Here is a 144,179-nt window from a genome sequence, read left to right on the forward strand (position 1 = left end):
GGTTTGAGCCCCGGCCCAGGAAGGGCCCGGGAAGATCCCACATGCCACGGAGCAACTAAGCCCATGTGCCACAACTACTGAGCCTGCGTGCTGCAACTACTGAAGCCCGCACACACCTAGAGCCCGTGCTCTGCAACAAGAGAAGCCACTACAATGAGAAGCCCGCGCACCGCAACGAAGAGTAGCCCCTGCTCGCCGCAGCTAGAGAAAGCCCGCGTGCGGCAACAAAGACCCAACGCAGCCAAAAATAAATTAAAGAAAAAAAAAAGAACATTAGTGGCTCACGGGAAGAAGACAAATTATCAATATTAACAGCACTTTGGAAGAAGCTGATTCCAACCCTCGTAGATGACTTTGAGGGATTCAAGACTTAAGTGGAGGAAGTCACTGCGGGTGTGGTGGAAACAGCAAGAAAACTGGAATTCAAAGTGGAGCCTAAAGATGTGACTGAATTGCTGCAGTCTCACGGTAAAACTTTTAACAGATGAGAAGTTGCTTATGAATGAGCAGAGAAAGTGGTTTCTCGAGATGGAATTGACTCCTGGTGAAGATGCTGTGAAGATTATTGAAATGACAACAAAGGATTGAAAATACTATGTAAACTTAGTTGATAAGGCAGGGCCCGGTTTGAGAGGATTGACCCCAATTTTGAAAGTTCTGCTGTGGGTAAAATGCTATCAAATGGCACTGCACGCTACAGAGAAACCGTTCACGAAAGGAAGTCACATGATGCGGTAAACTTCATTATCCTAAGAAATTGCCACAGCGACCTCAGCCTTCAACAGCCACCAACGTGGAGACAAGACGCTCCACCAGCAAAAAGCCCCTCAAAAGGCCCAGACGATGGTTAGCATTTTTTAGCAATAAAGTACTTTTAAATTAAGGTATGTACGTTGTGCTTTTAGGCATAATGCTATTACACACTTAATAGACTACATACAGTACTGTGTAAACATAACTTTTATATGCACTGGAAAACCAAAAAATTTGTGTGACTTGCTTTGTTTTGATATTTGCTTTATTGCAGCGGTCTGGGACCGAGCCTGCAGTATTTGTGAGGAATGCTTGTACATATGAAATGGTACCTGGCATAAACACTTCAAATTATCCTGTTGATAGCTATTATATACAATTTTTGTTGTTGTTTTTTTTTACTTTTAAGTCTATTTTAAAACCTCTACAAGCCCTTAAAGACACAGACACAATTCCGTATTTTGCTACACAAATTCTAAACTACAGTGCTTCTATTTTCAATACATTTTGATTTTGGGGTGGGAAATATGCCCTCTCAAAATACCAAATTACTTCGAATAATTACTTTGGTTTAGTTTCTTGTGAAAAAGAAAACACAGTTGCAATTCCTACAGGATTAGTATAGAATTCAACCTGGATCCCACTGCAGGCTGGCTCTAGGTTCTACCTTTTAGTGTTTTTAATTTTTGTATTTTTTCCCCTAAATATACTATATAGACACAATCTCAAAATAAATAATTCAACTAACATGTTTAAATAATATTATTTTGTGAAAATGTAATCATATACTATGTGTCACTAAGGGATATAATTTTTTGAATTTGCACTTTACCAACTACATGACATCCTAATGGTATATTTATAATAGTTCTCTCAAAAACAAATATTGTATATTAACGCATGTATGTGGAACCTAGAAAAATGGTACAGATGAACCGGTTTGCAGGGCAGAAGTTGAGACACAGAGAACAGAAGTTGAGTAGAGAACAAACGTATGCACACCAAGGGGGGAAAACCGCGGTGGGGTGGGGGTGGTGGTGTGCTGAATTGGGCGATTGGGATTGACATGTATACACTGATGTGTATAAAATGGATGACTAATAAGAACCTGCTGTATAAAAAAACAAACAAACAAAAAACAACTAATACTAAAGTTTCTTTGGGTTATTTGTATGGAAATATGTTAATATAAATGTTTCAGAAAAAAAAATAATAGTTCTCTCTATACTGAAAATGGATCATAAAACAATTAAGAGTTTTTATATCTTGGTTTTGTAAAATGAGGACACCCACAAACTAACAAGCATACTCAAGGAATAATAAATTCTGTTCAAAAACAAAGGCATGATTTTTAAAGGTTAGCACATGAGGTAAAGAAGTATTTAACAAACATTTATCACCGGGGAAAATCCCAAACTAAGAAGTGAACTGCTCTTATTTACATACAGCATTTATTAAGGAAAAATGCACCCTGATGGACCAGGAAAATCTTAACCTGCCACAGAAATCAGACAGATGAAATACAATGTAATAGAAACAAAAATTTTCTCTTTTCCATGAAACCAACTCTAGGGATGCTAGTAAACTTAAATGCAAATATAAAGGCTGCCAGACCAATCTTCTATATAAATGCCTTCCAAACTTCCATTTCAGAGACCAGGATGAGGGATTTAGGGGGGACAATCTTTGAATCAACATTTTATCTTCAATTCTTTGCTTCACTGACTTCTGACAGTTTGGCAAATTGGGGGTCATCACATTTAAAAGAAATGCCAGAGCATGACAAATGCAATCTAAGAAAAATAGTATAAGTTCCAAATGCCTGTACAATTTTCTGTAGTTCCTAGCATTCTACCTCAAAGTTATCAGATTTAAAACTTAAGCCGTTTCCTTTAGATGGTATAATTTTAGCAAAAACCATTATCCAAAGTACAGGATAATTAAGGTAACACTAAAATCATATACCCAAAATTCAAGTCTAATGCCCTTTTGTTGTTCTGGGTTATTTGGTGTGTAGGAGGATGTATGCAGATATTAACTTTGTTTTTGAAAAAACCTGAAAATTTTCCAATCTGATTCTGTCTTACAGTTTCCTCAGTATATGTTCAGGAATCTCCCTCTTTGGAACTGAATACTACTTACTGGCCACCAACACGGTCCACTTAAAAACAGATCTCCACCCCTCATCCCCCATCTGCCATGGTCTAAAAAATGTGCCAGCTTCCACAGTTTGGGGCCTGTTACTTACAGCCAGAGCTGAAAACAAATACACTTCACCTTTGCTGGTTTCCAGATTTCAGCTTAATACAAACAGGAGTCATGGCCTTGACTGACCTCTTCTCTGTCCAACATTACTTTTGCAATTATTCTACTACAGAAGCTATTTTCCTTAAAAATATTAAGATTTATATGCTTAAATATTCAAACACTATGCATAAGGGTAAGACAAAGTAAGAAGTATTAATTTGGAAAAAAACAAAAATAAGAAACCTGAACAACTAGATATTATCTTATTTTTAAATAAAGGGGACCAAATTCCCTGGTTTCAAAATTCAAATTTGACTCTAGTTTAAAAGGAAGGAAAAAATAAAAAAAGGGACCAGTGATGTCATACATTAAATTCCTAGATAGGCTGTACTTCTTTATGTCAAATTTCACTTAAACAAACTTTAAGGTATCAGTGCAGAACAGAACTGCAGTGAAAGGACAGAAACATAAGCCTTCAATTATTAAGAATAGGTATGACTTCAATCAAAATAAGGTTAGAAAACCCAAAGAAATATCAGGAGTTGGCCTCTTTCAGGGAGTCCTTTTAAAAAATCTACCATTTGGAATAACTACTGCACATCAGCTTTTGCGTTTTTTTTTAAATGAGTTAATATTCTTGTCTAACTATGTGAAAATTTTTAGAGTAATTTTACTAGGAGGAAATTGGACATAATTTGGTACCTTCCCACATGGCACACTGACATGGAATAAACAAAATGGCAGGTGGGAAAGGGGAAGGAGGAAGACACAGAAAGTATAGAGTTAATTATAACGGGTAAAAAAGTTTTTTAAAAAGTAGGAGTGAAGAATTTGAAACCATAAGAACAAATTGTGTGGGTGTATATACATATATATGTATAAAACAATTTCGTATCTTAAAAAATAAAATTGGAATGTTATTTCACTTAAAATGTACAGCACACAAGATGTTTTGTAATGGTAAAAAGTGTACACCAATGTAAATTTTCACACTTTTCCAGTAGATGACAGTTCTGAATCAAAAAATTACTATTACAAACCCTTTAATCAAATGTTTATTTTTTGCTTCCAGCATTATAACTTGCTATAATTTATAAACTTCAATCTAAGTAAGTTTTTGGACACTGACCTAGGGCCTTAAGCACTCACTTATCCAGCAGAGATTATTCAGGCAGCTACCACTCTTGCACGGACAATGCTCACTGGTACCCGAACAATTTAAAGTGCATATGAATTCTTTTGATGAATGGAGACACAGCTGTAGTTTTGCACTAAATTTTCAATTACTGAATTGCATGTTTTTTCATCTTGATACCTTATGATCATTAGAAAGCTACTTAGCACATGTTATAATCATACATTATGCTAAATGCCCATTTGTAACTGCAAGAAACTCATGTTACAGACACACTACTGTCTATGATATTATACAAAAGTCACGGCCACAAGTTTCCGCATAAGAGGTTTACTTCTCTATCTGTCAAAGCAAGAACTATCCCACAGTTCAGATTTACACAAGTTAAGTAGTGCCTCTTTTAAAATAAATAAAAAATAAAATGCCGTCCTGTCTGTGAAATTATAAATATTTCTAGCCCACTTTACATAATGTTAAAATGCTTATAAATGCATTATCTCCTAGTAAATACACATTATGGGACTGAAGCCAGTTTAAAAACAAAAACAAAAAACCAGTCATCACACTGGCCCATGGAAATATCTAGGGTTATTTTATGTTTCCTACCACTAGGAAAATTAAACTAAATAAGGAAAAAAAAAGCAAAGAAGAGAAAAGAAATTTTACAAAATGGCAAGTAGCATGACCTAAAAGAGTGTACTGAAATCTCTTCCTTCAATTCAGTAATAAAGTCCTTTCTGGAATGAACATTTATGGATAACTAGGTTAGGAAAGCGTTCCTCTTAGTGCTCAGGGCAAAAAACACAAGGTATGTTAAAATAATTTCTACATTCTATAAGGAAAGACAGACTTTGAAATGGAGTGACTGTTTTAAAGACTGCAAACCAAGATTTAGCCAGAATGTTCAAGATTGACAGGTTTTGATGGAGTGAAATCTTCACTGGCAACAAAGTTAAAAATCATAATCTTACAGATGCTACTTATTTTTTACCAATGTGAAGAAAGGAAACATGATTGCAAGGTACAATACACACTGACAGGCTAAAATGAGAAATTATGAACAATTTAAGTAACCAAAATGTTTCCTGCTGCAACATAAAAACATGATTTCCAAATTGATTCAACTTGTAATATGTCTCTTAGAAGTGAGATGTTGTCTTAGTTCTGTGGACTGTTGAATTGCTCTTTACATAAATATTTCCTCCATCTTAAAAAAAAAAACCAAAACGGCTTCTGAATGGCATTGACTCCTTCACTGTGGGAAAGCAGTCTTGGCAAACTTGTTTCCAAGGCTCCCTCCAAGGTGATTCATTCCATCAAGTCTATAATATCTCCAGATCTACATGTCGAACTTCAGGATTTCGTTTCTGGAAGGAAAAAAATCACCGCTACATTATGAATAGCAAAAGACAATTTTCTGTTTCCTTTTATTCCTTTTGATCACTAAAGCCAATGAAAACATTTGGTCAAACTATTTCATTGTAGCATACTAGCAAGAGAAATATTTACAGAGGGAAAAACATAAATCAATAGATGAATAGACCAATTATACACTATAAAATATATAGTAAGTAGTCCAGCCTCCCTGAGTTTTGTCCATATGTTCATTAATACAATAATGGATTAAGAATCTAGTATGTGCCAAGCACTGCGAAGCACTGGAAATATGCTCATTTGTGGTGAAGATCACTGCAAAGCAATAATGATCGAAAGACTAAACTGATATTAACTTATTTTATATGTTCTAGTAACAATCCATATAGTCTTGATCTAAGCACTGTGCTAGAAAGTAGAGCTATGATTATTAAATAAGACTCTGCTCCTTACCCTGAGGGACTCAGTTTAGCCAGAGAGAAAAGTGTATGAATAGCCTCTACGAGCAAAAGCATTATAGCTAATAGGGACTTCCCTGATGGTCCAGTAGTTAAGAATCCACGCTCCCGCTGCAGGGGGCCTGGGTTTGATCCCTGGTCAGGGAACTACATCCCACATGCATGCCGCAACTAAGAGTTTGCATGCCACAACTAAGGAACCCATGAGCTGCAACTAAGGAGGCTGCCTGCTGCAACTAAGACCTGGCACAGCCAAAAAAAAAAAGCATTATAGCTAATAATAATAACCAGTTAACATATATTGAGCGGTTACTCTTGTGTCAAGTACTATGCTAATAATAAGTAAGGGGCTTCACGGAAAGTGTGTGTTTAAAATCCTCATAATAACCCAATTATTTCCATTTTACAAATGGGAAGAATGAAGGTTAAAGAAATTAACTAACCTGTCCAAAGTCACACAGCTAGTAAGTGATGGAGCCAGGATAGATTCCAGGCCTGACTCCAGACCCCAAGGCTCCTAACTATTTTAATGTACTAAATAATAACTCTGGAAACAAAAACATGAGCTCTATTACTTTTGCTCATGAGATCCAGAAAGAATTCACGGAGAATATAGTATCTAAACAAGGTTTGAATATGGTGAATTTTCCAGATAGATGATGAAAAGGGACTAGACAAAAGAAATAGCATGAGCAAAGTCAAGAGAGCCTGGAAAGTATGCACTAGCAGTATGGTATAGTTAGCACAGAAGCTGCAAAAAGCAATGAGGTTGGAAAGACAGGCAGAAGCCAGATTGTGAAAAATCGTAAGGAATTTCAGTAACAACGAAAAACATATTTTTAAAAAAATATTTCTTTCTTTATTTGGCTGCTCCAGGTCTTAGTTGCAGCACGTGGGATTTTTGTTGCCACGTGTGGGATCTTTAGTTGCAGCATGTGGGATCTAGTTCCCTGACCAGGGATCGAACCTGGGCCCCCTGCATTGGGAGCGCAGAGTCTCAGCCAATGGACCACCAGGGAAGTCCCCAAAAATATCTTTATTATATGCCTACACTGTACCAAGCACTGAAGTATACAACAATAAACAGGAAATAAACAGCACTTGCCTTGAATGAACTTATCTCTAGTGAGGAAATACAGGTAAGTAAGCAGGCGATTATAATAGTCTGCTACTACAGAGCAAAGTAAAGATTTGAGGGGATTTTTTCCCCTATGGATACATAAAGGAAGGACATCTAACACAATGTGGGGGGGGAAAATTAAAAGTTTAATAAAGTGAACATAATGATATTGTAAGACTGTAGGACAGAAGAGACTTATAAAATAACTAATCTGTACCTACCTAAGAGGAAATAATGTTTAAGTCAGGAGGAGCAATGTAAGACTCTTACGTAGAAATACGGCAGTAAATATAAAAGAAATACTAAAAGTATTAAACATGGTTATCTCTAAAATGTAGAACTAACGATTGAGGAAGGCAAGGCAGGTGACACTTCTGTATAAGCTTTTCAGTTCTGTCTGATTTTGTAAACTATGTGTATTATTTGATAAAAACCGTACAAATAAATCAACAAGGGGAAAAAAGCTCTTCTAAGTGATTCTAATAATCAGTCAGGATTAATAACTCCTAGCTTAAAAAATAATATCCCAGGAACATTTGCATATTATTCATATTAAACGAATTTAATTATAAAGACAAAAACCTGGTATAATACTGGAGTGTAGCTCCAGCTAGAGCACTCATTCTGTTCAGCGTGCACTGGGATTTTTCTTACAACTAGTGCTGTTCAGCTGTACCTAGGGGTGCTTTCCTCTTGGGTCCTAAGGTAAGAGTGACCAGGGACCCCACAAGGGGGTGGCGGATGATACTTTTGTTCTCAATGTTTTCTTTATCTTAAACTATTCCCTCTGTCTAGAATTTCTTAAATTCAATATGGAATAAAAAAGACTACCTCAAACAGAAATGAAATTGAATTTTATTGTCCCATTCCAATCAACCCTTACTCATCCCAATACGACTTGAAGAATTTTAGCTGTTCATGGAAAGTTTAAAATTATTCAATCTAAAAAGCAGTATACAACAAATGTGTAATAAAAATCTGATCTTAAGAAAAAGAAACTAAAAAGTTAATTTACTCTGCTTTTTAAAATCAAGTTTTCAGAGAGAAAATTAACCAAATTCCTAAAATGTATGTGCCCATTACAAAGCAGACACACACAATGTGTTTGCTGAATGAATGAGAAAATAGGATTAATATCCTTAAAATTTAATGTTTAGTGCGTAACAAGATATCATGTGCATAGCAGAAATTAATATATTCACATATTCATGAATATATAATTGTTAAGTAGAACTGAAAATCAATAATTGGTGTCCAACTTATAATTTTCATTCATTTTTTCACCAAATACTTATTGGTCTATTATGTCCCAGGCACTGTTCAATGCGAATTGGAATATTTTACACATCACAGATTTTTTTCCAACACTCATATTACGCAGCGATAAAAACCAAATTACATAATTTATTTTACAATGCTGTAGACTCAAGTAAAGAAAATACTACAGGAGGATGTAATTAGAGATGCAAAAGACATAGTAAAGGGCAGAGCATTTAACTGGAATTTATTAGAAATTTGCTATGGCATCTTCCCACTGAATTAATTTCCGATAGAATTATTTCCCCCCAAACAAAAAAACTTCATGGAGATATAGGACAAGGGTCTATCTACTGATTGAATATAGAGGTAGAACAACAACAACAAAAATCTGTTGTTAACAATTCAAACAATTTCAAAATAAGAACAATATGTATTTCACATTATAATATGGGACTTTATAAATTAGCCTCTATTATTTTTAACATCTTAACATAGCACTATGTAAGTTACAGACTTCAAGCCAAAAATATCGCCTGTTCTAATACTTAGATCAATGGCATTTACTCAAAGAGATGGCTATGATGCTGCAGAATTTTATCACTGAGTGTGACCTTCCAAAGTAATTCAATAATTATTAAAATTTAAACTTAGAAGGCAACTATGCTTAGATACCAAAAAGGAGCGAAAATACCAATGTACAAAGTTTTTGTTTTCAAAAGAAAATCATCTTATTTTCATGCATTCTCTTGGTCTGGTATCTTAACTATGAAGAACTTTCTTTTCACTTGAGATTAGTTATACCTTATTACCACCTTAGGGATGTTTCCACCTGAAAGTGTAGGCAAAATGTGGCTTCTTGGTTTGAAAGACATATAATTCAAAAACATGAGATAATTCAGTCTATTAATGATTTAATAGCTTCTAATTAAAGCACAAAATTAGCTTAAAATAATAAGCATATCTGATTGTGATAAGAGTAAATACAATTAAGAATGGCCAACTTGTTAATTATTCTTAAATCGGCTTCTGACATTGTTTCTATTAAAGAGTAAAGCCAAAATAGTTAGTTTTAAAAGTCCATTATTTTCCTTGCCAGGGAAATAAAAACAGATAGAATGGAAATGCAACATTTATTCATTCTCCAATCACCCTGCAAAAAAATAATCATCTCACATTTTATTCAGAACAATGGTATTCAAAGCGTGGTTCAAGGACTACTGGGTTACTGAGACATTTTCAGGGGGGACTCCGAGGTCAAAACTATTTTCATAATTACAGTAAGATGTTTTTTGCCTTTTTTACTATGCTGACATTTCCTCTGATGGCATGGATAAAACTGCTGGCACCTTCACACAACTCAAGGCAACTTGCACCAAACCATACTGGTAGTCATTGTGTTCCTTTATTGCCACCCGGTTTTGTTTTTTTTTTTAAAAGCCAGTTTCACTTTAAAATGTCCTTCATGAAGTAGTAAAAAGTATTGATTTATTAAACCTCAACCCTTGAATACACTTTAAAAAAATATTCGGTGACAAAATGGGAAGTTGTGCTTCACGCTGAAGTCTGATGCTGTCACAAGGAAAAGTACCCCTGTGATTGCTTGAATGAGCTCAATCAGACGGTTTTTATCTGAACACCCTTTTTACTTGAAAGAATAACTAACAAACTATGGTTATTCAAATTTGGGTATTTGGCAGGCATCTTCTTAAGAAGTAAACAAAATGAGTCTACTACTTCAAGGAAAACAACAATATTTGTTGCTAATAATAAAATGCAAGCTTTCAAGTCAAAATTAGAATGTTGAAAAACTCATATCCACCACCATGGGCCTGACAGCTTCCCAATACTTAGAAATGTATCAACATTTGCATGATGTGCATAAATTCAGTGAGCCAGTATTTTCCAAATGACCAATTCATAATGTTAAAGAATCAAGCATGGGTTAAAAAGATTCAATCAGACAATAAAGATGTTAAAAAAAAAAAAAGATGCAATCAGAGTATAAAGACAGACCAACAGATTTTAATATAATAGTGTATAGGAGAGTGCTAATCATACTCAGAGAGAGGTCTGGCCTTTGCTCTTGGCTATTGGGAGGTAATCTCTAGGTCCTTGGAATATTCTGCCTGATAATTAGGTCTTTGTTTATCTTTGTCCACACAGTATCTGCTCTACCTCCAGAAGCGGGTGGAAACTAAAGGTGTCGGCTCTTCCTGAGAGGGGCTGGAGATGAAAGGTCATCCACTCAAGCAGTCAACTACAGAGCCCCAAGAACATTTCTGGACACCAAGGCTCGGTTGAGCTTCTGTGGTTAGCAATACTCCATGCAAACTGTCACACACCACTGTCAGGAAAATAACACCGTCCATGACTCCACAGGGAGAGGACAAGTGAAACTCCAGGTTTGGAACTCTGCCCTATGCACCTCTTCCTTTGGCTAGTTTTAATCTGTATCCTTTCATTGTAATAAACCATTCAGTGAGTTCTGAGTCCTCCTAGTGAATTATCAAACCTGAGGGTGGTCTTAGGAACCACCTGAACTTTGCAACTGGTGTTAGAAATGAAGGTGGTCTTCTGGACTGTGCTCCCTAACTTCACAAACAGTATATGAAAAGTTCATCGATATGGTTTCAGATTTCACATCACAACTATGCTTTAAGAGGTTACCGGTTGTCAGGTTTTGGTGTAATATTAAAAGGGAATATCAAAATTATCTGGAAAGACTAAAAGAATACTTAAAAAGGCTCCTCCTTTTTCTTCATATTCTTCAACCAAAATAACGTATGGTAATAGACTGAATGCAGAAGCACAAATGGGAATCTAGCTGTCTTAGATTTTTGTAAAAATGTAAAACAATACCACTCTTCTATTTATTTCATTTTGGAAACTATAGTTATTTTCCTTCAAACTGTTATTTATATTAACATGAAATACATTTATTATGTTTTCTAAATGAATAAATATTTTTAAATTTCTCAATTTTAATTAGTAATTTGGTAAATATAAATAAATATAACTAAAAAAAACCTCTTTGAGTCCTCAATAATTTTTAAGAATCCTAATATCAAAATATTTGAGAATTGTTCATCTAGAAATTCTGAAAATCATGCCTGATAAGCTCATGAACTATAATATTAACATTAACAAAATCATCTTTTTTGAACTGCTTCTATTAATCTGATCACATATCTAGATTCTAAAAGGTAGTAAAACAGTGATAGAAATGTTTCCCTTCAATTTTTGTCTTTGTTTCTCTTCAATTTTTAACAAAACTAAACAAAAATCAACATCAGCTAAAGAAAATACATTGCCTTCAACAAGTTATAAACGTTGAAGATCATTTACAAGTTTTCTTCATTGCAAACAATTAGAATTCAAATGTCAATAAATGACAATTTGAGAGCACTGAGACTTTTTTAAAGGCAGTCTGGTTAGGTAATATTTCAGTAAAAAACCAACAGGTTGTAATGATCTCCAACTGAACAGAAACAAACAGAAAATATAAAATAATGTCAGACGGGCTAAAGCAGTATGTATGTATAGGTTTAAGGTCACACACACTCTTTTTTTAACTTTAGAACAGAGTTTAAAGTTTCCCTTTTACTTTTCTCTAGAAATGTTAGAAACGCTTCTTATTTAAAGACAAACAAACAAGAAAAAAACCGTTGATTATTTTAGAAACTAAGCAAGCAGTATAGAATAGTAGTTAAAAGTATGGAATTTGAGGGCTTCCCTGGTGGCACAGTGGTTGAGAATCTGCCTGCCAATGCAGGGGACACGGGTTCGAGCCCTGGTCTGGGAAGATCCCACATGCCGCGGAGCAACTAGGCCCGTGAGCCACAGCTACTGAGCCTGCACGTCTGGAGCCTGTGCTCCGCAACAAGAGAGGCCATGATAGTGAGAGGCCCACGCATCGCGACGAAGAGTGGCCCCTGCTTGCCACAACTAGAGAAAGCCCTCGCACAGAAACTAAAACCCAACACAGCCAAAAATAAATAATAAATAAATAACAATAAATTTAAAAAAAATTAGAAAAAAAAAGGTATGGAATTTGAAATTGAACAGCACAGGTTCAAATCCCAAGTCCTATACTACCTTGAGTATATTATCCAACTTCTCTAACCCAATCATTTTCTTGCCCATTACTACTGATACATCATGGGGTTACTGAGAAAATAAAAGTATACAAGTGATGTAATTAGCACAGTGCCTGACATAGATAAGTACTCAAAAAGTAGCTGACACTGTATTATATTATTATTATGAATATATCTTACTTTCAGTTCCTTCTCAAGTCTATCTACTTCAGCTCCTAAAGTATCAATAATATTTTCTCCATGTTTAAGCATAAAGGTCTCTAGTTCTTCAGGAGTCTTCACTTCTTGAATTTCCTATAAAGAAAACGATAGCAGAAAAATAAAACAGATTCTTAAAAAAGTCATAGTGGTACATTGATAATTTCTTTTAAAAATTATAACCAACACCGTTAAGTTTAATGAAAAATGAAACACTTTCAAGCCATAGGCAATGGACTACATATTTCAAAAAAAAACCTCAATTTGAGAAAAAATTGAGTACAATGATCTACAGAGGTAGCACTGCAAAATCAGCGGGAAAAGAACAGACTAATCAATAAATAGTGCTGGGGAAATTATTTTTTTATAGGAAAAAAATACTAAATCCCTACCTCAGACCATTAAACAAGTAATTCTAAGTGGATTGAAAACCTAAGGGTAAAAAACAAACCTTAAAATTTTTAGAAGAAAAACAGAATATTTTTATGATAATGGGCTACAGAAGGGTTTCTCAAGAAAGATAATAAAAAGCATAGAGAAAAAGATTACAAATTTGACATAAAATTAAAAACTACATTAAGGCTTCTGTACAACAACAAAGTGGAATGATAAATTATAAACTAGAAAGTTATCTGCATATACACAACTGAGGAAGGATTAATATCCAGCATATTAAAAATAAAACATTTACAAATCTGTCAGAATAACAGAAATTAAACGAACAAAGATGCAAGTACAGGAAATCCCAATGGTCAATAAATTTCTATGTTTATTAACCTCACTACTACCAGGGAAATATAAATTAAATCAACAGGATACTATTTCATATCTATCATAATGATAAAAATTTCAAAACTCTGTCAATACAATCTAGCGAGCATGTGAAGCAATAGAAACTTTGATACATTGATTGTGGAAGTTCATCCAATGGCCCACCTATATTTTAAATCTAGCTATGTAATGCCCTAAAGAAATTCTTGCACATGCAAACAAGGAAACATGTATAAGAATGCCACTGTGGCACTGTTTCCAATAGTTTAATACTTGAAACAATATAATTGTCCGTGAAGTAGGGACTGGATTAGCAAACTGCAGCATATTAGTAAGATGGACTATTAAATAGCAAGTAAATTAACCAGAGGTATATATATTAACACGGAGGAGGAATCTCAAAAACATGATGTTTAGCAAATTATAGAGGAAACCATATGATATGATACAAGTTATACCAATTTTTAAACATCTAAAATGTTGTTAAATATTACGCTAAGAAAAATATGTTGAAAAGTATAAAAAACTGAATGGAAATGACAGGTACTAAATTCAAGATAATTGTGAGTTCTGGGGATGGAGGAAAGATAATGGGATCTATAAAGAGAAACAAGGGCTGTAAGATTTTTGTAATGATTTCTTTCTTTTTTTAAGATCTTAAGCAAGTACAGTACAGTAAAATGTTAATATTCGACAAAGGCAAGTGGTAGCCTCTGCTCTGTTCATTATACTATCTTGTATAAGTTTTCTTTTAAAGTACTCTTAATAAAAAAAGCATGGATTCTGGAGTCACAGAGATCTGAATTCACATCTGATTCCATACGATGGCTCTGCAATTTTAGGCAAGTTACTTAATCTTTCTGTGTCTGAATTGGCCTATATATAGAAATGAAAATATTATTTCTTTACCTCACAGGTTGTTGACAGTAAATAAAGTAACATATATAAAACGCGTGGCACACAACAAGCACTTTAATAATAAGTTACCTCTTCTACTGTCTCCTCTGAACCAGTTGAAACCTGAAGTGACTTTAAGACTTATAAAAGAAAAAGTTTTATTTTATTTACTTAGGAAGTAATTTTTATAACCCTTGGCTATATAAGAAGAAATCAATAAATACTTTAACTTACTTGTAGCATTTGGTCAAAATCTTGTTTTTCCAAATATGATCTCGTAACAACTCGTCCATCAAAATCTACTTCTGCCTTAAATCTTACTTTCCCTAATCCTAGATCTGTGGCTTTAACGTCATGAATTGCCCTGCAACCAATAACAATACATATAAATTTATATACACAGACATACATTTTAATGGCAAAAAGTCTAGAATTCTTGTTTTTTGCTACCAGTGATGAAAAATGGACTAAGATGGCTTTCAGAGTGTTTGCCATTAAGCACCACCTATCATTTTCCAAACAAATGTTCATTTAGGTCTTTTTGCATAATGCCATACGAAGGTGTAAACAATAAATACTATTTTATGGTAATTTGTATATATATGAACTACATAGTTTGTGGATTAAAAAATCAACTCTAAATTGCTTTTCTACAATGTTGTCATTTTATCTTATAATCCTTTTTTCCTTTTTTCAATAGCTTCTTTAAAAGTCTTCATACAACTCTGTGAAGTATTCCATTAGCATGAGGTTAATAATAACTACCTAATGGGACTGATGTGGGGAATAATGAACCAACATATATAAAATGTTTAATATGCTACCAATTACACAGCAGGCATTTAATCAATGACATTCATGAAGTAGATTAAGATGGCATCTTTACTTTACAGATAAAACAGTCCCAGAGGGGCATAAGTGACCTGCCTAAGGTAACTCATCTAGGCAACAGGAGAGCCAGGACTCACCCCCAGATCTTTAGATACCCAAACCTAGTGGTCTTTCCATTATACCATTCTGCCTTCCAGAAAAGGAAGCAGATGCTCAAGCATAATTGCTTTTCAATACCTCCTGCCCTAATCCTCAGGAATCAATTTTCTCCAGAAAACTATTGAGAAATTCCTTTCTTTCTAGAGTAACCATTATAATATCTTTTCTTTAGAGGATACATAAGAAAATTAAAAACACTCTGAATTCTGAGGACATAGAGATATCCTACCAGGAAAACAAGCCTAAGTGAGACTCCAAGTACTCTTAAAACATCTGACTCTAATTTCTGAGAGATCTTAAGCAAGTTACTAAATACTGAGTCTAAAATTCTTTATCTATATGAATAAAGAAGTATGGATGAAAATAAGAATTAATGATTTTATATTTATAAAGTTATGTATGCCCAGATTGAAATAGAACTTGTTCAGATTGGTAAGAGGTTATATAATTTACTCATTTAAAAAAAAGCGATTAAAAAAAAAAAAAAAAAAAAGCATATCTAAGTCAGTCTTAACAAAAGATTTTAAATACTCATTATTTGACAAATACTTAATTAGCCGTTAATAAAAATGTTCTGATATACTTCTTCCTTATGTTCTTACACATAACTAACTGCAGACAGAAAACTGTGATAGGCAGCTTCTATCATGGTTCCCAATGATCCCCCCCAACCCCCTTCTGTGTTCAGGCCCTTGTGCAACCCTCTCTCCTTCAGCTGCGGGCTAGACTTAGTGATTTGCTTCTAACCAACAGAACATGGCAAAATGATGAGATGTCATTTCCAAGATTAGATGACGAACCTGTGACTTTTATCGTGTTCACACTCAATATCTATTGTCTCCTCAATCTGCATACTTTGATTAAGCAAGCTACCATGTTGGACAGTCCCACATGGCAAGGAACTAAATCCTGTTGATAATTACATGAGAAAGCTTAGAAGCTGATCCTTCCCCAGGAGATGACTATAGTCCCAGCCAACACCTTGACTGCAGTCTATGAGAAACCCTAAGGTAGAGACCTAGGTAAACCGTGCCCAGATTCCTGACCCACAGAGGCTGTGAGGTAATAAACGTTGTTTTAAATCACGAAGTTTTGGGGTAATTTGTCACAGAGCAATATAGATAACTAATATACTGATTAAAAAACTGTATGAACTTTCTGGAATACTAACATTTATTTTTTCCAACAATTTAATCTACAGATCGTCACTATTCCAGAAAATTTCAAATTTGCCACAGTGAGTCTTTCCGTTTACAGTTCTTTTTTTAGACTTTAATTATAAACAATATATGCAAAATTATAAACACACATATACCTAGCAAATGGGTACCAAAATACATGAAGCAAAAACTGACAGAAATGAAAGGAGAAATAGGCAATTCAACAATAACAGCAGGAGACTTCAACATCCTACTTTCAATAATGGATAGAACAACTAGGCAAGAAGATCAACAAGAACTAGAAGACGTGAGCACTATAAATGCTCCATACAACAGAAGAATATACATTATTCTCAAGTACACATGGAACATTATCCAAGATAGATCATATGCTAGCTAGGCCATAAAACAAACCTCAGTAAATTTAAAATGACAGAAATAATAAAAAGAATGTTCGGCAACCACAATGGAATGAAGTAAGAAGTAACAAAGACATTTGAGAAACTCACAAATATGTGGAAATTAAACAACACACCCCTAATTAACCAATGGCCAAAGAAGAAATCTAAAGTGAAATTAAAAAATATTTTGAAGTGAATGAAAATGAAGACACAACATACTAAAATTTACAGGATGCAGTGAAAGCAGGGCTTAGAAGGATATTTATAAACGTAAAAGCCTGTATTAAAAAAGAAGATGGATATCAAATTAAAAACTTAACCTACCATCTTAAGACACTGGAAAAAGAGCAAACTAAACCTAAAGCAAGCAGAAGGAAGGAAATAATACAGATTAGAGCAGGAACTCATGAAACAGAGAAGAGAAAAACAAAGAAAATCAATTAAACCAAAAGCTAGTTCTCTGAAAAGACCAAGAAAATTGACAAATCTTTAGCTGGACTGACCAAAAGAAAAAAGAACACTCAAATTACCACAATCAGAAATGAAAGAGGAGACATTACTACCAAACCTAAAGGAATAAAAAGGATTACAAAGGAATACTAGAAACAGCTGTACACCAACAAACTGGTTAACTTAGAAGTAATGGACAAATTTCTAGAAAGACACAAACTACTGAAACTGACAAAAGAAGAAATAGATAATCTGAATAAACTAATAACAAGAGATAGAATGAGTAATCAAAAAACTAACCACGCACAAAAGCCGATGCCCAGATGGCATCACTGCTGAATTCTACCAAACATTTAAAGAAGAAATAATAACAATTCTTTATAAACTCTTCTAAAAAAAACAGAAGAGGAGGAAACATTTCCCAATTCATTCTATAAGGTCAGTATTACCTTGATAACAAAATCAGACAAAGACATCACCAGGGAAGAATATTAATATGGAGTATCTCACATTAAGTTACTAAGCCTAATACTGATTCTAAGAATGCTCAACTTCTAATCGTGATCCGGTAGGTAACTACTTCTTAAGAGTAAACAGATAGAGCTTAGAATATAAATCTACTACTCACATACTCATTTGTTCTACTGATGAAGATATAGAGGTCATTCTTTTTTTTTTCTTTTAATTAATTAATTTATTTATTTATTTTTGGCTGTGTTGGGTCTTCCTTGCTGCACACAGACTTTCTCTAGTTGTGGTGAGCGGGGGCTACTCTTTGTTGCAGTGTGCGTGCTTCCCATTGCGGTGGCTTCTCTTGTTGCAGAGCACGGGCTCTACGCGCATGGGCTTCAGTAGTTGTGGCACGTGGGCTCAGTAGTTGTGGCTCACGGGCTTAGCTGCTCCGCGGCATGTGGGATCTTCCTGGACCAGGGCTCGAACCCGTGTCCCCTGCATTGGCAGGTGGATTCTTAACCACTGTGCCACCAGGGAAGTCCTAGGGTCATTCTTAAAAGATTTAACTTAAAGATTTTAATTAGGAAAAATACATTCTTATTTTAAAGTTTAATATATGTGTATGTAGGTAAGTAGTAGAAAACCAGGATTTTTTTTTTTTTTTTTGGATGTGGACCATTTTTAATGTCTTTATTGAATTTGTTACAATACTGCTCTGTTTTATGTTTTGGTTTTTTGGCTGCGAGGCATGTGGGATCTTAGCTCCCCAACCAGGGTGAAGTCTTAACCACTGGACTGCCAGGGAAGTCCCCAAAAGCAGGATTTTAAAGGACTTCCCCTTCATTCTGAAACTACGCTGCTGCTGAAGTTCAGTAAAAAGTCCTATTAGAACTCTGCATCTCTTCTGATTACCTCCTAAGTCTTCAATTCTTTATTTTTATATCATTTAAAGACAAAGATTATATGGCAAAAACATTTAATATAATCTTAAACAGGAAGTCCATTTTCAAAAAAGTATAAATTACATTCAATTTGGTAATCATATCCCCATGAATAAAAATCTTAAGTTTAATATATTCATTTGTAATTATAATACAAATATAAGGCAAATATAAATATGAAGGTTTCATATAAGTGGTTCCACGTTAAAGAGGCAAATACTTTGCAAACTTCTGTTCCCATCACATCATCTAACTGTTTCTTATTCTAAAAATTAAAGATATACAGAATTTAAAAGGAAACTTAGGGAGTTTCTTACATGCTTTCTTGTAAGGTTGCAATACTGCAAAGTAATAAGATTAAAAAGTTCTAAAGGCTAGGAATTCAAAACCTCTTCTGGAAGTACTTACAAAACAAGCATTTCTATTTCTTAATACGTTTTTGTAAACCTTAACAGCATCACCGGAATAAGCTGACCTTACTGATGGGTCGTTCTCCAGGAGTTCAGTAAGCCGTTGTACTTGTTCTGGCTGGATGGATCGCCCTAAGAGTGCTTCTGTGTTAGTGTAGATGAGGAATGCTGAGACCACACCTAATAAGGTGCCCACACCCAAAGAACCTAGGCTGTCATACAGTGGATTGCCTAAATAAAAGCACAAAAGAAGTCAGTAAATTAACATTTTCTATTATTTCAATGAGCTTTAGTGAGCAAAGAACCAGAATTAGTAAATCAAGGGACTGGAAATTCATTTCTAATTCTTTAATGACTTTCTCCTAATAGTTTTACTATTCTATGCAGTTTAATTACTTATGATCTGTTTCTTGCACCTGGTCACATGGGTGAGGGTTCAGAGCATTTTCAAATTAGAGACATACTAATAATACAATAAAGAGTCCACTTCTTTTTGATATATCAGTAGCACTTTTCCTATCCCAAGTTGACAAAATAATTATAAAATCAAAAGCTAAAAGAAATAACCATTTTTGTGTCTTATTCTTACGAAGATTCTGTGAAAGAACTAAGCCATACGAAAAATTATATGAGGCACTCTTATCTCATTCAACCAAGAACGATACATAGCTAGTACTATTCTAGATTTAAAAAAAAAAAAAAAAAAGGAAGTTAGTTCCTTGCCTCTGATGGCTGCCTCAGAGCAGTGGTTCTCGAAGTGCAGTCCTTTGACCAGCAGCATCAGCGTCACTCAAGAACACGGCAGTAATGCAAATTCTCGGGCCTCGCTCAAGACCCTCTACATCAGAAATCTGGGGTTGGGGGTGGGGGTGGGTGTGGGTCTAGCATTCTGTGCCTTCCCAATCCTGCCAGATGATTCTGATTCTAAAGTTTGCCTTAGGTTATTAGGGCTTTATTCTCTTCCAGAACCAATGAGAAGGGTTGATTTATTATCTATGAATGCATAGGTTAAGATTTACATAACAGACATAAATAAATATTATACTTTAAATCTTTGTAATAAATTTTACACACAAGGCTTTTATAATGAAAACTCTTTTTATTCCAAAGATCAAATGTCAATATTAAATTTAACTCTCTTAATGCTTGATAAAGTATACATTTGTTTTACTAAAAAAATCTCAATTTACATTAGTTTTATTAACATTTAGTCAAAATATAACACTAAAAACTGAATGACTTATTTTGTACTACTAAAGTGTAAAAATATATCCACTTGTAAAACATAATCCACTAGGAAGTTTGTAATTATAGAGTTCAAAATCAAATACTGCCCTTTAGAAATCCAAATTTAATTAATTATTTTTATTTTTAAATATACATCTATTAATAATCCTACAGAAATCACAGAATTATTAGCTGGAAAATATTTATTTTTTGGCATGTTATTTAATTTAAATGACAATTTAAATAATTAAATAAAAATTAATGTGAAACTTTCTTGAAACAAAACTTTTTATAAGTTTGATTTGACTGGTTTATAACACTATGTAAAAAAAAATAGTCTATTAAAAGTCAACTTACCTATCAAGTCACACTTTCCTTAAGCCTAAAATTTTGCTAAGTAATAATTTAGGTCTAAAAAAATATCTAAAATGGTAAGGTCAACCAGAAAAACGATCAAAACAATTAGAAATATTTTGGATCACAGTGAACATCAGAGAATGCTGGTTTAGTCTTAAAATATACATTCAAAATGAGAAAGACCTATTCATATTGCAGGCTATTTTAAGAAATACTGCAGAACTGTGGAAGTTCATCACCTAAAGTTATTTAAAATACGCTAGGACAAACAGGTAAGAATGGTAGTACCATTTCAAGAGAATTCCAACCTCAGAAATTGAGTCTTTTCATACTAAATGGTTTCTTTGTTTTAGAAAATAAAAATAAAATGGTTTTTGTCTTCTTATCCGCCTGTGCTGTATTGGTCTTCAAAACATTTATCTAGCTACCAAAATGAGGATGGAAGCAACTAAAGAATCAAGGAAACAGGAAAGCAACAGCAGTTATTATTGGTACTAATAGTAGAAAAAGACAAACGGACATGAGCTACAATGTATATTTATTTTGAACTTTAGAGTTTATTAATGTTCTCTCTCATATATTATCTTAAACCTGTAAGGTCACTAGGACAAATATTATTAATATCTTTATAGGTAAAGAACTTAAAGCTCTGCGTAGTTGTGTAACTTATTAAGTCACAGCTAGAAAGGCTTAGAGCATTACAGAAATGCTCTATTAGCAGCCTTCTTTATTTCTAACTAAGAGAAAATTCTAATTCAAAAATCTGAACATTTTTACCATCTTATTTGTCTTATACAAGTAAATGGTTAGTATGAAATTCACATTTAACAATCTATTGGTTTAAAATTATTCAATGATATAAAGGAAAATTCCCACATATTAGAGAATTATTTTAGTAGCACAAATAAAGCACCTGTAATTTGAGAAATATTTACCTGTTATAGAAGTAAGGCCCATACAAGTGGCTGCTATTGTCACTCCCAACACTGCTGCAGTATCCTCCAATAATATAACATTTGTACTAGGATCACGACTTTCCATTACTTAATCATTGGGGTAGAGACAAGAAAAGAAACTTTTGAAATCTTAATTTGATACTATCAGATAACATTTTAGTAAGTATCCATTAATTTAATTTAATTAAAATTAAAATTAAGAAGGAGTTCCCTAGTGGCCTAGTGGTTAGGATTATAGGCTTTCACTGCTGTGACTAGGGTTCAATCCCCGGTCAGGGAACCGAGATGCCTCAAGCCGTGCAGTGCAGACAAAAAAAACAAAAACAAAATTAAGATTAAAAAATGTATGAGATCCTGATTTTTAAAACCCTGTTCAATATAAATATAATTTCTTGGTTTAAATGTTAACAATAACTGATATTTAAAGTCAAATTACTTTCTCAAGTTATATAAGCATACACAGAAATACTGTAGTTCACATACGTTAAATCCAAATATAAAGTACTGCTGTTCAAATTACACTACATTTCTCTTCTTAAAAGAGCTGATATATAAGTAAGAGCCACATAGGGAAGACACTGAGATATATTTTGTACACGTCTATATGGAACAAAGCAATAATAGCACTAGGCAATTTTAAGGAAATAAAGAAGATGAAATAATACACCTAGGTTTCTAAAATACATACCATACTTGTAAAGTGACATTCCTTTGGCCCGAGCACTCCTACGAAGCTCATTTACAGCAACAAGAAGTGTCGCTGAAAGAAAAGCATTCATATCAGCAAGGAAGAAACTTCACGCCTCCAAACTTTAAAGATGGAATCTCAAAAGATAAATAAATAGGCACAACACTTTAATGCTAAGGGCTGTCCATAAGGAAAAGTTCTATATTAAACCAGTCATTATCAAGACCCCAATTAATCATTATGATATAATGAATCCCATATTTCTAAACCACAATAATTTAAATATCATTACCACCACAACAGCCTTAATTTATTAGACAGCTACTAGCTGGCAGGCACCACACTAGGCATAATCACTTTGACCCTCCCAACCTTCTGAGGCAGGTGGTGCTATCACCATTTTATAAGACTGCCGAAGATGAAAGGATGATGCACAGAAAATGACAATGTTTTAGAAGTAAACATACTATGAGTACAGCAGTGAATTAGGCGGTTTCATACATGATATTAGCACTTCTCTGTCGTAATACTGCTACAGCTGAAACTTTCAGAAACATTAAAATATTTGTACTGCAAAAAGACAGTCCTCCCTGATAAACGTTACTAAAACCTGATTTTTAATTAGTTATATTTTTATACTCCATGAACCTAGAGACTGTCATACAGAGTGAAGTTAAGTCAGAAAGAGAAAAATATTGTTTATTAATGCATACATGTGGAATCTAGAAAAATGGTACCGATGAACAGGTTTGCAAGGCAGAAATAGAGAGACAGATGTAGAGAACAAACGTATGGACACCAAGGCGGGGAAGCAGGGGGTGGGGTGGTGGTGTGATGAATTGGGAGATTGGGATTGACATATATACACTAATATGTATAAAATAGATAACTAATAAGAACCTGCTGTATAAAAAAATAAAAATTTTTTTACTTTCCAAAAAAAAAAAAACTCAGTATATAGTTAGTTATGTTTTTATACTCCATTTCAAATGATATGATACTCAAGAACAAAATAAAAAGCTTTTCCAAACTTGTCCCATCTTATAGGAACAACCATAGTACATTATACAAAGAATTTCTTCCCTCAAAGAAGATAAAACTTATATTCCTATTTCCACAGCTTTCTTTAATCAAGAGAACTTAGCAATCTATAAAAATAGACTGCTGAATATATATTACTAAATTAAGAATAAAAAGATTCTGTGACAATACATACCTCCTTCAGATACTAATGATCCTGCTAAAATACAATATGCCTAGGAAATACAAAAATAAAGCATACGTTGATATCTCACTAAAGAACTACAATAGTTCATGCATAAACTTAATGTTTAAGATGGAAACATAAATTCAAATTCTAGCCAGATAAGGATTTTGATGGGAAACAGCTCAAATGAGGACAATGAAATAGATGGTATCTTCATAAGAAGAAACAATTAAAAGTTAAAAATTTGATGGCCATCTCATTTTTTAATACTTGAAAAATACACACACACACACACACACACACACACACCCCAGTGTAGAATGTTATATACCATGACTAAAGTTAAATTCATGATATAAAATAATTACTTAATTAGTAGAAAAAAAAATTTGAACTTCAAAATGAACACAAGCATTTGAAATCTAGGGTTGTGGATACCAGATGCAGTAAGATACACAACCATACCCAGAAACTTTTGATTTTGTTTGTTTGCCCAGCACCAAGAGAATCCTTCCTCAGCCCTCATTCAGAAAGATAAGCAGTTATAAGAGGTAAACAATTTGGGGGAGGAAGATAACACCACTTTCCTTACAATCCCAGACACTCTTGAATTAGATAAAGATACCAAGAATAGTTTTAATCCAAGATATATAGAAAGAATTAACACAAATTTTTCAAAATTTTAAATGAAATTCAAATCAAACATCTGTAGAATTTTCAATATTACCTTTTCGGAACCCTAGGCTTCCCTGAAACAGAGGTTTAAAAATTTTGAACCCAGTCCAACACTCTTCTAATTCTGTTAAGGAAATTGAGACTTTCAAGGCTGTGTGGTTTGCTTGAGTAAATAGAAATGGTATCGGAATAAGAACTAGAATACAGGTTTTCCTAACTCAATTCTAGGCTCTTTCCACTGAATCTTACTGGCAACATCAGCAAAAATAGTCTGGAACTACACCGTGAGATACAGAAGCTGACAGGGGTGCCACATGCCCAATTTGCACTTGTCAAGGGAGCTACAATCAGAGCTGCCAAGCAGAGTAATCTCCAAGAAGTTCCCATGAGAGGAAAAGAAGACAGCTTTAAGTATCTACAAAGGCCAGTGGAAACCAGTGCAAAATGACGTTGGTGCCAGTAAAGTAGTACCTTTCTGCCCCCTATCTCTACCTTCAGTGCTGCCAGAGGCAACCTGTGGAGTACGAGAGAAGAAGAGAAGCCCTTAAGTGAAAAAATACAGAAGGGAACCACACTCCCATTCTCTCAATGTAGGCTTCCTACCAGAATGAGGGAAAGGAGAAGGTTTAACTTTAAATAAAATTCTAACATATGACTGTTACAAAGGAATGGTTATTTTAACTACTGATAGGACATTTATTCTTGGGACTAAAAGTGAACAGAGGTCTTTTTGCTTTTCAAAAGTAACAGCAGAAATTAACAGAATTGCCCAAAATTTTAACCAAGGACGAAGTGTTTAACAACTGTACCTACAGAGATACTCTTGCTCAACATCATTGAATCATATGGATTTAGAGGTCATGTCCAGTCCCATTCTAAAAAACACAACTACAGACACATAACCCTATGTTACAGTCAAGAAGGTATATTTAGTCCCATTCTTTAACATCAATATGACAAAGGCATTCTACTGTACTTAATCACTGTTTCATATTACTTCGAAACTGAGGGGGGAGCAGGGGAGAAGATTACCCATAGAAGAGATTCTATTGGTTGAGGATTAAGCAATCCCATGACTCCATGGTACCAAGATAATCCTGCACCCATCATGAAAATACCAACACCACTAATTAGTGAAGCAATATAGCGCATATTTGAAAATCCATACCTGAAAAATAAAAAAGATAATATAGTTTACAAGAAATACAAATGATTTCCTCTCAAGATGTTTAATAGGTCAATGAAAAAAAAAAAACTTCTTACAACATCATGATGTTATGATTTTATATTCAAGTAAAATGTAAGTGCCAAACTCAAATCTAATCAGAAAATCAATATATAAAGTGGAAAAAACTGCAAGATCTTTGAAACTATATAAAAAGAGAGTGAATATGATTTATTCAGGTATTTTCTAATCCCTCTTTCATATAATTTGCTTTGATTTACTAGAGCAACTTTACTCTTATGTACCACAAATGCAGGTAAAATTTATTTTTTAAATGCATTCAGGTGTTTAATGAAGATGGTAACATTTATATTTCCTTGTAATGCAGCTTCTAATTGAATATTTGTCTTCTTCTATAATTTATATTACTTATAATTTGATGCTAGATACTTTTTGCTGGTTCTGCATAGTGTAACACACGGTAACTAACTACTATCTTTTTTTTTTGGCTGCACGGAGCAGCATGTGGGACCTTAGTTCCCGGACCAGGGATCGAACCCACACCCCATGCAGCGGAAGTGCAGAGTCTTAACCACTGGACCGCCAGGGAAGCGCCACTAATTACTACCATTAAAAGACTAAGAGCTTCAGTTTTCTGGGTGTTTCTATGGTAATTTTTTTTTGTTAAATCTCAGGTTTTTTTTAAAGTCTTTTGGTCAATGTGTGCATTATCCTGTATTACTGTATGTACCAATAAAATACTGAGTAATAAGAAATTTAAAAATATGGGATACTACAAGAGGAAAAGAATCATTCATTAATAAAAATATTGTCTGGGAAATTTACTCCCAAACCCAAACTCTATGGCACCCTTCTAGCAGATGCAAATTTAAACAAGAGTTCTGAATTAAAATTACTTTTTGAATTCTTTTTGCAAATATGTAATCTTGCCATAGGAAATTATCAGTTTATAGATGTGACGGTGTTCTATCAGCTTGATTTAGAACAATTTATATTCTTCTAAAGTTCCCCCCCAAAGTAAGAAAGGAGATATATTTATTTATTCATTCATTCATTTATTTATTTATTTATTTATTTATTTATTTATTTATTTATTTATTTATTTAAGGTAAATTAAGACCTAAATTAAATGGCATTACTTTCATTTTATGTGTTTTCAAGGAATTTGAAGATTCTTATTAAAATTTTTAACTATGTAGATCTGCACTGTCCAATGTAAGTCGCTAGCTACATAAGACTATTTAAATTTAAATTAATTAAAACTAGATAAAATTTTAATACAGTTCTTCAGTCGCACTAGCCACATTTCAAGTGCTCAACAGCCACATGCAGCTAGTGACTATCACACTGAACAGATATAAATAACTATTTCTATTATTGTAGAAAATTCTATTGGGCAGCACTAAAGTAGACTGTTGAAAATATCTCAAGAAGAAATCTTTACAACCTAAAACTTAAATTTTACCCTGTTTTTAAATTTCTGGCATATAAAACTGGTCAGGAAAAATTTTTTTTCTTGACATAGTAAAATACTATAATCATGTGTAATTAGCAGACTAGAAAGCTAGCTGTTCTCTGTACAAGCTTACTGATAGTTATAGGATATTCAATAATATGCTATTATTTATAAGAAAACAGGAGTGCCTGGCTTTCAAGTAAAGAAAGGCATTTATATAAAGCACAGAGACAGATTCCTTTATGGAAATAAAAGTGTATTTTTTTTGCCTTAAGGCAAATCTGACTGCTCAAATTCTACTACTGAAGCTTGTTAAAAAAAAATAATACACGTGGAATTCAAAAATTTTACCTGGTTATGTTAAAATTTTACCTGGTTATGTAGAAGCAACAGAAAAAAAGTCTTTGTATCAAATAACTAATATAATTCAAAATAATGTATCCTAGAGAGCATACTCATTTTACAAATAAGTAATTTTGAAATATTAATAGGATCCTATTTCCAAATCACAACAGGGAGAGTAAAATACATTAAGCATGAATTTAATAGAAATTATCACTAAAATTTTAGATTGAGTGGCCTATTAGTCCAAATGTGAAATATATATATCTCCTTTGACCAAATAAAACAGAACTCTAAGATCAAAACATGTGCTTTGTTATTAACTATCAAATACAAAGAGGACAAGATCTCTTTCCTATGTTACAAAGCATAAAAATAATTTGAACCCCATTTTCAAATTATATCTTGAATTTACTTTGACACAGAGGTTGAGTCCTGCATTTTAGATACAACAGCAGAAGAAATGACCAAATCTTTAACACAAAACTGCAGGTCGATAAACTACAAGAGATTTCTATAATTCAACAACTTGCTGCCAAAACAAATGAAAACAAAATAAAGACAACGTCCTTACGGATGAGTAGGATCTGGTGTTTGAACAGACTTACTGATGCCCAATGCTAGTAAGGCCTATGGAGAAAAGAAGGTAAATAATCATTAGCAAGATAGGGAATATAATAAGCCAGTCTGGAGGGCACAACCTGACAATGACAAAGAAGTACTTAACATGTGTATGTCCAATAGCCCAGCAATTCTTGTTTCTAATACTTACCATAGAGAAATAAAGATGAACCGAAAGGGGTTCAAAACAACACTGAATAAAGACGTAAAATGTGAAAGCAACCTAAAACTCCTTCAGTGGAGAGTGGCAAAATAAATCATGGTATAACCAAACCATAAATTACTTCTACAACAGTGTAAAAGGGGATAGAGCTCTCTGTACTGACATGGTGAAAGCTCCTAGACATACCATTCAGTGGATGGGAAAAAAGCATGTTTAGGAACGGTATGTACAATACAAAAGAACTTATGTTTTGTAGTTTTTGTAAACGACATATAATGTAAAGCACAGGAAAAGGTCTGAAAGAACTCACATTTAACTCTGTTTATACCTCTGAGGAGAGAAGTAGGTTTAGGGTGGTGTGTAATATCTGATTTTTTACAGGAAGAATAACTTGTATAGCTGCACAAATAAAAGACAGTGAAAGTTTTTTGTTTTGTTTTTTTTTGATGTGGACCATTTTTTTTTTAAGTCTTTATTGAATTTGTTACACTATTGCTTCTGTTTTATGTTTTGGTTTTTTGGCTGCAAGGCATGTGGGATCTTAGTTTCCCGACCAGGGACCGAACCCGCACCACCTGCATTGGAAGGCGAAGTCTCAACCACTGGACCACCAGGGAAGTCCCAAAGACAGTAAAAGTGAGTACAAACTGTATATGGACATGATACATTTACATTTCTAGTAAAACTGCAAAACCATGCGCATGAAGTATACACATCAATGTATATATAGCAGTGACTATCTGGGGTATGGGAGGAAGAAATAAAGATGGAAGACTAGTTATAACTAAAATTTTATTTCTCTAGGGAAAAAAAGTCTAAAGTAAATATAACAAAAATGCAAGTCTTTAATCCTGGTTACTACCTTTCTCTCCTTCCTTCCTCCCTTGCCTTCACCTTTTCTTCCTTTCTTTTATTTCTGTTTGTTTTTTTGATTGTATCTTTTGTTAAAAAGCGTTATCCACTGGTACCGCTCAATATTATGCTTGCACTTAGTATCCTTTCTCTTAATTTGATGTAAATTTAGAAATCTGAAAAAGATTACCTTATTAGAATTATTTATTTAATAAAAATACAAAGCCTGAGTGAATACCCTATGTGATTTTTTTCGACTAAGCTGGGGTTTTTGCATTTTTTCAGTATGGTATCAAATAATCAAATAGGTAAGGCTTCAAGATTACCAAATTCTTCATGGATGAAGTTTCTCTGTAGGTTACCGGGCATTTATAGAAACATTCCCTCTTGTAAAATATATGGGGATTATACCACCTTGCAAATGGCTAGTCCATTCAGGGACTTCCCTGGCGGTCCAGTGGTTAAGACTCCGCACTTCCAATGCAGGGGGCGCGGGTTCGATCCCTGGTCAGAGAACTAAGATACATGCCTTGCGGCATGGCCAAAAAAATATAAAGGCTAAAACAAATATATACTGACTTTTAAGTTTTGATATCAGAAATCCAATCCTAAATACACAGAATATTACAAGTTTTTTTCTACTGGATTCCAAAGGAAAAGAGAGTTAAAACTACCTAAAACATAGATGATGGCTTTTCAGTGAATTAAACTAAGAGAATGAGAGTAAATTAAGATCATATAATTTTAAAATCTGTATATTAAAACTGAAATATTCATTATCAATTCACACTATATATATGCATCTGTGTTTATAATATTTACATAATAGTCAATGAGTGTTCAATTATTTTTAAAATACTTAATATTCAGGTTGGCTGTGCAATGAAGTGTGAGATATCAAATGTTTCATAAGTTGAATATGGGCCATTATTTATTAGTTCTTCTTATTAAAAAAAGGGGTCTGTTGTTGGACCCTCTATTCTGTTCCACTGGTCTGTCAGTCCTTGTGCCAATACCACACTGTCTTAATTACTGTTCTCCCCCAAAGATTAAAGCCGAAGTTCTATTCTAGAACTTAATATAAATGGAATCACACAGTAACTACTCTTTTGTATTTGCCTTCTTTTATTCAACATACTGTTAGAGATGCATATATGCTACTTACGGATAAATATTTCTTTTTATTTCTAGATAATATTCTGTTGTATGACTATACAACAACTTGTTTATCCCACTGTTGATGGACATTTGGGTTGATTCCAGTTTTTTGCCCACTATAGCACCTTTATGGTGCTAGAAACATTCTTATACAAGTCTTTGTGGACATTTGTTACCATTACTCTTGGGTAAATACTTAGGAGTGGAATTGCTAAGTCAAACAGTAGGCATATGTTTACAAGAAACTGACAAATTTAAGAGTGGCTGTAACATTTTATACTCCACCAGCAATGTCTAAAAAGTCTGGGTGCTTTACATCTTCATCAATATTTGATTGTCAGGCTCTTAAATTTTAGCCATAATAGTGGACGTATAGAGATGTCTTGTTGGGGTTACAATATACATTTCCTGATGATTAATAGTGTTGAGCACCTTTTTGTGTGTCCATCAACCACATTCAGGTATCATTGTGAAGGACCTTTTCAAGTCTTCAGCTTCTTAAAAAAATTGGACTGTCTTTTTAATATTGAGTTATACAAGTTCTTTATTTATCCTGGATACCAGTCCTTTGTCAGATTATATGCTTTGTGAATATTGTCTCCCTAATAGCAGCTTGCTTATTTATTGCCTTAAAAGTATCCTTCAGGGACTTCCCTGGTGGCGCAGTGCTTAAGAATCCGTCTGCCAATGCAGGGGACACGGGTTTGAGCCCTGGTCTGAGAAGATCCCACATGCTGCGGAGCAACTAAGCCCACACGCCACAACTACTAGAGCCTGTGCTCTAGAGCCTGCGAGCCACAACTACTGAGCCCGTGTGCCACAACTACTGAAGCCCATGTGCTTAGAGCCCATGCTCCGCAACAAGAGAAGCCACCGCAATGAGAAGCCCTGGCACTACAACGAAGAGTAGCCCCCGTTTGCCACAACTAAAGAAAGCCCGTGTGCAGCAACAAAGACCCAACACAGCCATAAATAAACTAATTAAATAAATAAATAAGAGTCCACCTGCCAACGCAGGGGACACAGGTTCAATCCCTGGTCCGGGAAGATCCCACATGCCGTGGAGCAACTAAGCCCATGCGCCACAACTACTGGGCCTGCGCTCTAGAGCCCGGGAGCCACGACTACTGAGCCCATGTGCCCCAACTACTGGGCCCATGCACTGCAACTACTGAAGCCCATGCGCTCTAGGGCCTGCGTGCCGCAACAACTGAGCTCGCCTGCTGCAACTACTGAAGCCTGCGCACCTAGAGCCTGTGCTCCGCAATGAGAAGCCACTGCAATGAGAAGCCCGTGCACTGCAACGAAGAGTAGTCCCTGCTCACTGCAACTAGAGGAAGCCCATGCACAGCAACAAAGACCCAATGCAGCCCAAAAAAAAAAAGTGTCCTTTAATAAGTAAGAGTATTTAATTTTGATGAAGTTTAATTTGTAAATTTTTTTATTTTATGGTTTTGTTTCTGTGTTCTGTTTAAGAAACCTCTGCCTACCCAAAGGCTTAGAAGATATTCTCCTACGTTTCCTTCTAGTATTTTCATAGTTTTAGCTTGTACATTTGGGTCTATGACCCACCTTAAATTTGTACACGGCATGAGTGGGAATCAAGGTCCTTCGTTTTTTTTATCCATGTGGATATCCAATCTCTCCCATACCGTTTGTTGAAGAGTTTCTTTTCTTCACTGAATTGCTTTGGTGGCTTTGTCAAAAATCAACTGACTATGTAACTGAGGGTCTGTTGCTGGACCCTCTATTCTGTTCCACTGGTCTGTCAGTCCTTGTGCCAATACTGAACTGTCTTAATTACTGTGCTCTGAAATAAGTCTTAAAGTCCTCCAAATTTCTTTCATTTTTTTTTTTTAGATCGCTTTGAATATTCCAGGTTCTTTACATTTCCATATAAATTTTATTTCTTTATTATTATTATTTTTTTGGCCACGCCATGCGGCATGCAGGATTTTAGTTCCCCAACCAGGGATCAAACCCACACCCTCTGCAGTGAAAGAGTGGAGTCTTAACCACTGGACCGCCAGGGAAGTCCCTCCATATAAATTTTAGAATTTAATCAGTTTGTCAATTTCTACAAAAGAATCTGCTGGATTATATGAAATCTATAGATTAATTTAGGGAAATCTGACATATTAACACAGTTATCAAATCCATGATCATGGTATCTCTCTCCATTTCCTTAGGTCATCTTTAATTTCCCCTAGTTACATTTTAAGATTTCAGTGTTAAAGTCTCACACATTTTTTGTTAAATTTACTCCTAAGTATTTAATATCGTAAATGGAATTTATTAAAAATTTCATTCTCCATTTGTTTCCTGATAGTAGAAATGCAATTGATTTTTTAAAAAAATAAATTTATTTATTTATTTTTGGCTGCGTTGGGTCTTTGTTGCTGTGCGCGGCTTTCTCTAGTTGCAGCGAGCGGGGGCTACTCTTCATCGCGGTGCGCCGGCTTCTCATCGTGGTGGCTTCTCTTGTTGCGGAGCACAGGCTCTAGGCGAGCGGGCCTCAGTAGCTGTGGCTCGCGGGCTCTAGAGCGCAGGCTCAGTAGTTGTGGCGCACGGGCTTAGTTGCTCCGTGGCATGTGGGATCTTCCCGGACCAGGGCTCGGACTCGTGTCTCCTGCATTGGCAGGTGGATTCTTAACCACTGTGCCACCAGGGAAGCCCCTGCAACTGATTTTTGTATATTAACCTTCTACTGATTTTGAATGTTAAACTAACCTTGCTTCTTGGAATAATACTCACTTGATTATGATGTATTATCATTTTTGTGTACTGCTAGATTCAATTTGATTATATCTTAAGGATTTTTACATCTATGTTCATGAGAGATACTGGTTTGTATTTTTTTTTCTTGGAATAACTTTAAGCTTTTGGTATCAGGGTTATGCTAGCCTTACTAGAGGAGTTGAAAAGTGTTTCTTTCTACTCTATATTTGAAAGTCTGTGTACTACTGGTATTATTTTTCCCTTAAATGTTTGATAGAATTCTCTTGATAATGTCCCACAGGTCTAAGGCTCCCTTCATCTTTTTTAGTCTCTTTTCACTCTAGTTTTAGTATGAATGTTTTCTACTGTCACATATTTGAACTCACTGATCATTTTTTCCACGACGTCTAATCTGCTGTTAATAATTCTATATAGTGGATTTTTCACATCGGATATATTTTTCAGCTCTAAAAGTTCCATTTGGTTCTTCTTTGTATTTCCATTTCTCTTTTCATGATGTTCATATTTTCTTTTCAATACATGAACGTAGTTATAAAAGCCACTTATCCTTTCCTGCTAATTCTATCATATGTCAATTGAGTCTTTCTACTGACGAATTTTTCTCCCGGTTGTGAGTCAGATTTTCTGCTTCATGGTTGTCTAATAAATTTTTTATTAGATGCTGACATTGTGAATGTTATACTGTGTGTCTGGATTTTGTCTTCCTTATAATAGCATGTGGGGCTTTGTTCTCACAGGTAATTAAATTACTTGTAAATCAGTGTGATCCCTTAGAGCTTTGTTAGAAAGGTTCTAGGACAGCAGTTGCCAACCTTTTTGGCACCAGGGACCAGTTTCGAGGAAGACAATTTTTCCACAGACGGGGCGGTGGAGGGTGGGGGGTGAGGAGGATGGTTCAGGCGGTGATGCGAGCGATGGGGAGCGGCAGGTGAAGCTTTGCTCGCTCGCTGCTCACCTCCTGCTGTGTGGACCGGTTCCTAACAGGCCGAGGATCGGTACTGGTCTACGGCCCAGGGGTTGGGGACCCCTGTTCTAGAATAGTCTTTACAACTAAGATAATTTAGCCCTACTACTAAGGTCTGAGCCTTCTATTGGCCTGGGTAATCAATCAGGACTCTCTATCTCAGAACGTCAGAACTTAATTAATCCAAGCCCTTTGTGAACTCGAGGAATTACTCAGCTTAACGCTCCCTGCTGGTTCTCTGCCTGGTCTCATGGAGCTTTACCCTACACATGTGTAATCTAACACTCAGCAAAGATTCAACTCAAGGAAAACCCTATGTAGACTTCTGTAGCCTTGTAATTTCTAGCCACTTCAGACTCATTAACCCTAATTTCTACCTTCTCAACTCAATGATGGGTCTCCCACCCTGTTCCACTATCCCAAATGCGCCTCCAAGCAAAACACCAGAGAAATCAGAGTTCAGTTCACCTGTTCCCCTTCCTCAGGGATCATGGTCTTGCATTGCTATTGTCCAATGTTTGAAAATATTGTTTAATATATTTTGTCTAGTTTTTTAGCTGTTTATAGCAAAAGACTAAGTCCAATCCCCATTAGTCCATCATGGCTAGAAACATAAGTTCTGTACATAATGTTTTGCAACTTGATTTTTTAATTCATATCATGGTTATTATTCCAGATCAGTACATAGCTATCTACCACATGCTTTTAAATCCCTAAATAGTATTTCAGAGTATAGACACTTAAAAATTGTCTTCAGGGCTTCCCTGGTGGCGCAGTGGTTAAGAATCCGCCTGCCAATGCAGGGGACACGGGTACAAGCCCTGGTCCAGGAAGATTCCAAATGCCACGGAGCAACTAAGCCCGTCTGCCACAACTACTGAAGCCTGCGCACCTAGTGCCAAAAGAGAAGCCACTGCAAATGAGAAGCCCGTGCACCGCAGCGAAGAGTAGCCCCCGCTCTCCACAACTAGAGAAAGCCCATGGGCAGCAACAAAGACCCAACGCAGCCAAAAATAAAATAAATTAGTTAAAAAAAAATTGTCTTCAATGTTTTAAACAACGACTAATACTAAAATTAATAATATGTACGTATCTCCTTGGCCAAATGTACAAATATTTTCACATTTTAATTTTCTTATGTTCACATAAGCTTTCAACAAAATAGGTACTGTGTGTCATATCTCTCCCACCCTCCTCTCCCCCTACTCAACAGGCAAAATATTATATAATAGTAGTTATTAAATATTTACTGAGTATAAAAATTTACTTCAAGAGAATGATTGTTAGTACTAATAGCAAATGCCTGTATTCTTTCCTTACTTTTACAAAACGTTTTAATCCATTTGACAGTGAGTTACATGAGTTCTCAGGTTTAATTTTAAAAAGATTGCTCTCCCTGCTTCTTACCATTTTATTATTATTTTTAACTTTGTCTTAAATATTTTTATTATACCTGTGTCTTTTATTGTAAGTTCTCCCAAATCTGTTCTTACATAACGGGAGTATAAATAAATAAATAAATACTAAAAAGGTTTTCTCTGTAACAGGCCACATTCTTTAAAGTGTGAAATGATATACAAGTAGAAATGTTGTGTTCTTAAAAAAGGCTTAGATTTGTAGTATTCAAAATCAAAATACTAGTCTAAGGTGAAAATCATTATAATTCATCAATCACATGTGACTATTTTATATCTTTATTCAAAACACTTAAATCCACCGGCTCTTACAGTTTTAAGAACTCATATTCACAGACTACATTTCTACCTAATATAAGAATCTCTTCTACAATAGTCTCTGTGACTGATAATCTTACACTTCATATTTGATTATTAAAAGTTTTTAAAGCGTAACAACCTGCTTTCAAATACTATGTCATATCTCTATGTACATCATCATTCAAAAGTAAAACAACTTTCATTTTCTTCTACAACCCAACTATAGGAATCATTCTGTTTTTAAATATGTCAACTTTTAGACTAAAGCCTCAAAAAAAATATTACTTTAATAAGAAAGAAGCTTTTACCCCTTACCTGATTACAAGTATCAGATAAAGAGTGTATAGCTTCTGAGAACATACTTGCTGAACCCGTATAAATCCAGGCAAGAAATTTGAAGAAACAGTTTAATCCATTGCTAGGAGAGAAAGAGAAAATAACTTAGCATAGGTTTAAATAAAAATTCCCATCAAAAGCTTACTTAATTTACACACACACACACACACACACACTAGATTCTGTTCAAAGTACATTAGAAAGAATCCCTAGCCTTTAAGATTTACTATGTTTTAGGCAACAGGAGTACAAATTTGAAGAATACAGATTATGGTTTCATTAAATATTTAAATGAAAGAGGCATGATACGTGCAAGCAAATTACTTAAGTACGTTTTGAAAAGATGAGAAAAGAGGGTGTTCTACATATGAACAAAATGGAATCAGAAAGGAAATTATGTGTCTTATGTGCACTTGGTATTGTTCAGTAGGCCAGTGTCAAAGGGAGGACGTTGGGAAGGTCCGTTTATTTAATTAGGCAGATGCCAGAGGTGAAGACAAAACTAGACCAAATAGTCTGTGTCATATGAGAAGGCCATACATGCTAAAATAAACATGGTTAGCTCTGAGGAAGCCAGCTGTGCTCAGATTCCAACAGTAATAACCAGTATAATTTATCTCAGGCACTATACTACAGTCACTTACCATGTTTTATTATAACTCTGTTATACAAATGCTAACATTGTAGTAGTTACTACATCCTCATTTTATAAATGAGGAAACTGTACATCCCCTTCCAGCTACCCTTTTCTCCTCTCCTCCATTTCAAATAATTTCTTGAAAGAATTATATCCACTCTTGCTGTCTCAGTTTTCCTCACTTTGCACTCAGTCTTCAATCCACTAAACAGCGGCTTCTGCCACTAACACCTCATAAGATTGTTTTTATCAATATATCAACTGTTTCTTGCTAATAAATTCCTGAAAACATTTTAATATTCTCCTTAATCTCACAGAAGCATTTGCCACTATTTTCTGAAAACACTGTCTTCCTTGATTTCCACAATACTCCTGGTTTTCTTCCTACCTTTCTCTTTACTCTTCCTCAGTCTCTTCTGCAGGCTCTTTTCCTTCTACCCGTTTCTTAAATGTTAGCGTTCTTCAAGGTTTTTTCTGAAGAGCTTTTCCTTCCTCATACACTGCATACACATTCTCCAGGTGATATTAACTACTCCTATGGCTTTAATTATCATCTATATACTAATAACTCTTGATTCTATATCTCTAATCCAGATCTCCCTCCTGAGCTTCAGAGCCATATATACTAACAATAATAATTATTAAGTACAATTATGTAATAGGTACTATGCTAAGCAGTTTATATACATTACATACATTCCTCCAATGTAAAAAGCTTTCATTGTTAATCCTGTTTTATTGATGAAAAGAATTAATTCTGCTGACCTACTCCCCTTGGGTGCCCTATAAATAACTCAAACTCAAAAAGGAACTCATTATTTCCTTTGCTCCCACCCTGCCCCCTCCTTCCAGCGTTCCTTCTCTCAGTGATGGTGCAATATCTATCCAATTGTCCACACCAGAAACCTGGGCACCATCGCTAACCAGACCACCTAAATACTTTTTGAAACTAACCGTGACTCTCCATCCCTACTACCACTATCTTTTCTGTATTATTACAAATGACTTCTTCTAGTCTAGTGTCCCTCCAATCCTTGAAGATAAGAATTATGCATTTTACCTTTACATTTCCAGACCATATCAAAATTCCTGACACATGTAACACATGTATTTTAGAAATAAAAGAACAAACTAATGAATTACGGAATTAATGCTCTTAAACATCCTAAATTAGATTATTCAGTAAAATCATAAAAGGTAGGCAGAATAATAGGAATCAAGAAGACAGAGAAGTACACACTGCTATATTTAAAATGAATAACCTACTGTATAGCACAGGGAACTCTGCTCAGTGTTATCTGGCAGCCTGGATGGGAGGGGAGTTTGGGGGAAAATGGATACATGTATATGTATGGCTGAGTCCCTTTGCTGTGCACCTGAAACCATCACAACATTGTTAACTGCCTATACTCCAATATAAAACAAAAAGTTAAAAAAAAAAAAAAAAAAGAAGAAAGAGGAAAAAAGAAAGAGGCAAAAGCATTAATTATGTTCTACCAAGGTTAAGTGGGAGAAAAATAAAAGCGCAGGTACTCTCCAGTAGTTATAACCCAGGTTGCTTTAGTTACTCTAAAAATAACCTTGGCCAATTCAACTTTTTAAAAAAGACTTCTATAAATGCCAGTGAAAATGAGAGAAAAATTTTCAGATAGCACCGTTATCTTTATCTAGATACCAAGTAATAAATTTATACATTCAAGGATATATACATTAAAAATATTTCTATTTTAAAAGGCTTATATTTCAGTACTTACATGCAAATGGCAACCATCACCACCTTTCCTGGCCCCTTAAAAAAAACTGATGTCGGTCTAGAGCGTGGCTATAAGACAAAAACAAAAACAAAAAATCTCTAACATTTCCCAGAGAAGCATTATGACACTAATAAGTGACTCTTGACACACCAGAAAATACCTCCTTTATCAATGCCTCTAAACAACTAGATTTACTTATTTAATTCTTTTTCTCTAGAATTTCCTGTTTAAGATGTGAGAAGACGGAAATTGAAAGTACATGTGGGTCCTTTTGCAGAACATTAATTGTTTATTTCCTTGTAAATCATTTCCTGCCTACTTCAGGAAAAATTCCGAGTTGGTTACATAAAAACCAGAAGTAAAGTGATAAAAATGTACTGCACTGAAATACTCTAAAATTTTCCCATTTCTTGAGCAACTTTTTAACTTATAGTACAAGGAACAGCCAAAGCCAAAAAGTTTGTTGCTCTAATTTAACTCATGACTGTTCTCTAAAGACCAAAGACATCAAGTGATAACAATGTGTTTAATTTCAAAACACACCAAAACAAAAGGAAATCAAACAAGAACATATTCAGGGAAAATATTTTTCTTCAGTCAAATGTTCTGCTGTTCCTTGAATTTATACTTTCTGTGTTTCTCCTCCTGCTCTTTCCTCTCCTTGGAATGCTATCATCTTCCACCGCAACCTGGGCAAGCTTTACTCATCTTCTTGTATATCTGGCCAAGTGTCACCTTTCTACGTAAAGCCTTCCTTGGTCCCCCACAGACAACACTCACTCTATTACACATTTATTATTGTACTTTACGTTTCTCTTGAAGCACGTCATATATTCTGCCTTATGTAATTTATTCAAGAAATATTTATTGTACAAGTACTATATGCCTGGCACAGTTCTAGATGCTGGGGCACAACAGTAAACAAAACAGAGTCCCTGCCTTCATAGATCTCACTGCCTAGTATAGGAAGATAGAGAATAAGTCCGTCATATCTGATAGTGATAAATATAATAAAGAAACTAAAACAGAGACTGAGAGAATAGTGTTGGGGGGGTATGATGGAGAGGGTTATTTTAGTTAGAATAGTGAGGGAAAGAAGTTCAATGATGAGAAGGAGGCAACCATGAAAAATTTGGAAGAAAAATGGTTTAGGCAGAGTATACAAGACACTCAAAGATTCTGAAACAGAAGTAAGTTTCGTGTGAAGAATGGACAAAAACAAGGCTGGTGACTTCCCTGTTTGCACAGTGGTTAAGAATCCACCTGCCAATGCAGGGGACAAGGGTTCGAGTCCTGATCTGGGAAGATCCCGCATGCCGCGGAGCAACTAAGCCTATGCACCACAACTACTGAGCCTGCGCTCTAGAGCCCACGAACCACAACTCCTGACCCCACATGCTGCAACTACTGAAGCCTGCACATTGCCCGTGTTCCACAACAAGAGAAGCCACTGCAATGAGAAGCCCGTGGACCAAAACGAAGAGTAGCCCCCGAAACTAAAGAAAGCCCGTGCACAGCAACAAGGACCCAACGCAGCCATAAATAAATAAATAAATAAAAATTTTTTAAAAATTAAAAATAGAACTACCATATACCCAGCAATCCTACTCCTGGGCATAAACGCAGAGAGAACCATAATTCAAGAAGATACATGCACCCCAATGTTCATTGCAGCACTATTTACAATAGCCAGGACATGGAAGCAACCTAAACGTCTATCAACAGAGGAATGGATAAAAAAGATGTGGTATATATATAGAATGGAATATTACTCAGCCATAAAAAGGAATGAAATCGTGCCATTTGCAGAGACGTGGATGGGCCCAGAGACTGTCATACAGGGTGAAGTAAGTCAGAAAGAGAAAAACAAATATTGTATAGTATCGCTTATATGTAGAATCTAGGAAAATGATACAGATGAACTTACTTGCAAAGCAAAAATAGAGACACAGACGTAGAGAACAAACGTATGGACACCAAGCAGGGAAGGGGGGTGGGGGGGATGAATTGGAAGATTGTGATTGACATATATACACTACTATGTATAAAATATCAATAAATAACTAGTGAGAACCTACTGTATAGCACAGAGAACTCTACTCAGTGCTCTGTGGTGACCTAAATGGGAAGGAAATCCAAAAAAGAGGGGATATATGTCTAGGTATAGCTGATTCACTTTGCTGTACAGCAGAAACTAACAAAACATTGTAAAGCAACTATACTCCAATAAAAATTAGTTAAAAAAAACAAAAAAAAAAGAAAGTAAGATTTGGGGCTGGTCACCAGAGGAGCCAACCATGTAATTAGAGGGTTATAACTTTCCAACCTCCAGTGCTGGGAAAGAGGCTGGAGATTGAGTTCAGCCTCCAATGGCCAGTGGTTTAATCAATCATGCTTATGTAATGAAGCCTCCATAAAACCCTGAAAGGACGGGGTTTGGTGAATGTGTGGAGATTCAGGGAGAGTGGCTGCCCAGAGAGCATGGAAGTTCTGAGCCCCTTCCCACATGCCTTGCCTCCTGCACCTCTTCCATCTGGCTGTTCCTGAATCATATATCCTTTAATAATAAACAGGCAATCTAGTTTAAAAAAAATAAAATAAAGAAGTGGGACAGTAAAGGTAAACTTTCTATACTGGTCCCAATATTAATTTCCTTCTGATAGGAAGGAAAACAGAGTTATTCTGGCACACTTGTCAATAAGGTAGTAAACCTGCTAATGGAAAGATAAGGTACTTTTATCAGATTAGATCTATTTTTTCAATGAAATATAAAACAAGGTCATCAGCTGAAGAGGGAAAGTGAGTCTGCAGGAAGTTTGGGAAGAGAGGAAAAGGTATGCAATAAGTATCTCACAGAATGGGAGAGTGAACGTACTATGGAAGTTTAGTAAGACTGACAAATATTGAGTGTCCACTGATTTTGTACACTCATATAATAAAGAAAAAAAATCATCAAAATGGCTGTGCAATTTTCTCCTCTAAGGGCTGAGCTTCCTGGGTACAAGCAGAGGATTAGCACTTTGAATGTTAAACAAGGTTAAGAGTAGAAGGAAAAAGAATAAAGGAAATTAAAGGTGTATACAAGAGCTAAATCTTGCTACAAATCTAACAAAATAAATCATCTATATCTATATGCTTATGGTTTATAACACAGTTATGAATTTAAAGAGAACTTATGTCCCAATTTTTTTAATTTTAAGAAAAACAGACAGAAGCAAAGAGATTGTAATTCAGTAGATTACAATCTACTTAAGAAAATCTTGGTATAGGATCACAGACATGCTAGATTTTCACCATGGACTGATACTAGGATTTGCTGTGCAACACATACACACATGACATTAACAGAAAGATATCCTTACCTTGGTATTTCCCAGAAACTCTCTATATTCTCTCAATATTTTTTGGTTTCTAAATAGCCCTATAAGAAAAGAATTACACAATACATTCAGGTCATACATATTCTTATCAGTCACACTTTAGATTAATAAGACTATGTTAAATCATTTTCTACTAGCTAGCTACCAACAAAAATATGTTATTAGAAGAAATGTGAATTTGCAACTTGATTAAAAAATAGGCAAAGGATTTGAATACTTTTCTCCAAAGATGATACACAGATGGCCAACAGGCATATGAAAAGATGCTCGTATCACTAATCATCAGAGAAATGCAAATCAAAACCACAATGAGGTATCACTTCACACCCATCAGAATGGCTACTATCAAAAAAAACAAAAACAACAACAAAAAATAACAAATATAGGGACTTCCCTGGTGGTCCAGTGGTTAAGACTCCACACTCTCAATGCAGGGAGCACCGGTTTGATCACTGGTCAGGGAACTAAGATCCCGCACGCCACACAGCGCAGCCAAAAAAATAATAATAATAGTAACAAGTATAGGCAAGGATGTACAGAAACTGGAAATCTTGAGTATGTTGGTAGGATAATAAAATATTGCAACTGCCATGGAAAACATGGAGGTTCTTCAAAAAAATTAAAAACTACCATATGATCACCCAAATTCACAGCAGCACACAGCAGCACCATTCACAATGGGCAAGAAGTGAAAGCAACCAAAACATCCATGGATGAATAAATGGATAAACAAAATGTGGTATATGCATACAATGGAATATTATTTAAACTTTATGAGGAAGGAAATCCTGTCACATGGATGAACCTTGAGGACATTATGCTAAGTGAAATAACTTAGTCAAAAAGACAAATACTGTATGATTCCATTTATGTGAGGTATCTATAGTAGTCAAATTCATAGAAGCAGAAAAAAGAATAGTAGTTACTAGGGGCTCTAGGGAGAGGGAGAAGGGAATTGTTTAACATGTACAGTTTCAGTTTTGCAAGATGAAAAAGGTTCCAGAAGAACATTTTCTGGAAATGTTTCATAACAATGTTAATATACTTACCACTTCTGAACTGTACACATAAAAAGTTAAAATGATAAATTTTATGTTGTATTTTTGCAATGAGATAAAGGCAGTTTGCTAAGATTCTTTCTCAGTATTAACTAAAAAATATAAGAACCAATTCTTCATTGTTAGCTCAAAGTTTAAAAATACAGGAAAAAATATTTTTCTATTACTGTGCTTTCTCAAATTCTGTACTTTAAATATCTCCTTTAATATATGTACAAGGCTATTCATGGTATCATTATTTTACTAGCAAAAAACTGGAAACGACCTAGGAGGAAATAACTGAATAAACTATGGTGTAGCCCCCAAAATGGAGTATTATAAAAGAAATGAAGAAATGTCTCTATTTCCTGCTATGGAATATTCTCCAGGACATATTTTTTTTTTTAATAAATTTATTTATTTATTTATTTATTTATTTTTGTCTGCGTTGGGTCTTCGTTGCTGCACGCGGGATTTCTCTAGTCGTGGTGAACGGGGGCTACTCTTCGTTGCGGTGCGCGGGCCTCTCATTGTGGTGGCCTCTCTTGTTGCGGAGCACAGGCTCTAGTTGCACGGGCTTCAGTAGTTGTGGCACACAGGCTCACTACTTGTGGCTCACGGGCTCTAGAGAGCAGGCTCGGCAGTTGTGGCACACGGGCCCAGTTGCTCCGCGGCATGTGGGATCTTCCCGGACCAGGGGTTGAACCCGTGTCCCCTGCATTGGCAGGCGGACTCCCAACCACTGCGCCACCAGGGAAGCCCCTCCAGGACATATTATCAAGTAAAAAAAAAAAAAAAAAGCAAGCACAGAAAGTATGCATAGTATGCCTTATTTATGAAAAGGGGAGTCTAAATTGCCAGTTTGTATGCTATTTTATTGCATTTTTTTTAATGGAAAAACTAACCCCCAAACTAAATTTTTTTTTAATTTATTTATTTTATTTTGTTTATTTTTGGCTGCTGTTGGGTCTTTGTTGCTGTGCACGGGTTTTCTCTAGTTGCAGCGAGCGGGGGCTACTCTTCGTTGCGGTGCACGGGCTTCTCACTGCGGTGGCTTCTCTTGTTGTGGAGCACGCGCTCTAGGCGCACGGGCTTCAGTAGCTGTGGCTCGCGGGCTCTAGAGTGCAGGCTCAGTAGCTGTGGTGCACGGGCTTAGTTGCTCCGTGGCATGTGGGATCTTCCCGGACCAGGACTCGAACAAGTGTCCCCTGCATTGGCAGGCGGATTCTTAACCACTATGCCACCAGGAAAGACCCCAAACTAATTTTTTAAACAGTTACCTATGTTAGAGAGAGGGAGTAGGGTAGAGAAGACAGGGATGGGAGCTAAACTTCTCTGAAGTGTTTTGTCTGGTAAAGGTCACTTTGGAATCGTGTAAACGTTTTACAAAATTATAAAATAAAAATAATTTCTCAAAATCGAAAGCAAAATGAAACAAATGAAGCTAATTTTACATCTGTTAGATGGTTTATCCATACAATGAGAAATTAAAAGTGACTTTAAAGCATAGACATTTGACTATATATCCCTAGTGGGATATATAATAATGACAAAAAGAAAAACAGAAATCTTAAAACACCTTGATAGCAATATCGATCCTGTTAGTTTTAAACTACACTGTATTCTCTCTATATGTGTGTATACACATAAAAGAACAAACCAAAAATGTAATTAATTATGCTAATGAATTAAGAAATAAGATTTTCAGTGTAAGAGATACAAAAAGAAAAGAAACAGTGTTTATCAGAATAACCTATGTATTTTTTCTTAAGAAACAAAAAGTATTTCCTAGCTCTGTCCACTGAAAAGACCTTAAAAATACATCACCCTGTTAAGAATGAGTATCCCTAATGCCCAATGGTCTCTCAATTTTATTTCCTATTAAAAGGAAAGGATCTCCTATTAGAAATGGCTGATTCCCAATCTGGGGCAGGAAATATACTAAATAAACCTGAAACATCTTATTGTACCTAAAAGCAAGGATGCTTACAACAGTACCTCGATTATGACAAAAGGACTTCGGAGCCAATTTGAGATGTTTCCACTGGCCAAAGTGAAGTTGAGCACCACGACTTTGCCTACTTTGTTCTTTCCTTCCTTGCATGTCTTCTCCATGTTCTTCCCGATCTCCTGATCTCCTTCCTACCCACTGCTGTCCCTCTTGACACTGAACACCCACACACGCAAAAAACTCTCCCAACCCCTTTTCTTCCTGTGCTACTGACCACAACTGTCTCACAATTTCCACCTAGAAACTTCACCAACTCATGAGGAGAAGGAAATGTTGTCACCTTTAAGCCTTGGTGCTATGCAGAACTTAGAAATATAGTTAAAGAAGTCAGAATCCTCCTAAATAAAGCCTGACCAAAAAAAAATGTCTAATTTTTGCAGATACTAGCACGTCTATCTCTACTTTAATCCTGCCACATTACCGTTCAGTTCCACAGAGTAACAAAAGTGTAACTGTAGTACAAGTATCTAATTCCCCAATGGATTATGCCCTACTAGAAGATGATTTCATCATATCCTATATTAGCACCTGTATTGCCTATAAAGAAACCCAATGGAAGCCATTAACTGAATAGTGATACCACAATTCTGGGGCTCCCTGACCCCAACATGTATTTCTTTCATCAAAAGTAAACATTTCATGGAATTCCCTGGTGGTCCAGTGGTTAGGACTCTGCGCTTCCACTACAGAGGGCACGGGTTCAATCCCTTGTCAGGGAACTAAGATCCCATAAGCCGTGCAGTGCAGCCAAAAAAAAAAAAAAAAAAAAAGTAAACATTTCAGCTACAGGAGAGGGTGCGGAGAAAAGGGAACCCTCTTGCACTGTTGGTGGGAATGTAAATTGATACGACCGCCATGGAGAACAGTATGGAGGTTCCTTAAAAAACTAAAAATAGAATTACCATATGACCCAGCAATCCAACTCTTGGGCATATAACCAGAGAAAACCATAACTCAAAAAGACACATGCAGGCTTCCCTGGTGGCGCAGTGGTTAAGAATCCGCCTGCCAATGCAGGGGACACGGGTTCGAGCCCTGGTCCGGGAAGATCCCACATGCAGTGGAGCAATTAAGCCTGTGTGCCACAACTACTGAGACTGTGCTCTAGAGCCCGTGAGCCACAACTACTGAGCCCGCATGCCTAGAGCCCATGCTCGGAAACAAGAGAAGCCACCGCAATGAAGCCCGTGCACCACAACCAAGACCCAAAGGAGCCAAAAACAAGTAAATAAAATAAATAAATTTAAAAAAAAAAAAAAAAAGACACATGCACCCCAATGTTCATTGCAGCACTATTTACAATAGCCAGGTCATGGAAACAACCTAAATGCCCGTTGACAGACGAATGGATAAAGAAGATGTGGTATATATATACAATGGAATATTACTCAGCCATAAAAAGGAACGAAACTGGGTCATTTGTAGAGATGTGAATGGACCTAGAGACTGTCATACAGAGTGAAGTAAGTCAGAAAGAGAAAAACAAATATTGTATATGAATGCATATATGTAGAATCTAGAAAAATGGTAGAGATGAACCTGTTTGCAAGGCAGAAATAGAGACACACATAGAGAACAAATGTATGGACACCAAGGGGGGGAAGGAGGGATGGGATGAATTGGGAGATTGGGATTGACATATATACACTAATATGTATAAAATAACTAATGAGAACCTGCTGTATAGCACAGGGAACTCTACTTCACTTTGCTGTACAGCAGAAACTAACACAACATTGTAAAACAACTATACCCCAATTTAAAACAAAAAAAACATTTCAGCTAGAGACTCAACACATTCCTATCAAAACCCCAAGGGCATTTTTCACAGAAATAGAACCAAAAAATTCTAAAAGTTTTATGAAACCACAAAAGACCCCAAATAGCCAAAGCAATACTGAGAGAAAAGAATAAAAATAAAGCTGGAGGTATCACATGCCCTGATTTCAAACTAAATTACAAAGCCATAGTGATCAAAACAGCATGGTATTGGCAGAAAAACAGAGACATACATCAGTGGAACAGAATTTAGAGCCCAGAAACAAACCCACACATATATGGACAATTAATTTATGACAAAGGAGCAAATATCATACAATGGAAGAAGGACAGTCTCTTCAACTCATTAGTTGGGGAAATTGGGACATTGGGACAGCTACATGCAAAAAGATGAAACTAAGCCATCATCTCACACCCTAAACAAAAATCAACACAAAATGGATTAAAGACCTCAATGTAAGGCTTGAAACCATAAAACTCCTAGAAGAAAACATAAGCAGTACACTCTGACATCGGTCTTCACTCTATCTTTCTAGCTATATCTCCTCAGGTAAGGGAAAAGAAATGAAATATCTGATAAGGGGTTAATATCCAAAAAATATAGACAACCCAATTCAACAACAACAACAACAAAAAAAACAATTAAAAAATGCAGAGGAGCTGAATAGGCATTTTTCCAAAGACATTTTTTCATACAGATGGCCAATAGAATATGAAAAGATGTTCAACATCACTAATTATTAGGGAAATGCAAATCAAAACACAATGAGACATCACCTCACGCCTGTTGGAATGGCTAGTATCAAAAAGGCAAGAAAAAACAAGTGTTGGTGAGGATGTGGAGAAAAGGAAAACCATATGCACTGTTGATGGGAATGCAAATTAGTGCAGTCTACTAAGGAAAACAGTATGGAGATTCCTCAAAAAATTAAGAATAAAATTACCATATGGGGCTTCCCTGGTGGCGCAGCGGTTAGGAATTCGCCTGCCAATGCAGGGGACATGGGTTCGTGCCCCGGTCCGGGAAGATCCCACATGCCGCGGAGCGGCTAGGCCCGTGAGCCACAACTGCTGAGCCTGCGTGTCTGGAGCCTGTGCTCCGCAACGGGAGAGGCCGCAACAGTGAGAGGCCCGCGCACCGCGATGAGGAGGGGCCCCGCTCGCCGCAACTGGAGAAAGCCCTCGCACAGAAACGAAGACCCAACACAGCCAAAAAAAATAAATAATAAAATAAAAATAAATAAAAATTAAAAAAAAAAAAAAATTACCATATGATCCAGCTATCCCATTTTTGGGTATTTAATCCAAAGAATATGAAAACACTAATTAGAAAAGATATACACACCTCTATGTTCATTGCAGCATTATTTTCAATAGCCAAGATATGGAAACAACCTAAGTGCCCAACAACAGATGAATGGATAAAGATGTGGTATTTTTACTCAATGGAATACTACTCAGTCATAAAAAAGGTGAACTCTTGCCATCTGCTAAGTGAGACAAGTCAGATGGAGAGATATAAATACCATATGATTTCACTCATATGTGGAATATAAAAAACAAACAAACAAATGAAATAAATGAACAATCCAAAGCAAACCAAAAATGTAGATACAGAAAACAGTAGTGGTTACTTGAGGGTGAAATGGGTAAAATGGATCAACTGTACAGTAACAGATGGAAACTAAATTTTTTGGTGGTGATCACACTGTAGGGTAAACAGAAGTAGAAATATAATATTGTACACATGAAATATATGTTATAAACCAATGTTACCTCACTGAAAAACAAATTTTAAAAAAAGAAACTAAACATTTCATTCCTGTGGATTTAAGTGCAGCTCTACTTAGAATATCTGTGAATATAAAGATGCTCAACAGTTGTTTGCTTCTTCTGAGGGGCCAAAACCCCTTAGAAACTAGGATTTACCTTTAAACAGGTACAATCTTCAAATCAGACTGTAAGTTTTAATATTCATATATCTTACAGAAACCACAAACTAGCTTTGCTTGCTCTCATGATCTTTAAAAAGCTATAGAGGAGAAAAGAAATAATACTGTTTTTATAAAATAACTGAATCCCAAAATGAAAACTGGTATTTGCTAGAAGTAACAAAGCCAAAGCCAACAGGTGGGCAACCACTAGGGAGGGCATAGTTATTACAGGCACAGGTCTTACTTACAAGTTGCTTTTCAGTTAACTCAGCTGTAAATTTAATATACTTACTTTCTCTATATTCTATTTCTGCTTCCTTACGAAGTTTTTTCTCTCTGGCAAGAGCTTCAGGGCTTCCCCAAACTTCCAAAGATCTGTGTACACATGACCACCAACAATGACAATTTTAATGACTTTATTATAATCATATTTAAATCTAGATAACTAAAACTATATGAGAATTTAACAACAAAGCATAAGGTCCTTTAGGAAAAATATAAAGCACTTAAATCTTTCTAAATTAAATCTAAACAATAAGAGTAAATTCAACAGAAAATTTTCGCATAAATTATGACTTTTTTTTGCTAACTAGTACATACTAGTAACTCTCAAATTTAGAAATGTAAAAATATTCTGCTTTTAAAACATGTCATTTTAAAAATTCTGAGTCTGTCTAAAATACATTTTTATTAATCCCAAATTCAGCTTGTATTTTTATTCTAAAAGAACTATGTTCTTACTTTGTCTCCACATCTGATCTCAAGTATACAGTAAAGGACTCGGTATCTTCATGAGGACTTCGTCGTCTGATTTTTCGAAGTTGTTCTAGATCACTGAAGAAAGAAACACGTTGAATTTATTCAGACAAGGTTCATATGGTTCATGTACTTAAAAGGATTAAGGGTAGATAAAAGCCACTACACTGATCCTCATTTTAATAGCTAAATCTATATAGCCTGTAAAAAGCAGTTTAAAGATGACATTTTGTACACAAAAGTGACTTAGAGACAGTTGAAACACTAAGAATTATTCTCAATGCTCAATATAGATACCATAACATAATATGTAGAGATTCAATTCCTTTATTAGTGCTTTTATTTTATCTGCTAGGGACACACCATTGCAATGTCTGATGTATGAAGAAAGAAAGTGAAAAGTGGAAAGAACATGGATTAGAGTATTACCCCTCTATTTAAGAATTTAAATTTAAAATTTACAGTCATTTGTTTACATCCAGATTAATACTAAGTGGTAATATCATTCATAGATACCAAGTTATAAAGAATATGTGTCAATTTCATGCTATTTAATTATTTTCCTTTCTCTTAAATTCTGAAAGGTTTATACATTCATCAAGTCACTGCTAAATAGTCATACTAAATTTGATCATTGGTCTTCCTAAGGAAAGTTTGTAATAGCAACGAAAAGACCTATAAATAAAAATCTGGGGCGTTTCCTGGTGGCCTAATGGTTAGTATTCCAGGCTCTCACTGCCATGGCCTGGGCTCAATCCCTGGTCAGGGATAAGATCCTGCAAGCTGTGTGGTGCAGTCAAAAAATAAATAAATAAAAAGTAAAAATAAAATAAAATAAGTTCAACAATCAACTATCACACATCAATAAAAAAAAGTCTGGACCAAGTAACAAAAGATATATATTCTGGTTCCCTCTCTGTCATTGACTCACTAAATAAGCTAGGTCATCCACTCTTTATTATGTTCCCTGGCCTATAATGTGGAGATAGCAATACCTAACCTACTTAACTCACAAAATTTTTGTATGTGAAACAGAATATAGTTTTATATCATTATTATAATTGGTTGTTGTTTCAATAGTTATGGAAGTTATAAAACTGATTACAGGAATCCTTATTTCTTGATATTATACCATAGAATATATGACCATGGGCTGGGGGTGGGGTGGGGGAGGCTAGATCATCTGATGTCGAAATTGCCAAGAAATCTTCCACATAAATATGGTTTTTCTAGGTAAACACACAAAAGAGGGGGAAAAGTTTAAATCTGTGAAAAATACCTCACTAAATCTCTTTAATTACAAGAAAATTAATAACAAGATACCAGAAAGAAGGAAAATAATTTATACTCAACATGAATCACAGCTGGAGTGTGAACATAAACATAACAAAATTGCTTTACCAAAAAAACCAAAATTTTAAAGTTATACAAATATGCAAATAATCTTATTGATAATTTTGCTACATATTAACATAACAATAAAACTCCTAAGGTTCTTGTGTGACACAAAGATATTGAAGAACCTACCTTTTTGAGTTAAAGGAGCCAAGAAACACTGGAACTGCTCGTGCTGGAGCAGCCTTCAGTTTAGTAAGCTAACAATTTTAACATTTTTTTAACTGAATAAAAATACTTCTTCAATTTAGGAAGGAGCCATGGTAAAGTTTCCACATGGATGGTAGTGGGTAACAAATTCTAGGAAATAACTGGTTATTTAGATTAGATAGAGCAAACTGCCCCATTTTTTAAAAATTACTGTACCTGGATTTGAGGCAGAACTCATTCATTGCTCTGACTCCAGTGATGAAATTATTCTGAGTGTACTTTGGTCCATATTCCCTCTTTTTAAGGACGGCTTTGACTAAAACCAAAAATATAGGAAAACATGCTAAATATGCACATCGGAAGTCACATTTGAAGATGAACATATGCTGAGTTTTAAGTGGATTCACTAATGAATTCCAAAGAAAACTATTTTTCCTGATGCACTGAATGGCGTCAGAAAAAAATGTTTACTCCAAGTACAGAATAGGACAGAATTACACTTGTAACCACCCAGCTTTATCTCCATAGTTCATCAGTAACTGATGACAAAATGTAAGCCCTTTGTCTAAAGGATACCTTGTATAGGTATTACTGGTCTGTTTAAATTGTACTAGTACAATTTAAATTACTTAGGGTCGAAATGAAAATGAACTGAAGTTTCAATAAATAATTAGACTCTGGTTTGGTGTTTTACAAACACTGGTGAAACCAGCATTTTATAAAAAATGAAAATAGAAAGTAATCAAAGAGTACTGCACATAATGAAGAATAAGCACTTTTTGTGAAAACTTGTTTCAGTTACATATAATAATCTATATATATACTAGATCATTGGTATTTCTTAAGTGGGTTGCAGTCAAAAAAGTCTGAAAGTCATTGGACAATTTCACATAATGTAACAAAGATGAAGTAACTATAAGGAACATTTTTATCAGTTAAAAATTATAGGAAGTTAATTATAGACTATAGGTAAAATACTGCCTTCTAAATTTTTCCTATTATCAAGTATCAATCTGTTCATAAAAAAGCCAGAGACATCAATAATAAAATAAAATACCAATTTGGTATCAATTATAGTCTATGAATTATAAATTACAGTCAACATTGGTCTGTTCACTTTTATAAAGTGAGACTTTTGGTCACAAAACACAGATAAATAACATAAGCAAATCTCTGAAAATTGTCACCTAGTCACTTCATATTCTATTCTAATGTCTAGTAACTATTGAGTTTTCTATTGTACTTACAAGTTGAAAGAATAAATTAAGACTAAAATTATCCATCACTACAGTAGGTAAAAAGACTCTTAAAATAACACACGAACTATTAAAATCAAATGCACAAATAATAGTTAACAAGAACATTTCAAAAATAAAGTTCAATATAAAAACCAAAACCTTATTTGAAAAAAAGTATATAAACAAGTTCAGGTTTCTTTTTGCATGAGTTTCTCTAAACTACCTTACTCTAAAAATCCTAAAATTCTAAATCCAAATAAACTTCTCTGGATCAGAGAGGAGAATTACATCGCTCTTCAAAAAGATTAGTTTTTTTTTTACATTACTTTTTTTTTTTTTTAAATAAAGTCCTTCAATCAGTTATTTATTTATTTATTTATTTATTTATTTATTTATTTATTTATTTATGGCTGTGTTGGGTCTTCGTTTCTGTGCGAGAGCTTTCTCTAGTTACGGCAAGCGGGGGCCACTCTTCCTCGCGGTGCGCGGGCCTCTCGCTATCGCGGCCTCTCTTGTTGCGGAGCACAGGCTCCAGACGCGCAGGCTCGGTAATTGTGGCTCACGGGCCCAGTTGCTCTGTGGCATGTGGGATCTTCCCAGACCAGGGCTCGAACCCGTGTCCCCTGCATTAGCAGGCAGATTCTCAACCACTGCGCCACCAGGGAAGCCCTACATTACTTTTTAATAATTTCTTCAAAGTAGCTAGAAATCCCTGTTGGCCTGTCCTAGCCCAGATTACTGATGATAAGACAACATTAAGTATTCTTAATTGTGACTCTACACTATCATCTCCAAAGTTATCCTAGAAGAGAAGTCCCATTTTTAGCACGATTTTATAGGGAGGAAACTAAGGCTCAGAGAAATAAAGTAAACTGCCAAAAGCCATACAGCTAGTATGTCCTGAAGTTACAAATTGAATCCACTTTTGTCTGACACCAAAGCCATGGTGCTCCTAATCACAGAATTAGTACCTCCGTGAAACATGCTACTTTGGAGATGGGAGCCATAGCGCGTTATAAAGAAGAGAGCTGCAAACAAGAATTCCTTCATCACTCAATCACTCCCAGAAAAGGAAATCAGACAAGAATGTCCAAACTCTACCTGGATTTGAACAAGCTGTAGGTGTTGGCCTCTTGTTCTTTATTAATCACATTATTTTTCTAAAAATGATAAAGCAATTGATGATTTTTATTTGCCATTACTCCTTTCTTTGGGCTTTTGAAAAAAGAACTTCCATAAAATTTATGACCAAAATGTAAAGTAAACTTCAATAGAAAATTAGTTTATAAATAGAATAAATCTTTATGGTCAATATATTTAAAGAAAAATGAATATACCCTTATAACTATAAAGAGCTCTATATAAACTAACTTTATATATTTAATTCAAAACACCATTATAATAAAAAATAGAATAAAATATATTTACCTCTTACTTGGAGAGGTTCTTGCTTAATAAGTGGAGCTTTCAGTTCTGCACCAATATTCTCTGCTGTAAAGTTCATTTTTAAAAAGTTGTATTAAGCAGTTGTTTTCATACAAACCTATAAACTTAATATTAGCTGACAATCTGGCAATGTATACAAAAGATAATATTATCACAGACCAAGTTGGATTTATCCTAGGAATGAAAGAGCAGTTAAACATTAGAAAAGCTATTAATTCCCCTCATTAACAGATTGAAGGAGAAAAACTATAGAATCATTTCAGGAGCTAAACAAAGAGCATTTAATAAAATTCAGCACCCATGCAAGTTTCAAACCTTTTTAAGAAAATTAGGACAAAAAGGAATTTCCTTAAAGGGTAAAGGAAACCTACAACAAACATTGCATTCAATGGTGAAAATTTAGATGCACCGCTTTAAAACAAGGGCACATGCTGTCAATTTTTCCACCCAAAACTGTTCTATAGATACTATTCAATGAAGAAAGGATGACGATTAAGTGGTTATTGGAACAACTGTACAACTCCCTCCCCTCCAAAAAATTTAATGAAAGAAAACTGGAATCTACCTCACACCATAAACAACCAATTCCAGGTAAATTAATGACTTAATTAGGAGAAGATATATCCAGCAAATATAATCAACAAAGGATAACTATCAAGAATATTTAACAATTCCTCCAGATCTATTAACAAAAAGACAACCCATTAGAAAAAATAAGGGCAGAAGACAAGAACAAACTTGCACAGGAAAGGAAATACAAATAACCAATAAACATATGAAGAGATGATAGCCTCATTATTAACAGAATCCAAATGAAATCACAAGATGCTGTTTTACAGCCATCAGATTACAAAAAATAAAAAAAATATGATAATACCTAATGTTGGCAAGGGTATGGAGCAACGGGAACTCATACACTGCTGGTAGAAATATAAACAGGCACAATTACCTTGGTAAACAAGTTGGCACTATCTAATGAAGTTGAACACAAGCATAACCTATTACCTAGCAATTCTACTGCTAGGTCAATATACTTGGCACATAGAAACTTGTACAAGGGTACAAGGAGAGAGGTACATGAACATTCGTTCAAAGCAGTACTGCGTTCTGTTCTTTCAAACTGGAAACAACCCAAATGTCCATCAGCATGAGAACAGATAAACAAACCATGTTATATTCATACAACAACATTTCATGGGGGTTGGGGGACGAATTGGGAGATTGGGATTGACATATATACACTACTATGTATAAAATAGGTAACTAATGAGAACCTACTGTACAGCACAGGGAACTCTACTCGGTGCTCTGTGGTGACCTAAATGGGAAAGAAACCCAAAAAAGAGGGGATATATGTATACGTATGGCTGATTCACTTTGCTATACAGCAGAAACTGACATAGCAGTGTAAAGCAACTACACTCCAATTAAAAAAAAAAAATTCATACAGCAGTGAAGAAGAATAAACATAATGGCTATCTTTCTTTGAGCAAGCACTATCCTAAGCACTTTACATGCATCAACTCAATTCACACAACAACCCCCAAAAGTACATGCTATAATTATCTCAATAAAAATTAATGAACTAGACACATACACCATTAAGATAAATCATAGCAAACAATTTTAATGAAAAAAGTAAATCACAAAAGAATACATACAATAGGGGCTTCCCTGGTGGCACAGTTGTTAAGAATCCGCCTGCCAATGCAGGGGACATGGGTTCAAGCCCTGGTCCGGGAAGATCCCACATGCCGCGGAGCAGCTAAGCCCGTGCGCCACAACTACTGAGCCTGCACTTTAGAGCCCGCGAGCCACAACTACTGAAGCCTGCGCACCTAGAGCCCGTGCTCCGCAACAAGAGAAGTCACGGCAATGAGAAGCCCGTGCACCACAACGAAGAGTAGCCCCCTCTTGCCACAACTAGAGAAAGCCCACATGCAGCAACGAAGACCCAACACAGCCAAATAAACAATAAATAAATAAATAAAATTAAAAGTTTAAAAAAAAAAAGAATGCAAGGTTCTCAGGTTAGGTGGTAAATTCCCAGGCGTTGATTTTATTATGCTTTCTAACTTACATATACATAGCATGTATTCTTTTATATGTATCAAACATTTTGTAATAAAAATCTCACCCTTAAAACCTTTTCTCTTATTATATTTATATCTTCATTCAATAATATAACATTTTGGAGCTTATTAACAATAGCTAACATTTACTAAGTATTTACCATGTGCCACATACAGTACACTATGTGTTTTACATGCATTATTTCATTTAATCCTCACAAAACTGCTCTGAGGTAAGTACTATTATTATCTTCATCTTATTCAGGAAGTTTTGGAACTTCCCTCAAAGTCACACAGCTAGTATTTTAAACATGGAAGTACAGTCAGGATTGAAACCCAAGTCATTTCGATTAGTCTCCTCTCTTAACCACTTTCCTACATTACGTCTATGTTTAAAATAATAATTGATTTATAAGTAGATATTTGTGTATTTTTGGGAAAAGAGGATAGAAGTGAAAACTGGATCAGCAACATGAAGATCACTGGCAACCTTCTGACAACAGCAGTTTCAGCAGGAAGAGTAGGGACGGAGCAACAGGTTGAGGTGAGAATGGGAGATGAGGAAGTGAAAGCAATATCTGGACTTTCAGTAAGAGCTGGAAAAGAGAATGGAATCAAGGAAATATTGATTTTATTTTATATAGAGGTGGAAATGATGAAATAAATGGAAATGAACCATTTCTACATATTTAGAATATGAGTATATATAAATGATAGGCAACACCATGAAACCTGACTGACTACTTGGTTACCTGATTTAGACTTCTGCCACCTTATTGTCTGACTTCAGTTTACCATCCTTTTTTTCCTTTGTTTTTATTTTTCTTTTGCCTATCCTGCCATCTGTTAGATTCATAAAGTTTTCTATATCCTCCTCTCACCCCACGCCCATGCTGGCTTCGAATTTATAAGATTATAGTTCTATTGTTTTCATGATTCCATTTAGAAATTTAACATACATACTTTCCTATAAATCTTTCTAACCATCTGTTAAGTCATTCCCCATCTCTACCTTCCTCTGAACAAGAAAAAAACCTTTAACCACTGAAAACTTCTTCTATCTTATTACTTTTTTTTTTAATCTTTTTAATTTTTCATACTTTATTCCTTATATTGATAGGTTAAGTAAAATTTTCCTAAGTACTGATTCATAGATAATGTTTATAAGCAGCACACAAAACATTCAGTTTCACAAACAGTAATATCCAATGATCCCCTTAAATGCAATTTTAAATCCTTACTTTACGCTAAGTGCAAGAATAATACAGTAAGTTAAATACACACAAAACCTGTATATGCTGAACTACAAAAGTGGTTTCCATAGCCACACATGGTCTTAGTCAAGTACACATTTCCACAATGAACAAGTACTAACAAATATCTTAATAAAACACTACCCCAAATGCTTATCCTACCATCAGCTTTTTCAGCAATGCCATTCCTGCTACTGAAAACTTATATTTAGAAGCTTTAATTTGACCTGGGAAAATGAGTTCTCTTAAAACCTGACAAACAGTATAAGCCCCAAAGATTTTAAATCAAATAGGTCTTCCAACACAGAAGCACTCATAGGAAACTTTTAGTTTCTCAAAAAATAAAAAAAATTAAAATAAAAAAAATCACTCATTATCTAAAGAAGAGTATTAAAACAAATTATCTTAAGACAAATAAACACTCTTTAAAAAGGCTGTATTTTCTATCATTTTCTCCTTAAAAGAAACACAAACCAGTTCACTATCTTTTAATAACTTAGACTACTATAATCTAAAAACTTTAGAAACATGAAACACATGTCTTAGCTATCAAAGGTACCATTTAGATTTCACATATTAAACAGCCACAGTACAGCCTACAGTGGCAAAAAATCAGAAGGAACTGAATGGTTTGCAAGGTACTTTGACGTACCTGTGGTCATTAAAATCCAGTAAGTAATTCAAAGTATGGTAATATAATGGCAGGCAATTAAAGGCTCAAATAACACTCTAAAATTGAAGACATGAAAATAAAGACTGAAAACTTTGTGGTTCTCTTTCATTGACATGGCTAGATATCAGAACCTTACTGTGGAAAATATAGTTATTAAATATGGTTTCCCCAGAAAATAATGAAGCTTCAGAAAGTACAAAAGGTGTCAAGATCCATAGTTTGCTTCATCAAATGCTTTTCTAGCTCGTTTCAATTCTTCATTCATAGTAAGCAAGTCTTTAACCCTAGCAAACTTTCTTGGGTCCTTTTGAATCAAGAAGACGATATCTTCAACTTGTACCCGAACTTGTCTTCCAACTGACATTGCCTTGTGAGTCATTTCAGTGATGAACTCTATGACAAGGTCTTCAAGAATATCTACTGACTCAGTATAAGGATTCTGGTCATCCCCAAACCCATACATCATACACCGTAATTCTTTAGAAAAAAGTTTCTTTCTTTTACCCTGTCCACCTTCTGCACCTCCTCCAATTTCTTCATTTTCTTCCTCAAAGGTGGTGTCTTCTTCTTCATCTGCCATCCCAGCAGCCAGCCCTATCTTATTACTCTTGACTAAAATTTTAGCATTTAATATAAAATGTTTATTATTTTTACTATCAATAATTAACTTTACCAACACATTTTATCCATTTCTTGCTTTTCACTGTCCCTTTTATAACCCAACGCTTCTTTCCCTGAGTTTACTCTGCATCTTATAGAAATACATATTTGAATAGTTTTTTCTTAATGTGGGTAGGTTAGTAGTAAATGATAGTCATCTTTATATATGTGAAATGTTTTTATTTTTGCCTTCCCTCTAGAATGATTATTTAGACAAGTATAAAATTCTAGGGTAACATTTATTTTTCTTCTTACCCTTTCATGGCTATTACTCCAAATCACTCCTCCCTTATTTTCTGCATATTGTTGCAGATAAAAAGTCTACTTCAAGAGAGCAACAATTGTACTGATAGCAGGCTGACTTTCTCTTTGGAAACTTTTAAGTTGGGTTGTTTTTTGTTTCAGTTTTGAAATCTATGGGTTTCTTTTCATTTACCCTGTTTAGTACTAAAAGTGTATTTTTGATCTGAAGATCCTTGTTTTTCTCAAATTCTGAAAAATTCTCATCCATTATCTCTTTATATATAATTTCTCCACCATTTCTCTATTCTCTCTCTCTCTCTCTCTCTCTGAAATGCCTATTAAATATAGGCTAGAGCTTCATGCCTTTTTAAAGCTTTTTCATTTTCTTGGAAAATCTTTTTGCTTTCCTATGCTCATTCAGGGTGAATTTCAATTTACTAATTCTCTACTTGACTATGGCTATTTATTAAATTCTTACTTTAGTGATTACACTTTCATTTGTAAGCTCTATAGTTGGCTCTTTCCCAGATTTCCTTGTTCTGCTTTTATTTCTGCCAGTTTGTGTTTCAAAATATGAGTACTTCATTTATTCTTTTGAGGATATTAAACTTATTTAAAGCAATTCTGGGGACTTCCCTGGTGGTGCAGTGGTTAAGAATCCGCCTGCCGATGCAGGGGACATGGGTCTGAGCCCTGGTCCGGGAAGATCCCGTATGCCGCGGAGCAACTAAGCCCGTGCGCCACAACTACTGAGCCTTAGCTCTAGAGCCCGCAAGCCACAACTACTGAGCTCGCTAGCCACAACTACTGAAGCCCGCATACCTAGAGCCCCTGCTCCGCAACAAGAGAAGCCAACACAAAAAAAAAAAAAAAGAGAAGCCACCACAGTAAGAAGCCCGGGCACCGCAACGAAGAGTAGCCCCCTCTCGCCACAACTAGAGAAAGCCTGCACACAGCAACAAAGACCCAACACAGCCAAAAATAAATTAATTAATTAATAAAAATAAATAAATAAAGCAATTCAGGCTGTTATTTTAACATCATCTGGAGTTAATTCATATTTGATTGTTGATTTTGCTGGCTTTCTTAGCATTAGGATTTACTGAGATATAACTGACATATAATGTTTTGTAAGTTTAAGGTATATAACATATTGATTCGATTCATTTATATATTGCAATATGATCCTTCGTGCACTTTTAAATTTTAGAATTTGCAAACTTATTCTGAAGGATATATCCTTTCACTCTCCTCCTCATGCTCTAGTGCCCAGAACTCAATCTGACCCTTCTGTCCTGAACCAGACCTCACACTGCCAGTTTGAAATTCTGACCCCTCAGTTCAGTCTCCAAGCCAGCAAACAGCAGGTTTCAGTTCACATTCTTCCTCTTGCCTCCCTACCCAACAGCCTCCTACAACACAGAACCTCAGGTAACAAATGGAAGAGGCTAGCTTCAGCCTCCTGCTTGAGGGTGGGTGGCTAAGTTCATGCAGTGAGTCTGACTCCAATACCCGGGTATGCATGGAGCACTTATAGATCCATTACCCCAAACAAGCCAAACTCCTGGCTGCCAGTGCCTGCTTACAAACCCAGAGCCTGGCATGTTCTGTTCCACTTCTTGGACATAACAGACCTTTTTTTGAGTCCAACTACTCCTTCAGTTTTCTCTTTGTATATTTTGTCTATCACTCCAGTAAGTGAGAAGCAGAACAGTTACCTCAGAGCATTCATTCAACAACGCTATTGCTATCTTGATCAGAATTTCTCCCTATCCACTGATTTCCCTTCTTTTAATGCTCTTATGTATAAATTAAATGTCAACAGAATAGGCATTAACAAAAGCAAAACTCTCTGAAATAAAAGCAAAAAATTCTTACATGTAAATTTTAGTATATCTCTTACTTTTCAGCAAAAGCCACTGGGGAAATGACTTAACATGGTACTTTTTTTTTCTTTTTTTTTTTAACATCTTCATTGGAGTATGATTGCTTCACAATGTTGTGTTAGTTTCTGCTGTATAACAAAGTGAATCAGCTATATGTGTACTTATATCCCCATATCCCCTCCCTCTTGCATCTCCCTCCCACCCTCCCTATCCCACCCCTCTAGGTGGTCACAGAGCACCAAGCTGATCTCCCTGTGCTATGCAGCTGCTTCCCACTAGCTATCTATTTTACATGTGGTAGTGTACATATGTAAATGCTACTCTTTCACTTCGTCCCAGCTTACCGTTCCCCCTCCCCGTGTCCTCAAGTCCATTCTCTACGTCTGTGTCTCTATTCCTGTCCTGCCCTTGTCTGTGTCTCTATTCCTGTCCTGCCCCTAGGTTCATTAGAACCTTTTTTTTTTTTTTTTCAGATTCCATATATATGTGTTAACATACGGTTTTGTTTTTCTCTTTATGACTTACTTCACTCTGTAGGACAGACTCTAGGTCCATCCACCTCACTACAAATAACTCAATTTCGTTTCTTTTTATGGCTGAGTAATATTCCATTGTATATATGTGCCACATCTTCTTTATCCATTCATCTGTCGATGGACACTTAGGTTGCTTCCAACATGGTATGTTTTGGTAACTAAAACGTACAGAAAATCCAAAAAGGCTTTATTTTAACTATTCATCAGATCCTAAGTAGGTTATGATGGCATATTAGTAAAAAAAAAAAAAAAAAAGGCTTAAAAACACTTCTATTTAATTAATTAATAACTATGGCTTATAACATTTGACATTGATCAGTTAAATAACTGATATTTTATTTTTGTCTACCTACACAGCAAACTAATTCTAAAGCAACTTTATCTATAGAATCTATATATCAATTACTTAAAAATTTTGTTTTGGGGAATAGAGCCCTGGGCAGAGCAAAGTGAAGGGACAGGGTAGTAGAATAATAAGCTTTCAACACTCACCTAGTGTCTGAACAACTGAAATCTACTGTCTAAAGTTTCACAGACAACCCTCCTTTCTACAATGATCAAAGTCATTCAAACAAATCGCATAAAATAAGTTGCTCTAAAACTGATACTTCTGGATATTCTTCTCACCACAAACTGTCTAGACATTACTAATTATATAGTGTTACAAATCACAGGGAGGTTTCTGGCAGCCTAGTGGTTAGGATTCTGGGCTTTCACTGCCATGGCCCAGGTTCAGCCCCTGGTTTGGGAAACTGAGATCCCACAAGCCACCCAGTGCAGCAAAAAAGAATCACAAACAAGAAATGCTAGTAAATGGCTCAAACACATGTATGAATACTTTTTTTGTACACCACCATCTTAATAAACTTACACTGGATCACTGGAGTAGAATCTTTATGATTTCAGTAAGTAACCAGACATTCTATCCATGACTATCTCTAGAAATTTGTTTTAAGCTCAAGCCCTGGCTGTTTGCCCCACATCTGCTGTCATTAGCAAAATTAAAACTGATTTTACTAAAATTTAAAACATCTGAATGCTCCTTAAAAACTTAAGGATTCCTTACCAAGTCTCTGCCTCTTAATGAGCTGTTTCTGACTTTATCATGTGATCTGAATTATTCAGAAGTCAATCTCAAACTCTTAAATATACAAATTATCTTTCAATCAAGCAATTACTTGCTGTCTATCTGATGGCTAACAAGGTCTAATTTGGCCTAAGCAAATTCTGAAAACTTGAGCCCAAAATAAAACATCAATAAACACTGTACTCCTAATATAATAAAATAAACTAACATCTTAATTTCAGTCAGAGAAAAAAGAAACCTAGTCACAGATTTCAATTTCAAGCCTTTTGTATAGTGGAACCAACATTAAATATTTTTGCCTGAGTCGATGTTCACCTCAGAAGAGCATTATAACATGTTTTAGCTTTAATTATATTATTTCATCACCTGTTTCTTCTCCCATTTCAACGTTCTAATAAATATGCTTATTTCTGGAACTTAGGGACTCAAGACACTCTCCATTCCTTCATCCTCTAATATCAAACTCTCAATCAATATTTACCCCAGCAGTTCTCCATCACCACAAGGAAAAGAGAAGAAACTGGCTAAAACTGCATAGTAAGCCCAAGAGAAGATGAGGCTTAGCGAAAAGGATGAAAAACAGGCATCATAAACATAAACACAGGTTTCTCAAGGAATCTGTAAAATCTTCCCGGTGAAGACATCCAACTATAGGAAAGACAGTCTTGAAATGTTTATTATTCTTCTTCAAATACTCTCTTCTCCTAACACCATACTCTCCTTGGGTCTTCTCTTACCTCTCCAGACTGCACCTCCTCAAGTATTCTTTGCAAGCTCCTCCTCTTCCACCTGTCCTTTACTCACTGGGGATTTTGTACTAGCTCTTATCTCCCCAATCTAAACTCTCTCCCTATACTGTCTCAAACACACTCATGACTTCAGTTACCACCTGGGTGTAGCTAATAAGTCCTAAATCTCTATCCCCAGGTTAGAACTCTATGCATTCACTTATTTACAAAATATTAAACCCCTACTATGTGCAAACCACTGCTCTAGGCACTGAAGTTCCTGCTATCACGAGGCTTGGAAACGGGGAGAAAAATAAAGCAGATACGGAAAGTAACAGTCAGTAATAAGTGTTAGCTACACAGAGAATTAAAATGAGTGTAATATTAAAGACTGACTGGGTGTGCAGAGCTGACATGTCATTTAAGGTGTAAATGACCAGGACTTCCCTGGTGGCGCAGTGGTTTAGAATCCGCCTGCCAATGCAGGGGACATGGGTTCCCTGGTCCAGGAAGATCCCACATGCTGCAGAGCAACTAAGCCTGTGCGCCACAATACTGAGCCTGTGCTCTAGAGCCCACGAGCCACAACTACTGAGCCTGAGTGCTGCAACTACTGAAGCCGCGAGCCTCGAGCCTGTGCTCCACAACAAGAAGCCACTGCAATGAGAAGCCCACGCACCACAACGAAGAGTAGCCCCCACTCACCACAACCAGAGAAAGCCCGCGCGCGCAGCAACAAAGACCCAACGCAGCCAAAAAATAAATAAATAAATAAATAAATTTATATTTTAAAAAAAAAAGATGTAAATGACCAAAAAGGTCAGCCACATGAAGAAGGGCATCTTGGAAAGAAAAAGCAACTAGAGCAAACACCCTAAAACAAGAATAAGTTTGGTATTGTCTAAGAACCAAAAGGAGACTGGTTTGGCTGAAATACAATGAGAAAGTAAGAATGGAAGCAAGGAGCCCCGGGAGAGGCTACTGCAGTAATCCAGCCAAGAGATCATGTCTCACAGTAGAAAAGTAGTATAACCAACTGCCTACTAGTCATCTGGTAAGATGCCCCAGAGGCACCTATGATTCAGATGTCCAAGACTGAATCCTCACCTTCTCATTAATATATACTCCAGCTTTGGTATTCCTAATTTTATTTTTTTATAGATTAATTATTTTATTTATTTACTTTTGGCTGTGTTGGGTCTTCGTTGCTGCACGCGGGCTTTCTCTAGTTGCGGCGAGCGGGGGCTACTCTTCGTTGCGGTGCGTGGGCTTCTCATTGCGGTGGCTTCTCTTGTTGCGGAGCACAGGCTCTAGGCGCACAGGCTTCAGTAGTTGCAGTACGCAGGCTCAGTAGTTGTGGCTCACAGGCTCTAGAGCACAGGCTCAGTAGTTGTGGCGCACAGGCTTAGTTACCCTGCAGCATGTGGGATCTTCCCAGACCAGGGATCAAACCCACGTCCCCTGCATTGGCAGGCAGATTCTTAACCACTGCGCCACCAGAGAAGTCCCCTAATTTTACAAATCAATGAAATCACTGACACAATCACCCAATCCAATCCAGTAACCATGCACTGTCCTTTACTTGACCCTCTATTTCAGTCCCCCAAATTCAGTCAAGAGGTCTTAATTATTCAGCTCCTAAATCTCTTGTGTTCACCTACTCCCTTAAAAAAATCATTGACATTAACCTAGACTACAGCCTCATTTGTATTACTGTTTTCAGTCTCCCTCCTTTGCAATCTGTTTTCCAGTCTGCATCTAGTTATCCTTCTAAAATCTTAAGTCTGATTAAGTACTTCCTCTACTTAAAATACTCCAATAGATTTCCACTGCCTACAAAACAGCCCAAACTCCTGAACAAAACCCTAATCTGACTACCGTTTACCTCTTGAGTTTCACCCCTTGTACTTTCAAAACTACCAACCCCACCACGAGGTCCTCTACTCACTAGTCTAGTCACACTAAGTTACTTGCAGTGTTACCTTTTTTCTCCACCATTCATCACACCAATGCCTACTTTCAGGTCACTAATTAGATATCATTTCCTATGGAAACCTTCCTCAACCACTCAAGACTCAGTTAGGTGTCCCTCCAGCACACAGTATTTCTTCTATCACAGTACTTACTATACTTTTTTTGCTTAATTTTCTATTTTAGTAATAAAGAGAATATAAACTCAGAGAGTCATTCTCATTTGCTGCCATATAAAAAGTGCTCAATAAATATTCCTTGAATAAATTAATGAATAAATGAATAAATAAAGGACTTCTTTTTAATGCTGCACAGCAGACTAGAAAAAAAACTTTTCAAATGCATTGCTAAGCTAGCAAAATGATGTGAAGAGGGCAAAAATGAAGGGAAAGCAGGACCTCTGTAGAATAAGAGAGCAGACCAAAGCCAGTTTTTTCCCGATGATTTCTGTTGAAGCTTACATTCTTTGAGCTTCTACTTCCACAGCTGCAAGGGGCATGGGAGAACAAAGAATAAAACTAGGTTCTGCTAAAGATGGAGAGTCTAACAGGAGATACCCAGAAAAAAAGCTAGACACTTGGCATTACTGTGACCTAGCAAAAACACACAGAGAAGGGGATAGCAAGGAAGCAAGCCTGCACCTACTCTGGTGTCACATAGTGGAGAAGAAAAAACCTCCCCTGAAAATCCTAAGGATAAGGTAGCTCACACAAGTTTATAGTCTGAATTCATGCTACCAACGTGGTCCAAAAATCTTAAGCTGACTTTAATTTAATGTGGTCCCAAGTTGTGTAGCCAGCAGCTAACAGAGGCAAACGCAAACTCTCTATGCAGGAACACATCCTCAATCAGAGACATCAAATAGTTCCAAGATATAAAACTATATGGAGGGGCTTCCGTGGTGGCACAGTGGTTGAGAATCTGCCTGCCAATGCAGGGGACACGGGTTCAAGCCCTGGTGTGGGAAGATCCCACATGCCGCGGAGCAACTAGGCCCGTGAGCCACAATTACTGAGCCTGCGCGTCTGGAGCCTGTGCTCCGCAACAAGAGAGGCCGCGATAGTGAGAGGCCCGTGCGCCGCGATGAAGAGTGGCCCCCGCTTTCCGCAACTAGAGAAAGCCCTCGCACAGAAATGAAGACCCAACACAGCCAAAAATCAATCAATAAATAAATAAATTTAAAAAAAAAAAAAAAACCTATATGGAAAATGAACACTTCTCAGTTTAAAAACAGATAGGGCATCATGAATGAGAGCAAGAAACAGAGGAAAAAGATAATACAGTAAGAACCAAAAGATTTCAGATAGCAGAATTTTCAGTCACAGATTATAAACTAGCTATGTTTAATATGCCTAATAATAGAGAAGTTTGAAAACATAAGCAAGGAACAAGAGACCAACCAAGCAAGATGAAAAATAGAAATAATTTCTAGAAATGAAAAATATAACCATTAAAATTAAAAACACAACAGATGTACCAACCAGCAGATTAGAGGCAACTAAAGAGGGAATTAGTGAACTAGGTAGACCTAAGGAAATAATCCAGGATCCAGGCCAGAAAGATAAAGAAATACAAAGTATGTCAGAGAGGTTTAGAGACAGGGAAAATAAAGCAAGAAGATCCAAAATATTTTTAACTAGAGTTCCAAAAGGAGATAAAAGAGAAATGAGAGGGGGTAATACATACTTCAAGGGACAGTGACAGAGAATTGTAGAATTCCAGAATTGTATTGATAGAAAAATGCCAATTCTCAGATCCAGGAAGCCCAACAAATCTCAGGCAGGGTAAATATAAAGAAATACACACCTAGTCACTTCATAGTAAAACTGCAGTTTACACCAAAGAAAAAGACTTTCAAAATAAAGTTAATCAAATTTAAAAAGCAGACAAACAGAAAAGACATGGAAACAAAGGCATGATATCTGACTTCTCAACAGCAACAGTGAAAGCCAAAAGACAATGGAATAAGATATTAAAATGTGCCTTTACCATGAAAGATCCTCACCTAAAGGAATTTCTATAGGATGTATTCTACATCAGACAGAAAGAGCAGAGAAATAAGAAAAGATGGTTAACAAAGATTTTAGATAAATTTAAACAAATAGCAATGTTTATTTTATAGAAGGAAAAGAGAGCAGAATAGACACAAAATACTAGCAAACAAATCACATGTAAGTTCGGAGGGGGTGACCAGAGTTAAAACATTCTAAGTTCTTTGTACTTTTCAGAAGGAAAGTAAACTTTTCAATTACCTTTAGACTTTAGTACAGACATAAAGTATATAACTCCCAAGCAAGTGTGTGTTGTTTCTGTGTATGAGGGAGAGGGGATAATGGAATGAGAAAAAAAAAAGGTTTTTTTAGAAGGCAAAAAAGGAATTAAAAAAAAAAAAAAAAAACCGCACAGGGAAGCACATGATACAATGGCAGAAGTATGTCCAAACATATCGATGATTACAGTAAATGTAAACAGACTAAACTTTCAGTTAAAAGACAAAGATTATCAAATTAGGACAAAAAAGGTTAAAGCCAAAGGACAGGAAAAATTATACCAGGCAAATACCAATGAAATCTGGTGGAGATGTCACTAAAAAAAAAAAAAAAAGAGTTGTTACATAACAATAAAAGGTCTAATTCATCAGTGTTATGTAACAATTCTACATGTGTATGCATCTAATAACATAGCTTCAAAATACACAATGCAAAATTTTAGGTAAAACTAAAAGAAAGAATGTCAAATCTACCATCAGAGTTACTATGGCTTAAATTCCTACTTTAGAAAAAAAAGGTTCAAAATTAATGAGCAAAATAGCTAACTGATAGTTAAAAAATGAATAACAGAGTAAATACAAAGGAAGCAGAAAGGAGAATATATTTAAGGTAAGAGTAGAAATTAATGAAATAAGAGACAAACATATGATATAAAGTAAAAAAAATTACTTGGAAAAATAATAAAACAGACAAAGCTTTGGCAAAATTAATCAAGAAAATAAGACAAACACCACTAGGAATGGAAAAAAGGGTGTAACTACATATGCTGCTAAAAGTATACAGAGAGTACCATGAACTTTATGTCAATAAATTAAAAATTTACTTGAAGTGGATAAATTCCTAGAAAAAAACAGAACTTACCAAAATAGAGTCAAAATGAAATAGAAAAATTAAAAGAAATTAAGTTAGTAGTTTAATGACTCCTCACCAAGAAAACACTAGTCCAGATGGTTTTACATGTAAGTTCTATCAAACATTCAAGGAACAAATAATCTTATGCAAACCATCCCGGTACACAGAAAAAAACTATTTTAAAAGATTTATACACACCTGCTTCATCAAATGATGGTACTTTTTCCATTTTGTGAGTTTGTGATCCCTGTCCTTCTTTCTGAACATTTGTGGAATACAACTTTACTTGATTCAGTGTGCAACAGGGAACAATATTTGAAAAGCTTCCAAATGTCACTAAATTCTGCCATTCTAAAAGAAAAAAATTTTTTAAATTTCAAACAAACTAATAATAAGGATTTTTATACCCAATAAAACATACCTCCTATGATAAGAGAATAATTTTACAGAATAACAGTAAAAACTTTCATCCTGTTAAATATCCAAACGCACAATGCTAAGTCACCCTTTCCGTGGAGGTGTTTCATTGAGCCCTAGGTATACAGGGTCTATATTTTGTAAAGGAAAAGAAAATATTCCTTTTTTTCCCCTAATTTGCAAATTTATTTACATGGAAACTTTTAAAATTATATAAAATCAAAATATTCGTATTATTCAGCTGTTCTGAAAGGTCTCTGGCATATAAAAGATATTCTTTATTTTGTATGCTGGTTGCATGATAAAAAAAATGGCATAATGTACTTTTCAGAATAAGAACTCTGAGAGGGGGAAGGTCAGGAGTGTGTCCTACTCAAAATTACCCTGCATCTTCCTTCTGCTAGCTGGAGATTGAGTCATCTTTCATTTCACAATCAATATCTGAATTATATTAATCAGTCATTCATACTGTCACTGATGTTTTTAAATCAGATAATTAGATCAACATTTGGTGAGATTTCTCAGTATATGGGAATTCTAATTGAGGGAAGAATAGAAGACTAATTACAAAGCACTTTAGCTGTTGCATCTGGGTTGACTGTGAGCTTTAGAGGGCTGAAATACAGAAGGAAAATATATTCCACATTTGCATCCAAGTGGTAGAAAAGTAAATCTATCTGTCTCTACTCTCATGTGACCCTCTTGCTTTTATTTTTTTACGCTGAATACTTAAAACTCGAAAATCTTGTTTAGGTATAATTTATATATTTTCTAAAGTTTTAGGTGAAGTAATGAAATTATATCATTAGAAACAGTCAGGTTTCTCCAAGAGTGGAGGGTTAAGCACTTAAGAGTTGAAACTTTTCTAACTGCTTAATAATGATCTTCCCAAAATGTTAATTCATGTATGTGCATGTATAGATTTCCTTCCAAAATCAAGAAAAATAAATTTTTTAATGGCTCAGAGAATTCATCAGGAACATCAATTATTGTGAACACTGAAGATAATCTGAAAAGCATGAGGGACATAAGGCAGCATAAGTATTCACTCAAATTCCAGGCTTAGAACTTGTTTTCTTCAAAAACTTTCTGATGCCATCTTACTCTTTCACTTATTTGGCAAATATTTGTTGAAGGCCCAGTATGTTTTTGTTGTTGTTGTTGTTTTTAATTAATAAATTTATTTATTTATTTTTTGCTGTGTTGGGTCTTCCTTGCTGCGTACAGGCTTTCTCTAGTTGCAGCGAGCGGGGGCTACTCTTTGTTGCAGTGCGTGGGCTTTTCATTGCGGTGGCTTCTCTTGTTGAGGAGCACGAGCTCTAGGCACGTGGGCTTCCGTAGTTGTGGCACATGGGCTCAGCAGCTGTGGCTCGCAGGCTCTAGAGTGCAGGCTCAGTACTTGTGGTGCACAGGCTTACTTGCTCCATGGCATGTGGGATCTTCCAGGACCAGGGATCAAACCCGTGTCCCCTGATTGGCAAGCAGATTCTTAAACCACTGCACCACGAGGGAAGTCCCCCAGTATGTTTTTTTGATCATTTGCCTCTACTTATTAAAGGCTGAGTAAAGTGAATATAACAATGCATCTTCTTGCACGTTAAAATATGTAGCCTACCAGCAAAATTAATTAGTGAAGAAAGGGTTAAAGCGAATTCTCCTAAGAAACCCACCCTCCAGGAAAGCATCTTCTTCACCACAGCCACTGGTGTTCCGACTTGTCAGCCCTATTCAAAATATCTTTTGTGATAATTACCTAACAAAAACACTATGACACCATCATTTTTTTTACCCACTGATGAAACACTTCTATAGAGACTGTGCTAAGGTGTTTAAAGAGGGATTACTACAGTCTAAAAATCCTTCCTCAGAAGAGGACAAGGTTTTCATGACTTGATCCTAGATCTTTTTCAAGGTTCTCCTTAATTTTTAAAACATGTTATTACAGAAAATTTCAAATATATGCAAAGGTAGAAAAATAACAGTACAGTAAACGTACACATACTCATTACTTCAACAATTATCAACTCATGGCCAACCCTGTTTCATCTCTGCCTGCACCAGCATCTCCCCACCTACATATTAATTTGATGTAAATCTCAGACATAAAGTAGTTTCATTCATAAATATTTCAGTACGCATTCTAAGAGATAAGAACTTTTTAAAACATAGCCATACCACCATTGCAAGTAAAAAAAAAATCCTTAATATCATCAAATATCCTCAATTTCCAATTTCCACTGTTACAAGTCATAATTTTTGTGTATGTGAACAGATCCTAATTTGGTCCACATGCTGCAATTGACTGAGATGTCTTTTAAGTCTCTTTTCTACAGGATATGTGTTTTAGAGCAATTTTTATATTGAAGAAACCAGCGGTTCGTACTAAATTTTTGTCCTGGTTGTTTTCCAGTCTGAATTTTACTGATTTAATTCCCATGGTGTTGTTTAACCTGTACTTCTATGTGTTCTATAAATCGATGGATATAAAGGCTTTATCCAAATTCAGGTTCCTTTTTATTAGGACAACACTGCTTGATTAAGTAGTGATGTGTTCTTTAACCAGGAGCCACATAATATTTGGTTGTCTCTATTTGTGATAGTGTCTGCTGTTGTTCAATGCCTAGAATCATTTATTCCTTAGGTGGTTACAAAATGGTGATATTATAGTTTTATCACTTCATTTTTTAGTCAGAATACTTCTACAAAGAGAAAATTCCCTTCATGTATTTGGTTATCCAGCAGTATAGTTCATGTAGGAAAGTCAGGCTGAATGCTTAATTTTTTCCCTTTATTTACCAGTTCTCAAAATAATGAGTTCACTACCTACCATCCTACAACAGTGACACAATAATATGCATGTGTATGTATCATTATGATTCCATAGATTTAAACATTATTTGATGTATATCAATCCATTTTAGTCATTATCCTGATTTATGTCCAAACTGTCCATCCCATTTTGGGCCAGTAGGGGTCTCTTCAAGTTGACTCCTGTGTCCTTTTCTTTTTTTGGCCTCTCCGCACGGCTTGTGGGATCTTAGTTCCCTGACCAGGGATCGAACTCTTAACTTCAACAGTGAAAGCGCAGAGTCCTAACCACTGGACCACCAGGGGATTCCCAACTCCTGTGTCCTTTGACACTATCTTAGTAATCTTGATAGCTTCCTTGCTCACCGTTTCAAGAAGTAATTAATTTTTAACTTTAGTAGAATTTTAGGTATCAACTTTAAAAGTACACATTTGCCATGAATACAAGATTGAAAATTACACAGAAATTGCAGAATATGTTTCTACCTTTAATATTTTATATTCTAAAAAATACACAGGACCACATTTGATTCAATAAAACAAACAGAATACCTAACACATGTTAGTAGAAACGCAACCATTTGTTGAATAAATTACTGAATTTGTTAATTAATTCTAGGAAGCAGAAAGACAGCAAAAAAAATTAACCACCACTGATAGCCTTTCTTCAAGGTGACTTCTAAAATAAGCTATGTTATGGTACAGATTAGTCTTTAGTTTGGTGCTCACTTCGCTATGGGCCTGGACAAGGAACTTCTCCTTGCTGCATATACAAGGCTGTTCATCGAGACTGCAGAGCTACTGGTATCTTATCAGTCTAATCGAAACAATCACTTTTCTCTGCTTTTATTTTACTGTTACTGCCTCTGCAACTCCTAATAACATTGCTACTGATCACCCTTTGTCCTCTCTCTCCAATCCTGTTTGTCATCTACCACTTACTCTGGCTTTTGGAGGAAATTTAGCCTTTTCATACTACAACAATACAAAAAACTCTTTTTCTCCCATGCAAACTGACAATTCTGTCTACTGTGCATGTTGCTTCTGCAATAATAATAACTAAAAACAAACAAAAAGATTTCTTAATGGTTTGAAATGTTTTGCTTCAGGCTAATTTCAGGACCAGAGACAAACTTACACCTAAGTCTTCCAGAGATCAGTCTCTTTTCTTAAGAGACGATTGCAGGGACTTCCCTGGTGGTCCAGTGGTTAAGACCCTGTGCTCCCAATGCAGGGGGCCCAGATTCGACCCCTGGTCAGGGAACTAGATCCGGCATGCCACAACTAAAGATCCCGCACGCAGCAATGAAGACCCTGCAGCACGCAACTAATATCCAGCACAGCCAAATAAATAAATATTTTTTTAAAAAACAAAAAAAAAGAAAGAGAGACCATTGCAGATGGATGGACCTAGAGATTATCATACTAAGTGAAGTAAGTCAGACAGAGAAAGACAAATGTCATATGATATCACTTATATGTGGAATCTAAAAAATGATACAAATAAACTTATTTACAAAACAGAAACAGACTCACAGATATAGAAAACATACTTATGGTTACCAAAGGGGAAAAGAAGGGAGGGATAAATTAGGACCTTGAGATTAACATATATACACAACTATATATAAAACAGATAAACAACAAGGACCTACTGTATAGCACAGGGAACTACATTCAATATCTTGTAATAACCTACCATGGAAAAGAATCTAAAAAAGAATATATATATGTATATTCTGAAAAATATACATTCTGAAAAAGAATATACGTGTGTGTGTGTATAACTGAATCATGATGTTGCATTAAAAAAAGCAGGAGACAAAATAATACAGCTTGATTTCAACTATTCAAAAATGCTACTGGTGAAATATCTGGATTATGCATAATTTTTACTCTATACCTTATACTTTTCTATATTTTCCCCAAATGCCTAAAATTTTAAATTAAAAATACATCCATTGTTAAATTATTTCAAATATTATACTGCTAATAGTAACACACTGACTATCTTTAGTTTACTTTTATGCTTTCAGCTAACAAAAAATGCAGGAAAATCCCTCTTATGTCTAATCATCTGGCAAGCAAAAGGGTGACCTAGACCAGGTGGCTCAACCTTCAGCACTATTGCCGATGTGATTTTTCACCAGAACAGAGTAAGCAATAGGGAATCCTTTTTTTTTTTTTTTTTGGAGTATGTAAAGAATATACAACTTCCTGCACTGCATCTTGGCACACCAACTCTACTGCCTTGCTTAATTCTTGTAAATATTTGCTTAGGAAAAGGGGAAAAAAATATCGAATACATTAAGGATTTGCCAAGTGCCACTGTATGAAATGCTTTACCTGTATTATCACACCATAATTTATATCTCAAAACATACCTCAAAGCCATCTACATCTCTCCATCTCCACTGCTAACTACCATGGCCCAACCACAATCCTGTTTGCGCAGGTAACTCTAATTAATAGCCCCCAGTGATCTCCTTATTTACACTCTTCCCTTTCCAATCCATTCTCTACACAGTAGTCAGAATGATATTTTTAAAACACTTCCTTTTTTTTTTAAACCTACAACCCAAAAGGCTATACCTCCCAAATCTCATTTCACACACCCCTCCCCTTCCAACCATACTCCAGCCACAGCACGTTTCCTCCTGCTCCTGAACACAAGTCTAGTCTCTAGGGTCTCTATTTGCTCTGCCTGGATTGCTCTTTGCCCCAGATGTTCACCTGGCTTTGCTCATTTTCACTTTTCATGCCTTGGCTCAGTCACCACCTCCTCAGAAAAGCTGGAGTCCCAGGCCAGCATAGCTAATGAAATGGCCCCTGCTGGCTACCTTCTAGCCCATCACTCTGCTTATTTCCTTCATAGCATTTAGATATGTTTTCTCATTCCTCATTTCCAGAAAAGGTGGAAACTGTGTCTGTCTTGTTCAGTACTGCACCACCAGCAACTACAATGCCTGGCACCTCTTTCCTGAATGATCCTCACTCACAAAAACCCTATGAAGCACATACCGTGGTTAACCTCATTTTACAGGTAACCCTATTATTAACCTGAAGTACACAGAATCATGCTGTCAGCCTGCCAAAATGGTCTTTTATAACTGTCAATGTTCCTATTAGTTATTTAAGGGGTTAAATTCCCACTACTTTTCGTATGGTAATACTAGCAGATTGCAGACAGAAATTAAAAAATACAAAGGTCAATTTCCATATTTTTATTTTAAAACTATACTTTTATTAATCTCGGACTTAAGCAAAAGCACGTATCTGTTGATTTGGCATGTAGTCCTTAAAGGAGCATCCTTCCATCTCAAATCATTGTCAAATGAGGCAAGACATAAATACATGAAAAAATAAAATAAGTGCTTATGCAAAGCCAAAAGAACTTTTTTAAAAAAGGGTGTATTTACTAGAGAAACTAAGTAATATTTTTATTATTTAAAAGTACATGTTGGGCTTCCCTGGTGGCGCAGTGGTTGAGAGTCTGCCTGCCAGTGCCGGGGACACGGGTTCGAGCCCTGGTCTGGGAAGATCCCACATGCCGCGGAGCAACTGGGCCCGTGAGCCACAGCTACTGAACCTGCGCGTCTGGAGCCTGTGCTCCGCAACAAGAGAGGCCGCCATAGTGAGAGGCCCGCGCACCGCGATGAAGAGTGGCCCCCGCTCGCCGCCAACTAGAGAAAGCCCTCGCACAGAAACGAAGACCCAACCATAAATAAATAAATAAATAAATAAAAATAAAAAATAAAAAAATAAAAAAAAAAGTACATGTTTGTGTAGATCATTTGAAAAACACTAAAGTTAATAAAGGAAATTTTCTAGAGAAAGTCACTGGTAATATCATAGTATATATTCTTACTACATTTTTGCTAGTTTCAAGAGCATTTTCCCATTCACTAAATATTCTTCTAAATTATGATTTAAAAAAAAAAATGTTTGCATCTATCACCAGCCCTTAATAACTCTACCAGGGCTTCCCTGGTGGCGCAGTGGTTAAGCACCCGCCTGCCAATGCAGGGAACACGGGTTCGAGCCCTGGTCTGGGAAGATCCCACATGCCACAGAGCAACTAAGCCCGGGCGCCACAACTACTGAACCTGCGGTCTAGAGCCCGTGAGCCACAACTACTGAGCCCGTGTGCCTAGAGCCCGTGCTCCGCAAGAGAAGCCACCGCAATGCGAAGCCAGCACACCGCAACAAAGAGTAGCCCCCACTCACTGCAACCAGAGAAAGCCTGCGCGCAGCAACGAAGACCCAACACAGCCAAAAATAAATAAATAAATTTATAAAAATAATTGTACCATAACACTTCCAACTCTTCTTAACTGTAAACGTTACCTATTTACTACTATTAATAATAAACTTGTGCACAGACTTTAATATGTATCTGATTATTTCTTGAAAGCAAATCCCTTTAAATAGAATTGTTGGGTGAGAAGGCATATACCTTTAAAGTTCTTTTTTTTTAAAGTAAGGTTTTATTTATTTATTATTTATTTATCTTTTGGCTGCGTTGGGTCTTCATTGCTGCACGCGGGCTTTCTCTAGTTGCAGCCAGTGGGAGCTACTCTTTGTTGCGGTGCATGGCTTCTCATTGCAGTGGCTTCTCTTGTTGCAGAGCCCAGGCTCTAGGCGCGCGGGCTTCAGTACTTGTGGCTCGCGGGCTCTAGAGCGCAGGCTCAGTAGTTGTGGCACACGGGCTTAGTTGCTCCGTGGCATGTGGGATCTTCCCAGACCAGGTCTCTAACCCGTGTCCCCTGCGTTGGCAAGCGGATTCTTAACCACTGAACCACCAGGGAAGTCCTAAAGTTATTTTTAACATAAAGAATAACTGACCTCCAAAACACTGTTCAACTAACTATATGTCCCAATCAGCAGTAAGAGAGTTCCTGCTTTCCTGCACCCCCAATATGAAGAATCACTATGAAAAACTTAGCTAATATGAGACAATGAGTAGTAAATCCTTTAGACTTATATTTCTATGCTTATTAGTTAAGTATGGAACATTTTTGCATTTTTATTGGCTACTCGAATGGTTTTATGAAAGCATTCATTTCCTTTGCCCATTTTTCTACTGGAATGTACGTTGGTTTGTAAAAACTCTTTATAAATTAGAGATACTAACTTTATAAGTGCACTGTGCAATACAGTAGTCACTGTTTACTGAGCACTTGAAATGTGGAGTCTGAACTAAGATGTGCTGTAAGTGTAAACTGGACTCCAGAGACGGTAAGAAAAGATAATGTAAAATATCTCAATAATTTTTATATTGATTACGTGTTGAAATATTTTGAATATACTGGATAAAACATATTAATAAAATTAATTTCATCTGTTTTTAATTTTTAAATTATGGCTATCAGACAAATCAAAATTACATACATGGTTCGCATTATATTTCTTTTGGACAGAGCTGCTCTAGAATATTGTTTTCCTTTTTGCCTTTAAATGTTTTCAGTGTTAGTTTGACCCACAGACATTTCTCATTTTTAAGTATGCAAATGAAGCAGTTGTTTCCTTCAAGATTTCCTCCGACTTATTCTTTATAAGTTTTTCCCAGCCACACAGCAGTTTTAGAAGCATAAACTAAACTTTATTTCTTGATAAAGAAAAATATTTTTTAGAATTTTTCCCCAAAAGTTCTGCAAATATTTTCTTCATACGTGCATCCAACTTAGTACTCTTTTTAGTTAGTACTCAGTACTCTTTAGTACTAAGTACTAAAGAGTACTTAGTACTCTTTTTCTAAATTAGTACTCTTTTTCTAAATAAATTTTTTAAGCTTTATCATAATTATGGTTGCCCTTTTGAAAACTGTTTCAGTATTTTTGAAACTAAATTTGCACAAACAAGGTTATTTTTTACATCTACTGTTTTTAAGCATGAAAACACATTTTAATTTTTTGGTAATAAACACTGCAAACAACTTTTCAGTCATTCCGACTGGTGAGATAGGTGATTATTATCTGTAGTTCACAGAGGGATGAGACAAAGAGCACATAATTTTCGACTTGACAGCGACAGAGAATAATGGATTACAAATTACACTATTTCAACTTCTTTTTACCCACTCTTAAAGGGCAGTTTAGACTAAATTCAACAGCCACTCCACGTAATTTAAGTGTAAAATGCCGAAACTGCTTGGTCAATAAAAGCAACTAGGCCAGAAAGTTTAGTTGGGGATTTTGGAGTACAGTACAACCAGATGAATCATTTTGTTCACAAGAGAATCAGGTACATTTCCATTATAGGAAAACTCCACAGTTACACGTTTTTATCACTACCAAAAAGCCCCAAAAACAGTGCTGTTAAAATTAACCCTTGCGAAATTTTAAGAGCCAGTTTTTACATTTATTGCAAATAAAAGATAGGACCATATTCTAAAATAATTGCACAGATACGCATTATTTTAGCTTATGTTACTTATAAACTTGAATGACTACGACTTCCAACTTCTACTGCAAGGTCACAAACATGCTACAAGTTTTTTCAAACATAAATTTTGGGTAAATGTTTCTGTAAATACTCTTTTCATCCCCAAGACTCTGGGGGATTATATCAGGCGTGGATTTGGTTCTGTCTCTTCCCTCATTGTTCCTAACAGTTCGCAAGTGTCAAGCAACCTATGGCATGCCAATGACGGCAAAAACGGAGGTAAGCCTCATTAAAACTTGCAAGTTCAAGGTTATTTTGTAAACTGTCAATTTAAATTTGAGTCAGAAAAGACTGTTGAAAAAGAGGGATAAAACCTCCCGATAACCACTTTTTTCTGGGTTACAGCTCCAGTAGACACTTTTTCACCAAAAAGATTGTTCAACCGAACTGGGCTCATTCAATAATTGTACGATGGTCATACCCCCATCTTAAAGGATGACTCGTAAATGTTGCGTAGCAACCCCCAAATTCCTCCTTAGAAAATTTAATAACACAGGTTGGGAGTACGAGAAAAGGAACAGGGTAAGAAAATCTATTCGGTCAAAGTGCTCAAAAAAGGTTAGGCGGTGAGCTCAAAAGACCCTGGAATTTTGTGGAGTCAGCAATTTCGCACTGCCTGCGCGAGGAGGCGGGCGGTCACCGCCAGGCACTGCGATGCTCACGTATCGTTTTATCTGAAACGAAGTGGTCCGTTTCACGGATGCGACCCGGCCCGAGAATTGCCCCCAAATGCCCGCGGGGGCCGTGCTAGGACCGTAGGCGAGAGCAGGATCAGGGAGGCCTGTAGGGGCCCCCGCCGGCTGGGCAGGCTGAACGGCAAAGGCGGAGGCCCGACAAGAAGGTTCTGGGGTTGGGAAAGGGCAAGGCGGCATACTCCCGAGGCCAGGCGCCCGGCGCCGAGGCCGGCCTTGTCTTCCAGCCCGGCTTCCGCGGAGTCAGAGGCCGGCGCAGCACACTCACCCTGGAGGTCGCTGGAGCCGCAGGCTACCGCCCTGCAGCGCAGACGAAGCCGGCACAGGGAAGACCAGCTACATCTGTGGGCCGCGGCGGCGGCGGCCAAGCCCGGTAACATCCTGGCGGGGCAAAGGCCCCCACTCGGACACCGCCTGCTACCTCCGCGCCGCCGCCGAAACCAACTGACTCCATAGACCGGACACTACCGAACACCGACGCCTGCGCCGCCGCAGGCGGCCTTAGCGAACTCGGAAATGGTAACATTATTTAAAGACCTGGCCGCGGAGGCAGCGGAAATGACGTACGCGCGGAGCGCGAATCGCGAGACCTTGCCCCGGACCAGCTTGGGAGGGCGTGGCTGCGCAGGAAGTTTGGCGTGTTCCCCTTGTCTTAACGCGCTACTGCTTCTGTACCTTGCTTGGGTATCTACAAGTTAATTGTTTGCTTCTTAACCGCCAGGAAAGCCTTGGGAGAAGTGACAGCCGTTGAGTGCTCTGCCTATTTTTTTTTTTTCTGGGCTCAGATCCTGGGCCATGATGTTGGAAATGGGAGGTAAGGTGGGGAGGAAGGACAGTGGCCTTCTGAGCCTCTCCCTCTCCAGAGCCTTTCTGGATAAGCCCAAGCCTAGGCTAATTTGTCCTCAGTGCCCTCGGAACCTGGAACACAGTACATCACAACAGCGTTGTGTAGCCATTACCGTGAAGGCAAGTACCCACAGAATCAGTTAACTTGCCCTAGTAACGTCTGAACCTCGGATTCCTGTCTGTAATATACAATACTAAGACTTATACGTTCAGGATTTGTCTGGGTAAAAGCAGATATGCAGACATGCAAACGAGTCAGTCTGGCCCCAGGGAGAAAGAGACGAGAACAATATTCACCAAGCATTAACTGTGTTGTTTATCTGACATGCTCATTCACGTCTTAGCTCAAACTGGAATGAGGGCTGCCTTGACCACCCTAGCTATTGTAGGGGAGCAAAATTTGCCACCCCAAAATGAGTTTCTTTGGCAAGAGAATTAATTTAGGCTGATTTTTTTTTTTAAGGCCCAAAAGACTCATCACCTTTGACCTTTCCCCTGCCTAGAAGAATATAGATAGAGAACCTGTTCCAAGAAGGCAGCTATCACCGTAGATAACTGTAGTACAAACTAGGTTTGTAGACAGGGAGGAACCTAGCAAAGTCGGCTTGTTAAAATTCCTCTCTGGCCTATTGTCTCTGTGGGCCCAGCAAACATTTGTTTACCAAACATTTGCTTTTTTGTCTCCTTGCCAGTTGCCTTCCTCCCCTTGGAAGTCCCGAACTACTACCGCCAACATCCTCTTTTTTCTTTAGCTGAAGATGGTATTCAAGGTGAGGGTTTTGGCCGTTTTGGAGAGTTAGTTTTCCTGGGTCTCTCCCATGTATACATGTTATTAAACTTTTGTTTGATTTTCTCCTGTTAATCTGTCTCATATTAATTTAATTCTTAGACCAGCTAGTGTAACAGGGAAGAGCCGATTTTGACTCCATGTTGGATCTGTTTCTTTGACTTTAGCCTTTGCTTTTCGTTGCTTTTGTTATTAAAATCGTACATGATGGCCTGCCTCAGGGAACCTTACCCACCTGTGAATGGCTGCAAGAAAGAAGAAATTAACACATCCCCTCCCCGAGGCTGGCCATTCCAGGAGAAGTTTTGCAAGACTGATGGCCCTTTTTACTTTACTTCCTTCCCACCTCTCCCTCTCTATTCTGCCTTTTTACTTTACTTCCCTCTCTGACTCTATAAAAGAAACTGACATCCAGATGCCATAAGGTGGTTATTTTGAGACACTAGTCTGCCATCTTCTCCGTCTGCCAGCTTTCCGAATAAAGTCGTGTTCCTTGCCTCAACACCTCATCTCTGATTTATTGGCCTGTCGTGCGGCGAGCAGAGAGCGAGCTTGGACTCGGTAACACTAGAACTTAGAAGGGTAGAGGAAAATTTCTTCCTCCCCGACGCTATAGTAGGCCTGTTTATTCTCTACCCTGTTGCCCTGTATACTCTTCTTCAAAATGTCTATAGATATTTGAAATTATATATGTATTTATTTTTTTATTTTCTGTCTCTCAGAATAAAAAATAAGCATCATGATGCTGGAATCTTGTGTTTTGCACACTGCTGTTTTACAGGGGATAAAACAGTGCCTGACACAAATAAATTAATCGAATGGAATGCATGGTGGTTTGTTTTAAAATTAATGAGTCATTTAACTGTAGTATTACTGTTGTCGAACCCAAGTTTGTGTGTCCAATGCACAAAGAGGCCAAGCAAACCAAGACGTAGGAGTCTGGAGCAGAGAAAGGTTTATTGCAGGGCCAAGCAAAGCCCAAACTCCCTGAAGGTTTTCAGGGAAGAGTTTCTATGGGCAAAATTCAGATGAAGGTCTGCAGGGTGTGTGACCTTCCTCTGGTTGGTAGTGAGGTAGCAGGTTGAGATTGAGATTCCAAGAATCTCAATCATCAACCTTCTGGTTCCAACCAGTCTGGGGTCCACATGGCTTGTGCTCAACCTGAAGTTACCATACTCCGCCTGGGTGGGGAGCCTTAGTTCCTGTAGAAGAACTCAGAGATATATTGTTATGTATATCTACTGAGGAGGAACCAGGACCCTGCTTTATTGTTGCATTATTGTTTCTTGACTGCTCCTCCTTTGTTTCTGCATTCCCTCACTTCCCTAATTAGTAACTGTTTGAATCTGCCCTTCGGAACTCGGAGAGGGTCTGGGAGGCTGTAGCCTTTTTCCTATAAGTAAGAAACGGGGACATGGAAAGGCCCCACAGGGTCCTGCTCAGTTTCACTACAAAATAACTAATTCAACGGGAAATAAATTAGTATGTTCCCAATTTTAAGAGAATCAACACAGTCTTTTATGCTGATTGAGAAAGTACAACCAGATTAGTGAGGTCATAGTGATTAAATTATCACAAGAATGGAAAGCAATTTAACTTCCTATGACAAACATAGATTAAAACATTAAGTGGTTAAACATTAAAAAAATGCTGTTCCTGGGACTTCCCAGGTGGCGCAGTGGTTAAGAATCCACCTGCCAATGTAGGGGACACGGGTTCGAGCCCTGGTCCGGGAAGATCCCACATGCCACGGAGCAACTAAGCCCGTGCGCCACAGCCACTCCGCCACAAGAGAAGCCACCGCAATGAAAAGCTTGAGCACCACAACGAAGAGTAGCCCCCGCTCGGCGCAACTAGAGAAAGCCCGCGCACAGCAACAAAGACCCAATGCAGCCATAAATAAATAAATAAATTTATTTTTTAAAAATGCTGTTCCTTAAATATTTATAACCTCAAGATTACTGAAAAATCTGAATATTACTGGAAAGTTCTTATCCTTTCCTTATAAGTAGATTTTAGCAGAAATCCAGCTGTATGATATAAAATACATAAAGGCTTAACTTCAATTTTATGGTAACTATATGTTGCATTAGCCTTTACTATATTGCTAACTTAAATGCTTTGGATTCTTAAAGTTGGCCCCTAGTTTCAACTACCATTTTAATCAAGACTGGTCAAAACTGCATAGGATTTACTTTTATGTACAATAGGATTTTAATTTTTGTTTATATGTATTTTCTAATAATTCTTAGAGGAATATTCATTCCTTTTGTGATAAACATTTTTTAAATACATTTTTTTGCAGGGTTGTTAACATAATTTTAATAACAGCTGTGTGATGTGAAGAACATAATGCTGGTGTATAGCACAATTTCACCATGTGCTAGTTTTTTCCTACCCTCCTTTCCCCTGATACAGCTGGGCAATATGCCATAGTAATATAGCATTGTATAACTTGACTTAGACACTGTATTAATTTTAATAAACCTCTAGAAGACTTGCCAAAAGTTTCAAGAATAAAGTGAATCATGCTGTGTTATCTTTTTTAACCCTCACAATGCTGTATCACATAATAAGTTCTCCATGGACTTGTATTAAAATACTTCTGCACTTGTCTTGGTATTTACACCTATATTGTCATCATATATTTGTCTTGCTGGATAGGCTCCAAAATTTCCCCAAGTGCTGAAAATTGAGGCAATGTTGTAAGCAGTTAGGGTCGGGGAGCCCCTGGAAAAAGAGAATCAGGAACGGCTTTCTTGACATAAGAGATGACATTTTTGGCCTAAGCCACGGTGTGCTCTAAGCCTGGTCACAATGTTTGCCCTTAAACAGGTCTTAGTAATTAATGATCTCAAGGGAATGCAGAAACAAAAGAAAAGCAGTCAAAAAACAATAGTCCAGTGATAAAACAGAGTCCTAGTTTCTCCTCAAGGGATATATATAACAATCTGATACTTATCTTTGAGTTCTGTAGGCACTAAGGCCCCCACCTAGGTGGAGGATGGAATGATGATGAACTTTCCTGACCCTCGTGACTTCAATCAACTAAAGTTTGGACTCTGTCAACCTTTGCCCCAATTCTATACTGAATTCTCCTCTGCTCAAGCCCCTTCATGAACATGCATGTACCCTTAGCTAAAAAATTCCCCAATTTTGCTGTTCAGGGAGACACTGCTTTGGAAAGGATCCTCAGTGTTCTCCTTACTTGCTGCAAGTAATAAATCCTTCCTTCTCCCCCTCTTTGGCTTGGTTGTGTCTCTTGGATGGACACCCACCAAGAAGCAAACCCAGTTTTCAGGTACTGAAACAGAAGGGAAGGGGGCAGGGCACAACTTTTAAAAGAATGACATAGCCCGACGACACGACATAAAGTGATTAGAACCAAATAGGTCCAAGATGGCAGACAAGTTGATTTCCACTAGACCTTGAGCCTCAGTATACAGACGCTCATTGTAACACACCCACAGGCGCCATGACAGTTCCAAGGCCAACCATAAAGGTCAAAAAGTAGGCGGTGGCCCAATTCCTGGAAATCCCCACCCCTTCCCCAAAATAGCTGGAATACTCCTCCCACTCATTAGCCTATGAAATTACCCACCCTTATAAAAACTGACAACCCCATACCCTGGTGCTTTTCTCACCTTCTGAGATGGACAACACTCTGTCTGTGGAGTGTGTTTCTCTCTAAATAAATTCATTTCTTACCTATCGCTTTGTCTCTCACTGAATTCTTCCTGCGATGAGACATCAAGAACCTGAGCATCATTAAGTCCTGAGACCAGGTATGCGATCTCAGTTAAAAGATCATGGGTTCAAGTCCCAATCTGGGTTTTGGCTGGGTTTGAGTCCCTGCCCGTGGGTTCAAGTACCAATCTGAGTTGCATGGTTTCAGTAACAGCATCAGTTTTAGAGTTCCTTAGGGGAATTTCCACTGACCCTAAATTCTTTGAGAAATCTCATCCTTCCTTTACTTTAATGCTCAAATTGAGACACATTCAGCAGGTGCCTATATGTACTGAACAGGTAAGCATCATGGAGCTTATTTTCTATTGGAGGAGACAGAAAATTTAAAAATAAACACATATAATTTCAAATACTGATAGTAGTAGTAGCAATATTGATCATTTACTAATTGCCATACCCTCTATTTGCATTATCTCATTCATAACACCTTAGCAAGTTATAGATGAGGAAACTAAGGCACATCTCTCTCTTAACTACCAAACTTTACTTTCTAAGCCAGTGGGTTTTGTCCTTTGGAAGAAAATATAAGGTCTTTTGCTGTTTTCTGAACATTAGGTCAAGAGAGAGCATTTCCCCAGATTTTATATCCCATTTTTTTGTGTGAGCAACATGATATTAATTTGTCTGTTTCATGAGAATTTTTGATATAAATAGATGCCTAAATATAGGGAATACTAAGTCAGATAGATGGAAATAGAAGTAGGAAAATGGGAAGTGTCATTTGATTATTATCATTAACCACAACTCCTGCAACATTTTCCATTAACTCTGAAGAAGTTCCACATCTTACAGAAATTCCACATCTTACAGCTTCTACAGTTGAGCTGACTATTCCCTGGTTTCATCCTGTCTATAGCGTTGGCAGAATAGTGATTCTGATCATGAGACCAACTTAACTGTTTATCTGGAAAACTTAGATAATCCATTACAAGATAAAGTCAGTGGCTTTATCCTGAGGCTTACTGAGAACACAAATTTAATTTTGAACACGGATATATTTGTTGGTGTCATGATGTTTTTCCCTGTGAAGTTGAGAAAGGAGGGAGTTTGCCTATCTGAACACTTCAAAAAGAAAATGACCACACCAAGGGTGTCATTGCCTGCTATACAACCAAGGTCAGAAGCAATGGGGGTCTGCACAGACACTCGTTGCGTGTATAGGCAAACCTCCTGTGCCGAAGCACAGGAAGTGAAATGTGGAATTGACATAGTTTCTGACCAGTTTGCTAACTTTCATCTCCATTTTTCAGAAAAGGTGATTGATTTTCCCAAGATCACTCAGCAAGGATGTGCTAGAACCTGGAGTCAGACTCAGGCTCCAACTCAGGCTCCGACTCCAAATCTGTGTTATACACTTCAGTGAAGGTGGTGGAGGGACAGAGGTTTATGGGTTTTCCCCCAGCATTATTCTATGAAGTTACTTGTGGGTTTTTTTTTTCTCAATTATTTGTGAAATAACCATAGAGTACTCCACTACCATTAAACTTAGGTTCACTCTTTGCCACTTCCATGCAAGAATAAAATGTCTTCTTGGGTGTCTTCAAGAAGAGGAGACATATCTCCATCGCCATTTGGATGTTTGCTTAGCCACCAAGCTTACTGACCTGTCCCAATGCTATGAATTTGGAGGAAACTTTTGAGCATTGAAGAGAGATGGTACAGTGACTAGAAAGAATTTCTGTGATATGTAGACTATGGATCCCATCTGATCCTACAGACCTCAGAGTTGGGATCACTGAGAGTAAATGAGATTGAGGCCTGCAGACTTGCCATGGAACACAACATGGGGCAAGAGGTATGTATGTTTCAGATGAATGTAGCTCACCGCTGCCAGCTGGGAGTGAGCTGACAGATACAGCAAGTCTTGCAAGGAGCTACCAAAGAATAGGGGGCTCTTGGGATCGAGTTTCTCCTCAGTGGGGCCTTTTGGGATCCCCATTCATCCTGACAGTGAGCAAGATAAGCCACACTGACCTACAGAAAGGGGACAGCAACCTTACCACAGTTAGGCAATACTTAAGGTATTGCCCTTTAGTCTTCTTGACCTCCTGACCCCACCATCAGAAGAGCAAGCAGGCTTTCCCCTTAAATGTTACATGACTTTTGGTTACATTCCTAAAAGGCTCTCTCAGCCTCTAGGATATTTTCCCTCTCTTTTAGGAAACTACTTGCTCCGTCCCCAGCATTCCACTCAATTTCCTCATCCACCACCTCCTCCCATCTTTCACAATTCTGCCCCTCCAGCCTTACCAGCCTGCCCACCCCTGTTCAGTCCCGTGTTCTCCCACCTAACCACATCATGCTGGCTTTGCAGCAGTCATTCTCAACCAGTGGCAACTTTTGGCAATGTCTAGAGACATTTTGGTTGTTACAACTGGTAACTACTGGCATCTAGTGGGTAGAGGTCAAAGATGCTGCTAAACATCCTACAATAAGCAGGGTAGCCTGTCACAACAAAGAATTAGACTCCTCGAAATGTCAACAGAGCTGCTGTTGAAAAACTCTACTTCTGAGTCACAATTCAAAATTACATATTAAAGGCAATGCCCACCAGCTTCTACCAAATGTGCGTGTGTGTGTGTGTGTTGTGTGTGTACTTTCTTTTCTATAAAGATGTCCTTTTTCTTTTTTTAAATTTATTTATTTTTATTTATTTATTTTTGGCTGTGTTGGGTCTTCGTTGCTACACGCGGGCTTTCTCTAGTTGCAGCGAGCGGGGGCTACTCTTCGTTGCGGTGCATGGGTTTCTCATTGCGGTGGCTTCTCTTGTTGCGGAGCACGGGCTCTAGGCGGGCAGGCTTCAGTAGTTGTGGCGCGTGGGCTCAGTAGTTGTGGTTCGTGGGCTCTAGAGTGCAGGCTCAGTAGTTGTGGCTCATGGACTTAGTTGCTCCGCGGCACGTGGGATCTTCCCAGACCAGGACTCAAACCCTGGTCCCCCGCACTGGCAGGCAGATTCTTAACCACTGCGCCACCAGGGAAGCCCCTGTGTATTTTTTTAACTCCTAAATCCTCACATATGCATCTTGATACTGACAGGTTTTCCCATCCACCAGCTCTGTCCATGTCTGAAGCCACTTCCCCATTTCAGCATCACTGGTGGGAATTAGGGAGAGAGGAATAGGGAGTACTCCTCATCTTCTTGCCTCCAATATCTATGCAAGTGGGGATGGGAAGGTAAAAAGATACACGGGACTAGATTCTTGCTCTGTTTTATTCTCAGCCTCTGTGAACCCATCCTCCAAATATTTCAGCAGCGTGGACATGCTTCATTACAGCTGCTTTGTTCCCATCAACTTCACTCCACTATCTCCTAACACCTCCAACATTTGTTCTTTTGTCTTTCAGTAGCTTGCTGGAAATACTTTTGCGTGACATCAATCTATATATATATCAGATTTCTGTGAAATTTGACACTGATTATTTGATCTTTCTAAAAATATCCAGGCCTTTATTTTTAGCCTTTTTTTTAAAAGAGGTTGGATTGAGTCAATTCTGGTATTAATTTTGGCTATGCCATATTTACTTCTGGACACAGCAGTTATAAAGAAACTGAAATGGGAAGAAAAGAATCCTGTCCCTGCCCTGTTTCCTGGTTAAGAAAGAGCCGACTTTGAAGAAGGGAAGCCAAAGCATGGCTTGTAACAAGCTGAAAATATGCCCTTGAGAGCTGAAGCCTAAACTGTGCCCATGAAATGGTAAATAAGCTTGACCGTGGCTTTGGCTTATTTACGATAAGAAAAAAATCAATTGAAGAATTTCACATTCCTCTTTATACTTAAACAGAAGTAGACCATAAAGAGCCACTACACTTTCTAAAGAATTAGGACAAATGGAAGAATTTAATAAATAGAAAAGAATTAAACAAAAGCAAAATTTAAAGACTGCAGCAAAACATTAAAAAAAAAGTTGTTTTTTTTTTTTTAAAGCTGTAAACATTTTAGATGACTTCCTTGGCAGTCCAGTGGTTAAGACTCCGTGCTTCCACGGCAGGGGGCACCGGTTCCATCCCCAGTCCGGGAACTAAGATCCCGCATGCTGCTCGGCTCCGCCAAAAAAAAATTGAGAAAATGTCAAAAGAATAATTACTAAACCCACATGGTTGTGACAGATGTTACAGTCAGAGGCCATAGTACAAAAAATAATTATTCATTAATTTGCACTGTAGCATCTGCTACATGTTATTTCAGCAACTGAATTGTGCAGAAATGACAGTGAATTCTAAACTTAAATATCTAATAATTTAGCAGAGTCATTCCTGCTTTCAAAAAAAAAAAAAAGGAAAGAAAAATTAAAGGTTATCGAAAAAGTAGTTATGTGTTGTCAAGACTAGTCGCAGAATCTAATATACCATTTGAACTGGGCAACAGGCTGCTCACCGACCTTGCTGCTGGATAATGTGGATTTCATGGTAATAGGCAAGACGCTCTGAGATGGCCCAATATCTTACACCCCTGATGTTTTTTTGATAATGGGCTCACACTCTTATTCCTCTTCCGTAAGTGAAGCATCACGTTGTTTACCCACTCCACCCCCCAGCCAAGGAATACAAGTCCATGATGAAACTGAGGCAATGGATTTTGGCTGTTAGTTACCAGCATGTCAAATGAGAAAATATGCAACTGATAAAGCTTAGAAGCAAGGTCAGGAATAAAGAAAAGTAAATTTGAAAGCAGACAGATTGTTTAACAGTTGCTATTGGAAACAAATTCTGGATTAAACAAAGTTTTTAAAATTAAATTTAGGCCTCTTGACCTGGAATTTTTTTTCGAATGATAGAACTCAGTGCCAGTGAAGGACATTTATATTTTGTGGCTGCCCAGCATATTTTGAACACAGTTCCAATATCTGGAGAATCTCCCACCTTGTGGGTTTACCTCCCCAAGGTGGAAGGCTGGCACTTGCTTTCCCAGGCTCCTTTCCAGCTAGGGCCCACAGATGTGACAGAGGCTCCAACCAACCATCAGATATCTGTGAGAGGCCTCAATTTGCAAGAAAATAATGGGAAGAGCATGGCATCTCATGGAACACGTTTTGACGAGGGAAGAGATGTGAGGCACAAATACACAAATTCAGAGGCAGTAGGGACAGAAGTCCAGGGGCGTGTCCCAGCAATAGTGACGACCGTGTCAATGGAAGCTGAAATAGGAAGCTGCGTCGTTCCTGGTTATAGAGCTTCCAAGCCTGAGTCTCCCCTCCTTTTAAAAAATGCTGTTAGCTGCCCAATATCCTTTCAAAAAATTCCTTTTCTGTTTAACTAACTGGGGTGGATTTTGTTCAAATTTTTATGTTAAAGTCCTACCCCCAATGTGACTGTATTTGGAGACAGGACCTTTAGGAGGGGATTAAGGTTAAATGAGGTCATAAGGGTAGGGCCCTAAGCCAACAGGTGGCTTTATAAGAGGAGGAAGAGAGAAATAGCCTTCTCTGTCTCCCTCCAAGTACACACATCAAAGAAAGGCCACCTGACCATACAGTGAGATGGTGGCTACCAAGAGGCCTCAGAATGAAGTCTACTTTGCTGGCACCTTGACCTTGGAATTCCCAACCTGCAGAACTGTGAGAAAATAAATTTCTGTTGTTTAAGTCACCTAGTTTGTGATATTTTGTTATGGCATCCTGAGCAGACTAATACACCATATAACGGAAGAGAAAGGTGGTTTACTCTATAATAAAGCAGTCTTAATGTTGGTCAATTTAACATACACACAAAATCCTAAAGGATGTTCAATCGCAGCTTCATTTTCAGGCCATGCAATCCAAACAACACAAAGTCCACAAGTACACAAGCCAGTGGAGTGTTTTCATCTGTTCAACTTGCCCCTAAGCTCCATTCACAACCATGGAGTCTTAGTCCCAGACTCTGGGGGAACAGCATGTGGTAACACCAAGGTCACCAGAGAACCTCTGACAATCTCCCTCATACGTTCCATATCTGTGTTGTTGAATACACTAACCAGTAGTCATATGTGGAGAGTGAGCCTTTGATATATGGCTAGTCTGAATTGAGATGTGCTGTAAGAATAAAATATATATTGAAGGCTTAATGTGAAAAAAAGAATGTAAAATTATTAATAATTAATAACTGTTGATAATGTTTTAGATATAGTGGGTTAGATAAAACATATTACAAAAACTAATTTCACCTGTTTCTTTTTACTGTTTTAACATGCTACTAGAACATTTATTTTTATTATTATTATTTTTTTTAATATTTATTTATTTAGGCTGCACCCCGTCTTAGTTGTGGCATGCGGGATCTTCATTGTGGCATGCAGGATCTTTAGTTGTGGCATGCGAACTCTTAGTTGTGGCATGTATGTGGGATCTAGTTCCCTGACCAGGGATTGAACCCAGGCCCCCTGCATTGGGAGCAGGAAGTCTCAGCCACTGGACCACCATGGAATTCCCAACTACTAGAACATTTTAAATTATATATGTGGCTTGCATGTGTGCCTTGCATTATATTCCTTTTGGACAGTGCCGCTCCATACACACATGCAGTCTTTTGGCTGCGTTGGGTCTTCGTTGCTGCACGCGGGCTTTCTCTAGTTGCGGCGAGCGGGGGCTACTCTTCGTTGCAGTGCGTGGGCTTCTCATGGTGGTGTCTTCTCTTGTTGCAGAGCACAGGCTCTAGGCGCGCAGCCTTCAGTAGTTGTGTTACACGGGCTCAGTAGTTGTGGCTCACGGGCTCTAGAGCACAGGCTCAGTAGTTGTGGTGCACGGGCTTAGTTGCTCCGTGACATGTGGGATCTTCCCAGACCAGGGCTCGAACCCGAGTCCCCTGCATTGGCAGGCAGATTCTCAACCACTGCGCCACCAGGGAAGTCCCTCTTAGTCCTTTTGATGCAGTCACTCTTTCCTTAAAGTCTCAGCTCCAGTTTTTCCTGGGTCTTGCCTTCAAAGGACGTTGTCAGTCTTTCTCTGCTCCAAGTGGTTCTGCTTTTGATAGTGATCAGGTTTCAAAACTTGAGTATGCTTGAGGTGGGGGGGTAGTCCTCACGGGGGCAGATTCCCAGATAAAATATCTACTGCAATTAGATCTTTCCTCATTGCACTGATACTTGTTCTCCTTCACTGCCTTAGGTAACATTTTAAAAACACTCTTCTACAGAAGAAAAAAAAATGATGAACTTTATTTGGGGAAATAAACTAACAACAAAAACACAAAAAACAAAAAACCTTAACCCTTCTATCAATGTAGGCTTTAGAATTCAACATTCTAGAAAAATGGAAGGAAGTGGTAGGGAAGAAAACCCAGTCAGTCCTGTCGTACATACATTAGTGATCTGGATCCTATATTACTCTCTGTTCTTCAAAAGTGGTTAAATGGATTATCCAAGGTCATAGATCTGTATGAAGTAGTTAGTACTGAAACCTGGGTTCTGAGCTTTATTCTGTTCTCTTACCATTATGTCACAATATCATGTAATCTCCAAAATTTAGTGACAATTCAAAATTTTACAGTACCTGGGTAGGGGAGAAAATGGGAGGCGGTCATTGTTACAAACATCAATTATTACTAAACAGTACCTGGAAAATAATTATAGCTATTTTCTGACTATTTGGGATATAAATAAGTGGGAAATTATGTTAACAACTATTCAGTTTATTCAATATAGCACTCCACAGAATTGTCCTAAATTATAGATGACGACGATGACAGCCACAATGTTTTGAGCCCTTTATGTGAAGTACTATGCTAAACACTCTATATGCTTGAGCTCATTTGATCATTTCACAATGGATAGGATATTAGTATCCCCATTTTACAGGAGAAACAGAGATCACACACTAAGAAGTGACTGAAACCAGGTCTGTCCGATCTCAGAGCCCTAGATCCTGGCTGTGCTCTACTGCTTTCCAGTGATCTTATCTCTGCTACTTCCTATGTGTCTCAGGTCATACCTGTATCTAAAGAAAATAGAATTGTAATTCTGGGCATCATTCTCTGCACATTAACAGATAAATTTAGTTTCGAGCATTTCTTAGACTATTTTTGCATCCTTCCTAAGAATTCATTTGGGATCGTTTAGAAAGAGCATGTTTTGGAGAGGACTTTCAATCATTTACTGATTTTGAAGAAGCACTTCTGGAGAGAACTCTTAAAATTACAGAGGCTGATCTGACTTTGCCAAGTAATAGCACTTTTGCTTTCTGTCCCTTGCATAAACTTTTATGTCCCTGGAATTGTGAGAGTTTAAAAAAAAAAAAATCCACCTGTCAACATAAGGCTTTGTACTTTAATAAGGGAAAAAGAACAACATTCTCTTAAAGGATCCAGAGTTTCTTTTTTGCCCTGAAAGGTGCTGACTTAAAACATGGCAACATAAATTTTAATCAACCCTGACTCATCAAGTAGGATTTTGAAGGAAGTTCTTTAAATTCCAGGAGTCCAGAATCTCTTAAGGTAAAATGAGAAGCATAATATAAAATGTAGCTATTTGTACAAAACTTCACAGTGTACAAATATGTTCACCTCAAACAATCCTCAAAATAATTCTCTACTGGCCATATTATACAAATGAGGAAACTGAGGCCCAAGGAAATTAAAGGAATGTCTGTAAAGATTGGAACCACCGAGTGTGGACTTTTTGACATTACTCCTGATGTTGTATGTATTTGTAACTGCTTGATTATGTTTTAACATGTGAGCTAGTATGTCACCTGAATCCATCACCAAAAAGAAAACCAGAGACATCCTGAATAAAAAAGAGCCCAGAGTATGTGGCAAAGCCTTTATTTACTTTTCCCATGGAGTCTTTTATCCTATCATAGCACAGATTCTACCTCTCCACCATCACTTTCCCTCTCTATTCATCCCTTCTCCCAGATCTGTCGCTATCTCCTGCCTCCCATTATCTTGGACTGGCAATAAAGGAGCCTTTAGTTTCCATCTATCTGGGAAGGAGGCTTTGGGTCCTTCAGATTTTTCAGAATGCAACACCACCAAAGGAACCTTTTCTTCATTTTTCTCTTGTTAATGCTGACTAGTTCTCAAATCAACCTAAAAAAATCATGTTAAACAGGAAAAAAAAATTCCCCCCTCACACACACCTTAAAATTTAGCAACCCCAAAATGGCAAAATGTAAAGAATTTTCAGAATGAGTGAATACACACAGGTAATCTATTCCAGCTCCTGGTAAACTTAGGGTAAGGGGGGGGAGTCAGATCAGGACACTGAAGACAGGAAGTAAAGAAGAGGTCCCACCCAAGGAGGGGAATCTAACAGAAGTTTGCATAACAAACAACAGCATTTGAAGTCTAGAGACAGCTAGGAAAGCTGCCTTTTTCTACCTTGGTGCCAGGTGGAGGGAAGAAAAATTTTCCCTAAGAATTCATAACCACAAGCCAGTATTCATAACATTTGTGCCCTAAATTTACACCTCCTGTGTGGGGAAAAAAAATCTAGAGCTAAGAATTGAGTTTAAAGTGGTCCCAGTGTGTTACGCCCCAAGGCACCTGGCAGAAGCAAATTTAAATTCTTTTAACCCAAAACTCTCTTGCATGCTCGAATTTCTAAAGTTTAATGGGAAAAAAAAGGCAGCAAGTGTGTATAAATTCCAAAATGGTAGAGTGGGAAAAATAGGTTGAAAAAAAAAATCTAAGGGAAAAAACCACACAAACAACAAAAGACACAAGCAAGAAAGGAGGCAAAAAGAAACAAAAAGGCAGAACAAATAGCACAAAATAAGACTCTAGAAATAAACCCACATGTCAGTAATAACAGTAATTATAAGTGGACTAAACTATGCAGTTAGAAAACAAAGTTATCGAACCATTTTTAAAAGTTTAGCTATATATTATTGCTAGTCAAGTTTCAGTCAGGGAAGCAGAACTTTGTGTTATGAGACAAGGAATTTATATTGAAAGTAGATTTTATACAATTGTGGGAGGAGGTGGAGACCTCAATATCCAGGAAGGGGAGATAGATAATCAAAGATACTGACTAGTATATCCCATCTATCGCAAAATGGATATGGAATAGGAATTTGTGGAGAGTTCAATGGGAAGTTATTGCCCCTGTGAGTCTACCATCTCTCAGTCCGCAGCCAAGCAGTGGAGGCCGACCTGGAGCAGCCTTCAGGAGGAAGAGCTGTAAGACGCACAAAGAGAAAAACACGCTGGACCCTGCTGGGCATCTGTCGCAGTTACTCATCACCCTGTCTACAAACCTTCAAAGTAAAGGCCACTCCTTCACATCTACCTGTCAATTCTCACACAAATTCCTTTTGGGAGCCAAGTCTAACCCAGAAAAGGAAATTCTGGGAAAATGTAGTTCCCAGCTTGATTGAGCTGAAAATAGAACAATCCAGAATAACTGTTTATAAGAGACACATCTAAAGCATAAAGAACAGGAGTGGGAAAAGACACATCAGGCAAAAACTAAGCAAAAGAAACCTGGTGTACTTGATTAAAATCAAACAAAACAGATTTTAAAGCAAAAGTTGTTTTCTAGAGTTAGAGGGCCATGATATAAAATGTTCAACTGGAAGATAAAATTCTAAAGTTGCCTACACCTAATAATATAGCCTTAAAATACATAAGGCAAAAATTGAGAGGATTACCAGGAGAAATTGACAAATTTGTTATCATAGTGAGAGACTCTGACATACCTTTCTGAATAATAGTAAAAGCAGATGAGAAGTAAGAAAGAATATACGAGATTTGAACAACACTAATAAAAAGTGTAAAGGAAAAATAGTGTGCTGTGAAAGAGAAGCTGGGGAGGTATTAGGTATCATTTTAGATTAGAGGTTAAGGTTTTGCCAGGTGGATACAGCAGGACCATGGGGCAAGTGTTGAGGACACTGCCAAAAGAAAGGTTCAAATGATGTCAAGGTGCTTGGAGAAAAAGGAAATAAAGACAAGGATAAGGTGAGGAAGAGGGAAAAAGTAGGACTGCCTGTGGAATGTTGTTTCGCCCATTGGCCTTCCAAGTGTGCTGCTGGGCTTTTCACCTAAACTGAGCTCTAGGCTTAGAGAGAAGTTCTTTCTTCTGGATTTGTCTTTCTCTACCTCAGAGTATAGAGAGGAAAGGTGTCATGGAGTCACTAACTAAGCCTTAGGCCACAGGGGCCTGAGGATCTCTCCTTACTTAAGAGGTGCCTACTCTCCTTTCCCTTTCCCTCCCCTCTCTGGTCAAAATTGAGAATTATTGGCAAGAGAGTATGAAGAAGATTGAAGCATTATAGGGTTCAAACCTAGGTATTTTCTCTTACAAAAGGCATCTGAGTTGGGACAAGGCCTGTGACAAGGATGGAGCACAAAGGAAAGAGATAGAGAAGATCTTTAAACCTGTTTTTGTCAGCAAAAGGAATGAGTCCTTGGGGTTAACGTAATCCAGCCCAACTCACCAGGCCCGGAAGTCAAAAGGGTCTAGTACAGAACCCGTTACTATTAACAGTGTGAACTGGCCCAGGAAGAGACCACAAGCTGGTGGCTGATAGCTAGGTTGGGTCCACAGTGTGAGACTGGCAGTGCTTAGAACATTGTCTTACCTTGAACTTGAATGTCTTTAGGGGAACCTTCTATCTCAGTTCAGTCTTCCCACTGCTCCTGACAGTCCTGTCACAGGCCAGTTCCTATTCTCGTTAGGAAACCTAAATACACTGGTGTTTGTGGCATTATCCCTTCAGTTTATTTTCCTTGGGTAACAGTAAATACTGAGTTGAAAACCTGGGATCCTGGCCATCTGTTTCTTTTTAAGAGCCTTGATCAACATCAATAGCAACAATAAAAACCAAAACCAAACAAAAAATCCTCAAAAGATTCTACGTGACTTTGCACTGTGATTTACAACCAGATTTACTAAGTGGTTCATTACAACCCAAATTAATTTTGCATTTTTCAAAGGGCTTTTTTATATTCCATTTAATGGTAAGAATAAACAGTGAAAATATAGGGGATGGGCTACACAGTCTTAACTAAAAGATTATATGGAAATGACACTAAAATAACTAACCAGTGTTAAGTTCTACTGATGTCTGTGAGTGATACGTATTATTTCAAGGTTAAAAAAAAAAGGGTATTTGGTGTAATTAATATGCAATACTTTTTTCTTGGCATGGTAGTTAGGAGATCCATTTATAAGAGAATCCTATGACAACCAAAAACAGTTCACTTATAGGAGAAGAGTATCTACCTCCTCTTATCCTTGCTCAAAACTTTGAAGACATGTAAGAGTGTCCAAGATGACCTCCTTAAGGTCGGACAAACAGCACATGTATGAGGCATCTCCTAAGTATCGAATCATTTATCCTATAAAGTTTTGTTTTATTTAAAAATATGTATTTATTTACTTTGGCTGCACTGGGTTTAGTTGCAGCATGCAGGATCTTTAGTTGCCGCATGCTGACTTCTTAATTGTGGCACGTGGACTCTTTTTAGTTGTGGCATGCATGCGGGATCTAGTTCCCTGACCAGGGATCGAACCTGGGCCCCCTGCATTGGGAGCGCAGAATCTTACCCACTGGACCACCAGGGAAGTCCCTATTCTACAAAATTTAAAAAAGAAAGAACTAATCTTATGATACCCAAATTATGATGGTATCCCAAAGAACATCCATAAGCTGTCATAAGACTGTTTACTTAGACTATAAGAATGTGCACTCACTCAGTGAACGTGGGCTGAATGAGGGCTCTAATGATTTCCTTCACAAATTATCAGTAAGGAATTCCCGCTGACCTGTCTGTGGAAATTCGGTTTCTCAGTCATAAAGCAGAGATACAAAGTCTACTTGTTTCATAAATATAATGGAAAAATTCATTAGCTCACTTAGGCACCTTGGAAACCAATAGTGATTATTAACCAATGAAAATGGTCTAAAAACTTTTTTTAACATTAAAAGGTAGAAATCATTAGTAAGAAGGCCTTTATATCCTTGATTGGATGTTTAATGTAAAAACCACTGGAAGTAAAATCAAAAGTCAAGCAATGTTTCCCTCCACCCCTTGCCCATGGCTTTTTATTACAGGCAAAATGAGAGCCAATAGAATTATTTTTCCAAAAACTTGCCACCGAGGGGCACTTTGCTTGTACTGCAATTAAAATAAGATTCTAACGTTTTAAAATTTGAGAATCTGATAACTACCATTATATAGAAAAGAGTAGGAATGATTTTATAAACTAACTTCAAAGTTGCTTGTGCATTTTATTATAGAAAGGTTAAAAGATATGGATGTTATCAAAAGCATTTCAGGGACTTCCCTGGTGGTCCAGTGGTTAAGCCTCTGTGCTCCCAACGCAGGGGGCCAGGGTTCGATCCCTGGTCAGGGAACTAGATCCCACATACCGCAGCTAACAGCCTGTATGCGGCAGCGAAGATCTTGCATGCCGCAACAAAGATCTCACATGCTGCAACTAAGACCCAGCACAGCCAAATAAATAAATAAACAAATAAATAAATATTTAAAAAAGCATATCAGTACTATATAAATATGTATAGTTAATTATAGCTGCACAAAACCACTTTAGAGCAAGTATAATGAACATAAAAGTTCAAATGGAGTTGTAATAAACCTTACAGATTCTTTGATTTTTACCACAGTAAGTTAATATTCTTTCTGTTAAGAAAAAAAAAGAAAAAAAGTCCTCTGGTAGGTTCTAATTATAAGGGTAAATGTTTAATTACTCACTTTGAAAGAATATTTTATTCCCAGCAATATATCCATATAACTAAAAATATCAGAGCCCAAATTATTTTTCTAAAAACTGTTCCAATATTTTTGTAAGAAATGTTCTGCTTTTATTTGGAAATTGAAGATCATCCTCAGGAAAGGAAAATATAAAGTTCATACTAAAAACTTCATTCAAAATAAGTCTAATAATACAGTAAGCCCTAAAGGGAAGTTTTTAGCCTTTCAGACAAAGGGGTAAAAGGTAATTTCTAAATACCTCAAAAGATGAACTATATACTTTGTATATTACTAAATAGAACTGTAAAACATGAACGTGATAATTCACAGTATCAAGGACCATTATTTCAGAACAGAGAAACCTGCATATACAACTGTATTTTTTATGAGTTAATGACAAAAAAAGATACCCATTTTAATCTGAATCACTGCAAGTTTCATTTCTTTGTCTTGAGGGTTTGTGGTTTGTTACTTAAATGAAATGGCCTATTACTCTTGGAAGTCTAGGAATAAATAATTGTAGAGCTCCAAATTTAAATAATTTAAATGAAAAAAATACTATAAACTACTGTTTTGTTTTTAAAGGCTATCATTTTTTAAAAATTGGGAATAAATTGACCTGAATTCCACTATTTAATTATTTGGAAATATCTACAGTTTTAAAGGCAATTTAATAAGAACAGTGGTTCTAATGTTATTTATCTCCATCTTTGGTTAACAGCACTCCCTTCCTTTGAAGCACTGACCTAACCCCTCTCTGTTTCCGGTAAGACTGCCAAAGTCCCTCACTCTCCATGTTTTCAAGGAAAAAAATCCTTGGATACACTATCTCCTTTAGGAGGGAGAAAGTGAAGTGAGAAGGGAAAATCTTCCCTACCTCTTTCCCTAAAGGGTGGTGGTCTCTGTGTCTTTCTCTGAGGGCAGCAACACAGGGGAAAAAGTCTTCCTTTTACTGAAAAACACTAGAATTTTCCCTTTCCCTCATGTTATGCTTATTGTTATAAAATTGTGTTACGCCTTTTTCATGTCAGAGCGTTACTGTTAGTCAATCACTTCTAGACACCCAGTCTAAAAGACCTATGTTAATTACTGTTAATTTTTTAATACTGATCTTAAAAAGGATCCTTATCTTTTAGAAACACAATGTAATTTTTACTTAGTGGTATAGAATAATGTGAATTATTTAAACTAGAAGAAAAAGTAAATAGAGGTGAAAGTAGACCGGGGTAGCCATGGTGGAGGATTAATGAGGGCTGGGTGATAATAATACGGAGGTTCATCATACTATTCTATTTTTATGTATGTTCAAAACTCACCATAAGAAGTTTAAAAAAAACCAAACCTTTGTTGACAAATCGCCTGTTTAGACTGATAACTCTCGAGGATCTGGGCTGACAACTTTTTTTTTTTTAATGTTTATATTACTTTTATTAAATTTTATTTGCCTATAATGTATACATCAGTAGTATAATGCATGATGGAAAATTCATGATTTATAAAATGGTACATAATGAAATTACCCTCCCCTTAGTCCCCAGGGTAGCTAACAAATCTATACACAGACATGCAACTATACATCTGCTTCTCTCTTAATCTTATATCTCAAAGATTTTTCCATGTCAGTACATCACAGAGCCTCCTCATTCTTTTGTATTGTACTCTGGATATGTTATTTACCTATGCCATTACTTAACCGTGTCCACTGAAAGGAAAACAAACACTATTTCTTCCTTTACTCACACTCATAATACTTAAGATGCCAGATGTGTGGGTTTTCCTACACCAAGCAATGCCGCAATATTCAGCAGACACCAATTGGGTGTCCTACAGTTCAGTTCAGTCTGACACTATCCATCTGATCCCACAAGTTACGGGCTCAGGCTCATGGTGCTGCCCCCACTTCAGAAGCCAATTGCAAGTCCCAGGTTGTCACCTACCTACTCTTCTGACTGGCTGGCTATAAATCAGCATTCCTATAATCACCACCTCAGGTTTGATCCTTTGCTAGAACAGCTCACAGAACTCAGGGAAATGTGTTTACTGCTTTATCATATAATAAAGGATATAGATGAACAGCCAGATGAAGAGACATCAGGAAAGTCCAGAAGGGTTCCAAGTGTAGGAGGTTCTGTCCCCATGGATTTGGGTTGCACTGCCCTCCCAGCACGTGAGTTCGTTCACCAATCTGGCAGCTTTCCAAAGCCCACAGTTCAGGGATTTTCATGGAGGCTTCATTATATAGGCATGATCAATTATTAACTCCATCTCCAGCTTCTTCTCCCAGGAGGAAGGTGGTGGTGTTACCGAACTCAGGTCCTGCTGCTCGCCGCTGGAATGCCAATACTCAAGAGATGAAAGTGCTGGTTGGAAAGGAAAAGTCGCTTTATTCAGGAAGCAATCCGGGGAGAAGACGGACTGGTGTCCAAAAATCAACTTTGAAGATTCTGCTTGATCATGAAAGTTTTTTTTTTTTTTTTTTTAATGAATTTATTTATTTATTTATTTTTGGCTGTGTTGGGTCTTCGTTTCTGTGCATGGGCTTTCTCCAGTTGTGGCGAGCGGGGGCCACTCTTCATCGCGGTGCGCGGGCCTCTCTGTCGCGGCCTCTCCCGTTGCGGAGCACAGGCTCCAGACGTGCAGGCTCAGTAGCTGTGGCTCACGGGCCTAGTTGCTCCGCGGCATGTGGGATCTTCCCAGACCAGGGCTCGAACCCGTGTCCCCTGCATTGGCAGGCAGATTCTCAACCACTGCGCCACCAGGGAAGCCCGACCATGAAAGTTTTTAAAGGGAGAATCATTTGGGGAAGAGGGATCTGACTTCCCCTGTGCACTTTCTTCTGATTGGTCTATGGTGAGGTAACAGAGCTGTGTTCAAGGAATCTTGTGCTCAGCCTTAAGTTACCATTCTCCACCCAAGTGGGGGCCATAGTTCCTACAGAACTCAAAGGTACTGTTATATTCCTTAAGGAGGAACCAGGACCCTGCCCCACAGCTGCACGATTGTTTCCTGACTGCTCCCCCTTTGTTTCTGCTTTCCCTCTCCTTCCCTGATAAGCAATGGCTGACCACTTCTTTTGAGGAGTCACTCCATTCAACCAGGCTTGGGGAATGAGATGACCTTTCCTTCCCCAAAGCTCAGAATTATTTCCTATACAGCTTCAAATATTCCCATATGCTCAGGGAAAGAGCATTATGAATTAACAATGTATATGTTCATAAGAGCCTATACCACTGAATCTTTAGGAAATCAATTCTCCTAACACTCAATTTATTGAGCTATCAAACACTTTTCCCCTTACATGGACAACTCATTTACGAATTCAATATTTATTCACCTCTCAAAATTGCCTTTATACAACTGATTTCCATAATGCCTCTTAGACTATAATCTCTAAGTGGACAAGGATTTAACTCGCTTGTTCAGTGTTTTGCTTAGTACCAGTTATTAAAACTGCCACATAAAATATCTGCCAACTCTAAACATCTGGAAGGGAAATATATTCCTCTATGTTATCCTGCGTTGATTTATGACTCTGAATATACTGCATATTGTGAATCATTTTAGGGTTACAAATAACTCATCCACCAGGCTGTAAATTTCACTAGACAAAGAAGTACAGGAGAGCAAGCAAGCGAACAGCTGAGAGATGCACTATAATTTTTCTTTTCTTTCCAGTTTCACCTTAGACCACATTTGTTTTTTCCAGTCTCATACTAGATCACAAAATTACACCAGTTCTATTGTTTGTGATGAACTGAAGACAAAAAAAAGAAGTTCAAATTCACCTTATTCTAACAATAAGGCAAGGAAGAGCAATGGAAAGCTAAATTCTAATTGTAAATGTTTTTTTGCAACATAACATTTTCAAATCAGCTTAAATCCAGAGAAAATTTTTTTTTATTATGCAATTTGATTTTTACATCAATAAAATCTTAGGTATAACAATACAGATGAGGGAACAACAATTTAATATGTATTGAAATAAATATTAGATATACAAAGCACATACAGTGAAAAAGGGTCACAATAAATTACAAGTGGAGACATTATTTTGCTCAATCACCAAAGAAAGCCCTTGACACTTCCAATTTCACACCATCAAATTTATCATTCTTGCTGATTTAAGCAGAACACAAACCAAATATGGATCCCAGGGCTTACTTTCACAGGTACCAGCACAGATAATTTAGTACGGTGATTCAATTTGAGAATCAGTAGGGACCAGTAAATCACTGCATAAAAGAAAGAGTGAATGAGGTCCTTTTTCCTTAGTGTCAGCAGGCTAGGATTATTATGTTTATTAGATTTTCTTGAAAGGAGTTCACATTTTCTCAAATATTCAGGAGCAATATTATGTCCCCTCTGAGCCCTACATTAGCATTTATGTGCTTTGATCTTGAATACAGGGGAATGATGAATTTTTCAATTTATTTTATAAATTTATACAGTCTGGATAGTATTGGCCTGAAGAGTATGTAACTCCCCAACCTATATAATATTAGATATTAAAAATGGATTCAAAAGAAGTTACTAAGAAATGCTGACATACTGTGTATACAAATTTTTTAGTTCAATATATCCCATTATATAGAGCACCAGAAGTAATGCATTTATATATCAAGCAGTTTTTTATGACTCTCTTTCTAATCCTTGTGACCCTTTTACATTTGTTCCAATATATACACATCACAAATGTTATCTGCCCAAGACTTTGCCCATCTGGTCTCAACTTACAGATACATACGCAAGCAAAAATTCATATCAAAAGCATTTGTCTTAAAGTTACAAAAAAAAATAGTCTAGGTTGGAACTAAACTGTCATGAACCAAGGAAAAAAAATGGTTAGTTTAAAAGTACTGAGCATATCAAAAAAGTAGCTCCGGAAAACTATGATGGAAAAAGTGAAATGATTCTTGGGCCTTTCCTTCTTCTGGAATGTGAGCTAATTTTTAGATTCCAGCAAAGATACCTAATAATAATTTTTCTCTATCATTTTCTAAGAAAAAGAATCTGTTTTAGACTAAAAAAATACTGTACTTTACCTCTTGTCACATCAACTCAAATTCAGTGCAGGTCAGTTTTCCTATTTGCATTGCACAACAGGAGAGAGACTACTCTACAGTTAATCCCTCACACAGGGATGTGTTCCTTTCTAAGAACCCTCCCGAATACCACCTCTGAAGATAAACATATCATAGAATAATTACTACCAGGAAGCCTCCCAAACTTTTAGCAGCTCCTTTCTTATCCTTAATATCAGATCCAATCACAACTTTCCACCCAGAATATTGTAACAGGCCTGCTCATTGCAACAATCTCTGGAAATAACTCCCGGATTTATAAAACATATATGCCTTTGGTATATTATCTGTTGAGCTACACTATCATATATCCACTGTAGAATTCTCTTAACTCTAGAGAAATTCCAACGAGATGATAAGTGAAACTAACAATAGTTGTCTCTGCAACTCAAACTGAATTTACAAATCTAGGTACCATTCCTAATATCCAAAAATTTCAATATGCTTTTGTATTATTGTGAAAAGTCTAAATTTTAAGAGATGGAACTAGTTACACCTTGTACACCTACAAAATGAACATGAACAAATTTTAAGTACCATTTTTCTATATACCTGAAATGAAGGAGAAAGAGCAATTTTATAATTGATGTGTTTAGGTAATTTAGGCACTTATGAAAACAAAAACAAAAACAGCAGAGAGATCATGATCTGAATAACACCAATAATTGTGGCCTATTCTATTATTTACCTAGAAAGCAGATATTAACAGGGTACTTCTTCCAGCTTTTGAACATTTCAACATTTTAAAAATGCACTCATAGTAAATGCTTACTAAATATTTACTGAATATTGAATAATTACATATTAAAGAGTCATGGAATTCAGGTCCTTAGTTTTATGCTGACTCAGGATTTAGTGGCATTTAACCTTCCAACATGGCACGTAAAACAGCTGAGGACTACTTGAGGAAAGAGTGCCACCTACTGCTCATAAACATAACTGTGGTTACTTTCTCCCTTGACGTTTTCATTACAGAATAAAAACCAGTCTCAATTTGGGTGACAGCAATGAGGCTAGCAGATCAAAAGGGGATTTGGGTAGATGGGTGGATGGGAGCTTCAGAACTATATTAATTAAAACAGATTCCTTAGCATTAGATAAGGATCTTTACCACAATCCCTCAAAATTAATTTCATTCTTATCTCAAACTTAAAGAAAGCAAAAACTCTCAGTTCTGCTCGCAGCATTATATACACACCTATTTTCCTTTTTAGGATGAATAATATTCATGTCCTAAACTCACAAACCTAGACTGATTTTTGATCCTGATTTTTAGGAGGAAAAGAAGTATTCTGATAGCTTTACAATTCTTAGTTATACAACAGACCATAAATCCTTCACAACTTCTGGTTTAATGTTAAGCATGCCTTGATTTTCCCCATAAGGGAGGTTCCCAAATAACTAAATTCAATTTTTTTTAAAAAAAAGGCTAGCTTTCTTTCTTGCTTACTTCTTCTAGGAGCATCTACCTTCGTGAATTTTACCCCAAGAAAATTTAAATACAAATTGTTATTTATGAAATTTCTCTTTAGACTGATGTTAAATAGTTAAAATTCATGAGGAGTCAAGTATACAAATGGAATATAGAATCTTTGTTAGAAATAAAGTAGATTTTGTTCCACCTGTCCAAGAAGGTTTAATATCTAAAAGTGCTAGAAGAACAGCAGCACTATACCACTTCCTAAAGAATTAGATATTCTGGATGTTAAATCAACTTTTTTTTAAACCTGTAAGTAAAAATAAATTCAGCTATGCAGCTATAACTTCTCCTAGTACATTCATTCTATATACTCTATTTCCTTAATTTTAATTTGATAGATATGCAAGTTACCCTATAATTTCAGATGTCAAATTAGCTAGTTGTATGTATTCATACTGCAAAATTCCTAACTACATGTTCATGCTAACTAAACATCTAGTAATGCTCAAATTTTAAGATTTATTTTTTCATGAGTTTAGGAGTATTTTGTTTATAAATCAAGCCTTCCTTTAAAGAACATGAGCATATCAGAAATATAACTCCATTATGTGATAAAAGCACTGACTTTTGAAGCACAGAGGGTTTTAAATTGTAATAGTATTAATGTTAAAATCTTGTTGTTAAACATGAATTATTTCCTTTAGGAAAATCCTTTTGACCAATAGTAATTTTCAACGTAAAGAGGAAAAACTAAAAACAGAGGCATACTTATAGATCATTCAAAGAAACATCATGGTAGAAACAGAGCACACAAAAAGAAAATTAATAAACGGAAAAACTGGTGAAATGTGAGTAAGTTCTGTACCTTAATAGTTAATAGCATTGTTCCAGGGTTAATTTCTTAGTTGTGATAAATGTTGTATAGTTATGGAAGCTGTTAACACAAGGAGAAGCTGAGTAAAGGGTATATAGGAACTCTCTTTACTATTTTTTACAACTCTTCTACAAATCTAAAATTATCTCAAGATTTAAAAAAATTGTAAAAGCAAACAAAAACACCTAGTAACTTAAAAGTATGCCTTCAGCTGCCAAAATTTCTTGATACAATTCAAATTTTTAAAAACGTCATTAGAAATCAATAATATATTGTTTACTTAACCTTATAATTACTTTATTGCTCTAGAAAATTTAGTTTTTAAAACCATCAGATAGTGATACATAGTGATAGTGAGACTGCCCCACCCCTACAATCAACTGTATATTACGAGGCTTCTCTAACTTAGTAGATAAATATTACAAAATTACAAAAATAGCTGGTGACAGTTGAGCTATCAAGTAGGTATCACATTTCTATAGATCAAAAAGTTGAATAAAAAGAAAACTGATGTTACTGGTAAGTCACTGAGTATACTGGAGAAATCCAAGTTACATGCACATAGAAGAAAACTGGTCACAAAAAAACTGTTAATTACTCTGTATTTACATTTTGCAAGGTTTTAAACATTTCCAATCATGCAACAATAAAGATCAGAATGAATTTTAAAAAGGAGTTAATGGAAGCTCAACGAACACATTTAACATATTATACAACTCAAATCACAGTTGCATAATACATCCAATCCCCCCAAATGCAGCTGTGCGTTACACCACCGAAACGCACACTATTCCCCCCACAACTCCTCCCCTGGCTCCATTCCCAGGCAATAACCTTTCCTATAAACCTTTCTATTTAACCTTTTAAGTCAGATTTGATGGGTAAGTATGTATAATCTTCGTTATTTCAGAACAAAGTTTAGTCATACACTCAATCTTCAGTTACATTCCTTTCAAAAGGCATCTGAATTGCTGCAACTGTCTATGAAAATCAAGCCTAAGAAACCGAGAAAACTGGCAGTCAAGAATCTGATCTAAATAATTGTATAAATTACAGTAATACTAAAACCTATGTGCCCACATTTCTAAAAGAAGGATTTCCTATTTGAGAAATGTTACTCAATGGGTCTGTGAAAGGAAAAGTGTCCGACTACTGTATTGCTCTCTGATGTAAAACGCTTAGGTGACCACAAATATTTACCCAATTGGTTAACAAGCTTTCAGTTGGGCCTTTAAAAAAAAAAATATTCAAAGCCACAGAAGTAATTATGAAAATAAAATTTTGGAAGGTCATAGTATAAGATACATATAGAATTCCTATTATAACAGTATATCCAAAATAAATCTGTCCTAACAAAGCAGCACAAAATCAATTTAAAAGCAATTTGAAATTAAATACAGTGGGAAGTGTTTTTGTTAAAATCATCAGCCAAAATTACTGAATGGCAAAAGAATACTGTCTCAAAATATACTGAATTTACATGTTAATGTTACTATAATGAACTCATGCCAGATATAAATTCAGGTTACCAATTAGATGAGATGAAAACAAATTTTAGAGCTATTTTTACCAGAGAAATAAATGTACTTCATGATAAAGGCACAACAGCATCTAAAGAATTTTTGATACATTTATCACAAGATTCAAACTTCCCTAACTATTAACAATACATTACAATAAAGTTTCTCAGAAAGTGTTTAAAAGGCTTGATTTAACATGCCAGGAAAATGATCATTTTTCTTTTGAGATGCATTTATGTAAATTATGTAAATTGCATTGAGGTCAGTTTTACACCTGGAATTAACCATCCGTAGCAGAAGTACCAGCAGCTAACAATGCTTATTTATATTATATATAACTTAGCTGGATGTTAAACTATGCAACTGTTGGTGCCAGTCTGCTTATAAAGGCAATGCTCTGGAGACAAAGTCTTCTCACAAACAGTGGGCAAGCAGGTTTCATTATTAGATGTTCAACAACAATCCTCAGTTCATTAAACAAGGTCCTGCAACATAAAATAGTTTTCTTTCAGGAACCCAATGAAAAAGCAACGTAAGGCAAGAGCAAATGCTAATGAAGGACTTCCCCACAGCCATTAAAGAATTTGAAGAAGTAAAAGAAGTAACCAGGATGCACTGTAGGGAACATACAAAGTAAAATTCCCCAAATCAACACCTGTTTCCTTTTTTGGGGAAAAAAAATCATTCAACAAAAGCATTTAATAAATGGCTCTCTCTGAGGGCTGAGATTAGGGATTATCTGTATCTTCTTTACAGTTGAGTCACATAATTTTCACGTTTGACTTAGGCAAATTCAACTAGTTCTAAAAAAGAGACCAAGAAAGTGAAAATTATATAATATGAGCAATCCTACCTACTATTTCCTTAAAAGAACATACTGCCTCTTAGAGCTTTCCTCATCTGAAAAATGGGGTTATGTACTTATTGGAGTCATAGTGAAGTTTAAATGAGACAACACAGAAGATGCTCAATAAATGTTACCTCCCAACTGGATCATTCCATTGATCAAATAAGCTCTTGTTTGCCTTCAGACTAAATCCCACCTCCTCAACATCCCATGCCTTCTGCAATCCTGTCTCAGTTGAATTTCCTGCTTCATCTCCTACCACTCTCTGCCATGATGCCCATGTTACGCTGCCTGTTTTGAGCCCAGGCTGGTTGTGGATCACGACTTTGCCTTAACTGTGCCACTTGCCTATGAAGTACTCTTTATTACATACTGTAATCACACACACATCACACATATTGTACAGGTTAGTAGACACAAAATCATGTATACTGTACTGTAATTTATAAGTGCTTTAAAGAATCATCAAGGATAATTTTGGCTGTTCATAATTTATGTGCTGACTCATCCTACATAAAGACACAACTTCTACCTTCTTGTATGCTCTGTGTTATTTTTATGGTTAGGAGAAGGCAATAATCTGTTTTTTAAAAGGATGTAATACACTCTCACACAAAAACAGGAAGAAAATTTGGAAAGATGCACATTTATCTAAAAACCTGCCCTTCCTCTTGTATCTCCTATCTTTGTGACAGCCGCATTACTCATGACTCTCCAAGGTTCCCAGGCCAGACACCTGGAGGTCTTCTTTATCTTATTCTTCTTCCCTAAGCCCCAAGTTCCAACCCTCCTAAATAGCTTACAAATTTATCCCTTTTTTTTACCACTGAATTAGTTCAGGCTCTGGACTTCTCTAACAGTTTCCAAATTGGTCTTTTTGTCCTTTTGGTGAGCCTGAAATCCATCTTCTGGAACAGTATTTCTAAATCAGACCTTATCGTGTTCTCAACCCCTCCACATTACAAACTTCAAATGCTCTTCCTACCTTAGAATAAAGTCTAAACCCTTCCACATGATCTAGTTCCTGTCTCCCTTTCTGGGCACAGATCTTCACTACTTCCCTATATACTTCCTCAACTCAAGTGACAACTACTGGCATGCCAAGCGCATTCAGGCACCCACATGCCAGAACTCTAGACTTCAGAAGGCTTGGCCTTCTATTACCACCTCCTCCGTGAATTCTCATCTGTCTCCCTCTGCACTCTGTGCCTTCACAGCACCTTCATCATCACACTGACTTATGTAGCTATCTAATTCACTCAGCTCTAAGTCCCTAGAAAGCAGGTATTTCAATCCCACATTAAACTTGTTATCATCAACACACAATCACTGTCTTCGGAATAAATGAGGCTAATGAATCAAGTTAGAGGGCATCCTGAAAACACTCTAGTTAAACCCCTTCAGGTTACCGATGAGGCATGCCTCATTCTCGTATTCATGGTTCTATCCCCGGCATAAACAACAGCACTTTCAGTGGTGATGAAAAGGTCCATCTGTTTGTCCCATGCAGCGGCCATCAGCCACGCATGGCTTCTGAGCGCTTAACAATATGGTTAGTGTTGACTCAGGAACTGAGTTTTAAATTTTATAAATTTTAATTAATTTAAATTTAAATGGTCAAATGTGGCTAGTGGCTGCTCTATTAGCACAGCTCTGCACAATCTACACTCGACATGAACAAAGGACTCATACCACTAACTTGAGAATAAATGTCGTGATAAGTGAACATGGTACAAACTGGCTATATAGACTGTCTCATAACCCTTAATAAAAAAAAGTACAGTGTAGAAAATGTAGTTTTATATCCTGCTTATCAATATTTATAAGCCCAAATATTTTCCATTACCTTTCCACTGTTTTGATTAAAACGTGTGCTAATGCGAGATGTTTATTAGCACATATTTGTGTTATCTTATAGCACTGCTATCCTTTCTTTTCTATTCCGCTGAACACTTCTACATTTTTATAGGTGATGATATGATTTAAGGATATGTGGAGAAAACAGAAGCAGAGAAGAAGAGGAAATAAAGAAGCAGAGAAAAACAAATCTACTGATGAAAACTGGATGCCAGGGTAGGGAACCAGAATATAATGTCTAAAATGAATACAAGAACCAGAAAGAAAAAGGGAAAAACTCATGGAATCAAGTAAAATTAAAGGTTTATCTTTGACTAGGAACTCATTAAGAACCTATGTCTAAAGAAAATAAGCTCTATTTTAGGAAGTACTGTGAAAAAGACATTGTCTGTGAGAGCATAAAAACCCCTTCAAAGGAGAATCAGAAGCATAAAAAAAGAAAAATAAACTATTTATTAAGAACCTAATAGAATCTAAGCACTTTTAAAAACATTACTTCATTTCACCTCCAGAAGGAGGTTTTTCTCTCTGTCAGTGAAGAAATTAAAATTTAAGTAACTCGCCTGAAGTCATAAGCTTGGCAAATGATGGACCAGCATTCAAATTCAGTTTTTACTTTGCTTGTGAAAATATAATAGAGATCATGCTAACACACTCACTGAATTTCTGGCTGAATTCTATTACATGATGAATTTATTTTAAACGTGAAAACAAAAACTATGTTAACATTAGTATCTGAGTAACATATTTAAGAAGCTATTAAAAACAGCTATTCAGGGACCTCCCTGGTGGCACAGTGGTTAAGAATCCGCCTGCCAATGCAGGGGACATGGATTTGAGCCCTGGTCTGGGAAGATCCCACATGCCACAGAGCAAGTAAGCCCGTGTGCCACAACTACTGAGCATGTGCTCTAGAGCCTGTGAGCCACAACTACTGAGCCCGCGCGCCTAGAGCCCGTGCTCCGCAAGAGAAGCCACCACGATGAAAAGCCCGCCAAAATAAATAAATAAATAAAATTTAAAAAAAGAAAAAAAAACAGCTATTCATTTTTGTTTTCTTCTAATTTTTGAGATCAGAAGGCATAATTTATTGTACATTAATTTAAGCCTCCGTGCCTCAATATTATGATAATTTACTAAAATATTTCTCTGCTTTTTCATTTTTCCACTCCAAACAATTCTGTACAAGGCTATCCTTCTTACCCTGAAACTCAAGAAGTTTTATGATATGGCTCCAATATACCTTTTAAATCTTTGCTCCAACCACTCACCATTCAAATTTCCCTTATAGTCAAATAGGTCTACTCAATGCCCCTTAAACTCTGCTTTTATCTTCTTGCCTCTGAACTTGTTCTGTTTTCCCACCTAAAATGCTTTTCCTTATTCTGTCTATTCAAAGGCTTTAATCCTTCTAGAACAAATTAAAATCTCTATTTTGTGAAACTTTCCTGGGCTCTTCTCTCTTCTGGCTCAATGACCTCTCCCCTGTTGTGGACTATAGTACTGATATAGTAGAATAAACATCACAATTCATCATAGATTGACACGTGAATACCATATCCTAAACTACTGCTTCCTTTCTTATTATTTGACATGTGTTTTTGTTTCTTCAACTAGGAAAGTGCCTTGAGAGTGGGACTTATGTCCTACACATTTTAAAACTCCTTAAGCTTTAGCACTGTTTTAGAAGTGGTCGAGAAAAGTCTAGTCTTAGTGTCTGAAAAGAAGTACAACCACCTCCTCATCAATCCTAGGTAGTTCTAAGGCCTAGAACTTAAATTCACAAAAACACTGCTTGCTTCTAAATTCTAACATAAAAGTTAAACAACTCTTAGAAGTTACAAATACTGTATTTCACAATACTCTTAATAAATAAAACAGGTTTAAACTAATCACCAGCTTACCGACAATACGGATTTCTTCGAGAGGAGTATCGAAGAGTAAGGAATCTATAGTATATAAAAGGCTGGAGCAAACTTCCTTGACCACTGAAATAAACAAATACAAGGGCAATAAATACACATCATCAATTCATATGTATACTCTCAAAATTTAAAGGCAATTTAATCGGAGAATGTGTGTCTTCATTCATCAAATGGTCACAGTAATATCTATCATACCTAAATCCAAGTTATTCATGTATTCATGTAGGTATTACTTTTTTAAAATTTTTAAAAGCTTTTAAATAAATCAGCAAATATTAAATAAATGTTTCAACAATTACCACTAATAATTGATAATAAAGTTTTAAAACTTTATAAGATATTTAAAATGAAAAGTAATTTATTTTATATAAGCAAATAAGAAAACTAATAAAACCACACAGGGTCACTAGTAAATTTACATAGCCTACACTATTTATTTTTCTTGGTTTAAAAAACAATGACAAGGGGCTTCCCTGGTGGCGCAGTGGTTGAGAATCTGCCTGCTAATGCAGGGGACACGGGTTCGAGCCCTGGTCTGGGAAGATCCCACATGCCGCGTAGCAACTGGGCCCGTGAGCCACAGCTACTGAGCCTGCGCCTCTGGAGCCTGTGCTCGGCAACAAGAGAGGCCGCGATAGTGAGAGGCCCGCGCACCGCGATGAAGAGCGGCCCCCGCTTGCCGCAACTGGAGAAAGCCCTCGCACAGAAACTAAGACCCAACACAGCCATAAATAAATAAATAAATAAATAAAAATTAAAAAAAAAAAAAAACAATGACAATACCTCAAGAGTCGTATATATGTTTATGAAATTCTAAGTCTGGAATACTTTCCTAGGAAAAACTATCTTAAGATATTCACTAAAATAACTACAGATAAAATGGAGCAACAAACTAACATGGATAGTTAGGTAGCAGGGCTAAGTAAATCATATGTTTGACGGACTTGGTATGCAACTACTTAAAATCTTGACTATGAAAACTACACAGTAACTCTGAAGAAAGCAGAATATAAAGCTATACATATTACTACAACTATATTTTAAAACATTTTTGGGGAATAAATGCATTAAGATGCTAAATATGGTTTGTTTTTTAGGTTAAATTTTTTTAGTCCCACCCCTCACCCCCAACCCCCCTTTTTATTTTTGGCCACACTGTGCGGCTTGCGGATTCTTAGTTCCCCAACCAGGGATCAAACCTGGGCCCCTGCAGTGGAAGCGTGGAGTCCCAACCACTGGACCACCAGGGAAGTCCCTTTTTTAGCCTTTTTTCCCCTAAACTGTGTGATATTACTGTCATAATAAAAATTTACACGATTACAAACTTATAATTAAATGTTATATCCACCTTCCCCAATAAATCACATAAAACTTTAACTCTTTAAATTGAGAAATTCACGTATTACAGAAAATGTAAGTAGAAAAGAATATTCAATGAAAAACAAATTTTCCATCAGCCAAGTTAGTTTCTTCCTCAAAGTCATAGCAGTCTCTAATACATCCTTCCAGAAATTTACATAAACAAGTGTATATAATGACTAACATACAGTGCTCATTTTGTAATGCACTGAACCATTTAACTCTAGGAGGGAAGTGGTATTATCATTCTGATTTTAAAGATGAAGAAACTGAGGCAGAAAGAAATATACATGTCTTTAAACACACACACCCCAAAATATAAATGGGGAATACCCTACACAGTTCTCAACCACTTTTAAACTTATTATATCTTGGAGATCATCCCCTATCACAACACATAAATTACCTCATTCTTTTCACAGCTTCAAATATTCCACCTTATGCATGTACTATTAGGTAACAGCTCTCTACTAATGAATAAAACTACAATGATCATCCTTTTACTTGTCTTTGCACATGTGTGCATGTATATGTAAGATAAACTCATACACTACATGTATAAGAAAATTCATAGAATGTTCACTTTTAAATACAGAGCTTTATGCATTACAGCTACAAGTTTAACTTAATAAAGCCTTCTAATATCAGACTGTGCTTCTACCATGAAAGGTAGCATTTAAGGAATAATGACTTAAAATTGTTTTTAATTTTACAGTTTGTGTTGTGGTCAAGTGACACACTTGAAACATTAATAGCTTTTCTTATTAGGGATTGAATAAAACTTTATTACTTAATTTTAATTTTTTAGAATAACAAAGTGATTCCCCTATTTAAATATTTTTGGTAAATTCTCATTTCCTTTACAATCTTAAAAATTAAAATCAACTTGTATGTAAGTGTTTAAATAAAAGATTAAGTAGCACAATTGACTTAATATACCAATATAGTCAAAACTTGGTGCTCCAACAAAAAATTTACTACAGTTCCAAAAATGAGGCTATTTTTCGGGGTGGGGGGCTGTGTTGGGTCTTCACTGCTGCGCATGGGCTTTCTCTAGTTGCGGCGAGCGGGGGCTACTCTTCGTTGTGGCTCACGGGCTCTAGAGTGCAGGCTCAGTAGTTGTGGTGCACGGGCTTAGTTGCTCCGCGGCACGTGGGACCGTCCCAGACCAGGGATCAAACCTGTGTCCCCTGCATTGGCAGGCGGAGTCTTAACCACTGCGCCACCAGGGAAGTCCCCAAAATGAGGTTTTTGTTTAAGTGTGCCTGGCATCTCAGCATTTCATTATAATTCTCTTAAGCTTACCTAAAAGGAGAACAAATTATTTTGTTTATTAACCAGAATCTGGAGGTTTCAGATATAGTCACCAATTACCTCCACATAAAGAGTTAGTTTTGGTAGCTACATTTTAACTTTCACCCAGGTACATGAAACAAATCACAGAACCTCGTGTGACTCAAGACCAGATGACCCAAGAAACAGAAAAATGAGCAAGAAAGTAAGAGGGCAAAAGGTTCCTTTTACCAATTAAAATGTTTAAGTGTATGATCAGGATCACAAAAAAGAGATGAACTAACTTCTAGGGTGAAAATTTCAGAGTGGAATAATCGACAAATAGAGTTGCATCAAATTCTATACCTAACATTCATGGTACGTTACAACTAGAAGGATTTTTGGCAATTACTTATTTCAACTACTACTAATTTTTTAAGTGTAGAAAATCAAGGCCCAGAAGGCTAAGTTAGTGGTCAAATCAACCAGAATCTAGCTCCCAAACACCCAATAAGAAGTCTTCCCATTGTATCATTCCAGGACCCTATTTAGATTATATTATCTAGTTTGGAACCCCACAACTTAAGCAACATGTGGTGATCCTGGAGTTTTCAGAGGAAGATATTATTTATAAGAATGGTACAGATGCATTTATGAGGAAATCTAGAAAACTCTATTACCAGCTTAAAGAAAGACTGCTGAAGAAAGGAGTAACTGTCAGGTATATAAAAACCTTACTAGTTAACCAAGGTAATGAACATTAAAATGAAATATTTCATAGACAAAAACAAGTTTGTTACAAATTAATGAGATTATGGAAAACAGATAATACAGACCTATTAGAGGACAATTTGGTATGGTCTATTAAATATAAAATGCACCTAGCTTAGACTCAGCAAAAGTATACACTCACACAAAAGTATAAGCAGACAGGTAAAAAAATGTTTACTGCATCAACATTTGGAAAAGTAAAAATTTGGAAACAAATGGCCATCATCAGGGGAATGGGTAATAAAATGTAGCATAATATGATGGAACACTATACAGCCATTAAATGAAACAAACCAGAAATATGAATGTCATATAAATAGGTCACGAAAACATACTGTATGAACGAAAAAAGCAAGATGCAGACAATTGATGCTTTTGATATAAAATAAAAACTAAACAAAGGGACTTCCCAGGTGGCGCAGTGCTTAAGAATCTGCCTGCCAATGCAGGGGACACGGGTTTGAGCCCTGGTCCGGGAAGATCCCACATGCCACGGAGCAACTAAGCCTGTGTGCCACAACTACTGAGCCTGCACTCTAGAGCCCACGAGCCACAACTACTGAGCCCGTGTGCTGCAACTACTGAAGCCTGCACGCCTAGAGCCCATGCTCCGCAACAAAAGAGGCCACCACGATGAGAAGCCAGCACACCGCAACGGAGAGCAGCCCCCGCTCGCCTCAACTAGAGAAAGCCCGCGCGCAGCAATGAAGACCCAATGCAGCCAAAAATAAAATAAATTTATTAAAAAACCCCCAAAAAACTAAACAAAGCCCCGCACCCATAAAATAATAATATATATTTTCTATCCATCTGTGTAAGTACTTTAAAAGAACTACATACATGTACACGTATCAAACTCCTTAGCTCTGGGAAGGAGAGGACAGAATGCAACTAGGCTTCACAGTCAAATGGTATTTTAGCTTTTATTTGTAATGTCCTATTACTTGAGAAACTGAAAATTGAAAAAGCAATAATCTGGGCAGAAATGTGGTTTTAAAACTTAAATGCAAGAATATAGAGAGGTCAATACTATCCTGATGTTCTATTTTTAAAAGGAAGGCTTTCTTTATTCATGCATTCCTTCTATAATTAACATACAAACAAAATATGGAGGTGGCAGTAAGCAACTAACAATACCAGACCTTAATTTTTCAGATTTTTCTCTAGTATGGGACAAATCATCTCAATAATGTTAGAACGGACTAAACTAGCCTTCCTAAGATTCTTTCAAAATAGTTATTCCGAAATTAATTTTCAAAATGTTAAATGATAAATCACAAGGAATAATAAAGAAGACAAATGCCTAGGTTTACCACAGTAAACTACAGGAGTTTACTATACTCTCAGGTTCTCTACTATCATGTGAAAAGATGATTGCTAAGATCCATCTAAGCTCTGAATCTCAGTATGTACTTCAACAGATGTAAACAGGATAAAATTTGAGTTGACACATTTATTATGTTCACTTAAACACCAGCCTCCTAAAATAAATATATTTTTATTCTTACCTAAAAAGCATAAAAACTGTAGCAGGCATCAAGAATATTTCATTACAAGCAATGAATTTCAGAATATTCTGTTGATTAGTGCTTAATTTATCCAAGAGAGACCTCAGCAGAGGTAAACTATTTGAACCCTTTGCCTAAAACATAAGAAAACAAACATTAGAAATAACAAAAGCATTTTCGATCAATTATTTTCTTTCTTTAGATAAATTGCATATCCAATACACAATACAACCAAAAGACAATTATTTGAAAATGATGATATAAAAATTTACAAATTATTTAGGGACAAAAGTTAATGTATTTTCCTGCTTTATTCTATATTTGTAGAGTTAAATAGAGAAACAACTTCAATAAAAGTCCTTTTCATTCATAGACACTTTATCTTCCTTAAGAAAGATTAGATTATTTCAAGAAAAGTAGTGGTTATTTCTCTCCAACCATAACAAAACCTAGCTACCCAGAAATACAGTTAAAGTATCTGTGACTCCTTCGTTGATTAAAGGTAGAAATTACAGAGTCCAATTACTGCTGTGATCCGAGAACTACAGGAATAAGGAGGCCAACACATGGCAAAATTTTGGATATTTTAATTCAAATTTCAGTGCATATGCAGTCAATCTGCCTGGCACACTGAAGTTATTAAGCTTAATGTTCCAACCCAGTAATAAGAAAAAATTTTAGGAAAGTAGCAGTTCTGAACATCAGTGTAAAAGAAATTTGGTACACTCTACACACATGGTATGTTAAAATTACTGACAGAACAGAGATCTCTGACAACTTATCAAATCAAAAAGACATGATTTTTTTTTTTAATAAAAAGATCTATTTCAAACTTCAGAAATTACTCCAGGAACTGGGGGGTAAACTTAAATACAACCCCTTATCTACAAAATGCACTATTTTATTGAAACTTAAACAGTAAAAAATATCAAAACTTTCAAATCACGAATTTAGAGCAAGTTTGTACGGAATACAGGACCTTTTTGTGACAAATGCCCAAATGTCTTAAAATTCAAATTTGTGTCAACTATCTGTAAATCCAGGAGTCAAAAACAAAAAACAAAGCCAGGACAGTTTTACTTACATCGAGGACCTTTTTCGTGTATGTGGCAGCATGAAGTAAAGAAAATAACAAGACTGGGAAAATACTCACTGAAGAAAATAATTAAGGAAAACATTAAAAATTCATCAAGCACTTTGCAAAACAGGCTATGTATTATGGTCAAATATACAGATCTAAAATGGCATCTGCTAAAATGACTTCAGTGATGGCTTCTGGTCTACTGATACACTTCATAAAATGAAGGTTTTTTTAATCTGTAAAGAAGAAAGTCAACTTTCATTTCTTAAACCTCGTAGTTCTTTTTATGAAGAAAATAGTGAAAAAAGCTTTTTCACCTATTCCTAATGGATAAAATATTGCAAACATTGGCTAAATTAAGTTGAAATCTAGGCCATCTCAAAGCGTTAAGTAATACAGCTTTTAACCCTACAATGGCCATCCTGGACAGAATAACTTAGCCTTCAAATACCAAAATAGTCTTCTGTACTGCTTTCATCAACTCAATGGCTTAGGAAAGAGTATAGAGTAATGGTTTAAAGAGTAGTTCTCAAATTTTCCTCAACTAAAGATCTTTAATTCTTTCTTTCCTACAAGGACCCCATTATTTTGAGATATTGTTCCAATCAAGCTTTTACAGTTAATGTGTTCTCAGTCTGTACAAATAAAAAAGACAGTGTATATTTGGTTTTGTATTTAATCAACTGAGAGTCTCATCAGTTTAATTACAGACATGAGCAAAGAATCCTTATACTTGAGTTTCACTGTTTGGCTTTATGTCATAGATAAAATATACCATTTTCATTCAGCTTTTTGAAAAATGGAAATTGCTCAAAAGACTTTACAACAATTTCTGCTAGGTTGATAACAAAAAAACCCCACTTGTCCAAGTTATTTCCATGAAATGATATAGACAGTTAATTATGAAGGGCAAAAATACTTGTCCTAAAAATAGTAGCAATTTCTAAGAAATAAACCATTATATTTTTCTACACCAACTGAAAGCTTGGTGTGAGGGAAATGACCACTACAGCATAACCTGAGTATCAAATTCATTATAACCATAACTCATCATTTAAGACCCAAAGGTTCCTAAGTTCCAGGTGGCTAGTAAAACACTGACCTGTAGCCAAGTACTACAAGAATCCTAACTCTCTAATATAAATGTTCTCTGATTAATATCCTAATTCTTCTGTGCCACTCATAAAAATTAAGTAAAATGCCAATTTCCTGAGTAGAGATCATATATATACAGACACACACACACACACACACACACACAGTTTTACACTTTTAACAGAATCCTTAATTCAGAGTCAAGATATCTGGGTTTCACTCTTGGCTCTGACACTGACTTCATTTCCCAAGGCCAAGTTCCATCTTCTGTCATATGAATTTGCAGCGATCAAACCTAGGGATTTCTAATGAGTCTTACACCTCTAACATTCTATAGTTCACAAATCCTTGATAAGAGATTCATAACCTTAGCATTCACTGTTACGTTTAAACTATTTAGAAAACACAAGGGGTGAAAAGTGTACAATAGAAAAAGGACAATACAACACCTTTCTAAGAGCAAAGATCAGAACATGACTTTGGGATCACCTTTATTAACGTAATACCCAACTACTTTAGCAATCAGATTAGTATTTCTTGCCAATTAATAGTTTGTTATTCCCACTGCATACTCCCCCCTCCCCTCCCTGTAAGAACTTAAAGAACATTAAATCCTTAATCTCCAACATTCCCTAGAGATGGCCTAGCAACTAACTAATTGGATAGAAAAGGCAGAGAGGTTGTCTTCACTGTCATGAGTCATTTGGCACCGTCTCAGGATTCACTCAATAAAACTGTCCCAGAGGTCAGTATTGATGTATTCAATTTGCTCTACATTAATTATCTAGAAAACAAAGCTTCTATCATTTGTTTTTCTTTTCAAAGAAATTTTAAGCTAGTAAGGGCAGAAATATGAACCTCTATATAATTTCCCATCATATCTCAGAAAAGCAAGAATTTTAATATTGGTTATTATAAAGGACCTCAATGAATGTGGCTGACAAAAGCAGGTCAACCCGATGATATGCCAAACAAATGTGCTTATCATTTACAGTTGTAGTACAACAATTACCTAGTGAGTTTTACCTACATTACTACTCACTTGCCAATGTGATGCCACCAAGTTACTTTAAACTCTTTGAGCCTCAGTAGCCTTATCAATAATATAATGCTCACCATAATTTTTTTCAGAGTGTTGCAAGAATTAAGTATGCCAAGTCTGTATATACTGGCAAAATAGGTGCTCAAAAAAATGCCACTTTCCTCCTATTCTCTTTTCCTTAAAACTTATAAACAATCTATTTAAAATTTGATACTTCATGAACATAGAAAATATTATCTAAATAGGTAGTATTTAGTGTTAGAGATTATTTTATTGTGCTTTCCATTATGTACAGTTGTATCATAAATATTCAAGAACACTTAAGAACAGTACTTCTGAAAGTACAGAATACCTCCCTGAGGGATGATTCATAGGGGGGCAGGGGTGGGCGGTGGACAACCGATTAAAATGATTAAGTTTAGGGAACACTGATAACTCTTAGGTCTCAGAATGCACACTACCATATCAAAGGTCCTACAGTAAAGAAATCTATTCAACAGTGTTTAACCTATTGCTTCCCAAACATACCAAACTGCAGAATCCCTTCCCCTCCTTTTTAAGAATACCTACTTTTATCCCACAACATATTTTTGAAATGTATAAACATACAAATTCCAAATGAGTTATTTAATTCTCACTGGCTCCAGGTATCCATGTGTCCTTATATTCTGCTCTATCCATAGCAAATACTAATTTCTATTTATTTTATTGATTAATTATCCCATTCTCAGCTTAAGTAAGTTATTTCTTGATTAATTTCCATTTGTTTCTAGCTCACTGGGAGTTGAAAGAAAGAGCTGAGGATTTCTTTTTTCTTAAGGCAAGGCATCTGGGCATTTTCCCAAAGAATGTGTGAATTAAATGAAGGAAACATATATTAAAATAAGTCCTCCATAGGCTTGTGCTTTGAATCTGAATTTTAAAATATCCATTGCGAATAAAGAAGCTTACAAGAGGCAAGATCAAAGATACAAAGTTTAAAATTCCCAATCAGCTCTTCAAAATTTGGACTTCACATTTCAGAGTCAGAAATTCTTACACTTAATGTATCTTCATGCAAATGAAGCGCCAACAAACCAACCAACCCAGGCTTCATGGAACACCCTCATTGCTGAATCCTTCCTGCAGCAAAAAATAATAAGAAGAGATCTCCTATACACTCAGTAGGCAATTTCACTGTCAAAAAGGTACAAAAGGATACTTGTAACAGGGTAGGAATTGACAAAGATGAGTGAATACAACAGGTAGTGGCAGCTGTCCTCTAACAAAGCCTGGGCCAGGAATGCTCTGCTTAACTGGAAGTGTGGTAATCTTTGGTGCAGCCTCAGAGCACTAGTCAGAGCATTTGCCAGCAAAGCACGTTGGTAAAAGCTTGCCGCTTCATGCAACCTGCAAATTACCAGGAGAGAGGTTATCATGAGACGTAAACAACTACCTTGTCTCTTCCTCCTTTGTGAATTGCATCATAATTGCACAATACCTAAATCTATTACTTGTCAATAGTAAAAAAAAATTGCTTGACCCTATTATACCTTTTTAGAAGCATCACTTTATATATATACCCAACTGAATTTTTATTTATTTCTATTGAAGCATAGTTGATGTACAATACACAACTGAATTTTATAAAGCAGTCATTCTTCCTTTTAACAATCAAAAATGCAAAAAACCATGAACTTATCTCATCCCCACAACCATTTTCTCTCAATTTTCAAGGTGATGTTACTTTTCACAAAACACATGATATAAAATATACCTCCAGTTGGTATTACTAGAATATTAGTGCCTTAAGGATGAGACCTGTGTTTTATTTGTCCCTGAACCCCTTGCAGTTTAACAAGTGTGACACCTAAAAGGTATTCCAGAAAAAGTGAACAAGTGAATACCAAAGGCAGAAACATGTATAATACATACCCAAGAAGAGGCAGAACAAACAAAGCAGAGCAGTAAACTGTGAACAAGCGAGAAAGCCACATTGCCGTGTCCAGTTTATTGGCCATCAAGAATTGCTGAATGTAAAAAGAAAAATACTGTAGTAAATTAAGCTTGCAAATTATGTTTTTAAGGATTAATATTATGTAGTTTTATTCCTATTCAAAATGTCTCAATGCCCCTGTAGCAATTGTTTTTTTAAGATCATTAAGTGTAAACTCTTAGGGCAACTGTTTCATGTCTACGTTCAGTAACAAAGCCAAACTCCCTATAGTTTTTTTTTTTTTTAATAAGTTTGTTTGCGGTGGCTTCTTTGCTGCAAAGCATGGGCTTTAGGCGCGCGGGCTTCAGTAGTTGTGGCACTCGGGCTCAGTAGTTGTGGCTCGCGGGGTCTAGAGCACGGGCTCAGTAGTTGTGGCTCACAGGCTTAGTTGCTCCGCAGCATGTGGGATCTTCATGGACCGGGGCTTGAACTTGTGTCTCCTGCACTGGCAGGCGGATTCTTAACCACTGCGCCACCAGGGAAGTCCCCTCCTTATAGTTTTGATATGGAAAGCATAGGAAGTACTTAAATAGAAAAATACCAGTTGACATTTAAAAAAAAAAGACTAATTAGGCAAGAAAAGTTTAACTACAATTGTCTGTATTCCTTCAACACTTGTAATACTGGCTTCACCTACTTTAAAAGAACATTAAATAAGAACTAATTGCTCTCAAGAGAACCATAATGCCTATTCTTAGAAAAAAATCTCAAATTCAAACAGGCAAGTCTCAGGTCTGAGTAAAAAGGCATCACACAAAGCCAGTTTGGACTAAATCAACCTTACAAAGGAGAAATGTAAAACCATGGTAATAGTCACTTAGCCTCAGGATGATTTGCCAACATACACACAAAGGCCTGGCATACTGTAGGGGCTCAAAATATGGCTGTCAGGTGTTAATGGCACCTGACATTGTGCCATTATTCACACCTCCGATTTTATGACTTTCTTCATCCTCTTGAAGCTCCCTGACAAGTCTTAGCCTGGTTTCTGTGGATTTCCCTGGATTAAACTTCCATATATCACTTTCTTCTCCATTTTTTCCTCATTCTATCTTTTCTTTTACTTCATTTTGCCAACAGATGTGTCCATTATCACGAGTGCAATAACTTAAAATCGGTTTTCTCATTCAAACTGTATTGTGTATTCAAATTCTAAAGTGGCTTTTATATTTTTTGATAGAACCTACACAAACAATTTTTACATCAAGACCCAATACAGACACATGTGAGTATATAAAATAAACAAAAACCTCACAAAAACAATATTTATCTTTACTATGTGTGATAAATTTTGGTATTTTGTATTCTATTTAATGTTTTATAAACAGTGTTTCCATGAAAAGGATTTCAAATCTCACTAATAGGTCTTATCCTGGAGTCTAAAACACTGCTCAAAGCAATCTAACTTATCATTTGAAAGAAGATATAAAAAAAGCTTTGGGGAAAAATGCAAGTATCTTTTGAAATTCAAGGATGCTTTTAATTTTATTGCATGCTTTCTAACAGCATGCAGGTAATTTCAGACATATGCCTCCACTTCATTCTACCCAATCCTACTACTGTTAACTCTTCTAAATTGAAATGATCACCAGTAAGTCAAGCGGAAGCATGAATCCAGCTTACAGTGCTCAGTTTCTCCACAAATATTCAGACTCTACATGATAGTTTGAAATTTAATTTTAGAACATTTCTTTAAAACCTATTTGTTTACGATGTTCATTTGGTGATAAATCACTGAACTGTGCATTTCATCTTGTACACTTTTATGCATGTGCATTTTACTACACAATTAAAAAAGCGTATTGGTTTACATTTTAAGAGTGAACTGGGCTTCCCTGGTGGCGCAGTGGTTGAAAATCTGCCTGCCAATGCAGGGGACACGGGTTCGAGCCCTGGTCTGGGACGATCCCACATGCCGCGGAGCAACTAGGCCCGTGAGCCACAACTACTGAGCCTGCGCGTCTGCAGCCTGTGCTCCGCAACGGGAGAGGCCGCGACAGTGAGAGGCCCGCGCACCGCGATGAAGAGTGGCCCCTGCTCGCCGCAACTAGAGAAAGCCCTCGCATAGAAACGAAGACCCAACACAGCTAAAAATAAATAAATAAATTCATTAAAAAAAAAAAAAGAGTGAACTGACTATGTTACAAATAATTCAGGCAAAAAATATAATGCATCTTTGGGTGAAAAAACTATTGAGGTGAAAAATTATTCACACAATCTTGAAGTATCATGACATAGAACACTTTTTATTTACAAAGGGAAACAAGTTATCTTTACAATAGAGAATCTGGTGGACACCACCTTCACCAAATGATCAAACTTATCTCCAATGATGAGATAAATCAACATAAAATGTTTCCTGATATATATAATGCCCTGAGAAGAACGGAATATCACTTATTTAATATTCCTACCAAAATGTTTAACCTGAATCTAGTCATCTGTAGGGGGAGGGGGGGAGGGAATCAGACAACTCCAATTTGAGAAGCGTTCTGCAAAACAACAGGTCTCGACTCTCCAAAGACAAAAATGGGAGGAGAAGGACAAGGGAACTGTTCCAGACTAAAAGGGACCAAAGGCCAGGAAACGCAATGCACACTTTCTGATTGAGCCTGGATAAGGAGGACAACTGAGGAAATCGGAATATAAATTGTGTATTAGGTTGATAACATTATCAACGTTAAATTTCCCAAATTTAACTGCAAAAATTGCTGTGATAACGGCACTGTGGTCATGTAGAAGAATACTGAAGTACTCATGGGTTAATGATCATGATGTAAGCAACTCTCAAATGGTTCAGCAAAATTAAGGGGAAAAAAAAAAAGAAAGTGTGCATATAAAGAGACGTTGCAAATGTTTGAAAAGAAAAACGTCACTCGGCTCAGTTCACATACTTAGTGTTTAAAAGTAGAGGACAATTATGCTTCTGGTACAAGAAACTAGTAAGCAGCAGACCTGCATCTTAAAAATAAAAAAGTTACAAAAGCATAGTAACATTTCTCTTCGTAAAACGACGAAAGGAAAAGAAAACGACCGCTCCCCTCTTTCGGCTTAAAAACGGGCAGAACGGTTCTGGGCCAACACGCGTGTGCGGAACAAGGCGTGTGTCACGCCTCGATCTCAGGTGGCATCTTCAACCTTAGGACACAGGACAGGGACCGAGGGGTGGGAAGAAGCAAGAAGGCCTAATCTCCGCGGCATACAGGTGGGCATGCAGGTGAGGGCCACCTGCTCCAGGCCGGCCTGTTGTCGCTTCAGAAACAGAAACCTGTAGCTCCCTCTAACGTCTTCGCTCACGGTCGGCCCTCTCCCCACCCCCACCCGTACCAGTAATCCCAGTCCTGAGAGCAAGGAGCCTCTGGAACGCCTCGGACCCGACTCCCAACACTTCCTGCTCCTTCCTAACTTGCAAATCAAGCCACACGGCCCTGCCCGCTCACTTACCACTGCGCCCGCCCCTTGGGGGCCGTTCGGGGCCGTATCCGCCATGGGGATCTCACGCGTCTGGGACGCTGCAATCGGAAAGGGAAAAGAGCGAAGGAAGGTCAGCGTCGGGGCCGCGACACCGGGAACTGGCTTTCCTGCTCCCGGCGGGAGTTTCCGAGCCTCCACAGAGCAAAGGACTCGCCGCTTCAGTGCAGCGGACTGTCCCGCGGGTACCCGCAGCGGCCGGGAAATACCTGTCCGACACCACCAAGAGCAAAGCTGGGTTTCTAGAAAGAGCGGAGCGAAGGCGGAGCTTCGGAACAAGGCCCAAAGGGCCGAGCTAAGGCCGCCGGCTCCAGCTTATTGCCGAACCCGGAAGTGCTCCCCTCACTTCCGTGGGGAAGAGGCGGTGACGCAGAGGGGAAACCCGCAGCGGTGCCCTGAGGCATGACGGGAAGTGTCGTTTTTCTGGCTTCGGCTTCCAGTGTCGTGCACGCCCGTTGCTCTGTAAGCTAAGAAGCGGGGCTGGCCAAGCAGCTTTTGTCTCATCGTCACAGCTCAAAGATGGTCTTCCCTGCCCATGGAAAGCCACAAAGGCTCTCTACTCCCTGATATAGAAGCCTCAGAAATGTCTTCTTTGCTGTTTTGTTCCAGGGGCTCACGAGGCCCTGTGGTGCTACTTCCAACATTAGTTATTTCAGCAGGCGCTTCCTGAGGCCTGCTGTGTGACAGGCTCCATACTTGGCAAGGAAGATAAAAAGATGGTTGTGACACAGACTGCGGGAGAGATAGGCAAGATGAAATCACGGCACACTGCTTGTGTCCTGTGCAGAGAGGCCGAGTTAATCACAGGAGGCCCTAATCAGAGGGGTCTGGGAAGGGTTCCTGGAAAATCTAATTCTGGCCCTAGGTTTTGAGGTAGTTCAAGGAGAAGGTAGCTACATGGGGGAGGGGATTGCAGACGGCAACAGAAAGCGCGTGAAGCAACATGACAGAGAACTTGTTCAGTATAACCACAATGAACATGCCATTGGAGGCGGGGATGGGCGTGGGAGGCGTGTGTGTGTGTGTGTGTGTGTTCGGGGGAGGATGTGCATTGTGCAAGATCTGGGTTAGAGAGGCCAGCAGGTGTGCTAAAGAGAGGATCTGAACTTGACCCGAAATCCAGAGAACCATGGTACAATTTTAAGAAGTGTGACATTGTGAGACATAAAAAGATCACTCTGGATACAGGATAAGAGGATGATCAGAGAGGCAAATCAAAAGCCTGGTGCTTAATAGGGAGGCCATTGCATATATATAGCAGAGAAGTGATGGGATTCTGAACCAGACAGAGTTATGGGGGAAGAGAAGAGGAAAGATGACTGGGAGAGGCCATCCAAGATTTGGTGACTGACTAGATATGGGTGTGCTGGAGAAGAAAGGTCATCTTTTGAGACCTAGAGAAGAGCTGCAGAGAAGGAAGACTTAGAAGAGCAGGACACTGAGAATAAAATCTGAGGGGTTTGGGGGGAGGAAGCTGACTAGAGATTTACAGGCAGCTGGTACCCCACTTGAAAACCATGACTCTGTAATACTCTGACTTCTCTTAGATGTGTAGATTTCCACCAGTAGCCATGAGTGGTTTAGGAGCTAGTGCGCTGTAGCTGACAAGTCAAATGGTGCCATCTTGAAATCACAGTAGGGGCTTCCCAGGTGGCACAGTGGTTAAGAATCCACCTGCCAATGCAGGGGACATGGGTTCAAGCCCTGGTCTGGGAAGATCCCACATGCCACGGAGCAACTAAGCCCATGCGCCACAACTACTGAGCCTGCGTGCCACAACTACTGAAGCCCGTACGCCTAGAGCCCGTGCTCCGCAACAAGAGAAGCCAGCGCAATGAGAAGCCCGCAGACCGCAACGAAGAGTAGCCCCCGCTCACTGCAACTAGAGAAAGCCCACACACAGCAGCAAAGACCCAATGCAGCCAAAGATAAATAAATATTTTTTTAAAAAAGAAGCTACAGTAAACTTCTGTTTTTCTAAGGCCACTGCCCAAGTTCAAGTCCTCAGGATCTTCAGCCTGGATTACCCATCTAAGGTAAAATACCACATCTTCTGCACTCCTCACATATCATTTACTCCATATTTTTATAGCACTTATTGAAACTGTTCACCTCTGATTGGGACTCGAACCCAGCCTAAACCCAGAATGGGACTTGAACCCACAGACTTTTAATTAGAATCAGTCAACTCTTGTCTGGACTTACTGAGGCTCAGGTTCTTTGTGTCTCAGTGCAGAAGGAATTCATCGAGAGGCAAAGTGATAGGCAAGAAGTAGCTTTATTAATATAGGACGTCTGTGAGAGATGCAAGCAGGTAGGTGAGGGGGCTCTGCCCCAAGGATTAAGTGGGCTACATTTTTATAATCAAAGGAAAGTGGAGGAGGGAGAAAAGACCCCCTTCTTCCTCATTCTTCGAGTAGCCGTCAGGTTTACATCAGTAGTTCCTCCTTCTTATGGAGCAGGAGAGTGTCTGACCTTATGAGGTCAAACTAGGACTGTCATAAGCGTTTATTCAAATCAGCAGAGGGGTGGTAACATTTTTCTTTCACTTAATGACCTGGGGCATATCTCCTGCTTTATAGTTAAGCAAGCCTGCTTCGTTCCACGACGTTTCTTTCTTTTCTTTTTTTTTTTAAATTTATTTTATTTATTTATTTTTGTCAGCATTGGGTCTTCGTTGCTGTGCACGGGCTTTCTCTAGCTATGGCGAGCGGGGGCCACTCTTCATTGCGGTGCGTGGGCTTCTCATTGCAGTGGCCTCTCCTGTTGCGGAGCACGAGCTCTAGGCGCACGGGCTTCAGTAGTTGTGGCACACGGGCTCAGCAGTTGTGGCTCGCAGGCTCTAGAGCGCAGGCTCAGTAGTTGTAGCACACGGGCTTAGTTGCTCCGTGGCATGTGGGATCTTCCCGGACCAGGGCTCAAACCCGTGTCCCCTGCATTGGCAGGTGGATTCTTAACCACTGCGCCACCAGGGAAGTCCCCACAATGTTTCTTGAACGATTATTAACTTACAGTGGTCTCCAAAAGTTCCCTAGGTTTCCCTATCTATAATCCCCTACTGGGATTTCTACAACTACCTGTATAACTATCCTATTCCATCCCGATTGTCATCACTCTCTAACGTTTCTTATAATTATTTGTGTACCTACCAGGAGTGCATGTGTATGTGTGTGTGTATCTCTAAGCTTGATCTGCCATAACAAAACATCAGGCTGGGTGGCTTAAACAACAGAAATTTATTTCTCACAGTTCTGGAAGCTGATAAGTCCGAGATCAAGGTGCTAGCAGGTAGGATTCATTCTGAGGCCTCTTCTCTTAACTGGTAGGTGTCTGCCCTTTCACTGTGTGCTCACATGGCCTTTCCCAGGTGGGTGCATGTGTAAGGAGAGGGAGGGAGGGAGGGAGAGAGAGACGGAGAGAGAGGGAGATCTCTTCCTTTTTTAATAAGGCCACCCTGTCCCATCAAACTAGGGGTCCACTCTTATTACCTCACCCTTAATTACCTCCTAAAAATCCTATCTCCAAATATAGTCACATTATGGGTTAGGGCTTCAACATATGAATTTTGGAGGGACACAGTTCAGTCCATATATATGTTTTACTGATTTAAAGGATCCTCTTATTACAAAAATACTAAAATATAAGTGTCTTCTATTGTAAATTCCATATAGCCAATTGATTCTCACAGAATACTGTTGATTTTTGCTGAACTCTTGTATACATAGCAACATATGGTTGCAAATGATGAACCAGTGTAGTTCCATGAACGTTGCTAGATATTTTTGTTAAGCAGTAAGATGAAAGTGGCATATATTGAAACTTTACTCTTTCAACAATGATGTGATCAGCTTCTTTGCTGACTTGAATAATAGTTTCTGAATATTGGAAGACTGCTTACTCAGTTTTTTAATGCTATTCACAATGTAACAGCTACAGACATAACACACTTTTAAGTTTAATCTATATTATTAACATTCTCTTCATCACTTTTAAGTCTAGACTATCAACAAAACAATAAATCAAGCCCTGATTTATGGTGTTTGCTGATACTTCCATGGTGTAAATGCTCCCACCATGATCAATTTCAAACTGTCAACATAATGTCACTGAACATGTAGTTGGGAAGAGATGAGCATTACACCCCATTATATAAGATTTCCATTGTGTAGATAACATAGAAATAAATAAAATATCTAACATTGATAATGGTATACAATATAGTGATGTAGTAAAAATAATTAGGAACTGAGTTTTGAATAGTATCATTTTTAATATAACTTATTGTAAATATATATAATTAAAAATTTTAATAACAGTTGTGCATAGCAGCCAGCTCACCAGTTCTTAAGAACTTGACAGTCAGCTTTTGCAAGCCAATATGAGCTGGGTCCTACATACCACTATGTGTCTTTGTTTATGACATTCCCTCAGCCCTTTCCTCCCATTTCCTTTAGGTATTAGAATTTTCCTTAGTTTAAAAAAAAAAATTGAATCTTTTCCATGGAGCAACATGGCAGTTAAACCTTAATCAAAAGATTAAATTTAGCACCATGAATGTAGTGGGTTATCTTGACACTGTCTCCTGATGTGGCATAATATTCACAACATTCTCTAAAGAAATTCTTGGCAGATTATCTACTCCAAATCAAATACAGCCCATCTAGACCTAACTTTCAGTTTACAGAAAATGTAAAGAGAGTAACAGGTTAAAGAACACCATGAGATAAAAATCAAAACGCAGTGCCTTCTACAGAATAACTGGCCTGGACCCTTCAAAAAGTAAGTATCAGGAAGCAACCTATATGTCCATCAACAGAGGAATGGATAAAGAAGATGTGGTACATATGTACAATGGAATATTACTCAGCCATAAAAAAGAACAAAATAATGCCATTTGCAGCAACATGGATAGACCTAGAGATTGTCACACTGAGTGAAGTAAGTCAGACAGAGAAAGACAAATATCATATGATATCGCTTATATGTGGAATCTAAAAAAATGGTACAAATGAACTTATTTACAAAACAGAAATAGAGTCACAGATGTAGAAAACAAACTTATGGTTACCAGAGGGGAAAGGGTGGGAGGGATAAATTGGGAGATTGGGATTGACATATACAGACTACTATAAATAAAATAGATAACCGTAAGGATCTACTGTATAGCACAGGGAGGTCTACTCAATACTCTGTAATGGCCTATATGGGAAAAGAATCTAAAAAAGAGTAGATATATGTATAATGAGTAACTGATGCACTTTGCTGTACAGCAGAAACTAACACAACATTGTAAATCAACTATACTCCAATAAAACTTTTTTTAAAAGTAAGTATCATTATAAAAGGTGGGAGAGTTATTCCAAATTAAAAGCATGTACAAAGTCATAATAGCCAAGTGCGTGATTTGATTGTCTAGATTCTAGATTGGGAACTAGCAATAAAAGACATTTGGGGACAATTACAGACATTTGATTATGGAATGGATATTAGATGACATTATGTGATTATTGTTAATTATTTTTGAGGGGTGTGTGATTTACAGGTAAAGTTTCTGGATGTCTGCAACTTGTATTCAGAAGTTTCAGAAAAAAAAAAAAAACTAGGTAGATGGATGGACAGATAGAACAAAAGCAAATGTAGCAAAATGTTAACAGTTGTTCAATCAAGGTGGAAGATATGAGTATTCATTCTTATTCTCTGATTTCATATCTGTGTTCAGATTTTCCATATTAAAAAGTTTAGAAGGGACTTCCCTGGTTGCACAGTGGTTAAGAGTCCGCCTGCCAATGCAGCAGACATGGGTTTGAGTCCTGGTCCCAGAAGATCCCACATGCCGCGGAGCAACTGAGCCGGTGCGCCATGACTGCTGAGCCTACGCGCCACAACTACTGAGGCCCGTGCGACTACAGCCCATGCTCTGCAACGGGAGGGGCCACCACAATGGGAGGCCCATGCACTGCGCAAAGAGTGGCCCCCGCTCGCCGCAACTGGAGAAGGCGCGCGCAACGACGAGGACCAAATGCAGCCAAAAAAAAAAAAAAAAAAAAAAAATTAAAAAAAAAAGCTTAGAACAGAAGGGATTTTGTTATAGCAATATAGTGCCTTCTGAGTTTTAATATGTCAAAAATCATACAGTAATTTATTATCAGGTATTGTATATAACGATCAATCAACTGACAACTCAATTTGGTCCTCCACTGGTATTGAAAACAAGTAATTGAAAGTGAACAGCAGCAGAATATGCCACTTTGCTATAAGGGTTATTTGAAGCTGAAGGCAATTGAGAAGCAGTAGGTACAAGCTCTCTGCCCTCTCCTCCATTTGCCTAAAAACAGAACATAAATTTGTAAAGTTCTTCCTCCTCCTCTCTCTACCAGGAAGGACAAAAGTTACCCTTACCAGCCCAGACATGGCACCAAAGCAATCTATTGTACATAACAAACTTTACTAACTAGCCCTTATTTTCCATTAGTTCCCGTATATATTTGCCTTCCCACAATTTACCACCCTAGAAACTCAAAAGTCCTTTTCCTTTATTTTGTCACTTCTCTTTTGTTGAGATGCTACGTAAGCCCAAGTTCTAACCATTCCCCATGTGTATGAATCACGTTAATAAACTTCAGTTTGTTTTTCTTGTTACTCTTTTTTGTCAGTCTAATTTATAGGACCCCAGCCAGTGAAACTAGGAAGGGTAGAGGGAAAAGATTTTTTTCCTCCCATGCGAAAGTCACCCAGATTGCAAAAGGATTTGTTTACATGGTTACTGAGTCAAATTTTTTCTCAATATCTAACCTGATATTTTAAATTGTCCCTTTGTTCAGTGCTCTAGAAAATTTGACAGCTACTGAGCTCAGAAGGTTGAGTAAGATGCCTTTCAAAATGTGAAAAGGAGGTCAGAAAGAACCAGTGTGACAAGTTCTCAGAAAGATAACTTTTAGGAAAACAAGTACATGGAAGTTATGGTTTGGTCCATGCCATTAAAAGTATCAGTGCCAGTATATCTTTTAGAAAACCTTTTTGTACTCTCAGGGGTACATGTGTCACAGAAGTTAGTCATTTGCCATATTTACTTTATATTGTTTCTTTTTTATAAAACAATACGTATACAGTTGAAACCCATCCCCATTCCATTATCCTAACTATCCAGAGCTACCTCTTCACTGAACTTACTATATTCTTTCTGTTCATGTTCTTATACTTGTCTTGCATATGTATTTATTACCTAGGTACATGGAGAATAAAATACAGTACAGTTTTGTATCCTTCTACACTTTTAATAGATGGTACCATACTTCATGTATCCTCCTGGAAACCTACTTTTTTTCAGTCAACATTTTGCTTAAGTTGTATCCACGTTAGTCCACCTAGACTTAGTTTACTTATTCTAGTGATAATTACTATATCCTACAATATTTATGAATTACCAAAATTAATCTCAGTGATGAACATTTAGTTTTTTCCCTTTAAAATCAATTCTGCAGTGAACAGCTTTGCCTGAGCGTTTATCTAGAGTAAATATTTGAAGTGGAATGGGTAAGCCATAGGGTATCTTCAACCTTGCATATAAAAATAATTGCAGGGACTTCCCTGGTGGCGCAGTGGTTGGGAATCCGCCTGGCAATGCAGGGACGCGGGTTCGAGCCCTGGTCCGGGAAGATCCCACATGCCTCGGAGCGACTGAGCCCGTGCGCCACGGCTGCTGAGCCTGTGTTCTAGAGCCCACGAGCCACCACTACTGAGGCCTGCGCGCCTAGAGCCCGTGCTCCGCAACAAGAGAAGCCACCGCAATGAGAAGCCTGCGCAACGCAACGAAGAGTAGCCCGGGCCTGCCGCAACTAGAAAAAGCCCGTGTGCAGCAACAAAGACCCAACGCAGCGAAAAAATAAATAAATAAATATTTAAAAAAAAAATAATAATAATTGCAAATTTACTTCTCTGAGTGGTTGTACTTAGTGTATGAGAATATCCCTAATCCCTGCCAACACTTTTTTTTTTTTTTAAATAAGAGTGCAGAGCCTTTTTTTTTTTTTTTTTTACTTATTTATTTATTTTTGGCTGCATTGGGTCCTCATTGCGGTGCACGGGCTTCTCATCGCGGCGGCCCCTCCCGCTGCAGAGCACGGGCTCCAGGCGCGTGGGCCCCAGCAGCTGCGGCACGCGGGCTCCAGAGCGCAGGCTCAGCAGCCGCGACGCACGGGCCCAGCCGCTCCACGACACGCGGGATCCTCCCGGACCAGGGCCCGAACCCGCGTCCCCTGCACCGGCAGGCGGACTCCCAACCACTGAGCCACCAGGGAAGCCCTTGTTATTTTTAGTTCTCACCAATCTTACGTGTATGAAATGGCATATCATTGTTTTAATTTGCATTTTCCTAAGTCGCAATGAGGTTGAGCATCTTTTCACAACTTTATTGGCCATTCAGGTTTTCTCTTCTTTTGCCTCTCTTTCTATTGTGTTGTTTGTCTTTTATTATTATTATCCATTATTATTTGTTGGAGTTCTAAAAATTTATGTTTAAATGTTAAAATTATGTTTTGATACCAGTCCTTTGTTATGAGTTGAAAAATTTCCTTTCACTTTCAAAGCTGAATCAAAATACTAAGTGAATACAGGGGGGATGGATGGAGGAACAATCTGTCCCACAACCTTAGACCCCAAGCTGAACCAGAAACTGCCAGGCCTGGCTCCATGAAGCTGCTAAATTAAGATAAATGAAAAGGGGGCACAAACCAGGTTGCTTTCCAAATCTTGCTGATTTATGAAAGATGATATTCCCCATCAAAACTCTTTTTAATAGTTTGACTTTGTTTTCCTGACTGAATCAACTTAATCATATTATTCTAACAATTGAGTTATTTTGATTTCATTCTCTTTGCCTCTTCTGCGTTCTCAGATGTGCTGAAAATACACTAAAAAGGACCACAGATCTACATCTACAAGTACAGCTTACAATGGAGGTTCTAGAAAGATTTCAAAGAAGAAATAATTTCTTTTGAATGGATAAAAATAAGGAGCTAACTACCATTCTTACAAATGGTGCTCACTTTTAGTGACAGATTTTCTTTTTCTATTGTCTTTCCCTGGAGCTTAAGCCTCTCAAAGTCAGACTGTATTTTCTTCATTTCTGTGTCATTCCCCCAGACTTCAAACAAAACTATAGACGCTGATATGGATCCCAGGACAGTGTTTCAGGAAATTTAGGGACAGCATAAAATATACTGAGGTCATAGTGGGAGAAGTTGAAACCACTTTGCCAAGACATTTGGTACCGTAAGAGCTTTCGCTGTTAATGTTGACTATTGAATGCCATGACATCTATCATTTTTCTTCTGTGGGAAGTATTGTGAACAGTTTTGTGATTTGTGTTATGTTTGATGTATGAATGATATATCACCCCCTTCTTTGTTTTTGTTTTTTAACAATTGGAATTTGTCTTTTTTTTCCCTAGTGTATTTCTTTACTTTCTTCTTCGATCCATCTGTTTGGTAGTGTTAATTAAATAAGGAGGCCATTAGACCAAGGTGGTTCTAATACCTTATCAGCCTACTAAGCAAACCAAAACCTAAGCCTGTTCATACCTCAAGGTTAAGAAATCAAAACCTAAAGACAACCAGTTGCAAACAGCCAACTAGGCTTTTCCAAATAAGGCAAACATTTAAGCTGTAGCCAATCAAATAGTTCCCTTGCTTTGCTTCTGCCCTTCTTCTATAAAAGTCTTTCCCCTAACTCCTGTCAGTGGAGCTTCTAAGTACTTCCGGTTTGGCAGTGCCGGATTAGAATTGATTTTTGCTGAGATAAACTCTTAACATTTTTAATATACCTCAGTTTATCTTTTAACAGTAGTGAGATAACTTCCCAAATCTACATGGTCATCTTAGTCAGGACTCTCTTTATTGCAAGTAACAGAAATTAAGCCCAAATGGACTTAAGGGGGAAAAGGGACAAAATATTGATAATTGGCTACTTTGAAGAGACCAGAGTTAAATGATCTTGTAACAGGCATGACTGGACTTAAGAGTACAAATGATATCAAAGGAATCTGTGTTCTGGTTTCTGCTTACCTCTGAGTTGACTTCATTGTCAAGCTGATCCTCCCTTAACTCCAATTCATATTCCACCAGGTTAGCAAGACCAGCCCATAGAAAGTGCTTCTTGCCTGGTACTTTCAAATAATGGTCCAAGCTTGATTCTCAGTGGGTCAAGTCTGGTCCTATAAATTCTTAAACCAATCAGTGAGACAGAAGGGCCAGGCTTGGGTCATTCACCCACATTTGTTTAAATGGAGTAGTAAGAGAAATATGTGTGGCATCAGCCTCATCTGAAACTCTGAGTGTGTTGCTATGAAAAGAATGAGGTATGAATGCCAGGAAAGCAAAAACAATATAATTCCACTTCATCATTTTTTTAGCTCATGCTTTTTATATTTTTGCTTTTTTTTTCAGTGCCTGTCAATCAGTTTCTACTTGATAAGAGTTTCCATAGGATGAGGGTCAAGTTCTAAGTGTTACCCAGCTTATTTTAATTGAAAGAGAGAAAATTCTGCTGTAACACAAACCCTGTAGCTGAAGCAGTTGGCTACCAAGAGGCCATTACTCCATTTGGCTAGAAATTGGCTGATGGAGCAAGAATTGATTCCAGAGTTATTGATGATTTGGCTCTCCCCAGTTTTCAAGGGGAATTCTACTGAACCATCAAGTCATCAATTTGCTCATTTCTGCTTCCATCAGTGATTAATGATCCTGTGGTTGGATAGAGCATTTTTGCAATTGCTAAGTGCTGAGTCACTCATCTCATTAGGAATACATTCCTACTTTTATTTACTGCCCCAAAGTAAGCTCCATAAGCTCTGCAGTTACAGTGTGAGGTCTTAATATGTGTGCGTGTGTGTGTGCGTGTGCGCGCGCGCGCGCGCGCGCGCGCATGCGCCTGCCTTTGTCCTTGACTAAGCTATTTTTAATCTCTGTAATTAATCAGCAGTGTTTATTATTTTAGTTTTCTATTACTGCTTAAAGAAATTACCACTAATTCGGTGCCTTAAAATAGCACAAATTTACCATCTTACAGTTCTGGAGGTCAGAAGTCCCACATAGGTCTCCCTGGGCTAAAATCAAGGTATCTGCAGGACTCTATTCCTTTTTTGGAGACTGTAGGGGGAAATTCATTTCCTTGCCTTTTCCAGCTTTTAGAGGCTACTCCATTCCTGGCTTCTTGAACCCCTTTTCCCATCTTCAAAGCCAGCAATGTTGCATCTTTCTGACCATCCTTCTGTGGTTAACAGCACCCTCTGACTGTTTTGCTTATCCTCTTCCACTTTTAAGGACCCTTGTGATTACATTGAGCTCACCTGGATAATCCAGGATACTCTCTCTGTACTAAGGTCAGCTGATTAGCCATCTTAATTCTATCTGCAAACTTAATTCCCCTTCGCCATATAACCTAACATATTTACAGGTTCTAAGGGTGAGAATGTGGACATCTTGGAGGTAGGGGGAGACAAGCACTATTCTGCCTTTCACATCCTCAGACATATAAAAAATTCTGCCTGGGTGGAGGTGGGATTGACTTCTCTACCCACCCACTCCTGTAGAAAAATCCAGTTCTGCTTCCATTTGTAAATTCATCCAACATTTCTTTACTCCATGTAAATTTGACTTCTCCTTTGAACCACTTTTAAGAAATTTCCCAGTTCTCTCATCACTTAATGAGCTACAGAAAATCTTTGACATGTGTTTACACATAATTTCTTATTTTATAAATATTATACATTTATAATATGTCATAGTTTTACCTTGTTTTGAAAATATATCAGACACTTAGCTACTAGAGATAGCAATTAAAAAAAAAAAAAAAATATATATATATATATATGTTGGGCTACACCCCGCAGGCTCGGAAGCCCCGCACTTGCCCAGCTTCAAGACGGAAGAAAGAGCATGGAGTCAGCAACAGAGACTTCAGTGGTTTAATGGACAGGGGGATTTACATGTCTGAAGCAAGGTCCTGGAGCGACACCCCTACCGTGGACAATGGGCAGGATGTGGCAGTAGTGTCTGCTCCTGGGGGGCGGAGGTGGGGAGCGTGGAGGGGATTGGGGGTTACCAGTTATGGGGGAGTTGACATCAGGTTGGCTCATCGGTTACCAGGGAAACTAGCAGAGGGGTACGCCCCTCACCACCCCTTTGATATGCTATCTTGGTGGCTAAAGTTAGAACAATCTTTAGCTGGGGCCTGGGGCAAGTACGTAGGAAGGTCGGTCAGGTGAGTAGGGTGAAGCAGGCATTGGTCGAGCAGGGGATGGACAGAGAGCAAGAGAACAGCCATCTTGGGTGGACTGATCATATACATACACACTAGAGATGTGTTCTAGGGCTTCAGAAAGTGAGGATATCCACCACCTCTTCTATCTTCTTATAAATTTCAACATGGGCAGGAGATGGACCTGGCTGGGACTGTACTGCCTACTGGTTGAAAGTCAAAGATCAGGTTACTTCCCCCGACATGTGAAACTCACGTTTTTTTTTGTTTTTTTGAGGCACAAAATAAGATCATATTTATTTTAATGCTGAAAGAAACTCATGTTTGTATAACAATCAATTCAAGGGAATTGTTTCAAATCATCTGTTCATTACTCTAGCTGGATCCCAGAAGTTTTAAAATCTACATCTTAAAGCTGACAATTAGCTATCACCCTACCTCTAGTCATTGACCGACAAATAGTGTTTCGGCAAGATTAAATGAAAAATTTAAACGTTTCTGGGTAAAAGCGTAAAGTCCAGTTACTCTTCACAAGGATGTTGGAGAGTTCTCTGTTCTGATGAGTAGCAATTACCCTAGCTCTATTTTCTTTCATCTCAGGCACCTAAACTCACCCTGACAGAGTAACTTACTTTACCCTACCTATTGAAATACAGCATCCCAATAGATCAAAATTTCCAGTAGTCTAGAAGAAACAAGGAAAATACGAGACAATAAACTCGACCTATCCTTATTACTGTGAAAATTAGTAAAGGGAAAGCTCACTAAAATGGAGTCAGGAGGCCAGAAGGGGGAGCTCTCATGCACACACCACTCAACATCAATACTGATCCCAATAGGAAGAGATGTACTTCACATCTCCAGCAGAAAGTGACACTACTTTACCATCATCAGCCAGAGGAAGAAAGGTATTCTCCTTGCCTGGCAAGAGCTCATCCAGTGACGGACTGTCCCAACTCAGCCGATGAAAGGCCACTGTACCTCGAACTCCCAGTTTCCTGCAATGTACTTTTTGTTTATAACAGGTCCTCCTAACTTCCCCTTCTCTTCTATGAGTTTCCCCTCCTTTGTTTTAAAGGGCTTGCATGTAGTTCACCATAGTTGCATGTCCCAAATAACAATTCTTTGCTGCTCCTGCATAAACCTATTTTGCTGGTCAAATAACTGGCTGTTTTATTGTTTTAGGCTAACATTACCAATCCAAATCCTTTTCATTTGCTACTTTGACGCAGAGGAACTAGACAGTAGCTCTATAGATTAAGATTGTACTACCCATCTGTGCTTTAATTATAACAAAATTTCAGTAAAATAAAAATGAAGAATAAATGATGATGATGATAATAATAGTAAAATGAGTATCACATAATGGAATTTGTAGGCTTGTTAGAAACCTGAAAAAGTCAGTTTGTGTTCTAAATGGTATTTAAGTGTATTTATCCTTTTGATCAGAGTCCAAAGGAATAATTTTTATTTCTTTTTAATTTGCATATCTTCTCTCCATTAGTAACGAAAATAATTTGTATTTTAGGTGATAGACTTACTATGCTTTAATATTTTTTCATTATGAGAATAATATATGCTTATACTGGAAAAAAAATTTTTTAAGTAAGAGGAAAAGTTATTTACAGTACAACCATCCAGACAACCATTAGCTTTTATTAATGCCTAAGTGTCTGTTGGACTTTTCTCTTACATTGTAATATTCATCCATATAAAAATTTTTTAATATTATTCTTTTCACATAATAGAATAAGCAATCCTATGTCATTGTTACTTAAGTTTTTATTGGCTATAGTATTTCACCAGCTAGGTATTCCATAGTTTAAGTAATATTGTTATAGTTGTTATCTTTATGGCTATAATAGGAATTTGACTGTTATGGTGGCTTAAAAGATATTTATTCATTTTTTTATTACTGCTTGATAATTAACTAATTCATATAAGAAGAACAAAATTCTGTAGTTAACATTTTCAAAATATAAAATTCAGATTTTTTTTTTTAATTGAAAAAATTCTGCAATAGAACCTTAAAAACAAAACAAACAAACAGGGACTTCCCTGGTGGCGCAGTGGTTAAGAATCTGCCTGCCAATGCAGGGGACATGGGTTCGAGCCCTGGCCCGGGAAGATCCCACATGCTGTGGAGCAACTAAGCCCGTGCGCCACAACTACTGAGCCTGCGCTCTAGAGGCTTTGAGCCACAACTACTAAACCCGCTTGCCTAGAGCCCGTGCTCCGCAACAAGAGAAGCCACTGCTCGCCCAACTAGAGAAAGCCCGCACACAGCAACGAAGACCCAATGCAGCCAAAAAATAAAAAAAGTTAAAAAAACCTTTAAAACTCAACGCAAATCACTAGACTATTTGTCCATGAATTCATCTACAGTTTTAAAGACAATAAGAAATTCTCCTTCTCCTTGACATCAGTATCATTGTGACCCATACTGTATAACAATAGACATATATTGATCACTGACCATAAGCTTAGTAAGAGCAGCTTGTAAAAGTAGGCACTGAGGGCCTCCCTGGTGGCACAGTGGTTGAGAGTCTGCCTGCCATTGCAGGGGACACGGGTTCGAGCCCTGGTCTGGGAGGATCCCACATGCCGCAGAGCAACTAAACCCGTGTGCCACAACTACTGAGCCTGCGCGTCTGGAGCCTGTGCTCCGCAACGAGAGGCGGCGATAGTGAGAGGCCCGTGCACCACGATGAAGAGTGGCCCCCGTTCGCTGCAACTGGAGAAAGCCCTCGCACAGAAACGAAGACCCAACACAGCCAAAAAAATAATAATAATAATAATACAGGAAAAAAAAAAAAAAGGCACTGAGCATATAATACAAAAATAAAATGGAAGTCAGTTTTAAGCACTACTTCCTTCCATTTTATTCAGAGCTGTTTTTTCAATATTCATTCATTTATTCATTGAATATTGAAGGATCACTAACTAGGTACCAGACATTGGAGAGAGGATAGTTAATAAAAGAGATGAGGGCCCTGTCCTCTTATAGCTTTCATTCTAGGGCTGGCTGGGTCGTCTTCAAACTATTTATTCTGGCATATTCAATGCCCTCTGGGATCTGGCTGCTAATGATGAAGAATCAGAACACTGTGCTGAGTTACTCAAAAGGCACTGCCCCTCTCTTGGCACTCATGTCCTCTGTGGTAGCTAGTTAATATGAACATGACCACTCCTACTCCTAGACTTGACGTTGTAAAGGGAGGTAATGTTTATGGAAGCTCAGGAAAAGAAAGCCATGTGGAGAGGGCTGTCTTGGCAGCAGCTATAACCTTTGGTCTAAGAGGCAGCCATTCTGCAGCAACCCCACAGGGAGAAAGCCAGGGATTTAAAAGAAAAAAAAAACCACAACTCTGTTCCTACCTCCCTCTGATCTTCTACCAGGGATCCGCATTGGCCAAATCCAAATTGAAGCTAAAGAACAAGGGTGACCATTGATGCAGCTCATGTAATCAGCTTCCCAGGGCTAAGAACTGAGCAGAGAAAGGTAGAGAGTGGATCTGGAGGGACAAAGAGAAGATATTCAGCACAAACCCTATGAAATGGGTAGTGTTATTGTGCCCATTTTATGGATGTGGGAACTGAGGTACCCACAGTAATGTGCCCATTAGATAATGGGGGGGGGCAAAACTGGCATTTAAATGCGGAGTCTGTGTATTTACTATCTGTACTGCCATTCTTTCTCCGTATCTCCCAAATAGTGCCATACACAGGAGAGGTCCTCAATAAATACCTTTTGAAAGGAAGGAAAAGGAAGGAGGAAATAAATGAAACTATTTGTGAAGAATTCAAGTTAGCTCTCTAGAAGAATATCCTGGGTTAACAAAGGCAACAGATGCTCATCTGGCAAATTTTCATGAACCAGATAAATCCTGGTTTTTAAGGATTGCTCAAGTTTACTCCCCCTGAAGGTGAGGGGTGTGAATCAGAGAGGCTCTATCCAAGGCCCTGTCTTCATGATTCTCTCTAATCAAAATAAATTTTTTTACTGTGGTAAAATATACATGACATAAAATTTACCGTTTTTTAAAAATAAATTTATTTATTTATCTATTTTTTTTGGCTGCATTCGGTCTTTGTTGCTGTGCACGGGCTTTCTCTAGTTGCGGCAAGCGGTGGCTACTCTGTTGTGGTGCGCGGGCTTCTCGTTGCAGTGGCTTCTCTTGCTGAGGAGCACAGGCTCTAGGCGTGTGGGCTTCAGTAGTTGTGGCATGCAGGCTCAGTAGTTGTGGCTCACAGCCTCTAGAGCTCAGGCTCAGTAGTTGTGGTGCACGGGCTTAGTTGCTCCGTGGCATGTGGGATCTTCCCGGACCAGGGCTTGAACCCATGTCCCCTGCATTGGCAGGCAGATTCTTAACCACTGCACCACCAGGGAAGTCCCAAATTTACCATTTTTAAGTGTACATTTCAGTGGCATTAAATACATTCACATTGTTGTGTAACCATTACCACCATCCATCTCCAGAAATTCTTCACCTTCCCAAACTGAAACTCTGTACCCACTAAACAATAACTCCCTATTCCTCCTCCTCAGCCACTGGCAACCATCATTCTTCTTTCTGCCTCTATGAATTTGACTATTCTATGTACCTTATATAAAAGGAATCCTATTGGTACAGCCACTATGGAGAACAGTATGGAGGTTCCTTAAAAAACTAAAAGTAAAGCTACCGTATAATCCAGCAATCCCACTCCAGGGTATATATCCAGAGAAAACCATAATTTGAAAAGATGCATACACCCCAATGTTCATTGCAGCACTATTTACAATAGCCAGGACATGGAAGCAACCTAAATGTCCATTGACAGAGGAATGGATAAAGAATATGCGGTACATATTTACAGTGGAATATTACTCAGCCATAAAAAGGAACGAAATAATGCCTTTTGCAGGGACATGGATGGACCTAGAGATTGTCATACAGAGTGATTAAGTCAGAAAGAGAAAGGCAAATATCATATAACATTGCTTATATGTGGAATCTAGAAAAATGGTACAGATGAACTTATTTGCAAAACAGAAATAGAGTCACAGATGTAGAAAACAAACTTATAGTTACCAAGGGGGAGGAGGGTGGGATGAATTGGGAGATTGGGACTGACATATATACACTACTATATATAAAATAGGTAACTAATGAGAACCTACTGTATAGCACAGGGAACTCTACTCAATGCTCTGTGGTCACCTAAATGGGAAAGGAATCTAAAAAAGAGTGGATATATTTATATGTGTAACTGATTCACTTTGCTGTACAGCAGAAACTAACACAACATTGTAAAACAACCACAAAAAAATACTGATCCCCCAAAAATTAATTAAAAAATAAAAGGAATAATACACTATTTGTCCTTTTGTATCTGGTATGTTTCATTTAGCATAATGCTTCAAGGTTCATCCATGTTGTAGCATGTATCAGAATTTCATTCCTTTTTAAGGCTATATATTGCATTGTACATATATACCCCATTTTATCTATTCACCCATCAATGGACATTTGGGCTGTGTCAATCTTTTAGCTATGGTGAATGACACCACCATGAACAGTGGTGTACAAATATCTGTTTGAGTCCCTGCTTTTAATTCTTTCAGATATATACCCAGAAATGAAATTGTAGGATTATACGGTAATTCTATGTTTAAGTTTTTGAGGAAATGTCATACTATTTTCCATAGTGGCTGCACCATTTTTCATTCCCACCAGCAGTGCATATGGGTTCCAATTTCTCCCTATCCTTTCCAACACTTGTTGTTTTCTGTTTTGTTTTGTTTTTAATAGTAAACATCCTAACGGATGTGAAGTGGTCTCTCATTTTGGCTTTGATTTACATTTTCTTAATGATTAGTGGTGTCAAGCATCTTTTCATGTGCTTATCGGCCATTTATATATCTTCTTTGGAAAAACGTCTAGTCAAGTCTGTTATGGCCTGAAGTGTGTCCCCTCCACCAAAAAAAAAAAAATTCATATGTCGAAACCCTAACCCTTAGCTCCTAAGAATGTGACTGTATTTGTAAACAGAGCCTTTAAAAAGGTAACTAAGTTAAAACGAAGCCATTAGAGTGGGCCCTAATCTAATCTGACTGGTATCCTTATAAGAAGAGGAGATTTGAAGACACCAGGTAGATATCAGGGATGTTTGTGCACAGAGAAAAGAACACAGGGAGGAGGTGCCATCTGCAAACCAAAGAGAGAGGCCTTGGGAGAAACCAAAACTGCAGACACCTTGATCCTGGACTTCCAGCCTCCAGCACTGTGAGAAAATAAATTTCTGTTGTTTAAGCTACCTAGCCCGTGGTATTTGTTATGGCAGCTCTGGAAAATTAATATGTAAGTCCTTTGTCCATTTTTTAAATTGGGTTGTTTGATTTTTTGTTTTTGAGTTGTCAGAGTTTTTTTATATATCCTACATATTAATCTCTTATTAGATATATGATTTGCAAACATTTTTCTCCCATTCAGTGGGTTGCCTTTTCACTCTGTTGATAGTATCCTTTCATGCACAAAAGTTTTTAATTTTAATGAAGTCCAATTTATCTATTTTTTCTTTTGTTACATGTGCTTTTGATGTCATATGTAAGAAATCATTACCAAATCCAATGTCATGAAGCTTTCCCCCTATGTTTTCTTCTAAGAGTTTCATAATTTTAGCTCTTACACTTAGGCCTTTGAGCCTTAAAAGTTATTTGTTGAGCACCTAATCTATTTACAGAATTAGGTATTGAGGGGATAACAAAAAATGCTAAACTTTGTTTTTAGTAGGCAATGTGTGATACAGAAACTAATGCAAATAAGAAAGGAACATGTGCTATAAAAAATTACCAATCGAGTGCTTTTGGAAGTTTCATAGGAATGACAGCTCAGGGAGGATTTCATGGATGACATTTGAGCAAGCACTTGAGAGATATTTAAATTTGAACTTACAGAGATTGGGTAGGTGAGCATTCCAGGCTGAGGGCATATAGTGAGCATGCACGGGAACTAGTGGTAGTTCATTGGCTAATGTGTGGAATATGTGTAAAAGAAGAGCAAGAATTAAAGCCCAAAAGACAGGGCTTCCCTGGTGGCTCAGTGGTTAAGAATCCACCTGCCAATGCAGGGGACACAGGTTCGAGCCCTGATCTGGGAAGATCCTACATGTTGTGGAGCAACTAAGCCCGTGTGCCACAACTACTGAGCCTGTGCTCTAGAGCCCGTGTGCTACAATTACTGAGCCCGCATGCCACAACTACTGAAGCCCACGCGCCTAGAGCCTGTGCTCCGCAACAAGAGAAGCCACCGCAATGAGAAGCCCACACACCGCAATGAAGAGTAGCTCCGGCTCACCGTAACTAGAGAAAGCTCACATGCAGCAACAAAGACCCAACGCAGTCGAAAATAAATAAATTAAAAAAACAAAAAACCCAAAGACAAGCCAAATGCATGCATGGGAGAGAGAACAAACCAGAAAGTGGTTAATTAAATCTAAGACATCCCTACTGCAAGGGTTCCAGGTTACCTTTCTGGGCTGTTAACCAAACCTGGGAAATCTATTGTTCTACATAGCTTGTAGACTAATAAGAACATCTCTTCCTGCAAAATGAAATTTTATTAAAGAAAAAGGAAACCTTTAACTATTAGGTGTTATGCCACGGATAAATTCCTGTGATCCATAGTCTCACCTTGTCCCACAGTAAGCTAGGGAAGGGTCAATCATATTGGCTTACTCTGGCCCCAAGCGGTTTAGCAGCACCTCCTGAGTCTAATAATGCCCCTGTATTCTAGTTGAGCTGCCACAGGAGGCTGAAACCTGACAGTATTGCCTTAACAAGGCATAAATGGTTTTCCACTTCTGTAAATGAGGGGCAGATTCTAGGTCTTTGGTCGGGATCTTCCCACACACTGCTATGTCTGGGTACATCTCCCAGTTCAGCTTTCCACAGGCACTACC

At 37.2% G+C, this 144,179-nt stretch overlaps 2 protein-coding genes and 1 pseudogene across 7 annotated transcripts; all 3 read right to left on the reverse strand.

Moving 5' to 3' along the window:
• Positions 1-4,037: 4,037 nt before the first annotated feature.
• SLC30A9 (solute carrier family 30 member 9) lies at positions 4,038-78,379 on the reverse strand. Of its 5 annotated transcripts, XM_068543020.1 has the most exons (18): positions 78,135-78,379; positions 67,704-67,856; positions 53,257-53,319; positions 50,807-50,906; positions 49,031-49,123; positions 48,582-48,664; positions 41,511-41,569; positions 38,149-38,216; positions 35,737-35,839; positions 27,784-27,839; positions 25,258-25,393; positions 23,560-23,599; positions 22,344-22,415; positions 21,635-21,742; positions 19,181-19,346; positions 14,545-14,674; positions 12,625-12,738; positions 4,038-5,502 (listed from the first exon to the last, which is right to left on the reverse strand). In XM_068543020.1, the coding sequence occupies exons 1-18, from the start codon at positions 78,244-78,246 to the stop codon at positions 5,458-5,460; spliced, it is 1,701 nt and encodes a 566-aa protein (XP_068399121.1). In that variant the 5' UTR covers positions 78,247-78,379; the 3' UTR covers positions 4,038-5,457. The 5 variants fall into 5 exon arrangements, with proteins under 5 accessions (XP_068399121.1, XP_068399123.1, XP_068399122.1 ...); XM_068543022.1 differs by lacking the exon at positions 67,704-67,856; XM_068543021.1 differs by lacking the exon at positions 53,257-53,319.
• Positions 57,381-57,852, reverse strand: LOC137763775 (transcription initiation factor TFIID subunit 13 pseudogene; annotated as a pseudogene).
• Positions 78,380-100,787: 22,408 nt separating the features above from the next.
• TMEM33 (transmembrane protein 33) lies at positions 100,788-134,124 on the reverse strand. Of its 2 annotated transcripts, none has more exons than XM_068543026.1 (8): positions 134,042-134,124; positions 123,954-124,021; positions 120,449-120,543; positions 119,736-119,923; positions 116,401-116,468; positions 115,317-115,450; positions 110,386-110,469; positions 100,788-106,262 (listed from the first exon to the last, which is right to left on the reverse strand). In XM_068543026.1, exons 2-8 carry the CDS (start codon positions 123,996-123,998, stop codon positions 106,133-106,135), a joined length of 744 nt encoding a protein of 247 aa, XP_068399127.1. In that variant the 5' UTR covers positions 123,999-124,021; positions 134,042-134,124; the 3' UTR covers positions 100,788-106,132. The 2 variants fall into 2 exon arrangements, with proteins under 2 accessions (XP_068399127.1, XP_068399126.1); XM_068543025.1 differs by lacking the exon at positions 134,042-134,124 and adding an exon at positions 124,190-124,316.
• Between the last annotated feature and the right edge of the window lie 10,055 nt (positions 134,125-144,179).

This window comes from Eschrichtius robustus, chromosome 4 (assembly GCF_028021215.1).
Source record: "Eschrichtius robustus isolate mEscRob2 chromosome 4, mEscRob2.pri, whole genome shotgun sequence".
Taxonomy (NCBI): Eukaryota; Metazoa; Chordata; class Mammalia; order Artiodactyla; family Eschrichtiidae; genus Eschrichtius; species Eschrichtius robustus.

Excerpts from the sequence above, each read along its gene's own strand:
- SLC30A9 (XM_068543020.1), bottom strand. The coding sequence starts at position 78,246 with ATGTTACCGGGCTTGGCCGCCGCCGCCGCGGCCCACAGATGTAGCTGG. Across the intron at positions 38,217-41,510 it reads AGTTTCTGGGAAATACCAAG|CCACGCTCTAGACCGACATC; the intron begins GTAAGGATATCT and ends TTTGTCTTATAG. Across the intron at positions 21,743-22,343 it reads AATGTCACTTTACAAGTATG|TAATGGAAAGTCGTGATCCT; the intron begins GTATGTATTTTA and ends CCAATGATTAAG.
- TMEM33 (XM_068543026.1), bottom strand. The coding sequence starts at position 123,998 with ATGGCGGATACGGCCCCGAACGGCCCCCAAGGGGCGGGCGCAGTG. Across the intron at positions 120,544-123,953 it reads CCCAAGGGGCGGGCGCAGTG|CAATTCTTGATGGCCAATAA; the intron begins GTAAGTGAGCGG and ends TTTTACATTCAG. Across the intron at positions 115,451-116,400 it reads ACACGAAAAAGGTCCTCGAT|GCAAAGGGTTCAAATAGTTT; the intron begins GTAAGTAAAACT and ends CTTATGTTTTAG.